Raw genomic sequence first — 144,179 nt, 5'->3', positions numbered from 1 at the left:
AGCAAATGCATCAGGAGGAGCATCTCACAAAGGAAAAAAAGGACAGAAGAACAGAGAAAGTTTGACAACAGGCAAAGAGCACTTGAAGAACAAGACGGGATAGCAAAGAAGTGAGAAGAGGAGGAAGAACAGAAATTCCGAGATAGAAGAATGAAAAGACGAAGAAGTGTGTAGAGCAAACGAAAGAAGTGAAGAAAAGAGACAGGAGGAGGAAAGAGTTGGATGGGAAGTGAGAAAACGAAGGGAATTAGAAGAAGAAATGGAATGAAAAAGGAGACAGAGAGCATGTGATATTGATCGCATTGAGAAAGAGCTGATGGAACCGAGTCCAGTAATATCATGGGCAACATAGAGGAGTTTCTTTGGTTGCAAGCAGCAATGCCAGGACCATCTAGGGTAAACCTAGATGACATTTTTGAGATAGGAAGTATCAGAGATAGAATCGATAAAGCTCATCAAGGGACGGGGACAAAACAACGAGTCGAGAAATAAGGGAAAGGAAGATTGATCCACAGGTGCGCAGTTACGAGGAAAGGAAGGAAGCCTGTTTAGTCTCGAGCATAGATCCTTGTCTTTGGACAGGCTAACATTAAACAGAGATCAGAAAGATGATAGCCGCACTAGTTGGGAACTAGACATGTCAGACAAAAATAGAGAAACCTTCCGTGAGGAAGAGGGAGAAAGTGCATGCAGTCCTGAGGGATGTCTACAGACAGATAAGGAAGTAAGATGGTCAGATTTTGACCAACATAAAGATAGGGCACCAGACCCTATGGCATACCCAGAGCGACCTGAAGGGCAGTCACACAGTGAAAGGGGAAAATCGCCACCATATGTGAGCAGGTTGAGGTTGTTGCCAGGAAGAAGGCAACCGGGAACCATTGTTCCCACTATGAGTAGGCAGACGATGGGAATGGATTGCGGAATAATTGTAGGGTGGCTGTCTGGAAAGCGCTTAGAGTACAGTATCCTCATAAATCAGATAGGAGTTCAATTATGGCACGTAAGATGCAAGAAAATGAAGATCCAGTTGCTTCTATTCAACATTTTCAGGAACGGTGGACTTTGGAAATGACGGAAACTTGGGGGAAATCTGTGCCAGTATTTTACCATATTTTGTGTCAAGGGTTGCCAGAACAGGTACAGAGACAGCTCAAGAAGCTAGTGGGAATGGAAGCGAAGCCATGGGCAGAGATATGGTTGATTATCGCTCATCATTGCCAATTGCTGCAAGAGAAAAATAAGAAGAGGGAGGATGCTAGGAAACGCGAGGAAGCTAAGTTAGATCAGAAGAAATTATCAAAGTACGCCATAGAAGAACAAGTTACTCTCTTACCTGGTAATGTTCTTTCGATGGGATGGTCCGACGACGTATTCCATATCTATGACAGTAATCACCACAGCTGTGCTGCTTCGGAAAATCTTTCGGCATCTGCGTCCTGCACCAATGACGTCGATACGCCATCCTCGAGGACCTCCTCCGACGGCCGACGTCACCAGATGTTATAAGTAGGACGGACGACGCCCGTAGCCTGTTTATGTTTGTTTATGTTTATGTTTATTTTATTTATATAGCGCAAACCAGGCCCTGAGGCAACCGGGCGCATATCTTGGCAGAAGGTTACAGGTAAAACATATCATCACATTGGTATCAACAGATTGCGAACAACATATACAATATATACAATATAAAGATATACAGATTATACAGTTGACGTTACCAAATACAGTTGACGTTACAAAACAGGGCAACAAGCGGCACAAAGGTGCCAGGGCAGAGCAAAGCTAAGTCGCAGCTAGCCTGTCAGGGTCAGAGGGCAGTTGTTAATGAGAAGTAACTAGCCAGAGCTTGGCTTTGTGTTTGAATAGGTTAAGTGATGGTAAGGATCTGATGGTAAGTGGTACCGTGTTCCAAAGCTTGGCTGCCAGGACAGGGAAGCTAGCACCCCCAGCTGTATGAAGCTTGAATCTGGGGATTTCGAGACCGTGGGACTGTGCGGATCTGAGTACTCGCGTTGGAATATGTTGAGTGAATCGAGAGGCTAGATATGAGGGGGCCTGGTGGTTAACACATTTGTATGTAAGGGTGAGTGCTTTCAGTGAAATCCTTTGGGCGACTGAGAGCCAGTTGAGGTTCTTTCTGGTTTCTGAGATGTGGGCAGATCGGGGGATATTGAGAGCTGCTCTAATGGCGTTGTTCTGGGTAGTCTGTAATTTGTTAAGGTTACTCTGGTTAGTGCCTTGGTACAGTGCATTACAATAGTCCAGTTTGGACATGACCAAGGTCCTGGCCAAGGTGATGCAATTCTGGGCGGTAAGGAATGGGCGACAGGCTGAGATCAATTTGCAGGTGTAGGCAGATGCAGCAGCCACTGCGTTGGTTTGTCGGGTGAGATTCAAGGAGGCATCCAGGTAAATACCCAAAGTTTTGGTGTCTTTAGATACTTTAATTAGATTGCCGTCAATGTTAAAGGAGCCGAAGAGGGGACTTAGTTTGTTAAGTCTCTGTTGCGTGCCTAGGATGAGAAGCTCAGTCTTGTCATCATTGAGGCACAACTCGTGCTGGGCCATCCAAGCTTGAATGACAAGGTAAATGTCATTGAGGGCTTTGGAGTCAACAATGTAGTCACCAGTAATAGGTATGAGTATCTGGGTGTCATCGGCATAGTTCGTGTAGGTGACGCCCAGATAGTCAAGCACATCAAATAGTGGTTTGGTGAAGACATTATAGAGAGTAGGGGAGACACAGGACCCTTGCGGGACTCCACACGGGACTGGTGTAGGGTCGGCCGATGCGGTAGGTGAGAAAACTCTCATGTGCCTGTTGTCGAGGAATGACCTGATCCAGTTGGATGCATTGTCAGAGAAGTGAGCAGCGGACTTTAGGTGCCGACATAGTATTTGGTGGTTGACTCAGTTGTAGTTTTTTCCCAAAACGTGTGGCACCAATCTTCTGCCAGTATGACCACAGAAAGACTTGTGGAAACGTAAGCTGCAATCGCATAAGAAATTCTATAGCGGGGTAGGCAGGGAGGGAGCGATATGGAATACGTCGTCGGACCATCCCATCGAAAGAACGTTACTAGGTAAGAAAGTAACTTGTTCTTCGAGGGGATTGGGTCCTCCAACGTATTCCATATCTATGACAGACTCCCAAAGCAGTACCAACGTAAGGAGGTGGGAAAAGAATTTAGAATATACAAGTTTAGAATGTCCAATCATATTGCAGAGTAAAGGACCGCCTTGCCAAAGGCCAGATCCTGCCCCCGGATAGAATCGAGGGAGTAGTGACGTACAAAAGCATGGTCCGAAGCCCAGGTGGCTGCCCCCGGATAGAATCGAGGGAGTAGTGACGTACAAAAGCATGGACCGAAGCCCAGGTGGCTGCATCACAGATGTTACGAATAGGAACACCCCTCTGCAGGGCAGTAGAGGCAGCCATACCCCTGGTAGAATGGGCCTGTAAGCCTACCGGAGGGTCCTTACCCGCCAAGCGGCAACATTCGGAAATTGCCAAGATGATCCATCGAGACAAAGTCTGATTAATAACAGCTTGTCCCAAACGCCTTCCAGCGTAACCAATAAAGAGTTGATCATCCACTCTGACCCGGGACATGCGTGAAATATAAAAGCTTAAAGCTCTCCTAGGATCCAGCCTATGGAGCCTCTCCTCAACCTTACCAGGATGCGGAGGAGGATAAAATGCCGGAAGAATAACCTTCTGGCTTAAATGAAATTAGGACACCACCTTCGGAAGAAAGGAAGGACGAACTCGAAGGACAACCCTGTCCTTGTGAAACACAGTGAAGGGTGGCTTAACTGAAAGTGCCTGTAACTCACTCACTCTGCAAGCGTAAGTGACAGCAACTAAAAATACAGTTTTAAGAGTTAACAGTCTCAAAGGGCAGGAATGCAAAGGCTCAAATGGAGCACCCATTAGAACTTGAGAACAAGGTTCAGATCCCAACCGGGCACCTGGAAAGGGAAGTGAGGTAACACATTAGTGAGCCCTTTCAGAAACTGAGAAATTAAAGGGATTTTAAAATAATAACACTCCTCAGACGAGTGCTTAAATATAGACAGCGCCGCCAGGTAACCTTTAATGGTACCCACTTGCAGGCCCTTCCGGCCAAAGAAAGCAAAAAAAGACAGAACAGCAGGAATGTCACATGAAAAAGGATCCACATTCTGAACCCTGCACCAGTCGCAGAACTTTCTCCAACGGCAACAGTACAGGGACTTTGTTGCGGCCGTCTGGCCGAAAGCAACGCCTCAATCAAGTCTTCAGGGAGGTCCCAATGCTTATACCTCAATCTTTCAGAAGCCAAACGTGAAGGTTGAGGGAACTGACCGCTGGATGGAGAACCTGATCCCCCTCCCATGAGAGCAGATCGTCTCGGTACGGAAGACGACGTAGAGGGCAGATGGAGAAGTCGAGAAGGGCCGGGTACCACGTCCTCCTGGCCCATGCTGGAGCAATGAGGATCATCCGGGAACCGAACCTCCGTAACCTCCGCAGCACTTGCGGGATGGCGGGGACTGGAGGAAACGCATACAGCAGTGGGAATGACCACTCCACCACAAACGTGTCTCCTAAAGCTCCTCTTGGAGGAAATTCCTGCGAGCAGAATCTTTCGCACTTCCGGTTTACACTGGAGGCTAAGAGATCCACTTGAGGGGTCCCCGAAAGGGCAAAGATCTCCAGGAGAATCTCCTGAGCCAGCTCCCACTCGTGAGAGATCGTGCTCTGCCTGCTCAGAGCGTCCGCCGTCTTGTTTTCGTCTCCGGCCAGATGAACTGCCGAGATCGAAATTTCCTGCTGGATGGCCCAGAACCAGAGCTGCATCGCTTTCCTGCACAGAGGAAGTGACCCTGCCCCCCCCCTTTTTGTTGAGGTAGTGCATGGCCACCGTGTTGTCCGTCAGAATCAGGACATTCTTTCCTCGCACAGTCGGCAGAAAAGCCTTCAGGGTAAGCCTGACGGCCCTCAGCTCCAACAGATTGATATGGAGTCTGAATTCCAACGGAGACCAACGACCGCTGACTGTCAACTCATTGGCATGCGCTCCCCATCCCGTGAGGGATGCTTCCGTCATGATCGTCACCTCTGGCCAGGGAAGCCAAAACGGAGCCCCCCTCATCAGATTGCCTTCCACGGCCCACCACAGAACGTCCTGGGTGACCGAGGGCGGCACCTGAACGGGGTCCGACATCCTGCCGGAGGACTGTGACCACTGGAGCTTGAGAGCCCATTGCAGAGATCTCATTCGCAACCTGGCCTCTGGCACCAGAAGAATGCAGGACGCCATGAGGCCAAGCAACCTCAAGAACTCGAACGCTGGGAGACTCTGTGCATGTTGAAACTGGTGCACCATCTGCTGAATTTGGTGAGCCCTCACCTGGGGAGGAAAACACTGCCCCAGGAAAACACTGCTCCGATGTACTGGAGCCGCTGAGTTGGCGTCAAGTGGGACTTCTTTAAGTTGAGGGAGAAGCCCAGCCTGTGAAGGGAGTGGCAGGTGATCCAGGACTTGCTCGGGAGAGCGCGCCCTGATCAACCAATCGTCCAGGTAGGGGTAGACGTGAATCCTCCCTTTCCTGAGATACGCTGCCACCACCACCTTGAGCTTGGTGAAAATCCTCGGGGCGGAGGTCAATCCGAACGGCAGAACCCGAAACTGAAAGTGCGAGTCGCCTACCGCAAATCTCAGGTACTTCTTGTGCTTGGGATGGATCGGCACATGAAAATAAGCGTCCTTGAGATCGAGAGACACCAACCAGTCCTGAAGTTGAAGGGCCTGGAGGACTTGAGAGAGAGTAACCATCTTGAAATTGTCCTTCCTGTGAGTTTGTTCAAACCGCGCAAGTCCATGATGGGTCTCAATCCCCCGTCATTCTTCGTAAAATAAGGGCAATACCATCCCTTGTTCCTCTCCGCTACAGGCACCAGCTCTATGGCGCCTTTCTCCAGCAGGGATTGAATTTCCTGCGCAAGGAGCGGATCCGGACTCGTCAAAGAGAGATTCCCTGGTGGATTCTCGTGAGGCCTCTGCCGGAAAGGAAGACAGTAGCCATGATATGATATGATATGATATGGTATTTGTAACGCGCCATGGGCTATGATCTCCAGAACCCACACATCTGAAGTAATGGCACGCCATTCTCCAAGATGCTGCGCCAGCCTTCCCCCAACCGGCGAAGCGCGGCTGCGGCGTTGCCTGAGGGCAAAGAGGCAACTGCTCGTGCGGCCTTGGCACCTCGAGTACCTTGTTTTCCATCTCTGGCACTCCTACGGTTGCCCCTTTGACTTGCAACTCCTCTCGCTTTACTAAAGGATGAGTAATAACGAAAGGAACCTTCCCTCCACTGCTGTCCCCTAGGACAAAAAAGGCGGAGGATGGCAGACTGCAGCGCCCAATGACTTTGCTGCAGCTTTGGAGGTCTGCAACCTCTCAAGGCTCTCGTCAGCCTTGCTGCCAAAGATGTTCACCATCAAAGAGCATGTTGAGGAGCCTGGCTTGCACATCAGGAGCAAACCCCGACTTCCTCAACCACGCAAACCTGCGTATTATGGTGCTCGCTGCCATGGACCGGCTGACACAACCTGCCATGTCCAAACCCGACTGAGCGGACTCACACATGGCATCCTTGCCATCCTGAATAAAAGCAAGAAAACCATCCTGTTCTTCCCCTTCGGGAATATGTTCAGCCGCTAAGGAAATACTGTTCCACAGAGTGTGCGTGAAACGTGACAAGGCACATACGGAGTTGACCGCCTGAAGAGCCATACCCCCTGAAGAAAACACTTTCTTCACCCAGCCATCAAAACGCTTGTCGTCCCTATCAGGATGGATGGTAGAATACAACGCCTGCTTTGCTGGGGCCCTAGCCGTCCCTACCACCAAACTCTCCGGAGTGGGGTGCGTGGTCAAGTAGCAGGGGTCACTACTGGCTGGGCGGTATTTTCGTGGCAAAGGCTTGCCCACTGCCAGGAGACTCTCCGGAGCAGTCCAAGTCGCTGCCACCCTTCTTTGCAGAGCCATATGGAATGGCAATACCGGGTCAGTGAGTGGACCTTGGTCGAGGATATCCGTCAGGTCATCCTGCACAAAATCAACTGGGGGCGCCGACCACCCCAAGTAGTCCGTGACCCTTGACATAAGGTGCCGGTACGATGACTCGGCATGGGTGCCAGGCTCAGGCCTACAGAACTCCACCTCCGGAGAGGTGTCCAGACCACTGGCGTCATGCAGCGACTGACGCAAGTCCTCAATCTGGCTATGACCAGAAAGAATCCCATCTGGTACCGTGTCCGGAACCAAACCATCTTCAGAACCCTCTTCCATAGGCTGGAAAGTGGGCATTGAATAAGGGAGAAAGACATGTTTTGCCTTGGCCAGAGCCTTTCTAGGGGGTTCCCCCGTGCCACGGGGTACCTCCGACCCCACAGCCTCGAAAGGCGTAGAGGGCGTCGAGTGAAACGGCGTCGATGTCAAGTGAATCAGCGTTGACCTTGAGCGCGGTGCCGACAGCATCGACGGCTTCGACGCAGACCTCGAGGGCAGAGCCACAAGCGTGTCCTTCGACAGCCTGGGAGCCGATGGTGTCGACGACTTCCTCAGAGGCGGAGCCTCGAGAGAGTCCGTCGACGACCTCGGCGCCATCGGCGTCGATGTCTTCGTCGAAGACTTCACATGTGCACACGGGCTCGAGCACGTCAAGGACCGGGACCTGGATCGGGCATGACTGGAACGATTCCTCTTGTCCGAGCGGGACCTCTCCCACGAATCATGCCGACCACCCGAGCCCGAAGGCGTACGAGCAGTGTCTCCAGTACGGTCACGACCGACCCCTCGGAGGTGCGGACGGACCGGAGCCCTGCGATTCAAGAATCGACAACATTTTCTTCCCGAAGGAAGCCCATTCCTCCAGAGAGGAACGCTTGGTGGGATAAGAAACCCGCCGACGGGCAGAGTCCTCGGATGAGGACGGGGAAGGCGACCGATGACGGCGCTTCCGGGAGTGCCTTGAAGAGGCAGAGGAGTGGCGGGACCCACTCCGGGACCGAGACCCCTAGACTTACGACTACGATGTGGAGAGACGCCCTTCGAATCGTCCGTCAAAAGCCCAGTGGACCTCGCCTTCCGGGGCTTGGACACCTTACCAACCGACAGCTTCTTCTTACGTTCCCGCAAGGCCTTGGATGTAAGCGACAGGCAGTCGACACAATCATCCGTGTCATGGGCCTCCCCGAGGCACCAGAGGCAGGTGTCGTGCGAGTCCGTCACCGACATCTTGGACCCGCAGTCACCACATTTCTTGAAGCCCGGACACGGGGTGGAAGAAGAGGAAGACATCCCGATACACTTCACAAACGAACAGGTTCGAAGAACCGAAAGAACAGAAACTCCAAAGAGTCGAGGCGTGCCGAGATCTCTGAAGCGAACACGTTCACGGAAAAAACAGAACTGAGGCTACGGGCATCGTGCGTCCTACTTATAATATCTGGTGGCGTAGGCCGTCGGAGGAGGTCCTCGAGGACGGCGTATCGACGTCATCGACGCAGGACACAGACACCGAAAGATTTTCCGAAGCAGCACAGCTGTGGTGATCACTGTCATAGATATGAAATAGGTCGCAGAACCCAAACCCCTCGAAGGAGCAGTACTGACAAGTGGAGAGGGCCTGGGAACACAGAAAGCAATGGGTGTGCCACAGGTGAATAATAAATGCCAGTTGGATCAAGGAGGAGATGGGTTTGTGCCCAGAGGCAGAGGCACAGGCTTTAGAGGAAGAGGAGGTTTTCAGAATAATCAGGGTGGTTTTTAAAATAACCAAGGTGGCTTTCAGAATCTGCAGAATGATAACTAAAATGTGCAGGGAGGGCAATTGAGGAGATTCCCTTCTATATGTTGGACATGTGGCATGACAGGAGAATTTGCGTGAACATGCCAGAGCCAAGGGTATGTACAACTAAGGCACCTGTCTGCTTCCCGTCCCCCCCCTCCCTGGTCCCTTGCAATGTCTGCTGTGCCCCCACCCCCTCCCTGATTGCCTGTGATGTCTGCTGTGCCCCCACCCCCTCTCTGAATGTATCAAGGACTTCTAAGCATGTCACTGTATTCTCCCTTGTTCCCTCCCTGCCTTGAAGTGCTTTGAAACACATTGGCCCTCATTACGACCCTGGCGGAAATCGAAAAACGATGGCGGAAATGCAATACCGCCATCGAATAGCGCTCGGTGCGACTATGACCCGTCACCGCAAAGTACGATGCCATTAGCGACACCGTAGTGAACGCCAATGCTAACTGCACCAAGTACCCGCGCGCGCGCCATGCCAAACCGTAAATACCACCATGGCGCAAGGGTACGCGAATTCCGACCCTAGCGGACATGTACCTAACGCCATCAAGCACGGCGGAAAGTACCATTCCGCCATGGTGAGAAGTACGGCATCGCGAATCAACCGTAAACGGCCCCACTGAGTGCCTGTACACCGCTCCCTGGCCACATAGTACAACTCCCCGTAGGTACAATGAAGTCACAATGCAACCAGTGAAATGTACAAGTCACCCATGCATGCCAACGAACAAAAGAATCTCAAGAGGGGCCAATGGGAGCCGCAGGGCACAGATGGCACGAATACAGAAGCCATTCCAATGGACATGACCACAGTCCCCCACCAAGAAACGCACGCAAACACAGGCACCTGTGACCAGCAATATTCCGAAAATCACATCATTCCACCAGTCCACCTGGCTGACCGGCATCTGTTACACAAAACCTAATCCCCCGCCCCTGAGCATGACATCATTCAAACAGTCATATTGGCAGCCCTCATCCCTGACCTCACTGGGCTTCGTAGGCAAACGCGCCCAGCACAGTACCACGCAACTATACTCCGAAGCTGGAACCCAATCCAGATCTCCTCACAATACATCGCTCCCCAAATAGGAATATGCCACATCACTTGCAAAGAAGAACGCTACACGGCCCACATCAGAATAGAAATTTAATGCACAACAAATTCACCAAGCCCATACAGCCATTAGGCCATGAACTCCAAAACACATTTCACCATTGTGGGCTGCATCCGCAAGAAATGACCAGCTACTTCTTGTGTGACGCCCTGTTCCTTCATGGTACACAGAGCCACATTCTCGTACGAAAAGGCAACATGGAAGCGCACAGAACCGCAGGGCCGTCCCAATGGGGAGGCACTAGTCCAGCTGAAAGGCCGAAATGTTGCTCCGAGCCACTAGTACTGCGTAAGGGCATGTGGCCCATTGGCGATCGTCCCATAAGATCGTAATGCTGCTCCACTGATTAACACGAAGCAGCAGGTGTCGGGAGTAAAAGCCATCTGCAGGAGTGGCATACAGATGGCAGTGGCAAAAGGGGAGGAGATACCTGTCAACCAAAAGAAAAGAAAAAGAACAGAATGGCCATCAGAACTACATTCGAACAACTCACTTCAATGATCACACTAAATCCACAGCCATATGCATGCTAGCCCACTCCAAAGGATCATCACCACCCCAAAACCACTTGCGACTCATAACTATCTATATCGAGGTGTAAACACCATCACAAACGAGTGTACCTGTGCATGCGTCTGTGAAAACAGAATCCATCAGATGGGATTGGTAACGTGCATGGACACAAGAGTCTGAGGGCGCGTCGAGACAGGGAGGGCTCAACAAGGCCAGATAGACGATGGTCCCACTATGGCAGCCCTGCATCACATAGCGCAGGGGAGGCTGACAGATTCCAAGAAGCCCTGTACATGGCAAACACTGTATCAAATCATCTGCCCATGCATCCATTCATCATTCCCTCATCCCGTAATGAAAACGCCTGTTTCCATACTCACATAACATGTGAGAATTCCATTGAGTCTGTGCGTTATGCAGCCTGCAAAATCCACTGTGCCCCAGCCCGTAATTCCAGTGTTGTGAAGTAACATGTATTTGGGAACGTCCGGCCTCATCGTCCACTTCGCTATTGCGCATCCCAAACTATTCAAATCAATCATGCATCCTCGCCATGGCCCCTGTCCCAAGGACATTGAACAATAGAACGTTATATTTGCAGTCAGACCTGTGGGCATCTCCTCGCCGCTAGCTGATAACCGAAAGCGCCGCCCTTCGAATTCCTCATTTGCAACATCACGTCGAAAAGGCATCTGTGGCCGCTTGAAATCACAAATTAAACCATCTAGTGCGGCTGTGTGTGAAAATGGCAACTGCCTTCACTCACAAATGGGACGCCCCGCCCGTCGTTGCAACTCGGTACAGTGATGCATGAGGGTCCACCGTTACTCGAGTACTACGTTCCACTGACCCTTCACAAGTCTGTTCGCGACTGCAAAGATTGTATGTGAAACAATGGGACCATAGCCGAATGAACATATCAACCAATGTTACACGGCCATCGGGTACAAATACATGATTGCAATAGCAAGATGCCATTCCTCGAATTGCAGCGTTGTGTGCGGGACGTGCTCGGCCAAAGGGGAGAGCAGCTTGCACAGATGGAATGAATCACCACAGGTGGAGGCCATACAGCCTGAAAACACATAAATTGCACACCCAGTCTCCTCCCACAACCACACCCACTCCGAAATGCTACCGGCAGGACTCGCGATGTTGGCCCTGGGGGACCTGATAGCACTGCAAGTACTCCAACTCCAAGAAGAAGACGAACACCAACTACAACCGGCCGCACGGAGGAGACGCAGGAGGAGGAGGAGGGCAAGGCAGGGCCAGCAAGGGCCGCCAGCACAGCCACTACCACCACGCAGGCAGCCCGCAATCCCACGCCTCCGAGCACATCCGTTCAACCTCACTGATGAGCAGATCCACACCCTCTACCGTTTGGACCGGGACACCATAGCCGCCATTGTGGACATGACACAGGCTGACCTTGTCAGCATGATAGATAGCCCAACCGCCATCCCACCCCTACTGAAGGTGGTGTCTGTACTCCACTTCCTGGCCACAGGCACCTACCAGCACACAGTCAGACAGTTGCATGGCATTTCTCAGCCACTGTTCTCACGGACACTATTGCAAGTGCTCGATGCCCTCCTGCAGCACGCAGACGACTTCATCTCTCTACCACGCTCGGAGCAGGAAATTACCAACACAAAAGTGGGATTCCATGCACTTGGCGGCATACCGGGTTGCCTTGGTGCCATCGACTGCACCCATGTGGAATTGGTCGTCCCACATGCCATGGAGGCCCAGTACCGCAACCGAAAACAATTTCATTCTCTGAATGTACAAATGGTGTGTGACTCCAACAGGATCATTACACATTGTTGTGCCCGATTCCCTGGATCAACCCATGATTCTATGGTCTTGAGGAACTCAACAATACCACGCTACATGGAGCGACACGCAGGGTACAGATCCTGACTACTCGGTGAGTCTCATTTCATGCATGATGATGTGGGGTATGTGATGCGGCAATGACCTGGCAGGAAGGGGGGGGGTGCGTACGTAGCAATGGCATTCCACATAATTTGTTTATCGTCCACATACAGGTGATGCTGGATATCCACTGAAGAGATGGCTCCTCACACCAGTCCGGAACCCACGGGACCAGCATGAGGAGGACTACAACCATGCCCACTCACGTACCCGTGTAGTCATTGAACAGGCATTCGGCCTACTGAAGACTCGTTTCCGGTGCCTCAGCAGGTCTGGCGGGGCACTCCTGTACCGCCATGAGAAGGTTGCAAAGATGGTGATGGCATGTGTCATGCTACACAACATGTGCGTACGTAGAAATGTGCCCATGCCCCCTGACGCAGAACTGCAAGCACCTGAAGATGGTCATGATGAGGGTGGGGATGTGGCAGCACCTCAAGGAGTCCGCGAGGCACAGGAGGGCCGTGACATTCGTCAGCATCTCATTGATGCATGCTTCTAGCACTCACGCCTGGTGGCTGATACATGGACACGGGACTCGTGGCACTGTGTGTGTCTGGTACATGCACAATATGGACTGTACGCCTATGATGGCCTAGTACACAAAGATCATTGTCCACACATCTCATTGGTTGATCGTGCATTGTTTATGGCATATGTGATATCATGTTGAACACCCTATCGACCCGCCACCCAAGTGAGCCCAACACACCCCCTCCACCCTCCTACCTCCCCCCCGAACACCAGTGTCCAAAGATGCTCATTGTCAGTGGGCAGTCGCTATTGCAAGCCCCCTCTGCGGGTATCAGGGGCACCCCTGCCTGTGGAGCGCAGGTTCCTCCCAGATCTACGTTGGGGGCTGCCCTGGACGGAACTTGCAACGGATGATGTCTCTGCCTGCTCACGTCCATGCATGTCCCTAAGGGTTTGTGAGAGCTCAGTGAGCACACGGCGCACTGCGGCAAGTTCGGCACATACGTCTTTGGACGTCGCATGCAGTTCCCCCCTCAGGCTCTCGGTGCTTCTCTCCATTTGGACTCTCAGGCTCTCGGTGCTACTCTCCATTTGGACTCTCAGGCACTCGGTGCTACTCTCCATTTGTGCCCTTAGTGTCTCTGTACTTCTCTCCATTTCTGCCCTAAGTGTCTCAGTTGATGTTTCTATGTCTGCCTTAGTGCCCCCACATTCATCGGCATGGTCCTTGAGGAGCGTGGCCAGTTGCTGCTGTTGCACGATTAACTGGTCGAGGGACTGTTGCCTCTGCTGGGCCATGGCCATTTGCGGTGGTGTCACAGAGTGGCTGTTCGCCTCATGTTGCCCTGCCACAGGGCTTGTGGGGGATGGCCAGTCGTCGTCTTGTGGGTGCCCCTGCGTGGTATCCTCATGGTGTACGGGATGGGACAGACAGGGGGATTGGGACAGGTCATGGATGGATCTGACTTCGACATCCCCGTCTTCTGTGTCGGAGCATGCTGCCATTAATGGGGTGTCACCTATGGTGCTGCTGCCACCAGAGGCAGTGCCTTCTGTGGCATCCATTGGGGGGACCTGTGGTGCTGCTGTTGTGGGCATGCTGGCTGCTGGGGTGCCTGTTGATGTTCCCTCCTCTGTGCTGCCACCTGATTTGTGCTGCTGCCGTGTCTTGATGCGTGCAGCTGAGGTGGAGGGTCTTTGGCCGTTGGTCTTGGCCCTCTTTGCAGGTGTGCTGGTAGGGGTGTCCTGGAGCTCGTCGTTTGGATCGGACCCTGTGGTGGAGTAAAGGAGGGCGAGCGTTATTAATGGGTCTGTGGGAATTGGAATGGCAATGTATCACATGCATTGGGGTGGTACCTGAGGGTGATTTGGGTCGGGGCCTTGGAGGTGCTTTCATTTGTGTGTGGAGTGAGGGTGCAGTTGTTTGGCAGCCTGCAGTTAGGGTGTGCCTGCTGCACGTGTAGTGGGTGTTTTTGGGGTTTTTAATTATTTATGTATTTATTGTGAGTTTTAAAGTGCGCTATCAGGCCAATGTGTGTGGACGTTCTCCTGGACATGTGTTACTGTTGCACTATGTGGGCACGTGGTACTTCACATGATTGGACATTGTGGTTTTGGCATTGTTTTATTTGGGACACCTACCTGATTCTTCGGATGTCTGCACTCCTTTCTCCATCCCTCCGACTCTCTCTATGCTCTCCATTCCAATGGTGGAGGCACAGATTTCTTCCCAGGGGGTCAACTTGATGGGTGATTCCGATCCTCCCCCGGTGGCTGTGGCAATGTTGCGGTTGGCAGAAAGTATGCTACGGACGCGTATCCGCAGGTCGTCCCATCGCTTTCTGCATTGCTGTGGGTTGCGGGGTGCGGTCCCCACCGCACTTACCCGCTGTGCCACCAGGGCCCATTTGGCCTTCTTGTTCGCAAGTGCCGTCCTGGTCATTTGCGTGGAGAAGACGGCGGCGGCATTCTCCTGGAGGGTCTCTGTAAGCACGGTGAGTTCCTCACGGGAGAAGTGGACCTGCCGCTTGCGGTCGCACGCTTTCTTCGCTACTTTTCCCATTTTTCTTGGTTTCGCTAGGGTGGATGACGGGTTGGGATGTGTCTCAGGGTAGTGTTTTTAGTGGTTGTGTGGATTTTGTGGTTTTATAGGTGTACGGTGTGTTGTTTCCCTTTCCGGGCCCATGTTTTTACTTCCGTTTCCGTATATTTCCGGTCACCGTACTTTCCGGTTGGCGCTCACTGCGGTGTCCGCTAAGATGGGTGGCGGTATTGCACCTAGGGCGCCGTACGGTGGCGGTGTGGGCCGTTTTGGGGTCATTTCCGCCATCGCGGACTTTGCACTTCCGCCATGCCGTGGTGCTCGTGCCCGATGGGTCGGAATGGGCCGCACTTTGCTCCATCGTGCAATGGCGGAAACGCTATTTACGCTGTGGCGGTCCGGTCAGTCACTTTCGGCCAGGGTCGTAATGAGGGCCATTGTGTATAGGCACTATATGAATAAACAATCAATTCAATTCGATTCAGAATGGGCAATTCTCAAAAGGGGGGACTGCTTATCCTCCAGGATATAGCCCACAAGGAAGGGGCGGGTTTGCTCAAGATCAGACAGTGTATCAAGCACAAGTGCTAGAAATGCAACAGGCTTTATAACCACAACAAGCACCATTGAATTCGCCACTGTGGCAATCACAGCGCACAGACCCATGCAGATACAACACAGTGCAGATACGGGACAGTTATTGACTCCTGGGGTAGGGGGTGTCACTATTGTGGGAGGAAGTACTTTCACAGGTACGGGAATAAGCATGCACCCACAATAGGGCAGCTCACAGGGTGACTTGATGTGTTCAGTACACCAAATCCTCAAGAGGAACCAAGGGTTGATGTTACCATAGGAGGCAAATCTTTTTCTTTTTTACTAGACACTGGAGCAACTTGCTCATGTATACGTCAGGGGAAGTTTTCATTATCAGGAAATGCCATGAATGCTCAAGGGTTCTCTGGAGCTACAAGTAGAGTTTCTTTTACTGATGAATTACCATTCTCTATAGGAGAGTGTGATATGTCTGTGCCTCTATTATATTCAAGCCAGACACCAGTTAATAATCTGGGCAGAGATTTAATGACAAAGTGAAATATGACAATTTCCTTAACTGATGAGGGAATAGTGTGTTCCACTCCAGGGATACATTATTTAAACGTGGCTGAGTTTATTATGGCATTTACAGGGCAGATAGCTCTGCGAGGAGTGCCATTAGACCCCAAAGTTTTTCTTTATGGGGTACTCATTTTGTTAACATGGTTACCTGGCTTAGTGGGAAAGATTATGAGAATACCTGTGAATTTGTGTTCAGGCCACAGATATCTATGGATGAAGAAAGGGGGAGAGATTTTTTCATTACAGTTGCAGGCCGCCATAGTCCAAGGGGAATTAGCCAAGCTTGAAGGATTTGATGATGAAGGCAGGCCATGGAGAACAGTAATTGCCATTGGGGAAGGGTATAGATTGACTGACGTCACAGATAAAGATATATTTAGGGATGATCCATTAGATGATGAACAGTATTCGAGATGAGTATTACATATTGTGTTGAATAGCAAGAAGGGAGATCCCACAGCGAATGGTGATTGTGTGCAGTGTGCCACATTTTTTGATCAGGCCTATTGAGGGGGGTGGGATAAGTTAAGATTAAGCTGAAACTAGGAGCAATTTTACCTCGAGCAAGGCAGTATCAAATGTCTCGAGAAGCAGATGAGGGCATTTTTAAGACTATATCGGCAATGATGGAGCAAGGCATTTTGATGATGTCACAATCACAGTGTAATACTGCTGTGTAGCCTGTGAAAAAAATCAAAGGGGGGGTTGTGGCATTTAATTCAGGAGCTGAGGCCGATTAACCAGATTGTAGAGGCAGAGTTTCCTGTATTTCTGAATCCTGTGATGATTTTATGAGGTATTCCTACAGAGACACAATATTTCACAGTGATTGAATTGAACATTTTGTTTTTCTCAATCCCGTTGCAGAAGGACTCTCAAGGCCTCACATCATTTACATTCTGACAGATTAAGCTGAAGAGTACTCATTTCCCACAGGGGTACCCCCAAGTCCCCATCAATCTTTAATAGGGGCCTGCAGATGGACCTAAGCAATATTGATTTGCCAAGCATTGTGCTGCAGTACGTAGATGATATTTATTTTGTAGCACAGCAGAAGATCAGTATAGGCAAGATTCAATTTGATTGATGACTATCTTGGCAGACAAAGATTACAAGTTAGATAAGGAGAAACTACTATATTGCCAGGAAGTGGTGTGGTACATGGGTCAGTTGATTTCACATGGGGGGAAAATGGTTACACCTGAAAGAGCTGAGGCGATTATGAAAACATCAAAACCGCACACCATAAAGCAAATGCAGCAGTTTTTGGAATTGTGTAATTATGTTAGAGAGTGGGTATTTGATTATAGTTCATATACAAGACTTCCTTTGCAGGCTTTAAAGAAAGCCCAAGTGAATAATGAGAAAATAGAATGGACACAGGAAATGGAGGAATGGTTTGAGGAGTTGAAAAAAGCAATATGTACAGCTCCAGTTTTAGGAATTCCCAATTATTCTGACGTGTTCTTTTTGTTCTCGCACACAAATGAAACAGTTATGACAGCAGTGCTTACACAGAGAGCCACACTTGGGTATAAACCTTTGGCATATTATAGTGGGATTTTAGATACAGTTATGAGAGGACACTTTCCTTGCGAACAATCGCTGGCAGCAGCTGCGTTTGCTATTGAGAAGTCTGCAAGCATTGTGATGGGCTGTTCCATGACTTTATTGGTTGAACATGCTTTGTTTGCTATTTTGGAGAAACCTAAGGATACAAGGACGTCTCAGAGGGATTCTGAATATGAGGTAGTTATATCGAATCCACCAATTAAAATAGTCAAGTGTAAAATAGTGAACCCTGCCACGTTTGTAACTGAACCTGTGACAGAGGACAAGCAGGTGCATGATTGCTCGATTTATGAGGAGTTTTATGATGAAATCCAGAGAGTAAAGGAGAATGCTCTGGCAGGGGGAGGTTCTCTTTATTGGCGAGTCTTTGTAAATTGATCATACTGATGGAGAAAGGCATTCAGGTTCAGTTGTGGTAAGGCATGGAGCTAATAGGGAATTTGAAGTGGTAGCAAGTGCGAGACTACCGTCTCATTTTTTGGTACAAGCTGCCGAACTGGTGGTGCTTATTGTCACGCTCGAGAATCACGCAGGGCAGGAAGTGACAGTGTACAGGGACTCCGCCTATTTGACATCAACCATACACACAGGGTTAGCACATTGGAAAAGGAGGGGCTACCTCTGAGTGAACAGCACTCCAGTGGAACACTCTGCATTATTGGACAGCCTTATTAAGGCACTACAACTCCCCGTAGCCATTGCAATAGTTAAATGCAGAGCACATACTAAGAGAACTCACTTTATTTGACATGGAAACCAAGCAGCAGACGAAAAGGCCAAAAGGGTTGCATATTCACTAGATATTTTTCATTTTGATACTCCTGATGTGAAAGAAAAAATTGATGAAGGATTAAATCATTTGTCTAGAACGCAATTGATGGAAGTTCAAGGTAGTGCTCCACAGGAAGAAAAGGAGCTGTGGAAACAGAGGCGGTTTTCTTTCTCCCACTTTGAATCATTGTGGCGACAGGACAGCACTGGTAAAGCGATGATGCCTGTAGCCTTATTAAGGGTAGCGTTAGAACAGTTGCACTACCCAGTGCATGTAACTAGGGAGAGTCTCGCTGCAGCTATTGCAGTAGACTGGTTTGTACCGAACCTGTTAGAACACGTTGCATTTTATGTAGTAAATTGCAGCGTATGTCTAATGTTTACTGGTGGGCACACATTGCGAACAATTAGAGGAGTGATTCCTCGACCGAATGGTCCTTTTCAGAATTTACATATTTACTATGTTGATATGCTGCAAGTGGATATTGGTATATGATAGTGGTGGTGTGTCCCTTTTCGAGATGGATTGAAGCTGGTCCATGTACACACCCTGATGCCACTTGCACTGCAAAGTTTTCGGTTCGAGAAGTATTTCCTAGATGGGGAGTATGTGAGGTGCTAAGATCCGACAATGGGCCCCATTTTGTCAATGAAGTGTTTGAGCAAATTAGTCTATTGCTTACTATTAAACATACGTTTTCCCCTGCGTATCACCTGCAAGCGAACAGGGTATGCGAGAGACTCAATGGCATTCTCAAAGAGAGAATCGCCAAGTTGAAATTAACACTAAAGAAGGGGTGGCTGTATTGCCTGCCCCTTGCATTATATGCATTGAGAAATCAGCCCAGGCTGGACCACCACCTCACACCTGATGAATTAGTAACAGGGAGGCGAATGAGAATGCCTCTGACTCCTCCATCAAGGACTAGGAGTGATGCCCAGACAACTGCAGAATTCTTAGGAAATGAGTTACATGCGTATTTAACAGGTATGAACGATAGTATCTCTGGCATTTCAGATCAACTCAGGAATAAGGGGTGTCGGTCTCAGGACACAGATGAAGACCATTCAGCAACCAAATCTGGACAACTTTTACCAGTACCAAAACTATTTAATGGAGATCTCATGCTAATTTGCAACTTCACTAGCAAGTGGCATGAGCCTTGTTTTAGTGGTCCTTTTATCGTGGAGAATGTTGCCCCATCTGCAGTAAAAGTTCAAGGAAGACATGCCGGGATACATCTTAACGATGGGAAGCCATATGCTGGTGAGAGCGGAACACCCCCACCCGATTTGGAAGCTAGTCAAGATGAAGTAGTTCAGTGCGTGCAGTCTCGATTGAAGACGAGGAAGAAGGACACACAGATTGTGGAATAAATAAATCCAAGTGTGCATTTGGACTGTGGATCCCTTGGGCACTGCTTATAGATATTTTAGCAGGTAGTGAGAAAGTTACTGTTCTTGAGCCACAGGAATTCGTTGAAATTGGCCCTTAGAAAGTGCTGATATGAATGAAAAATGTCTGATCTGGAATTCCTTTTTGATGATTGGAAAAGGGAGCAGTTCCCAGATTCATTTCTCACTGAGTTTCTCTTTGGACGCATCAATGGTCCTGTCTGGTGATGATGCCCATAGACTACTTATTATGGTCTTTTATCACCTGATTCAAGTTCATCCTTATCTTGTTTGGCGTAACACCAACACTTATGTGTTTCTACAAGATCCTATGAATTGTCCTACAATCAGTCGGTTACTTGTGGAGATAATCGAGCAGATTCGGCAGCTATCTGAGCATTTAATGAGGCGACCTGATTAAACAGTTTTTTTCCTTCCTTAAAAAATATGTACACAGGCACAATGAGATTTATTGAGCATAATGCGGTTCCAGAAAATTAGCAAACTCAAGACGTGCGGAGAGACATCAATGGTGGGGCTTTATGTATTGGTGCATAATTTATATATGCACAGCATCTGTTATTGTTTTTCTATTCTTGCTGATCCATGCTGCATATCTTGTTGGTTCCAAAAGGATAGACGTCCCTTTGATTCTCCCCAATCCAGTGACCTATGGCGAGTTAGAGGTTGTAACGAAGCCAAGACCATATGTGATTATCCCTACACCAGTGACACATGTAAGGTCATCTATTTCACTGACAAGTGTTCCTATGATTCCCCCTGTATAGTGATGTATTCAATGAGATGCTTATAAGAGTTTACCTGGCAAGAAAAAGGCCTAAGAGAAGTTCAAGAGAGTGTGATTATGAGTTAAATGATTATTTAGATAGTACAGAACATTTGGGGAACAACATGTGGCATCAACACATGAAGGAGAAAGGAAAGAGAACCTTTGAGGAGGATTGCTATGGTGTGCTCTCCTACCTTATGCTATGGGAAAGTCTAAAATATTCATAGCTATAGAGATAGATGTCCAAACAGCCCATTGCTTAACTCACCTTGCACTCTGCCATACAAGAGGTCAATTCTCGGGTCGGTCTGGGCAACTGAATGGACAGCACCAGAAGACGATGACTATGTTCAAGACAAAGATAAGAGCAAGAGCACACAACAGAGACCGTGCAATAAGATATGAACAGCCAGGCACAAAAGGAGCAAGAATCCGATGGGAGATAAATAGAAAGCTCAATTGCAAAGGAAAGACTGATGAAGAGATACGAAGATGCAAGGAAAGAGGACAGATGCAGATCTGGGGAACAGTACTTGCTCCAGGTGGCAGGGAAGAAGGCATAGTCTTATGCAGAGCTTTGGCAGCAACTGGAAAATATAAACCAGTTATAGATCGAGTGGAAAAAGGATGCAAACCTCTCTGGTGGAAATTACTGACATGGGTCAGTTTTTACTGTTATTTTTATTCTTGGGATTCAGACGATGCCAAGTGGTTACAAATAACCAGATGGGAGCTTTTGCAGACGATCAATACTACCATAAAGGTATTCAATGCTATCATGGAAGAGCTGAGAGCCATATGACTTATCACTCTTCAGAACAGATGTGTCTTAGACATGATTATAGCTATGGACGGAGGTGTTTGTGCTAAAATCAGAGAATCATGTTGCACATTCATACCTTCTCATGATGACGAGAATGGCACCTTGACAGAGGCCAGAACGATGTTGACAAACGTGCATGTCAAGATGGAAGATGAAGTGGAAGACATTGCTGATGACAGCTGGTTTGCGTCAATCTTCTCATGGGTTCCACAATGGATGGCAAACATTTTTGAGTTCCTTGGAGCCCTGTTAGTGATGATCATGTTTGGATTCTGTGTAGTTAGAATTATAATCGCACAGTGCAAAAAGACTGCAATGAAAGCTACAGGAATGAAAGTCATGATTGATGTTGAAGCTGGATTCAACCCAGAAGAGCTAACAGATGAAGAAATCAGAGACTATGTAAAGGCCAGTATTCACGCAACTGAGGGAACAAACTTTCTGTATCTGAGGAACCACAAGAAGTATGTGGGAAGATGGATTTATTGCAGTCCCAATGGACAGTGCAGTCTTATGACCTGGAATATTGATGAGCATGTAAAGTCAGCAGGATGCCTGAAAGGAGTAATAAAGATATGGGGCCTCATTCCGAGATTGGAGGTAGTCATGGCACTATTTGCGCCATGACTGCCTCCAATAACGGGTCCGGCACCGGTATGGTTCAATGGGGACTTACCGGTGTAGTCCGACCTTTGCGGGACCGGTAAGTCCCCAATGAAAAAGCCATTCCCCATTCCCATTAGAGCCCCAATAGGGCTCAATGGGAATGGGGAAGGCGCTAATAACTGTACCGCAAATTGCGGTACCATTATCAGCTGTGAAGTCCCTTTACGGGTCCCGTCCTTTACACCTGGTCAGACCAGGCGTCAAAGGAGGGTAAGGGAACTCGTAGTAGGGTGGTAAGGGATTACCAGCACCGGTCTCCTTACCGGTGCCCGGTATCCCTTACCGCCCTACTCGGAATGAGGACCATGGACTCCAAAGAAACATTTCTTCAGACGAGGATGTCTAGATGTGAAGACTGATGCGAGAGTGGTCAATTAATTGCCCAGAGGGGGGAGCGTAGAGGAGGAGCCAAGTACCTCTACCACAAGTTCAGCCCCTATTTTGCTTATATGTTGGCAACCGGACATTACGACATGTGCAATACCAGTGAGAATGCCAATACCGTGAAAAGTCCTTGAAACAAGGTATCCATTGAGAAAACCCTATAGGTATCCACAAAGAAATTATGACCTTTTAAAGGAAGTTCGGAAGAAGTGTGAAAATGAATGAAAGAAAGAACTGGTGTTGTCACATGAAGTAGAGGTGACCCACACAGAAGAGATATAAATGAAGTAAGAATATAGACCTTATAGAACCTGATGACGAAGTAATGAAGTATGCAACATTTCGGGAGCAAAATGAAGATTGCACATGCGGAGAAGCAACAGAATAAATGCATAACCATTTTACAATTGTACAGATGCAGTAACACAAGTAGACATAGTAGTCATTAGGCTGGCTACGTAGTGAATAGATTGCGGCGCTGTGCCAATGTATATACATAGGAATATATAGAATCTGGATGTTCCACAACGCACTTCAGTAAACTTGGGCCCCGTGAATGAAAGGGTTGGAAGTGTGGCGCTGCAGAATAATATCTGATGGTGGAGGAAGATTTGAGAAAGGCTTGCCTGGCCCAGTGTCAAGAGTCAGGGCTGACGAGAGCCTTGCCGAGTACTCAAGGAGATACAAAAATGGGAGAAGCAGGCTCAGCTCCTGTTTGAGGTGTAATGAAAACCATTAAGGGTTCCAAGATTTCTTCATTTATACAACAAGAGCTTGAAAATGTGGTCTCCAGTCATATGGTCAGATGAGAATAAACTTTGTGGCGAGCTACACAGAGACCAGAAGATAAGACAATGCTTCACTCCCTTTTATTCTCAGGCGCAGTGAGCCTCTGCAAGGCCAAGTTCAAAGGTATTAATTGAATGGCAGACTGCAGGAGTGCTGATGGATGTTGGTCTAATTGCGTGGGGAGGCATGACCAGGCCAAACCCCCAAGCACCTGGAGTACCAGTTGGGTGCTGCTAGCGAGTGCAATCTTGCAGAAGGGTACAAGCGTTCCAACCAATTATAGAGGACCACATATAAAGGAGCCCTATAAATTGAGTAGCCAACAGTATGTCGTATATTTTCATGACACAGAAGATGACTTGCACTTGGGATGGGCTTAGTTGCCTACCTGACCTTTGAGATCCAATCACGTCCTTGTATCCGATAGAAAGTATATGTTGATGCTCCCCGTTCACCAACCACAAACCCCCGTAGGCTTTTCTTATTTGCCACATAGTGGGATGTCAATGATGATGAGTTTTTACTATAAATGTGTGTTTTTTCATGTAACACGTTGAGTGAGAGAAATCGAGCGTACGTCCGTTGATGTCTGTTGTACTCCCTGTTTTAAAGAACAAGTTACTTATCTTACCTGGTAACGTTCTTTCGATAGGATGTTCCTCCGACATATTCCACATCTATGACAGTAATGACCACAGCTGTGCTGCTTCAGAAAATGTTTTCGGCGTGGGCGTCCCACGTCAATGACGTCGATACGCTTTACCTCGAGGGCCTCCGTCGAGGGTCGACGTCACCGGATGTTACATCTAGGACTCACGACGCCCGTAGCCTCAGTTGTAGTTTTTCCCCAGAACGTGTGGCACCAATCTCCTGCCAGTATGACTGCAGAAAGCCTTGCGGAAACGTAAGCTGCAATCGCATAAGAAATTCTGTAGAGGGGCAGGCTGGGAGGGTTCGATGTGGAATACGTCGGAGGAACATCCCATCGAAAGAACATTACCAGGTAAGATAAGTAACTTGCTCTTCGAGGGGATTGTGTCCTCCGACGTATTCGACATCTATGACAGACTCCCAAAGCAGTACCAACATACGGAGGTGGGAAAAGAAATTACAAATTTAGAATTTTAGAATGCCCAATCAAATTGCTGAATACAGGACTGCCTTACCAAAGGCCAAATCCTGCCCATGGATGGTGTCCAAGGAATAGTGTCTCACAAAAGTATGGACAGAGGCCCATGTGGCTGCTTCGCAAATATTGCGAATCGGAACACCCCTCTGTAGGGCAGTGGAGCCAGCCCCACCCCTAGTAGAGTGAGCCTGTAAGCCTACTGGAGAGTCCTTTCCCGCAAAACGGTAACACTCAGAGATCGTCAAAATGATCCATCTGGACAAGGTCTGCTTGGAAACAGCCTGACCTAAACGCCTTCCAGCATAACCAACAAAGAGCTGATCATCCACTCTGACCCAGGACATCCGTGAGAGATAGAAACTCAAAGCTCTCCTAGGATCCAACCTATGGAGCCTCTTTTCTTCCTTGTCAGGAATTGGAGGAGGATAAAATGCCGGAAGAATTACCTTCTGGCTCAAGTGGAATTCCGACACAACCTTTGGAAGAAAAGAAGGCCGCATCCTAAGGACAACCCTGTCCTTATGGAACACAGTGAAGGGTGGTTTGGTGGAAAGTGCCTGCAACTCGTCGCAACGGACAAGAATGTAAGGGCTCAAACAGAGCTCCCATTAGGAGCTTTAAAATCAAATTCAAATTCCATCCCGGGCACCTGGAAAGGCGCTGGTTGAAACACATTAGTTAGCCCTTTTAGAAACTGAGAGATCAAAGGGATCTTAAAATAAGAACATTCCTCAGACGAGCGCTCAAATATGGATAGCGCCGCCAGGTAACCCTTAATGGTACCCACTTGCAGGCCCTTGTGATCTAAAGAAAGCAAAACCAAACGAATGGAACATTGGAAAAGATCCACATTCTGTACCCTGCACCAGTCGCAGAACTTTCTCCAATGGCAACGGTACAGAGTTTTTGTTGCGGGCTTTCTGGCCGAAAGCAACACCTCCATCACGTCTTCCGGGAGGTCAAAATCCTTATACTTCAACCTTTCAGATACCAAGCGTGAAGGCTGAGGGACTTGATCTCTGGATTGAGAACCCGACCCCCCTCCCGTGAGAGCAGATCGTCTCGGTAGGGAAGACGTCGTGGAGGGCAGATGGACATGTCGAGAAGGTCTGGGTAGCACGCTCTCCTGGCCCATGCCAGAGCAATGAGGATCATCCAGGAACCGAACCTCCGCAACCCCTGAGGAATGATGGGGACTGGAGGGAAGGCATACAGCAGTGGGAAGGACCACTCCACTACAAATGCGTCCCCTAAGGCTCCTCTTGGAGGAAATTCCCACGAGCAGAATCTTTCGCACTTACGGTTGACACTGGTGGCAAAGAGATCCACTTGCGGGGTTCCCCAAAGGGCGAAGAGCTCCAACAGAACTTCCTGAGCCAGCTCCCACTCGTGAGAGACCTTGCTTTGCCTGCTCAGAGGGTCCACCGCCGTGTTTTAGTCTCCGGCCAGATGAACTGCTGAGATCGAAATGTCCTGCTGACTGGCCCAGAACCAGAGCTGCATCGCCTCCTTGTACAACGGGAGTGACCCTGCTCCCCTTTTTGTTGAGGTAGTGCATGGCCACTGTATTGTCCGTCATAATCAGGAAATGTTTTCCCCGCACAGGCAGCAGAACAGCCTTCAGGGCTAGCCTGACAGCCCGCAGCTCTAACAGATTGATGTGGAGTCTGAACTCCGACAGAGACCAACGGCTGCTGGTTGTCAGCTCGTTGGCATGAGCTCCCCAACCCGTGAGGGATGCGTCTGTCACGATCGTTACCTCCGGCCACAGTTGCCAAAATGGAGCACCCTTCATCAAATTGCCTTTGATGGCCCACCACAGAAGATCCTGTGCGACCGAGGGCGGAATATGAACGGGATCCGACATCCTGCCCAAGAACTGCGACCACTGCATCTTGAGAGCCCACTGCAGAGATCTCATCCGCAGCCTGGCCTCTGGCACCAGGCACATGCAGGATGACATGAGGCCGAGCAACCTCAAGAACTCGAACGCCGGGAGACTCTGGGCACGTTAAAACTTGTCCACCATCTGCAGTATGTGATGAGCCCTCAACTGGGGAGGCGAACACAGCCCCAGGGATGTGTCGAGCACTGCTCCGATGTACTGGAGCTGCTGGGTAGGTGTCAAATGGGACTTCTTTAAATTGAGGGAGAAGCCCCGCTTGTGAAGGGAGTGGCAGGTAACGAACAGATGATCCTGGACTTGCTCCGGAGAACCCGCCCTGATCAACCAATCGTCCAGGTAGGGGCATACTTGAATCCCCCCTTTCCTGAGATACGCTGCCACCACCACTATCAGCTTGGTGAAGACCCTCAGGGCGGAGGTCAATCCAAACGGCAGGACCCGAAACTGAAAATGAGAGTCACCAACCACGAACCTCAGGTATTTCCTGTGCTTTGGATGAATCGGCACATTAAAGTAAGCATCCTTGAGGTCTAGAGACACCGATCAATCTTGCAGTTGAAGGGCCTGGAGGACTTGAGAAAGAGTAACCATTTTGAACTTGTCCTTCCTGAGGAGCTTGTTCAGCCTACGCAAGTCCATGATGGGTCTCAAGCCCCCGTCCTTTTTTGGGATCAAAAAATAAGGGGAATACCATCCCTTGTTCCTCTCTGCTACATGCACCAGTTCTATGGCGCCTTTCACCAGCAGGGATGGGATTTCCTGTGCAAGGAGCGGATCCGGACGCTTCAAAGAGAGCTTCCCCAGTGGATTGTCGTGAGGCCTCTGCGAAAAGGGGAGGCAGTAGCCGTGGGTTATGGTCTCCAGAACCCACAAAACTGAAGTAATGGCACGCCATTCTCCAAGATGCTGCGCCAGTCTGCCCCCAACCGGCGAACCATGGAACATGGCCTCATGACTGAGCGGTGTCATGACCCACAGGACATGCCCCTTTTGGTCTTCCTGATCCTTATCGCAACGGGCCTTGCATTCCCTGACACTCCCAACATGGCCGTCCAGCGTGACACGCCTTCCGCGGTCTATACGTTGGAGGTCAAATATTCTACTAATAAACTGCACCCCTGCGGCTCTGCGCGTCTCAATGCTATTGCCAAGTAGCGATCAAACGTGTGCTCTGTAGTTCGCAGTATTGCTTTCCCGGTTCCTAGCTTTTCTACTTCCATTCCTTGCCCCTTTCCCTTTTCCTCTTGCTTCCTGGACTCGTGCGCCATTAGCACATCTTCTTCGTTTCCTGGATCCCCGGATTGCTGAATCCCGGAATCTATATTATCCTGGCCTGCTCCCACGTCCGTGAAACAAGTTCAATCCTTCCTGGGGCTTGCCAATTTCTACCAGAAGTTTATACCCACCTTCTCTGAGATTGTTCAACCGATTGTTGCTCTCCTGAAGAAAGACACCCCTTTTGTCAGGTCTATTCTGCAAGATAAGGCATTCCAACTCTTGAAGACAAGATTTACTCAAGCTCCCATTTCTGGCCCCACCCGACAATGATCGACCATTCCTTGTGGAAACAGATGCCTCTAACTACGTCATTGGAGTGGTGTTGAAGCAAAATTAGATAAACTAGAACACCCCATCGCTTACCTTTCACGAACCCTGACTCCCAGTGAGACACACTACTCCGTCCTGGAAAAATAACTTTTAGCCAGCCGCCAAGCCTTTACTGAGTGGCGATATCTACTCCTGGGAGCAAGATATCCAGTCCAGGTCCGCACGGACCACCGAAATCTTCAAATTCTACAGTCATTAGAGTGCCGGAACAGTCGTCAGGCTCGTTGGGCCTTCTTCTTTGCCCAGTACCAGTTCCACATCACTCATGTTCCTGGATCACAAAACTTGATTGCTGACGCCTTATTTCGACGGCCTGACTACGAAACTACCGAAGATAAGGCCTATCCTAAGATGTTTCCCACACGATTTTTGTAGCCCAAGCAGTCAACCTCCTGGAAGAAATCAGAGTACAAACCCAATCCTCTGAACTCTGGAAGAATATTTCAAGAAAGAATCAATGGAACCTGAGAGTCAAGGAAGTATATTTGTTCAAGGACAACGCTCTGCTCATTCCTACACAAAAATTACAACAAAGAATAATAAGCCTCTGTCATGATACCCTTCACACCGGACATCGTGGCATCACCAACACCGTCCACCTCATACAAAGACAATTTTGGTGGCCTAAAATGAAGACTGACCTACAACTATACGTCCGAGCCTGTGCAATCTGTAGTCAGAATAAACATGACAAGAAGAGGCCGGCGGGTCTTCTGCTACAACCCGCACTGCCAACAAGGCCATGGGAATTTATCGCTACAGACCTCATTGTGGAATTACCGCCTTCCAGAGGGTATACCACCATCATGGTCCCCATTGACTTGTTCACTCATATGGCTCATTTCACACCGCTCAATAAGCTCCCATCCTCATCTGAACTGGATGGAATCTTCCTGGAGCACATATTCCGCCTTCATGGACTTCCTTCCAAGATAATTTCCGATCGAGGACCTCAATACGTCTCACAATTCTGGAAACACCTGTCAAATATTAGGAATCCAACGCTCTCTTTCATCAGGTTATCACCCTCAAACCAACGGGTCCACAGAACGGGCTAATCAGACTCTGGAACAATATCTTCGATGTTTTGCTACTAAGGTTCAGGATGACTGGTCGCTCCTGATACCCGTGGCTGAATTTGCCTATAACAATTCTGATCATTCAGCAGTTAAGACCAGTCCCTTTTATTGCAGCCAAGGATTCCATCCATCAGTTCTGCCCTCTGTTCTTCCACAACCCACACCGGTACCTACTGTCAACTCCTGGATTGAAACACTCATCAACATACATAAGGAGACCAAAGAGCACTTAGAGAAGGCCAGAACACAGACCAAGAGATATGCGGATTCCAAAAGAAGACCGGGGCCTTCTTATTCAGTTGGAGATCAAGTCTGGTTGTCCTCGAAATTACTACCCCGACATCTACGGCCGAACAAATTGGCCCCCCGGTATTATGGTCCGTTTTCCATCAAGGAAATTATAAACCCAGTCTGGTTTATAGACATAATTTTGAAATCAAAAATTTCGAAAGTCAAAAAGTCGAAAAAAAATGTCGAAAAAAATAATGTTGAATTAATTTTTAATGACGTTTTTTTTTCGAAATGGGGGGCGTTCCCTCCAACCCCCCTTTATTTGTTTTTTTTGTTTTTACCTATTTTTTTCATATAAACTAGAGCCAAAAAAAAATCGAAAAAAAAAAATAATTTGACATTTTTATTTTCGACATTTTTGATTCGACTTTTTTGACATTCGAAATGTTTTATTCGATATTATGACTGGACACCACCCAGTCTCATACCGGCTCAAGTTACCAGAATCCTGAAAAAAGATTGACCCAGTTTTTCACACCTCCTTATTAAAACCTTACATTCAATCCTCCCAGATATCCTGCAGACCCACTTCTGTGGTGGTGGACAATCAACTGGAATATGAAGTGTCCCGGAAATGCGACTCCAGGTATAAACGGGGTCAGCTTCAATATCTGGTTGAATGGAAAGGATATCCCCCCAGTGAAAGAACTTGGGAACCACTTTCTAATCTGAATACCCCTCGACAGCTCAGAAGATACCACCTCATACACCCAGGCAAACCTGGAGGAACAGGTTTTCGGAGGAGGCATGCTGTCATGACCCACAGGACGCGCCCCTTTTGGTCTTCCTGGTCCTTATCGCAACGGGCCTTGCATTTCCTGACACTCCCAGCATGGCCGTCCAGCGTGACACGCCTTCCGCGGTCTATACGTTGGATGTAACGTATTCTACTAATAGACCGCACCCCCGCGGCTCCGCGTGTCTCAATGCTATTGCCAAGTAGCGATCAGACTTGTGCTCTGTAGTTCACAGTATTGCTTTCCCGGTTCCTAGCTTTTGTACTTCCATTCCTTGCGCCTTTCCCTTTTCCTCTTGCTTCCTGGACTCATGCACCATTAGCACATCTTCTTCGTTTCCCGAATCCCCGGATTGCTGCATCCCGGAATCTTAAATGCACGTTGGAGTTGGAAGAGACTCACTCAGCCTATTTCAAGTCCAGGTCTGTCCGCAAGAAGACACCGCCCACGGAGTCCAGAAAGGATCGGTCTCAGGTGAGAAGGGGGGAACTCTGTGACAAGCTGACGCGGCTGCGGCAGTGCCTGAGGGCAAAGAGGCAACTGCCCAAGCGGCTTTGGCACCTCGAGTACCTTGCTTTCCACCTCTGGTAGTGGCCCCTTTGACTGGCAGCTCCTCTCGATCTACCAAAGGAAGAGTAATACCGAAAGGAACCACCCCTCCATTGCTGTCCCCTAGGACGAAAAGGCAGAGGTTGACGTACTGCAGCGCTCAAAGACTTTGCTGCAGCTTTGGAGGTCTGCCACCTCTCAAGGCTCTCATCAGCCTTGCTGCCAAAAAGATGGACACCATCAAAGGGCATGTTGAGAAGCCGGGATTGCACATCAGGAGCAAACCCCGACTTCCGCAACCACGCAAACCTGTGTATCACGGTGCTCGCAGCCATGGACCGGCTGACACAGTCTGCCATGTCCAGACCCGACTGAACGGATTCACACATGGCATCCTTGCCGTCTTGCACGAGGGCTAGAAAACCATCCCGTTCCTCCCCTTCAGGAATATGCTCAGCAGCCAAAGATGCACAATTCCACGGAGTGTGAGTGAATCTTGCCAAGGCACAAACAGAGTTGGTTGCCTTTAAAGTCATACCCCCAGAAGAAAATACCTTCTTAGCCCAACCATCAAAGCGCTTGTCGTCCCTATCAGGAGGGATGGTAGGGTACGCAGCCTGCTTCGCTAGGGCTGTAGCCACCTTTCACCACCAAACTCTCCAGAGTGGGGTGCGTTGACAAGTAGCAGAGGTCACCACTGGCTGGACGGTATTTTTTCAGAAGTGACTTATTCACTGCCGGGAGAGTCTCCGGAGAAGTCCAAGCTGCCACCACCCTTCTTTGCAAAGCCATATGAAATGGCAACACTGGGTCAGTGGGTGGACCTTGGTCCAGGATATCCATCAGATCATCCTGAAGAAAATCAACAGATGGAGCAGACCACCCCAAGCACTCAGTCACTGTCGACATGAGACGACTATACGAGGATTCGGCATGTGTGCCAGGCTCAGGCCTGCCAAACTCAACCTCCGGAGAGGTGTCAAGACCACTGGCGTCATGTAAGGAAAGATGTAGGTCTTCCATTTGACTGTGACCAGACAACAGGTTATCAGGAACCTCAGGAGGCACAACCCTCTCCTCATCAGACCCTTCTTCCACCTCTGAAATATAATCCAAAGGTTGGAATAAATCCAATCTGGATGGAGGAGCAGAGAAGGGCTCAGAAACAGGCCTCACTGACTTACAGGGAGCCTTCCTCGGAGTTTCTGCAGCCCTCTGGGGCACCTCCGGCAAATTCTCCTCAAAAGGCATCGAGGGTGCCGATGGAATCAGCGTCGACGTCGACCGAGGCGCCGATGACTTCGACAACTGCTTCGAGGCTGGAGCCCCGAGAATGTCCTTCGACGGCCTCAGCGCCGACAACTTCTTCGAAGCCGAAAGCCTCGAGAGAGTCTCAGCGACTAATACTTGGTGGGACAAGTCACCCGCCATCTGGTGTAGTCCTCCGACGAGGACGGGGAAGGCGACCGGTGACGGCTCTTCCGAGAATGCCTGGAAGAGGCAGAGGAATGGCGGGAACCACTCAGAAACCGAGACCCCCTGGACTTACACCGACGCGGAGAGTCGCCCCTCGAGTCATCGGTGGAAAGCCCAGCAGATTTCGAATTACAGGTCTTAGAAACCCTACCTACCGATAATTTCTTCTTCTGCTCCCGCAAGGCCTTCGATGTCAGGGACTGGCAGTCATCGCAGTCGTCGGTGGCGTGGCTTTCGCTGAGGCATCAGAGGCAGACATTGTGCGGGTCCATGATGGACATTTTGGAACCGCAGTCCCGATACTTTTTGAAGCCCGACTTCGGGTAGAAGATGAAGACATCGCCATCATACAAAGTAGAAGAACCGAGCGCGCCGAGATTCCGAAGCGAAAACGTTCGCGGAAAAAACTGAACTGAGGCTACGGGCGTCATGCATCCTAGATATAACATCCGGTGACATCAACCCTCGACGGAGACCCTCGAGGGACAGCGTATCAACGTCATCGACGCAGGACACCTACGGCGAAAAAGTTTTCCGAAGCAGCACAGCTCTGGTCATTAATGTCATAGATGTGGAATACGTCGGAGGACACAATACCCTCGAAGACTTGTTATTAAAACAGCTTAGCTTTTTCAAACTTCTTGAGTCATTCTGATTATTGATGTTTGAATAAGATCTGCATCCCCATCCATCTCAGATAGTGTTACCTCATCTTAAAGGACCCCTTGTCTGGGATTACTCAGTTTTACTGGGATTAAGGCAGAGATTGTTAGAGGCACACCATGCCTGAATAGCAGATAGATCTTTAGGGATGAAAGAGGAGGAGGAGGAGGAGGCCGAGGGTAGTCTAAAAGAGAGCTATGTGTGATCTGTTTATCACCTAAAGCTAGAGGAAAAGGTAGAAATCAGGAGGGCCAAAGAGGCCAGATAGACATTGAAGAACCATGGGGAGAGGATAGAGCCCAGAGGAACACCACACGTGGAGAGAGAGGTGGTGGACAGAAAGGACCCAAGCTGAACCTGGGAAGGTCGGTCCAGAAGGAAGGAGGTCAGCCATGTCAGAGCCTGTTCCGTGGTGCCAAGGGTCTCGCGGAGACGTGTAATCAGGATGTTGTGGTTAACCATGTCAAATGCAGAGGAAAGGTCGAGGAGAATGAGGACACAGGGAGAGCTAGAGTCAGGATTTCGAGAGCAGAGCTTCACAGTTATTCAGGAGTGCAGTTTACGTGCCGTCGGCTGCTCTGAAGCCAGACTGATGGTTATGGAGACAACCAACAGATTTAGTGTGGTGGGTTAGCTGGGAGATAGCCAACTTCTCCAGGAGTTTTCCCAGGAAAGGAGTGATAGAGACCGGCGACAGTTTGCCGGAATGGAGGGGCCAGCAGAAGGTATTTTTAGTAGGGGTGCACAAGGGAGTGCTTGAGAAGAGAGGGGAAAGATCCAGTGGTGAAGGAATGATTACAGAAATCGACCAAGGCTGGAGCAAGAGAGCCAATGTTGTAGTTAATGGTTCTGGAAGAGCAGGGGGTCATCTGTTTGGATGAGACTTTCATAGACCGGATTTGTCTGGAAACGTCTTCAGGTGTTACAGGAGAGAGGCAGGAGAGAAGGGGGGTTGGCCAAGGAGGGCCTGCGAGAGGTGGAGGCAGAGGGCAGAGGCGAGTGCCGACAGGATGCCCTGGGATTTAGTGGTGAAATGAGAAACCAGAGTCGTGCAGAGGCCCTGGGTAGGTGTAGAAGAGGTAGATACTGTAGTAGGATTGGCCAGCTCCTTGCAGGTTTTGAAAAGTTTGGGTGTGTTGTTAGAGGCTGCAGACATGCAGGCATGAATGTGGACCATTTTCTTAGAGAAGATGGAGAGTCTGTGTTGCCTTTGGAGCAGGTGGTAGGCTAGTTTGTCAGAGGATGCGCCCGAAGCTCCCCACTTCCGCTCAGCTACTTTGCACTTGCGTTTCTAGCGTTTCAGAGCGCCCAGATCAGAGTCATATCAAGAATTGCACTTGATGGCAGGCTTGAAGCGAATCCTCATAACAGGGGCAATAACATCCAGAGTGTTAGAGATGGAAAGGGGAAGGTTGGAAAGGGCTGTGTCAAGAGTGGAGTCAGCTGCTGGAGTAGGTGAGGGAGAGAAAGTGGAGGCAAAGTAGGCTACAGACACTCGCTTCATATGTCGAATGTCCCCGAAAGAAGGTGGCAGTGCTGGGCAGGCCTTTGTCAAGGGAACAGGATGTTTCATGTGAGAAGAAAGAAGAACGTGGTCAGTCTAGGAGAGAGAAGTAGTGAGAGGATTGGGGGGGATATCTGAAGAGATGAGAACAGCCAAGGTGTGGCCGGCAGAATGAGTCAGACCAGAAGGTAGAATGGAGAGGGAAAGAAAGTCGCGTAGGTTGAAAAAAAGCACAGAGGAGTCTGAGGAGTCCAGGTGTATGTTGAGCCCACCAAGGAGGAGAAGCGGGGAGGTAGAGGAAAGTAGAGAGGAAGTGAGGTCAGTCCATTCAGAGAGGAAGAGGCGGACTTGGCCAGGTGGCCTGTAGATGGTGGCCAAGGTCAAAGAGAGGCCCGGAGAGATAGAGAGCCTGCAGACCAGGTAGTCAAAGGAGGAATAGGTCTGAGTAGGGATGATGGAATCAGGGATCCACTCAGGAAAGATCAGGGCCACTACAGCTCTGGGTCTGTTGGACCTGGGCTCTGAGAGGATTTTGTAGCCCTTGGAGAGGAGTGTCAAAACTCATGACAGAGCTGGCCTTGAACCATGTCTCGGTAAGACCGAGAAGATCCAGGTCCAGAATTCAAGGAGCCGGCAGATGTCAGAGGAGTGTTTGACAGCAGAGTGAGAGTTGAGGGTTGCCTCGTGGAGCAGGTTGCCACCTTTGAAAGACTTCCAGCGGGGTGGGTACAGGGGAGAGGAATACCCATCAGAAGTGGCAGAGGAGCCAGAGAGGTGGAAGGAGGAGGCGGTAGAGGAGCCAGAGCGGTAGTAGATGGCATAGGAGCCAGAGCAGTAGAAGAAAGAGGAGGCAGAGGAGCCAGAGAGGTGGTGGAAGGAATAGCAGGAGAAGGAAGGAAGTTGATGAGGCATGAGAGGTGCCTATCAAATAGTAGGAGATTGGTATGAGGGCCCTGGACCATGACAGTGCCGTTTAGATAGACATTAATGATGACTCTGGATGACTGGAAGGGGGCCAAGACGATCTCCCACCAGCTGCCACCATTAATGGGAGAAGAGGAGGAAGGAGAGAGATGTGCGACCATATGAAGGGTCCATGGGTCGGGAAAAGGAATGACAAAGTCTCTGAGAGTCTGTCTGAAGAAATCACTGACATAGGTGTCAGCGATGGGAAGGCCTGGATTGGAGACCATGGTGTCCTTCTTGAGTTTTTTCCTTCAAGTCTTAATGAGAAGAGTAGGATAGGAGATAGAAAAGCAGTTAGAGAGGATGGGGGATATTGAGAGCACTATAGTGGGTGTGATAGAGGGAAGGGAAAGGGCAGGTCAGAAGAGGAAAACCGAACGTGCTGGATGAGCGCTCTAAGAGGAAGTGTCCTAGGAGAAGGACTTGGGTAGGCAGGGCCAAGGACAGTGGGCACACTGACAGGGAGGTGACCGAACGTACTGGATGAGTGCTCCAAGAGCAACTGTTCTAGGAGAAGGACTTGGGTAGGCTAGGCCAAGGACAGTGGGCACACAGACCGGGCGGTGACCAAACATGCTGGATGAGCACTCTAAGAGGAAGTGTCCTAGGAGAAGGACTTGGGTAGGCAGGGCCAAGGACAGTGGGCACCCTGACAGGGAGGTGACCGAACGTACTGGATGAGTGCTCCAAGAGCAACTGTTCTAGGAGAAGGACTTGGGTAGGCTAGGCCAAGGACAGTGGGCACACAGACCGGGAGGTGACCAAACGTGCTGGGTGAGTGCTCTAAGAGGAACTGTCCTAGGAGAAGGACTTGGGTAGGCTGGGCCAAGGACAGTGGGCACACAGACAGGGAGGTGACCAAACATGTTGGATGAGCGCTTCAAGAGGACCTGTCCTAAGAGAAAGACTTGGGTAGGCTAGGCCAAGGACAGTGGGGTGAAGATGAAAATGCAACCTTGCTTATTGTCTTTACCTTTAAAAGATGATTACAACTCTATGTCTCTCCCAGCCATTTTATAACTCTGGATGTTGCCTCCAATGCCCCAAAAATGTAGTCCCATGCAGTTACTACTCTTACTTTGAAGTGCTTTACTGTCCTACTCCTGGCCCTAAACATGTCTTATATTCATAATACACTTGTTATAGAGTTTCACCCTGGCTAACATCTGCTCAAACCCTTGAATGTATGTATACCCAAAGGCATATCAATTTGTTTATCGTGTTGGCTCCTGCCCGCTTCTCTTTGAGTTTCCACAATATTGAAGTGCTCGTCTCTGCCATCATAATGTTTTGGATGGAGACCCTACATAATATATGTAGTCCACATATGCCATCTTGGCATCTGACTTGATACACTGGGAGGAGTTCCCGCCAGGTCCAGACTCCGTACTCTACATGAGACCTTTACTTCAACGTCTATTGATTGCCAATAAGAAATCGAAAACGTGCAAGTTGGGGTTGAGTTATATATTATCCGGGATGATATAAATATGCAAACTTTCTAGAGCAAAAATCATCACTAATAAGTATAGGCTCCAAATCTTGAAATCTTTCAAATTAACAATATAAACTTTGGATGAAGATGAATTTATAAGCTGAAATTTGAAATAGCCATGCCACTCTTTGACTATCCACCAGAAGTTAAACATTAGTTTTATGTTATGAAGTTAGTTCTTTTTAGTAATTTAACACAACATCATAGCTAACAATACCACTCAGCTTCTCTGCTTTAGGGTAATCAGGGTCTCTGAGATTTACTCTGAAATAAATACTGACAACTTCTTCATGGCTTTAGTCTCAGTAAAATTATTCCTTGGGTCTGTGGGCGTCATGTTGACATGCCCTATGCTGATTGATGTTTTTTAATTGGGCTTAACATTCACACAGTATATATACTACCGCTGTTAACTGTCAGGCTATCGCTTGATTTGGAGTAGGTGCTCCATGGCAGCATTACCAATTAAAAGTGATTACGTGTTTAAAATGACTTATTTTATGGTATTTTTCGACACACAGACCAAGCGAAAGAGACAGCAGTGTTGTAAATAGGTAGGAGAAGGACAAACAGAACACATATACAGGTATAATATTAAATTTAGGATTGATTGTATTGTAGTTGTTTTATTTACTCTCTGTTGTTTATTTTTCTATTTATAGGACTTTTTTTGTATGGAGATTGTGTAAAAATCGATTTTTCGGTTGTAACACACAAATAAAACAAATAGAAAATATTAAGCTTAGAGGCCTGCTGAAGTTCTTGCACATACGCCAATGGGGGGGGGGGCTGGATTCTTAGTGGGTAGATGAACTCAAGGAATGGTGTAGGAGAAAAGGCATTAAGTTGTTGTGGACCAAACGCTATTCATATCAAGCTGTGCTTTGGCAACACCCTTGGGCAATGGCTGTCCCAGGAGGAATTGCTTCAGTCTGTTTTATTTTGGCGAGGTTGACAATTGTCGGTGAACAAGGTGTATTTTTGTTTTCAATGCTTGGTGTCTGTGTTCCAAGTTTGCACTACACGTATTGGTCTGTGTGAAATATGTCTGACTGTGCCCCGGGTGTTTGTCTGTGCTGCATGTCTGTATACTACAGCTGTGCTACAGGTGTTTGCTGCCTGTGCTCCTCCATCTTTCTGTGCTCCAGGTAAATGTTTCTGAGAGTGAGTCCCTTTTTGTGATGTTGCCCCTTTAAGGGCTGCATGCACGCGGCAGAGTGACGTTGCACTCCGCCGCATGCAGTATAAAGGGGGCGTTCCTGCCACGCAGATCGACCCGGAGCCCGAACCGAGCAGACATGTCCGAGTGCTGTCTGTGGCGGGAGGGGGCTCACGGACACCCGTGGGGGTGAGGAAACAAGTGTAACAGTGGCGATGAAGCAGGAGTGCATACCAGACCAGCAGTGACATCAGCAGTGATTTTCTTTCATTTTCATAACATCTTCACCGTCTGATAACGCCAAAGGGGAGGATGCAGACCACGCCGTCGCGGCCATCTTGTGACCGGGCCTTGGAAGGTCGCTTCTTCATTTCTGAAGTATTTGTGGGCCATCCAGGGCCAATTTTTGGAACGCTTAGCAGCTGAAGGCTGTTTCTACCACATGATGTGGTTTTGATGAGGATTCTGCATATTTTCATTGTGTTTTCACAGAGTGTAAGGTGTATAGCCTGCTAGGCTTGTGGGATAAACTCTGGGCCCACCTGGCTCAATTTCTGGGGCTCACACCCACTTGGGTGTGTAACTACCACTGTGCATTTGGTGGTGATTCCTCCTGGTGACGGATTTTGGACACTGTCTCTGAATCAGCTGGTCAGGGGAATGGTGATACTCGTCTAGCCTGCAAGGAAGGTGGCATGAGTTGCAGCCTTTATGTGCCACTACAAAGGTGCTTGTGCGCTCAGTGCCATGGATGGTGATGGTCAAGCAGCGCCTCAACAGCAAGCAGACCAACAACAACCTCCTGCACTAGGTCAGTCTCAGGCGCAAGCTCCCGTATTACCAGGCCAACTTGCAGAGCAGCCCCCTGCATTGCCTGCTCTACCTCAAGCACAGCCTCCTGTGCCACCAGTCCAACCTCCAGCACTGCCCCCTGCAATGGCGCACAACAACCACCCGGGATAAGACCTCCAGGTGCTCTCCCACCAATGCCTGAGTTTGATATCTCAGGTGCACCTACGAGCCTGTTGCCACGGCGGAAGATGTGGATGGATAGACTGAAAATGTATTTCAGGCCCACGATGGAGACGAATCAGGACAGCAAGTTGGCCACCTTGCTGTATTGCGCTGGGCTCGCGGTGCACGAGGTATTTTTGTCTCTTCAACCACGTGATGTCTCCTATGCAGTGGCAAAAGACGCTCTCCATGACTACTTTCTCCCCCTTGCAAACGCAGACTATGAGAGGTTCCTCATGGGGGCAGCCCGCCAGAAAGATGATGAAACATTAGACACTTTCTATGGGAGGTTCAGGAGGCTGGCAGTGCCATGTGCATGGGTTGACCCACACACTATGATCAGGAACCAACTAATCCAGGGGTCTGGGAAATTGCGCAGACAGGTCCTGAGGGAGCCAGGCATCACCCTTCCACATATCCTGGAGCTGGGGCAGTGCCAGGAGGTTTCCAAATTGCGTGCGTCCCGCATGGAGGCTGGGGTACGCCCCAGAAAAACTGAAGATGTCTGTACGGTGGGCCGTGGCAGAGGAGCCAGACACTCGGGGATGAACCAACAGGACAGGGGGTCAGCCCCGGTCAACTCATGCTCCAAGTGTGGGTATGACCTAACCCACCCTGCGGAGTGCCCAACGGTGGGAAAGACCTGTGGCAGGTGCGGAGGAGCTGACCACTATGCACAAATGTGCAGAGCCACTACTCCAGTGGTGGTGCCTCGAGGCCCGGTGAGGGCGGGGTTCTTCCGGCAGCAGTGCCCATCAAATGTTGCTCAAGTTGATCAAGCAGAAGACAACCCAGCCCCGGAGGCTGAAGAGGAGGAGGAGGAAGAAAATGTCTTCTTTGTTTCCAGTGTGGGAGTGTTGAAAGCAAAAACAAGGAGACAGCATCGATGTCAAGTGCTTGTGAACGATTCCTCCATCCCCGTCCTGTTGGACACGGGTGCATCGGTGAACGTCATGGCCCGAGAGCACTATGACGCCATGGTGTGTCCACCCAACCTGACCACCCCAAGGCACGCATATTCACCTTTGGAGGCGCAGCCCCAATCCCGCTAGACGGGGCATTCATTGCTGATGTGAAACATGGTGGGTCAGCAATAAGGGCCCGGTTCTACGTGACTCCAGTCAGCAGCAACACCTTGCTGAGTTGTGCAGCGGCAGAGGCATTGGACATTGTCAGCTTCGCATATTCTGTATATGTCAGAGACATTCAGGTACTTCTGGAGAAGTATGCAGCTCTCTTCGAGGGGATTGGGCAAATGGCTGTTGAAGTTGCAAATAGATGACTCAGTTCAGCCCATAGCCCTCAAACACAGACGGGTCCCATTTCATCTCAGGGAATTGGTGAACAAGGAGTTGGACAATTTGGTCAGGCTGGACATAATTGAGAAGGTGGAGGGCCCGACACCATGGGTGTCTCCGATTGTGGTTGCCCGGAAGCCGAAACAACCTGACTCGGTTCGCATCTGTGTCGGCATGCGCCTGCCCAACAAGGCCATTAAGAGGGAGCGACACCTGATGCCCACAATTGATGACATCATCACAAAACTCCAGGGTGCCCATTTCTTCTCGAAGCTTGACCTCCATGCCGGGTATCAAGTGGTCCTGCACCCTGAATCCAGGTACATAACTTTCACCACTCATCGGGGACTCGACCAATATAAAAGACTGAGCTTCGGGGTGTCATCGGCGGCAGAGGTATTCCAAAACATCATTTGCGGGGCGCTGGCGGACCTGGATGGCGTACTAATTATCAGCAATGATATCCTCGTGTTTGCCAAGTCGGAAACGGGACACCTTGTCAAGCTGGCAAAGACTTTTGAACGCCTCCAGTCATTGGGCCTTACGCTACACCGCGATAAGTGAAAGTTCCTGAGGACTACCATTGAATTCTTTGGGTTTGCCTTCAGGGCGGGAGGTGTGTCCCCTGACCGGCGCAAGGTGAAAGACATTGTCGAGGCCGGGCCCCTGAGAATGTTTCAGAAGTTAGGAGCTTCCTGGGAATGGTCACGTACTGTGGCTGTTTCATTAAGAAACTGGCATCACGATCGGAGCCCCGCAGGACCCTCACTAAAAAGGACATGACCTGGCAGTGGGACCACCTGAGCAGGCAGCCTTTGATGACATCAAGGGAGCTCTCACGGCTGAAGACATAATGGCGTTTTTCGATCCCGCCCTACAGTCAGGGATAGTGGTGGATGCCTATCCGTTTGGCCTCGGGCAGTGCTGATGCAGATTGACACGAATGAAGAGGTCCACCCCATCCCATATGCCAGTAAAGCGCTGTTGGAGACCAAGCAACAGTACTCCCAAATTGAGCGGGAAGCACTGCCCGTGCTGTGGGGCTGTCGCCATTTCAGGCTCTATGTGCTGGGATGACCCGTGACAGTGGTTACAGATCACAAACCACTGCTGCCCATACTGGCGGAGTCATCATCCAAACCTCTGGCAAGAATAGAATGCTGGATGTTGGCCCTGCTGGAGTACAGAGTGTTGCTGGTGTACAGGCCGGGGAGTAATAATGCTACAGACTATCTCTCAAGATACCCGAGAGAGGGCACTGGCGGGGTACAGTCCACATGTGCGGATGAGGCTGATGAACATGTGCAGCTGGTGGTGGAGGCCGCTACGCCCAACTCTGCCGATAAAAGAACTAGAGCAGGGGTCGGCGGAGGATGACTGCTTCCGGATCCTCAAGGTGGCAATCCAGCAGGACTCGTGGCGTATGGTCATAGACTCTCTGGCAGCCAGAACCCAGGAGGCCAAATCAGCAGGTGAGTTAACATTCTCGGAGACTGGCCTATTGCTAAGAGGAGACTGCATTGTCATTCCGCAGAGACGGACGCAGCAGATGATCGTGCTGGCCCATCAAGGACGCCAAGGTGCAGCTAAGACCAAAGCACGCCTAAGCCAGAGGGTCTGGTTCCCTGACCTTGAGCAGAGAGTCAAGGAATTTGTGGCATCCTGCGTCTGGCGCCAGGTGGCGTCTCCTGCCCTGAGGGAGCCTGAAATTTAAACCATGCTGCGAGGGACCAAGCCGTGGGAAGTGGTCCACGCCGATTTTGGGTCCACGTCAAGGGGTACACACTTCCTGGTGGTGGTGGACGAGTGGTCCCGCTATCCGGAGGTGGAATTCATAGAATCTGTGGCCTTTGACAAAGTGGTGGTAGCGATTGAGAAGATTTTTGCCACGCATGGACTGCCCAGGGTGTTGTGCTCTGACAACAGCCCACCCTTCCAGGGTGAATGTTTCGCTGGGCTGATGAGTACAGCGTGCACCACCGCAAGGTAACCCCGCTGTGGCCAAGGGCCAATGGTCAAGGCGGAGAGGATGATGTGGACTTTCAACAAGGTGTTTCACATTGCCCAAGGAGAAGGCAAGTGCCTGGAGAGAGCACTGTACAAGTTCCTGAGGGGGTACCAAACCAACCCCCACACATCCACAGGGGTGGCCCCGGCTGAAGTCATGTTCCAGCGGTGCCCACGAGATCTGCTGCCAGAAATTGGTGAGTTGGAGCCCGCTGTGATTGACGATGATCAAGTTGAGCGGGAGCGCCGTAAAAGGACAGCGCAGGAGAACCTCCGGAGAGGACTGAGGCCACAGAGGCTGGTGCCCGGGGACGAGGTGCTGGTGAGAAACAGACACCCTCAAGGGAAACTGTCTCTGACCTACGAGCCAGAACCTTTGGACGTGGTGGCGGTGAAAGGGTCGATGGTGACCGCCTCTGACGGAACTGTGTCAGTGACCAGGAATGCCAGCTTCTTCAAACAGCTGGGAGAATCCAGGAATAAACCGATGCCAAGTGGGCAAGTGGTGGAGGTACCGGACGAGGGCAGTGGCCCCATGTGCCTGCCAGAAACCCCAGCCCATGAGCTGGCTGTGCGAAGGGACTCTGATTCAAGACGCTGGCAGGAGGTACTCCCAGAGGACTGGGCGAGGGAAACCTGCCTGTCTCACCGATTATGTACTGGAATAGATCCTGTGAGTGGGAGTCCTGAATGTCCGGGGAACAAGGGTGGCTGTTATTGAAGGGGCTCCGGGGTTTGTTTGCAGTGAAGTTAATTGTGTGATAGTAATCCTTTGTTCATTTGTTCTGTTTGATATGAAAAAGGAGGAGTGTGATGCTGCCCCTTTAAGGGCTGCAAACACGCTGCGGATTGACGTTGCACTCCGCCGCGTGCAGTATAAATAAAGGGGGCGTTCCCGCCGCACAGAGCGACTGGGGAGCCCAAACCGAGCGGACATGTCCGAGTGCTGTCTGTGGCAGGAGGGGGCTCACGGACACCCGCGGGGGTGCGGGAACAAGTGCAACACTTTTCATCTAGTGGACGCTTGTCACAGCTTGTGCTCCTTTTGTTACATCAGCTTTGACTCGTTCCCCAATCCCTCCCATTTGAAAGACCAAAGCAGTACAACACAGAAACTATGATAAGATACAGGTTATGTTCAAGAGATCAGAGGACTGTTTAATTGCCGGAAATACATAGGAGATCATTGTCCAAGTACCCAATGCATGAACAAAGATCCTAAAGACAGGCGCAAATGTGTTACAGGGCATATTTGTGATTTTTAAAGGAACAGAGGGGGGACAGAACAGGAGTTAAGTTTCTGACGCTCTTTTCCCCTCTGCCTCCGAAAACAACGTGGTTTTATGCCAGTGTGATCTTTTCATGCTGGCATAAAACTAAAGTTTTTCTATGTTATGCACCTGCTTTGTACGACATCAAAAAATGTGTGGATTCCATAGGAAATGCTGCCTGCCATGCGTGAATGGCAGGTGGTGTGTACTCACTTTGCACTGTGGAGTGAAAAATGGAGGCATAAAGGTGATTTTTCGCCTGCAGTTTACCCATCCCTTTTGCACTTAGCAGCGCATATGATGAACTTTGCTTGGAGGGGACCTGTTTGCACCTACGAGCAAACGTAGCAGGTCCCCCTGGGCAAATTATACCATGGAGCAAAATGAGATCCACAGAAATCCCAGTGGATGACAAATCTTGTAACCTCTGCGCCCTGATACCTTCGGGTCTGGTGCGCAATACAAATAAACAAACAAACAAACAACATCAGAACTACCGTGGTGCAGGAAGCACAAATAAATCGTTGGGATGCAAGAACAAGGATGGTTGCAACTATGTTAGCGAGGTGTAAGTAAGGCTGTTGGGGGGGGCGGTAGGTCATAAGCCCTTGCGGAGGAGAATGAGTGGTGCATCACTGTGCATTTATGTTCGAGTTCAATTTGTTTGATACACAATCTTCAAGTAGGTACCACCGATGGGTGAGCTAGGAGTCACGCCATACACCAAGTTCTTGTTTTCTTTCCCAAGTCCTTCTGTAAAGAATATATATATGTACATAAAAAGTAATGTCAAGTTGTTTTTTATTGTGCAGAATGGTAGCCTTTACAGTCCATGCAAAAGAAAGGGTGCCAAGTAACTGTAGAAAGCAAAGAAAGGGTGCCACATAACTCTAGAAAGCAAAGAAAGGGTGCCACATAACTCTAGAAAGCACACACATCACAGTGAAGATGTAGCTTTTAAGATACATAGTTTAATATGACAAATCAATACAGCTAGTGTTAGTGTAATCTTTTCCCTACATGTACAGAAAATAACATTTTAATAAGTCTATGCTCTTGGCAAGAGGTGTCTTAATACTGAAAAATATTGAAAATAGTACAATTGAATGTATGTACATAGTAAAAAATAAGTAAATCTTCATTCATGCCAGTGTTCGTTGTAAATGCTAAAGAAAAATCAGCAATATGCTTTTATCTGAGCTCTTGAATTATGTGCCCAATTTGGCCAATATAACCTTCAAAAAATGCACAAGGAAAGTAAATGTTGCTGTGAAGATGTAAGGCACCAGATGAATGTACAGGAAGAGTATTAGCATTTGGCATAAAGATTTGGCTACATAAGGAAGCTCCTTCTCAAGTGTGAATTCAGCTGAAAATGTACAATGAAGAACCCCACACAGTCATATGAACTAATAGGTGAGGTGGGTGAGATTTATAGAACCATGAAAGGATTGTCCAGCAAGCTTGCATGAGACAAGAGCAGCAGGGTCTCTTTCTTAGCGGTGCACGTACATGGAGCAGCGTGCAAACACACACAATACAAACAAGAGATCAGATTGATAGGAAGTTGTTTTAGACATGAATGCACATTTTCAATTTTTCATGCAAACCACGTAACTCTGCTCTCAGTTTGCGACGAATTGACTGGATTATACAAATGCTAACATTGAACACTATCAACACACTGCCCAGCTATGCCTATTTAGGTGGCACAGTCTGGATGTCAGTGCCTTGGAGTGTAACATTTACTTTTCTGATGAATCCTACTGAAAAACATATGTTTGCATTAAAATGGGAGGGAGTAGCAGTGGTGTGGCTGTCACTCACTGCAGGCCACCATGATCCACTATGCTCCTTGTATAATGTTATCAGGAATGAGCCTGTCCAGGGCTTCAAAGCACACTGTTCCCATTGGAGCTTATTTTGAATAAGGCTCCTTTGCAGTGTTGAACTTTGCAACTTCGATGACTTAACAGAGTTGGGACGTTGTATTGAACAAATGCTCAAGCCGCGAGACAAAGATACAGCAAGGCAGTGTAGTACGCAGGACTATTTTGGGCTCAGCAAAATAGCAGCTGTAAAAAAAGCTAATAGTGGGGTTCGCACAGCTTATCTGAGGGTTTCCCAGAAGGTCCTTTGAGAGACACATCGTATATCATTCTGTAGAAGCAAATACTTGGCACGTGGAGGTGTGTGCTGCAATCACTTGTTATATGACGCTGGCTCTGGTTTTTTCATGAAATTTGGTTTGTGAATTGAACTCGCACCAAACACAAAAGAAAACACACAGTTGCAGGCTTTGGCTTCAATGTTCAGACTCACAGTGCTTTAAAGCCCAGCAAACTTCAGAAGGACTTGTAAAAAGGATGCGATGGCAACATCAAAGGAGTGAGAATTGTGGAATGCCAAGCACTGAGGCAAATTGAGGATTTTGGGGTTGACAGCTCGTGAAATAAAGATAAGCTTTTGGCGATACACATGTTAGCACAGTTTTTTTTTTCTCCATTGTTACAGAGACAAAATGTAAGCAAAAATTTAGATAACGGCTTTGAGCTGACCACACAACGCGGAGGGAACATTCTTTCAAAGCCGGGCAAGTTGTCATGTTCCTTTAGTTACAGTGCCGTTAATACTCTTGAGCCAAAGCATTGCTGCAGTGCTGAGGCTATTGACTTCCCCACTCCAATGCAGCCAAGCAAATTGATCTCACAGGGAAGCAATGGCGGGATAATGTAAGACAGCGTTTATCATTCTGAGCCAATGAAGCGGCGGTCTGTGGAGCGGAGTCGGGTTTTAAAAAACGCTGCAGACTGCGGAACATGAAAAGGTAAGATCATCCACTTGGGTACATTGTGGTGCTGGAAACCACATTGTGGTGCTGGAAACCTAGTGAGAAGTTCTCCGTTCAGTGCCAGTGTTCCAAAATTCAATTGCCTTGCAGGCAAATATAAGCTCAAAACTAGCGGGAAAGGACTAAAAACGGGAGTAGACCACGTGCTCCTTTTTTCCAAGTCTCTCATATTTCTTTGTGGAGTCCGATGCGCACGCTGCTGAACATCTTGCCGCACGCCTCGAATAAGGGGTCGCAGAAGGTGTGGATGCAGATGGAGTAGACCCGGCTGATGCACTGGATCTCGATTAGGTAGCTCCGGATGCAGGGCACCACAGCCCAGATGTGCAGGAAGGACAGAATGGCAAAGTAGATGCCCCAGATGAGGGCTAGTGGGATGCCCAAGATGGTGGAGAGCAAGCGGTAGAACCAGTATTTCGTCACTGTGAAGGTGGTGAAGCTCGCCTTCCAGATTCCATCAAAACTGTGCGTTCCTTCTGGTTCCGCGATCACGTCCTCGAAATCAATCTGCCGGAAAGAGACATAGCACAAGGGTTTAGCAACGAAGCCAGACAGTAAAGATGAACATGTGTTGAAATCAATTGATTGGGGGCAATTGTGCAGATTATCAAGGACAGCGGCTACCAACTAGTGCTGAATGACAGTAAAGGGAGCTCAAGTCCCAGTTATGGCCAATTTTTTATTTTGTGTTTTTGGGACTTATATATAGCATATGGTCTGCCACTTGCGCTCCATCTGGGTGTTTTGGGTTGCGTAAGAGAAGCGAAGGGGTAAGATTAGTGGCGCAGTGGCAGGAGGGGAAAAGTAGTTTTGTTGTCCAGTGACAACGCAAGGCAAACTAGAGGAACCATGCTCTGCTGTGTGTGAGCATCCAAGCCCTGAGGAATACGTGTCACGTTTACAAGGGAGGCCACCAAGACTCTGACGCCAACTCCTCAGACCCTAGAAGAACCCCAGTTGGGATACACACCCCAGAATTCTACTGTTCAGGGGAAGATGGAGGGACAAAACATGGAAAAGTAAGGAGAAGGTTCCTCAGTTAGGGCACTGTGCACCGCCGTCACCCACCAACCCCTTTGTGTCCCCGTAGTGTCAGTGGACAGCAGAAAAGAAGACAAGCGAAAAACTGCTGCCAGTATTGCTGATGCCCTTGAGATGAGGAAGCGGAAACTGGGAGGACACAGAAAAAGTGAAGAATGGCCAGCAGCAGGTGAGCAGATGGAGAGCAAAGGGAGGGAGGACATGCAGAAGGAATCGGGAGCGGTTTTCGGGCATTGCAGTGGTTCGGGATACAAGGGGTCGCATAGAAATAACAGCTGAAGCCGATCTGGCAAGGGGAAAAGAGCTCGAGCCACAATGTGCTGTTGGCGGTGTTGCTCTGTGCCCCTGAGCCCCAAATAATGACACAGAGACTTGGTTGTTGTTACTCGGGCTTCACTCGTGCACTGACTGACGTGCGTTATGCAAGCCCTTATATTGGGTGTGCGCGCTGCCGCACTGCCACACTGTGGCCTAAGGAGCCAGTCATAAAACTCCTACTTTTTCAGAACCAAACATTTTTCTTTATAAACATAACTTCATATCTTCAAACATAACAACCTTACAACTTAAATGCCGCTCATGAAACTTGCAACGTGGAACAGGCGCTCATATCCTCACCCATCCACGACATAGTCTAGTTACATGGGTCTGCAACCTTTGGCTCTCTAGTTGTTTCGGACTACAATTCCCACGATTTCTGGCTATAGACTATACTTGGTGGGGATGATGGGAGTTGTAGTCCAAAACTTGTGGAGTGCCAAAGGTTGCAGACCCCCGGACACTAGTAGATGTGCAGGGCAACTGCCATGCTCTCTTACGGTATATCTTCTCTCGCTGTCTCCACAGGGAGCGGCAGGTTCCTGGCGCCATCTTTCACCTTTGGTGCCTGCAGTATTCTCCTCTTCCCCGGTCAGGTGCTCATCATCTTTGCCCTCACTATCTACACTCCTTCTCAAGATGGTAGGAAAGGCGGTCCATGCAGGGTTATCTTTACGAGTACTGAGATGAGGAGGATGAAGGAATTGGTACCCAGTAACAAGAGTCTCAAGCTTAAGGTGCGTGGTAGTTGTTTAAAAAAACACCTGGGCGCGGGACATTTAAAGATGGCAACTGCGCTAGGAGGTGTGGCAGTGCAGGAGAAGCCGTTGGTTCCTCTGCAGAGGCTTGAGAACGCTGTAGACATGAAACGGTGTAGTGGAGCAGTGGAGTTTACCGGCAAAGCAGAGACACAGGGGGTCATTACGACCCTGGCGCTAAGGGGTTATCTGTGCCGTGAAAGGCCATGGCGCCGTTAACCCCTTAGCGCCTAATTACGAGGTCCCTTTGCGGGACCCGACCTGAACGGCTGGTCTGGACCAGCCGTTAAAGTAGGGACCCGCAAAGGGACCTTCAAGGTAATTACAGTACCGCAATTTGCGGTACCGTAACTACCATCTTCCCCAGTCCCATTGAGCCCTATGGGGCAAAAATGGGAATGGGGAAGGGCCAATGTTCAATGGGGAATTACCGCCCTGCCGACCTTGGAATGGGGTGGTAATTCCCCATTGAACATTGGCGGACTCGTTACAACACCGGCAGCAACCATGGTGCTAATAGCTCCATGGGTTACCGCCAGTGTTGTAATGAGGGCCACAGTACACAAGCAGGAGGTGTCGTGCAGAGTCCGTGAGCTGCGAGAGCGTTCTTGGGCTCTCAGCAGCTCAAAAAGGCAGTGTTCTCCTTACCGGCAGAGGCAAAGCCAGGATTGTCTAACAAGTGGGGCCTGAACGTAATGTAGTTTGGCCCACGGCAGTGACTTTAACATCTGTAAATGCCCACACTGCACTCTTGAGTGGGCATTTACAGATTTTGGGTGGGCCTTGCCTCCTCAGGCCCTACCCTGTCTATGCCTTTCCTTACCAGAACCTGAAGCAGGCCTTTGACAGCAGAGCCACGAAGGAAGCCAGAAGGATGTCTGAACAACCCAGAGTGGAAGCTGGCGGCAGAGCCACACCGCAGAAGTGCAAATGAAACCAAAGACACTGCAGAGAGCCGGTGAGTCAGCTCAAAGCAAGTGGGGACTCTGGGGAGTTTGGACAACCGTGCCAGCAACAATTTGAATGTTATGAGATTGCTAATACAGAAACTACAAGAAGATTGTTTGAAAGCAGAAAAATGCAAAGTGCGGATCGAAGCCCCAGTAGCATATGAATGCATGATAAACGAGTGTGGGGAAAAGTTTGAACGGACATTGAAACAAACATATATACTGAGTCAAGAACGGTATATGCCGTTTTGGTAATAAAGAGGAAGCACTTGAAAATACATAAGAAGTCCTGGCAAGAGAAGGATACCAGGCACTTGAAAATATGTAGGATGTCCTGGCAGGGGAGTATACCAGCCAGTTGGATGTACATAAAGAGAAGTCTTGGCAGGAGAGTACACTAGGCAGTTGGAAGTGCATAAAGAGTCCTGGCAGGGGAGTATACCAGGCAATTTGAAAATCTACAAAAAATGTTAAAGAAGGACAGTGTTTGTTAGACAAAGAGGAAATGTGTATTAGTGAAAGACTGCTACAGAACTTGTTGCCTAACAGGAATATTGTGAATCAAGGAGAGACACATAGGAACTGTTAGAGGCTTGCCATCCCATTTAAGAATCCAGGGGAAGGGAACCACACTGTGTATCCAAGATCTTTTCACCTTGGAGAACATTTTGGTTGGAGCCATTCTGCTTTTCCTTTATGAACACTTTTTTCCAATATCATGTTGAAGACATTTCCTTTCTCACATTATCATTTTGTTTGCAGTGTGAGGGTCAGGATAGAACGTTTTGGACACAAGCACGGTTTTTTAGTTTCTGACATCCTGACACAGACAGATCCTTCGTTTTTGGTTCTAAGGTAGGGCAACTCCTCTTTAGAATAAGGTCAGAGAGGCATTTTCCCAACCCATTTTCAGTTGAATAAAAGTCTTTAACCAGAAACATGACATCTTTGTCTCCGGCTTTAATTTCTGACCCAGCACATCACCCATACGTGAACCATCTAATAAAGGCTAACGTGATTCTACATGCGAGAGTATGGCCTGTACGTCAACATTTTCAAATGCACTAATAGCAGAAGTACAGGATCAAATATCTAATCTCAATTACAACCATATCTGGAGATCTCACTGGGTTTTTCCAGATATCCTCCTCACTTTGTTTCGCTCGAGTGAAATGAGGAACCATACGGGTGCTGAAACACTGAACTTTTACCCTCGCCATAAACATTTACGTAGCCTTGTTTCGTCTCTTCCCAGCAAGCTCTAAAATGGCTCATTAGTCTCTTTTATATGTTCTTTTTGGCAAAGTAGTACACACACAAAACTATTTTGAGCCCGGTAAATGTCCAAGAAATACAGGGTTTATTTTGGAATTGTCATAACACATCCAATAGAAAAATAACAGAACATGTTCATAAAACGTCCAATTGCAAAATATGATAAAAGTGTATTTCTCTTCCCCTCCGTTCCCACAAAGCACAATTCATTGTTTCAGGTTGTAGGCAGAACATGCATTCGAAGAGTCCATTATGACAAAGAGACTTATTCATTTTTACTTCATCGTCGTTGAATGGTTGCAATTACTGCTTTGCCATTTAGCAATGTAAAGAGGAAGGCCATCAATGTATCGTCCCTGGACCTGCAGGTTAGCTGGTTTAATGTGATGCCAGTGTGGGTTGCTCTGATTGGGTCCCTTTTCTGTGCCCGCTAAAGAACACCGGTCGGGAGATTGGCAGAATGTGGACCACTCAGAATGTAATTAATTAATCTTTTATAACATGCTCAATACAGGTCTTTGAGCCTGGGACCGATATTCACACCTGTGTTGCTCTTTGTTGTCTTGCTTCCAAGACAAACGTGTTGCCCCTGAGCTGTCCGATGTGGCAATCCTTTGAGCCCCCTCGAGGACCTTATGGAGAGCAGCGTGGAGGAGACGATGGTCCCATCAGGTCTTCCACACCAAGGCTTGGGGGGGGGTATCAGGAGTCCCCTCCAAGGCTGGGGGAGAGGGTATCAGGAGTCCCCTCCAAGGCTGGGGGAGAGGGTATCAAGAGTCCCCTCCACGGCTGGGGGAGAGGTTATCAGGAGTCCCCTCCACGGCTGGGGGAGGGGGTATCGGAGTACCGGGGAGAGGGATTCAGTGTCCCCTCCAAGGCGGGGGGAGGGGGTATCAGGAGTCCCCACCAAGGCAGGGGGAGAGGGTAACAGGAATCCCTCCAAGGCTGGGGGAGGGGATATCAGGAGTCCCCACCAAGCCTGGGGGAGAGGGTATCAGGAGTCCCCTCCAAGGCTGGGGAGGGGGTATCAGGAGTCCCCACCAAGGCTGGGGAGGGGGTATCAGGAGTACCCACCAAGCCTGGGGGAGGGGGTAGCAGGAGTCTCCCCCAAGGTTGGGGGAGAGGGTATCAGGAGTCCCCTCCCAGGCTGTGGGGGAGATTATCAGGAGTCCATCCAAGGCTGGGGGGTATCAGGAGTCTCCCAGAGGGTATCAGGAGTCCCCTCCCAGGCTGGGGGAGAGGGTATCAGGAGTCCCCTCCAAGGCTGGGGGAGAGGGTACCAGGAGTCCCCTTCAATGCTGGGGGAGAGGGTATCAGACATCCCCTCCCAGGCTGGGGGTGAAGGTATCGGGAGTCCCCTCCCAGGTTGGGGGAGAGGGTATCAGGAGTCCCCTCCAAGGCAAGGGGAGAGGGTATCAGGAGTCCCCTCCAAGGCTGGGGGGTATCAGGAGTCTCCTCCAAGGCTGGGGGAGAGGGTATCAGGAGTCCCCTCCCAGGCTGTGGGGGGGGGGTTATCAGGAGTCCCCCAGAGGGTATCAGGAGTCCCCTCCAAGGCTGGGGAAGGGGGTATCAGGAGTCCCCACCATGGATGGGGGAGAGGGTATCAGGAGTCCCCGCCAAGGCTGGGGAAGAGGGTATCTGGAGTCCCCTCCAAAGCTGGGGGGGGGGTATCAGGAGTCTCCCCCAAGGCTGGGGAGAGGGTATTAGGAGTCTCCCCCAAGGCTGGGGGAGAGGGTATCTGGAGTCCCCTCCCAGGCCGTGGGAGAGGGTATCAGGAGTCCCCTCCCAGGCTGTGGGGGAGGGTATCAGGAGTCCCCTCCCAGGCTGTGGGAGAGGGTATCAGGAGTCCCCTCCCAGGCTGTGGGAGAGGGTAACAGGAGTCCCCTCCCAGGCTGTGGGGGAGGGTATCTGGAGTCCCCTCCCAGGCTGTGGGAGAGGGTATCTGGAGTCCCCTCCCAGGCTGTGGGGGAGGGTATCAGGAGTCCCCTCCCAGGCTGTGGGAGAGGGTATCAGGAGTCCCCTCCCAGGCTGTGGGGGAGGTGATCAGGAGTCCCCTCCCAGGCTGTGGGAGAGGGTATTAGGAGTCTCCCCCAAGGCTGGGGGAGAGGGTATCTGGAGTCCCCTCCAAGGCTGGGGAAGGGGGTATCAGGAGTCCCCTCCCAGGCTGGGGAAGGGGGTATCAGGAGTCTCCCCCAAGGCTGGGGGAGAGGGTATCTGGAGTCCCCTCCCAGGCTGTGGGGGAGGTGATCAGGAGTCCCCTCCCAGGCTGTGGGAGAGGGTATTAGGAGTCTCCCCCAAGGCTGGGGGAGAGGGTATCTTTAGTCCCCTCCAAGGCTGGGGAAGGGGGTATCAGGAGTCCCCTCCCAGGCTGTGGGGGAGGGCATCTGGAGTCCCCCAGAGGGTATCAGGAGTCCTCTCCCAGGCTGTGGGAGAGAGTATCTGGAGTCCCCACCATGGATGGGGGAGAGGGTATCAGGAGTCTCCCCCAAGGCTGGGGAGAGGGTATTAGGAGTCTCCCCCAAGGCTGGGGGAGAGGGTATCTGGAGACCCCTCCCAGGCTGTGGGAGAGGCTATCAGGAGTCCCCTCCCAGGCTGTGGGGGAGGGTATCAGGAGTCCCCTCCCAGGCTGTGGGGGAGGGTAACAGGAGTCCCCTCCCAGGCTGTGGGGGAGGGTATCTGGAGTCCCCTCCCAGGCTGTGGGAGAGGGTATCAGGAGTCCCCTCCCAGGCTGTGGGAGAGGGTATCAGGAGTCCCCTCCCAGGCTGTGGGGGAGGGTATCAGGAGTCCCCTCCCAGGCTGTGGGAGAGGGTATCAGGAGTCCCCTCCCAGGCTGTGGGGGAGGGTATCAGGAGTCCCCTCCCAGGCTGCGGGAGAGGGTATCAGGAGTCCCCTCCCAGGCTGTGGGGGAGGGTATCAGGAGTCCCCTCCCAGGCTGCTGGGGAGGGTATCAGGAGTCCCCTCCCAGGCTGCGGGAGAGGGTATCAGGAGTCCCCTCCCAGGCTGTGGGGGAGGGTATCAGGAGTCCCCTCCCAGGCTGCGGGAGAGGGTATCAGGAGTCCCCTCCCAGGCTGTGGGAGAGGGTAACAGGAGTCCCCTCCCAGGCTGTGGGGGAGGGTATCTGGAGTCCGCTCCCAGGCTGTGGGGGAGGGCATCTGGAGTCCCCCAAAGGGTATCAGGAGTCCTCTACCAGGCTGTGGGAGAGGGTATCTGGAGTCCCCACCATGGATGGGGGAGAGGGTATCAGGAGTCTCCCCCAAGGCTGGGGAGAGGGTATTAGGAGTCTCCCCCAAGGCTGGGGGAGAGGGTATCTGGAGTCCCCTCCCAGGCTGTGGGAGAGGGTATCTGGAGTCCCCTCCCAGGCTGTGGGGGAGGTGATCAGGAGTACCCTCCCAGGCTGTGGGAGAGGGTATTAGGAGTCTCCCCCAAGGCTGGGGGAGAGGGTATCTGGAGTCCCCTCCAAGGCTGGGGAAGGGGGTATCAGGAGTCCCCTCCCAGGCTGTGGCGGAGGGCATCTGGAGTCCCCCAGAGGGTATCAGGAGTCCTCTCCAAGGCTGTGGGAGAGGGTATCTGGAGTCCCCACCATGGATGGGGGAGAGGGTATCAGGAGTCTCCCCCAAGGCTGGGGAGAGGGTATTAGGAGTCTCCCCCAAGGCTGGGGGAGAGGGTATCTGGAGTCCCCTCCCAGGCTGTGGGAGAGGGTAACAGGAGTCCCCTCCCAGGCTGTGGGGGAGGGTATCTGGAGTCCGCTCCCAGGCTGTGGGGGAGGGCATCTGGAGTCCCCCAGAGGGTATCAGGAGTCCTCTCCCAGGCTGTGGGAGAGGGTATCTGGAGTCCCCACCATGGATGGGGGAGAGGGTTTCAGGAGTCTCCCCCAAGGCTGGGGAGAGGGTATTAGGAGTCTCCCCCAAGGCTGAGGGAGAGGGTATCTAGAGTCCCCTCCCAGGCTGTGGGAGAGGGTATCAGGAGTCCCCTCCCAGGCTGTGGGAGAGGGTATCAGGAGTCCCCTCCCAGGCTGTGGGAGAGGGTAACAGGAGTCCCCTCCCAGGCTGTGGGGGAGGGTATCTGGAGTCCGCTCCCAGGCTGTGGGAGAGGGTATCTGGAGGCCCCTCCCAGGCTGTGGGAGAGGGTATCTGGAGTCCGCTCCCAGGCTGTGGGAGAGGGTATCTGGAGGCCCCTCCCAGGCTGTGGGAGGGGGTATCTGGAGTCCTCTCCCAGGCTGTGGGAGAGGGCATACACGCCGTGTGAGAGAGTCGCAGGCAACACTGCCTATCTCTGGTGGTGTGCACCTGTATGGCTGCCTGGAGCCGCCCGTACATAACAGTTCACTCCCAGGGAACCGGCTCCTGGGCTGCTTCGCCTGTAAAGACACACCAGTGCCACATTATGGCATCACACAGTCACATACTTACACGTGTACAAAGGAAGCCCAAGAGATTTTATTACAGGAAACTGTCAGTCTTTTGAAGGCATGGAAAAAACATATTGCCTGCTGTTAATACTTTTTTCAAAGCATATAAAACCAGGCTGATATCCTTTTCTGAGCTTCCTAAAAATACATCTTGACTGCAGTCATAAATTATGTATTTTTAACGCTGGGTCTAGATTTTCAGAAGGCTAAATATCCCATTCAGTCTCACAGTTAAAGGGGAGTGTATTTCTGACCCATATTTCATCAGGCACCAACAGCACTAGGACTGGGGTTACAGCAGTCTGTTCTCCATCTTTATTGTTATATGGCCGGGAGGATAGCTCAGGAGCAGAAAGCAAGAGGCAGAGCAACCCAGGTTCGAATCCCACTCCCGCGTTTAGAGACTGGTCTCTCGTATAAAGCACCTTATAAAAGATGAATTAATTATTCTAATTAAGAACAATGTGGCTAGACAGCACAAACGTGTTAGTTCTTTCTTATGCATGAACTCCAGATCAAAGACTACCATCCTCTGGAAATATCATTATGTAGACATCTGGCATCTGCATCTAGCCTAGTTGTATGTCACCATTTGAACACTGCACCTAGCCTAAGTTGTGCCCCCACTTGTATACTGCATCTAGCCTAGTTGTATGTCACCACTTGAATATTGCATCTAGCCTAAGTTGTATGTCACCACTTGAACACTGCATCTAGCCTAAGTTGTGTGTCAGCATTTGATCACTGCATCTAGACCCCTGATCATGAGTAAAATCCTAGGGACCCTGACACTCCAAATCATATTAGGTCTCCTCACCACCATGGCCACTCCCGCTCCAACATCATGCCCCCCCAAGGACAGAATCATTAGACTGGGAGCAAGACTACCTCGCCTCTACGATCCCAAAACGAATTTTAACAAAAGAAGTCTCACTGTCCACCCCACTGAACCACCCAACAAAAGCACACAGCAGCGACTTAACTACCACAAACTATCCCCAGACCTCCAAAACATTACTCCCAGAAACACTCTGAGAGCTAACGTATCTACAGCCACACCTCGCCCTAAAACCAAAAACACGAGCACCCTATCACTATCTGAGTCACTAATTAATCCCAGATCCATGGTGGCCCACGCTACTGAGATCGCTGACATACTAACTAATGAGAATCTGGACCTAATGGCCATAACAGAAGCATGGCTCCAGGAGGCTGCTGGACCCGCCCTCGTGATAGCGGTACCAGATGGATATCAGATACTCAGAGCAGACAGACCTAACGCCAAGGGCGGCGGCATAGCCATTATCCATAAAACCAATCTAGCTCTCAGGCTTGCCAATGCTCCCCCCAACCAATCCTGCAAGACCCTCACTGCCAAACTCCAACTATCCCACAACCAGATTTTAACCATACTAGTGGTCTATAGACCTCCTGGCCCACTCGGCTCTTTCGAAGATGACCTAAACTGCATCCTAGCTAATAATACCAAAGACCATTCGCAAACTCTGCTTATGGGTGACTTCAATCTTGGATTTAATGATAACGACGACAAACAGGCTCACTTGGTCACTGCTATTCTAAAGGATCACGGCTTGACACAAAATGTCACTTCCCCGACACATATCAAAGGAAGGACCCTTGACTGGGTTGCTTACTGAAACTGCAACATCACTATCACTAACACCATACCACAATCATGGACCGACCACTCCCTAGTCACCTTCTCTGCATCCCTTGACCTTGTCCGCCCTAATACTATAGACATGGCACCCTCCCTCCCGACTAGGAGCAAAAAGGACATCACAGCAGAAAAGCTTCTGCCATATCTCCTCCGGACCTCAATAACCTACCCAACAATATAGACCCCACCTCACTAGTCGAAACCTATAACCGCACCATGACCAAAGCTTTAGACACTATTGCACCAATCAAATCTCGTAAAAGTAAACAGAAAGCCCACCTCAATGCATGGTTCACACCCCATCTGAAGGAACTAAGGGCAAAAAAACGCAAACTTCAATCCATTTGGAATCACTCTCCCACAGAGGAAAACAAGCTTAGACTAACCAACGTATCCAAACTGTACAAAAAAGAAATAATTAGTACAAAAAAGGACACGTTCAACAATAGAATATCGAAGGCCAAATCAGACACCAAAGAACTCTTCGCTATCCTCCGTGAAATGGAATCTCCCATAACACAGGTGGATAACAGTCCCAAGGATAAGCCATGGTGTACTGAAATTCGAAATGCCCTATCGAATAAAATTACCTCCCTCCAGGTCAAAATTGCTAAAAAGAAAGACTCCCTGCTCCTCCCAGTAGTGATGATACCCCAACAACAACCACCTCCTCTCACCCATGACTGTACCACCCCACCATTCAGCTTCAGGAAAGTCACTATTATCGAAACAGAAAAAATCATTATCTCGCTCAAACCTTCCAATTGCAAAGGTGACAGCTGCCCACCCCAAATCATAAAGGATGCAGCCAGAGATCTAGCTCCTTTCATTACTAAGCTCATTAATGCCTCGTTCTCAACTAACCTAGTGCCAAACAACCTCAAACACTCCTGGGTACTCCCACTGCTCAAAAAACAAACTCTAGACCCCTCCATCCCAACGAATTACAGACCTATCACTACAGTCCATTTCCTACTCAAAATAATTGACAGAGTGGCATACCTACAAATACAGGACCACCTAGAAGCCAACAACCTGCTAGGTACTCGCCAATCCGGCTTCCGCCCCCTCCACGGCACAGAAACAGCCTTGATCGACCTCAAGACCCAAATTGATGAACTAAAGGACAAAGGGAATTCAGCTATGCTACACCTCCTTGACCTATCAGTGGCTTTCGACCTAGTGGATCATACAGTCTTATGTGACCACCTCAGGTCAGCCGCCCATTTCTCAAGTGATGCCATAACCTGGGTTCTCTGGTATAAAGCACCTTATAAAAGATGAATTAATTATTCTAATTAATAACAATGTGGCTAGACAGCACAAACGTGTTAGTTCTTTCTTATGCATGAACTCCAGATCTATCTATATATCTTATGCATGATCTCAGACTATGAGAGTCTTTTCCCCTCTCGCAGCCGCAGACCCTATTCATGTCCCCTGTGGGGTACCTCAGGGATCCTGCGTCTCCCCCACCATGTATAACATATTTTCTAAGCCCCTGTTCGACAAGTTGGATAGATTGGGTGTCACCTACACCAATTACGCAGATGACACCCAGATCCTCATCCCCCTTTCGGGCAACTTCCTGGAGGACTCAGCCTTAGTAAATAGGATATACCACCTCATTCAGGCATGGATGGCATCCCATGGCCCCTGCCTGAATGACGATAAAACTGAACTCCTAATCCTAGGCTCCGACACAGCCTTAAAAAAACTCGACCAACTACGCCACCTTCAATATCGACAACAATGACATTAAAGTGGTATCGGCTGTCAAAACACTTGGCTTCTATCTCGACTCTGCGCTTTCCCTTAAGAAGCAAGTCAACTCACTATCATCCTCCACAGCTTATACCTGCAAACTGATCCGAGCTTGCAGACCATTCCTCTCTGAAACTAGCCGTATTACCCTAGCCAACGCACTCATACTATCGAGACTGGACTATTGCAACGCACTTTATGCGGGCTCCAATAAATACATCTTAGACAAACTACAAAGACTCCAAAAGAATGCCCTTAGAGCAGCTCTCAATATTCCTAACAGAGAGCACATTTCTGCATTCAGAAGAAATGCTCACTGGCTCAACATAAAAGACAGAGTCCTCCTCAAAACACTATCCCTGACCTCCAAATCTCTAAACAACATTGCGCCCCCGTATCTTACAGAGAGAATCAATAGGAAAACCTCTAACCGACCCATAAGATCAGCCACCGACTTCACCCTTGAGATTCCCAGGTACAAACTGAACACAGCCGGCGGCTCCAGCTTCCCAGTTACGGCTGCCCACTCCTGGAACAAACTCCCACTTGAGCTCAGAACCGACCAACCCTACCCCGCATTCAGGCGAAAACTCCTAGCATGGCTATGATCCAATAATGCCTAAACGCAGTGCCAGAGGTACCTTCCTTACCCAGCCAGCGCACCATACCTCCCGCCAACCGCATATATGCCATCCCACCACCAGCAGATACTCTAACTACTTCTCTCAGTAACCTGATCACCTACTACAGTCAATCGAACTGATGTCTATGCCTGTACCATAACCTGTGTATAAGCCTGTTTTGTATATAAATACTGTGCATGTAAATCTTGTATATTTATAACAATGTGTAACTAAACTGATAAGTATCTTTGTAATGCTTGCGCCAAACTACCTCCGGGTCTCAGCTGCGCCATATCAAATAAACAAACAAACAAACAAACATAGCATTCCAACTGGCCCAAAGGCCAGAAGTGAGAACATCACCAGGCTGGAAACTAAGAACTACAAGATGGAAAAATGAACAGGAAACAGGCCTGTTCCTGCTATGCACGCTTTCTCTGGGACAAGTTACCAGTTTAGATAAACCTCGCCCCCTCCATACTACTCTTTAGTAAGGACCTGAAGACCCTACTTTTCAAAGAGCATCTCCCTAACTGCTGATAGCCTCCCTCAAACCTAATTCTCCTCTTCTAGAGACCCCTTTTCTCCCACTACCCACCCAGGCTCCTCTGCTGCCCCCTTACCTGTACTCATGTAATCCTCTGGGCACGTCCCCTGTGTACTGCACTCAGCTGCTTTCCAGGTGCTTTAGAAAACTCATTCATACATGTATTCCACCCTATGCTACTATTATTAATAGTATGCTAGTTATTGAAAGTGGACCTAGCTTCGATAAGCAACAAATCACTTTATAGCGGTATACATCAATACTGATACATAACGGAGCACTTTACAGAGGTGTACAACATTACATATGCATAGCCAAGTGTTTTTCAGTGGTAACAACAGAACAGATATGCAGCGGGGGACAGAGGAGGGGTACAACTGTACAGGGTGGCGGGGAGGAGAGGGGCAATGTGATGGCCTAGGTGTTGAGGAGAAGAGACTCCTTGAAGAGGTGGGTCTTGAGTTCTTTTCTGAGTTGTAGGAGCATGGAGGCGAGTCTGATGCCGCCGGGGAGGAGGTTACATGGTCTTGGGGTGTAGGCAGAGAAGGCGACTGACTTATAGATGATGCAGCAAGACTTGAAGGTGATTCGGGCGTGCAGTTGGAGCCAGTGAAGGTCGATGCGGGCCGGGGTGATGTGGTTGTATCTGCGTAGACCCTTGATGAGGCATGCAGCCACACGTAGGACACTTCTCAGGGTCACAAGGGAGGATGACGGGAGGCCTTTGCCTCCATTCTAATCAAAACGACTATTCATCAAGTTCTCTTCTGAGGATGAGGAAGCTGCCTATTCTAAAAAGCCAACTGGAGGCGGGCCATGCCCCCCAAGAAGGGGCTTGAAGAGAATCCGATCTGAGACTTTCTTAGCCATTGACGAGCCTCCCACATTAACTTAAAATCGATAACATCGTCCATCTCAAAAGGAGGATACTATTCAGCCTGGACAGAGAGGCAAGCCTCGACACATGCCAAGTCATAAACTCCTAAATAAATGGTTGGAGGACTTTCGAATAATGAAATCCAAAGGAAGGCCTCCTTAGAGACAATGGCGCAGAGCACATACTCACATACTCAAGTGCATCAGTTCAAGCGCCAGATTATGACGATGCATCCCCCCAGCACCAAAAAGGCCCACCTGCACGATGCGGAGGCTGAGATTTCCACCAATGCATATTATTAGGTGTTAACCCTTGACTCCTCCCTGTATTGAGAACGGCATTTATTAACATACGCTGGGAGCAGGGCAGCCAACCAGATTAATTAGAATGCATTCCTTAACAGTTGGCATAGGATCCCTCTACAATCTACTGATAAACACAGAAGTTCAGGCAACCAGCAGACGACCGAATACTGGAGTACAGGAGATAGAGGAAGGAATGACAGCACTGAAAAATTCAGGACTGGCCACAGGTCCCTCACAGATCACCTTTCCAGAACGGCGGGCGGCCTGTCGCAAATAGGTCAGGCCTGAATTTGCACATGGATGCGCAGACCAGGAGGGTTAGGAGCAGGGGGGCCGGGGGAAAGGATCATAACCATACAGGGGAGAGGGTGGGGTGAAGCAGGGGAATCTGGGGTTCACGCCTGAGTAGGGTAACCAGACGTCACTGTTTTGCCGGGACTGTCCTGGTATTTACACCTTGGTTCTGGCGTCCCGTGAGGTTTTTGGAGTTTTAAAACCCTGTCCCGGATTGGAGGGACGGGTGCCAACGTTCCCAGTTGTTTCCGGGAACTGATTAAGAAATCCTGAAATCGGACTCAGAGCTGCTTTCCTGCTCGCGTGAACACTTTTCACCCCCCAGGCTCCCATTCCCTCCCCATTCCTCTCCCTGGTCGCACTCCTCCAATGAGAGTTGTATGCCTGTGAACACCCCCCCCCCCGTAACAAGCCACCAACATAGAGGTAGGACTACCGTTTTATCTGAGTTCTGTTTGTGTTTACTGTAGACCTACTTCGAGGTCTATTGCATTTCCCGTTTTTTTTTTTATCTGCTCACTACATGCTGGGGGGCAAGGAGCCAAATGTTGCTAGTGTCCGGGGGTCACTGGGGTCTCCCCCGCACAAGAGAACATGAGGGTGGGAGTAGGGGGGGCGCAGGCAATGAGATGCGTATAGGTCAATAACTAGTGTTATTGACTGGCTCTGCTCAAAGGTTGTAAGAGTTCCTCGTTCCACGCCAGTTTATCACTTATTTTTCTGGTCTGCCCATTAACAAGCAAACTCACACACACATCAAAGAAATCACCTAATGTAGAACAGATCATATACAACCTACAGTTAATTCATTACAATTAATAATACCACCCTAAGCTATTGGTATCTTAATTTGGGTCTGAATCATATTTTAAATTTCATCTATTCCTTTACAGCAGGGAAAATGATTGCCTGCCATTGTCTTCCCATATACCTGCAAAGGCCTCTGGAATCCAAGCCTACTGGCTTTAATACACTCCTGTACCACTTTAAAAAGCAAGGGCTTAAAAGCCAAAATATGTAGAGTCGACATTAGAACATCCGTCAAGCGAGCACATCGTAATCCCGCCATTCTTGCGTGGACTTGTTGAAGCCTGAGACTCAGGTATTCACATGGCAAAGCAGGGTCACGAATTCCTTTCAGGTACAGCTATGTGCGGCGGAGTCAAGCCTTGCATCGTATGTCAGGAGATGACGTGACTCAGCCACTCCAGAGTGGCAACGCACTTCACCAAACCCATCGTACCTTTCCTGCACACCTTTGAGTGCAGGTTAGCGAGGGTTCCTACATGGCACTCTTGCCCAGAACATTATCCTCTTGTGAAGCATGCAAGCTTTGAAGGCTTAGCTATGCGTTCTTCTATGATGCCCCAGCCTGGAGCTTTGGGAGAAATGTGGGACCTGGGGTGCCTAGGGAGGACCCCTCGGGTCCCCCATGCACCGGATGGGCCGACAGGCGATCGTCCCATTGTATACACGACCTGCAGTGGCCACAGAAAAGGTTGTTTTCCTAATGTGTACCCCTGACTCAGCAGGCCCTTTAGGGATGACCCGTGGTGTGTCTGAGCCCTGTGGAATGTGTATCAGACTGTGTGGCGACCAACTACCTCGAAGTGTGTTGAGAATGGAAAGCCTATTGCTGAGTACAGAGGAGGTTTGATTAGTGCTGCCGTGGTGGAGGAGAGATCTGAGGGGTAAAGTGGAAGTCCAGCCTTTTCAAGGCTTGGCATTTGATGAAAAGAAGAGTGAGATATAAACCACAATCTCACATCTCTCTGGAGCAACATCTATTACACACATGCAAATCCCCAAGCGTTAACAATGGCGATTCCCAGCTGGGAGCCCTTGTGGGAGACCCAACTCTGTAGGAGGGAGTATGAGTAGATAAGTTGGCAATTGACCCAGAGGTATCTTGGCGCTGAAGAATCCTAAAGTCTACAGAAGCTTGATCAAAGCATACGAGAGCCATACTCTTCCTGTCTTTTTAGACAAAAAAGAACCATCTTTATCATTTTCCTGAAAGCCAAATGATCAGAGATTACCCACAAAGAGAGTGGAAGTGAGTTCCAGAGAACTGATGCCGCCACTGAGACAGCCCGACCACCGACTGTACTTCGGAGATGGCATAGCAGAGGGGCAAGCAGTGGGAAGGAGTGGTCGAAAGCAGAAGCGCAGGAGGAGGCAGAGGCGCAGAAAGAGAAGAAGATTCCAGAAGGAGATGAGGTGCAGAAGAAACGAAGCAAAGGACGTCCAGACGTAAGCCGTGGGGATGAGTAGGTGGGAGAGGACCAGAGGTGGGCAGGACTAAAGACCAAAGAGAATGGTGAAAACCAGCAGGGGTTGAAAAAATGCATAGCAAAGAGGATGAGAAGAGAATGCAGAGAGTGACAGAGGAAGAGAACCCTAAGAAACAAGCGCAAGAACATCAAACTGTGGAAGGAGGGGAGAGAAGAGAGAAACGCAGCAGTTGCTACTTCTTACTTCACTATATGTTTCATTGAGACAGTCATCTCACTAGCATCTATTGCTCCTTTGAGTGTCATCCTGCCAGTGTCCTGTGAACCTCTCTTTGGGAATGCATGCTTTAATACCAGGCTTCCTACCACCTGTATCCTCGAGAGCGATTCAGCATCATGACAACATGTGTTTCATTTCTCGAAACGACTTGTAATTATTTCGCTTTATAAAAATGATGACACTCCTGAAATAATGATGGATGTTTCAATGCAAATGTTTATGGCACTGAATGCATTCCTCCTAGCATGAACTCTGCTTCTCTGCACTTTAAGCTTGGACACCAGTTGAACTCTGCTTCTCTGCACTTTAAGCTTGGACACCAGTTGAACTCTGCTGCTCTGCACTTTAAGCTTGGACACCAGTTGAACTCTGCTGCTCTGCACTTTAAGCTTGGACCCCAGTTGAACTCTGCTTCTCTGCTCTTTAAGCTTGGACCCCAGTTGAACTCTGCTGCTCTGTACTTTAAGCTTGGACACCAGTTGAACTCTGCTGCTCTGCACTTTAAGCTTGGACCCCAGTTGAACTCTGCTTCTCTGCTCTTTAAGCTTGGACCCCAGTTGAACTCTGCTGCTCTGTACTTTAAGCTTGGACACCAGTTGAACTCTGCTGCTCTGTACTTTAAGCTTGGACCCCAGTTGAACTCTGCTTCTCTGCACTTTAAGCTTGGACACCAGTTGAACTCTGCTTCTCTGCACTTTAAGCTTGGACACCAGTTGAACTCTGCTGCTCTGTTCTCCCTGCCCTGTGCTCAAACGCCAGTGGGTTTGTCTGCCACCGGCCTCTGCTTTGTTTTTGCTCCATTCTGGGAGTGGGGGGGCAAAACCCCTTTTCCTCCCCTGACCCTAAACTAAAGACCAGGACACTTGCCCTGGTGCCTCGCCAGGAAACGCCATTAAGTGCCCTTCCCCGTCGCAAACCGCTGCACGCCCATTGCAGCTGTATTTTCACCAGCCTCCTGGGTGGCAGATGTTGATGTGGCAGCACATCAAAAGTGAATGTTGATGGATGGAATGTTTTGAATTAATCATAACACTTGGCATTGCTGTGTGCAACCCTCCAGACCACCGTTATAGCCTACCATGTCATTACAGAAAAGGAAAGACCATACGAAAATAAGGTTTGCTCCCACTCCAAAAGGGGCAGTGCAGCCCACACTGCCAAGTCCCTTCTGCACGCGACCACAAACATGTTTGAGGCTTACTGGTCGTCATCAGTGATGTGTAGGCTGGGTCTCTAGGCAGACACGGGGCCCACGTCTGGGCTTACCTGTCCCAGAGTGACCTTAATACAACTGAAGTTTGATGGCTGGAAGATTGCGAATTAATTATAAGCACTGGCATTGCTCTGCACATCACTCAGTATGAAACATGTTCTGCACCACGATGACTTAGCTTGAAAAGTGGACTTTTTCCAGCGGATGTTCTTCGTATGCTGTTGCAGGTGCACTTGAGCCCGCCTTTGCAAAACCAGGACGGTTTCTGGCCCAAACGTTGTCATAACAGAGATTTAAATGTCAAACTGTGCTGGTCGCTGATGAGGAGCATGCCTTTTGATAGAAACAATCTCGATTCAAACAAATGTCCTATTCTAAACACATTTCAATTCTGGAAGGAACTAGTAGGAAATGCGGGCACGGCATCAAAGTCACTGACCGTCGGAATTATCTGTGCCTATTTCCAGTGTAGCTTTACAGCACGGAAGCTTCGTGTTCTGTACTCTGAGTGATTGCACACCAGGCTATCACACATCATACACTGCCTCCTTTAGTCCATCTCCGCTGGACGCCTGAACAGCCAAGTTAGCAGAAATCAACAATGTCATGTATGTGATGTAAACTGGCAGGCCCTGGCTGGCATGCGGTGTCAGCTGGGGGTGCTTTCTGGCCTACAACCCATAGGGACCACAATGAAAAAAAAAATCTTTTTTTTAAAGCGTCACTGCATCAGAGTGAATGAGATGTACCCTTTCTCTGCAAGGCGTGTTTCATGTTCACAGTGAGACCTTCCGCCAGCAGTGACCTGCATTGCTGATTCTCAAGTCAGCAATGGAGATTTCCATGCACAAGCTTGTGGCAACCACGGGGACACGCCCCTTCCCCTGCTGGCAATGGAAACTTTGCATGTACGCTCGTGGAATGCATATGGGGTGGTTTTGTATACCCAGAAAGACAGCCCCCCCCGTACCACCCACCCCACCCCCTTCCACTCTTCCAATCACAGATGGTGCAGAAAGTGAAACATACTTACTGGCAGCAAGCACAGACAGGGTATGCTCACAACATGGGTCACCACCCCCACCCCCCTCGCACTGCATGAATATTTTCCCCACAGGCTACATCATACCACGACTTATCATCGGGTATCGGACTGCTGTAAAACTCGCATGAGGGGAGCCATGTATACGGTCCAGGCTAACTGGATCTGGCCTAGCTGTCGCCCACCAGCAGCATCTTAATCCCAGCTGCAAGAGGAAACCAGATGTGAACGGAAAATGTACGGCGGCTTCTAGCTGCCCGCCCAGTGCCTGTCTGCCTTGCAGATGGCGTCGCCTTGATCCAATGCAGTGCAGCAGCGGGGGGGATGGAACATTTAAACTTTTTAGTCCCTGATTAAACAACAGATGAGCATTTGCTGGGTCTGTATGTTGACTTGCACACATGTGTAGCTGCTTTTTTTCTTCCTCAGTTGCATGGCTCTTGCACTGTCTCAGTGTGCTGCTTTACTGGCCATTAACAACCGGGCATTAACAACCGAGAAAGATGATTGTCACACCTACAAAAATGTGCTCCCTCCTGCCCTTCCACAGTCTGGTTTGCGAAAGGGCAGGGCAGTCAACGTGTGGCTACCCAGATGTTTTGGACTATAACCCCCATGATCCTTTACCATTGGCTATACTGGCTACAAGTGATGGGCGCCCGTCAGTCCTGTTTAGTGGACTACAGTTCTGCAGAATGGGAGGAAGTTGGTATGTCTTAAAGTGTTGGGATAACAGGGTTGTGTTTCCTGGGCAGGTTTGCAGAATTGTACATTAGAACACAATGGGGCTCATTACGGGTCCAGTTGTAACCGTGCCGCTGCTACAAGTGGGTTGCTGCAGGACCCGTATATATATTACCAGTGTCTGACTTGCCGGTGCCACCCGGGGATTACAACCCAGGCGGCACGAAAAGTCAGGCGCCAGTAAAATGTTTTTTCCCTATTCTCATAGAGTCCCACAGGACTCTATAGGACAGTTGTTAACTGTGCCAGTGCTTCCATGGCCGGTCTGCCTATCGTGGCCGCTGTGCTGGCAGGGTCAGACCTATCGGGCACGGTGGCTCCAGCAGGCAGACCTGCAATATGCCGGTCTGGAAACAAGGGTGCCAGTAAGGTCACCGGCAACCTTGTTTTTGGACCTGCAGGGTCTGAATGAGGCCCAAGGTAACGTTGGATACATAAGCGACTCAAGAGCTCAGGCAACCTTCATAAAGTACAGAAATGAATTCTGGGTTATTTAGTTCTATAATTGTAGTGGAAACTATGAGCGATCTCCCTTTGGCATAGTTATCAACATGACCCATTGCAATCTATAGGTGCTTTTCCAGTCCTGTTTTTTCTTACCATTCTGGGACTTGTAGTTCCACGTTTCCCATTATAAAACTTGGACTACACTTCACAGAATACAAAGGAAAAAAACATGACTGGATAAGCACTTACAGATTGCAATGGGTCATGTTGGCAACTATGCTTTGGCATAGCTCACCAGTGTAAAAAAAAGAGTGTAATTTTCGAAGGGCACCACTTCTACACAAACGTAGTCTGCAACATGCATCTGAAACAATACCAACAAAAAAAAAAACCCAAAGAAAACGCATTTTGATCCCAGGCCCTTCCTGTGCACAGCTCTCTTTTTGTATTAAACGCCAGGGTTTAAGCCGTGGAAACCTCCAGTAACGCAGCACGGTTCTGATTTACTCCGGCGTATTTGGAGATTATCCCAGAAAGGAAATAAAACAGGCAGTGCATCTTTAAATTAGAATTCCCAGCTAGCCGCAGGCCTTTCTTCTCATGAGGACCTGGCAGCTGGCAGGCATGTTTACTGGATGAGTCAGGGCGCGCCAGCACAAAGAGCTCTCCAGAGCCAACGTCTGGGGGCGGCGTGCGGCTCCCATCCAACACAGGCTCACTTATCCCCATACCAGCCCCTATAGTGTCTGAGGATGGGGCTGGAGGGGGGGGGGGGCAGGGAACTCACTCGGTCCCGGTCTGATAGGGTGACTGGAACCTTTTACGCTGCCCACGATTCCAAGGGCGCGCTAGAACCGGGTGCAAGGTAAGTCAACAGAGCAGTTCCGAACTTCAAGAAGGTCATACAGAAACAAACATGACTAACTACATTGGATTTATTTGGCGGTTTTGGATCACTGCTTGTAACCGCCTGGAGCTCATACCTGCCTAACCTCCGGGTTTAGCCCCGGAGACTCTGGGGTTTTACGCTCTTCTCCGGGAAGAGTGTGAATTTCTGGGTTTTCCGGATGTCCGAAAATCTCCACCCACACCTCCATGTGATTGCTTGGTTACAAGAAGACTATTAGTGGCCATTTACCTGGAGGTGTCCGTGGAGACACTCTAAGGTGAGCAAATCTCACCCATATTTAGATTCAGTCGTAACGTTTCGCTGCTTTTTTTTAAATATGTGGGTTTAGCATGTGGGCGTGGCCTTGCGGGCGTGTGGGTGTGACCTTGTGAACATGTGGGCGCGGCCTTGTGAACAGGGCATTCCGGTGACATAGATCTCTGGATTTTTCATTTTGAAATGTAGGCAGGTACGCTTGAGCTGTGTCAGTTTGACGCATGCAGGGGTAGGGTGGGGACGGAGCGGGTTAGGGGGGACATAGACAACTAAAACGTAAGCTTCTGATACTAGATTTCCAAAGGAAGCATGCCTGGTTAGTCACCAGGGGGAGCACGTGCCTATGTGTGGAAGGAAACAGAAAGAGGACTGGAGACAGATGAGGGAATGGAGACCGCTGCACTTGCCCAGTCTGCTTGACTTTGCAAGGGAGTACGGACACACGCGTCGTTCTCCTTCTTAACATGTGACGCGAGCAAGTACTGTGCTTTAATTGTGCCTCTTAGCCTTGGAAATCTGCTGTTCTGGTCTTCCCTAATGACTTTGTAATGTGTAAAAGATATGTACACATTCTGGGGGGAAAAGTCTGCTTCAAGACGCGACTGCTTCATTTTTTATAGCATCGTTGTACGGTATGTCGACTCGTTATGGAGAACTGCGGCGGGCCAGGAAGACCACCTTCCATTTTGACCCTTTAACATTGCTATTGGGCCATTCTGAACACCTGCAGTTTCCGCATCTAATGCGGCAGGACGTTTACTCACCAACCTCAGACCTTTTGGCCCTCCAGATGTTTAGGACTACAATTCCCAGCAGCCCTAGCCAGCTTAGTCAATGGTGAGAGATCATGGAAGCTGTGCTATAAAACATCTGGAAGTAGAGATGCTGGTTGCAGGTTCCTGACCTAGGACCATACCATTTTGCTAAAGAGAAATAAAAACTGGTATGTCTAACTTACCTGTAACTCTCCCAGCGTGCACGCGGCATGCAGATTCCTTTCTTTAAAGCCCTTCCCCCCATAAGATGACAATGAAATAATAGCCAAAGTGAATATAAGCTTAAGCTTATGCAAGGAGCTCATGGACCAACCACAAGACCTGAAGAAACATGCAACAAACAGCACTGTAATGCGTAACCCTAATTTTCCCCACAGCCTTCCAATCCAACCTTGTTCTCCATCATGCATTCCATGGCCTGCTTACCAGTGCAAAATGCAAGCTCAAATTCAGGAAAAGAACCTGTAGGGAGACAGGCTTGTTAGACAGGGGCATATAATGGACATTGTCCGTCCGGGTGGTGTTAAACCACACCAAAGTCACAAAAATCTTCAAAACGCTTCCTTTGAGTAATAAAGCCTAGCTCTAGAAAGATTATTTGCAAGCCAGAGAAGCAATCAGAAATCAAGCACGCACATATCACAGGGTTTAAGTACAAACGGATGATATACAAAATAAGAACTTTGTACAGTTGCTAAACTTAACTAAAGTAAACTAAAAGAATCTCTTTGCTTTACAGAATTATCTCTGGAGGCCAGCGCACCAGCAGAAGACACGACATTGCCAGACTGGAAACCCAGATCTGCAAGAGGGGAAACAGACGAGGACACCAGCCTTGTCCTGCTAGGCCCCCCCCTGTCTCTGGAGCAAATTACCAACACAGATAAAACTGGCCTCTCCATCCAACACTACAGGAAGAACCGAGACCCTACTCTTGAAAGAACATCTCCACAATCGCTCCACTCTGCCCTATTCCTCCTCTGCTCTCCAATCTCATGTGAAAGGTGAAAGGCGTGCATCAAAGTACACCATCAACCTCTGCTGAACACGGCGCATCAAAGAGAGGCCGTGCATGACATCGTTCACACAAGTAGCAACATGCTAGACCATACCTTGCTGGCATTCCCAGGCATGCGGTCTGGGGATTTGAGATTGCATCGGCAATGGATAGAAGGACGACACGCTACATCTTTGAATTTCTTTGCATGTTGTGATTTTCTTTCAGTGCTTTGCAATGTTTTGGAATGTGTTTTTAATTTGAGGTCTTGAAATATACCGTTTTTATGACGACAGTTATTTCAGTGCATCTCTTTTGGCTTGCCATGCCACGCTTTTCCAAAAATTATATTTGTTTTATTTTCACAAATGCAGAAGTCCTAAAGAAAATGGCCCAACATAGCGGTGGACCTCCTGCACCACCCTCCCCATATGTTTTGGACTACAACTCCCATAAGCCTTAGTCAATGATGAGGGGATGAGGTAGAAGGCCAACATAGGTTGCTCACCACTGGCCTGGCTTTAGTGAAATTGCATTACTGCTGTTGGATCCTTTCAGCAAATCTCTCACTTATGCACCTCTTACTCTGGTAATTAGTCAGAAAATTCCTTCCTTCCTTCCTTCCTTTCTTTCTTCCTTCCTTCCTTCCTTCCTTCCTTCCTTCCTTCCTTCCTTCCTTCCTTCCTTCCTTCCTTCCTTCCTTCCTTCCTTCCTTCCTTCCTTCCTTCCTTCCTTCCTTCCTTCCTTCCTTCCTTCCTTCCTTCCTTCCTTCCTTCCTTCCTTCCTTCCTTCCTTCCTTCCTTCCTTCCTTCCTTCCTTCCTTCCTTCCTTCCTTCCTTCCTTCCTTCCTTCCTTCCTTCCCTCCCTCCCTCCTAGGTAGGGGTCCAGTTGGTCTATCCACCTCACTCCTTCCCTCCTTCCCTCCTGCCCTCCTTCCTTCCTTACTTGCGCAAACCTAAGAAGCAATGGAGTGCTTGAGACCAAGTCCCATTTTTTAGGCTGCAAGATAGGAATCGGATAACCATGGATGCCAGGTGCCACCTCCATGATCCGAAAGTGGGGCTCCGAAGAGGTGAATGAAGGGTCCCCGAAGCACCCCATCCCATCCTAAGCGTTAAGAAAGGCATCCGTGTGTGTGTCAAGGCGAAGTCCCTGCCACTTGCAACAAGTTCCCCCTGGGTCTCAACCAGCAACAGAGAACTTTGACAAGGAGACTCTTGCCACAGTTCGACCTAGAGAAATAATGAACACAGAGTCCCACAGACTTCGAACAGCAGTTATTCAATGTTAGATTTCGTGAAGAATTATCCAGCCCTGAAGGTCTTGCGTGCCCATTACTGCCCAGACTGAAGACTAGGTGCTTAGGAACACCAGCGAGAGCCTGCATCAGACTGAGCCTTCTGGCAGGACCATAGGAGCAGCAGGACTGGCTGATGGTGCTGCCAACTCAGAGCTGCAACTCAAGGTGGCAGACCGCCCCAGTGAGGGGGAGGGACCAAGGGAGGAGGGGGCTGCAGGGGAGGTGCTAAAGTAGAACCAGGAGAAGGAGGGGTAACCAGAAGAGAGAGAGTGGTGAAGAGTAACACCAGAAGGGCGACGGGTAAAGGACATCCATCTGAAGATCAAAAGAGAGAGGAGGGCTGTCGAGGATGATGTAGGAGGAAGTCAACCAGCAGAGGAAGTGCAAGCAAGGTCAAGAGTGGGAGGAGATGCCCAAGTCAAGAGACACCCGTCTGGTGCAGTCTGTCATTGGCACTCGGCAGTCTGAGATTGTCCCTTCGCGGGCCCAGAGAAGTCGAGCACAACCTTTTAAAAGCCTGGACCCTTGGCTCCTGGACCAGGGGCCACTCAAGAACACGACCTTACCAACAAAAAGACTGACACTCCTTGCAAGTGCAAGAAAACGTGTGACCACTCAGTCAAGAAAGAAGGGTTAGAGCACTTAAAGCCCCAAAATGTGAGCAACTTCACTTGGCCACCAGGTCTTGGAGTTGAAGGAGAGAGAGACGGACTGACGGATTCCAGACCTTGAGAAAGCTGCAACCCCTCACCATTGTTTCCCTTATGTCCATCACCCCTATTTTCAGAGCAACCCTAACCACCTGGCCTGCAATCATTGTACCATAAATCAGATGCATGTCTTTACCTCTCCTTCATTCCCTTCGTCATTACAGGGAGAGTCCCCTGCGATCCCCTGCTCTTCCTTCGTTTCTACCCCATGTTCCTCCCCCATGCCACCGCTTGACCCCAACCCTAACCTTAAAAACCACATGCATTTACTGGGCTTAGTAAGATCGTTGTTTTGTTCTCCCCTGTTCCCCTCCCTTGCCTTGTCGCGCTCTGAACCACTTGTGTACGAGCGCGATAGAAATAAAATATCAATTCAATTCAATGCATTGCCACCTTCACAATGGGCAGATGCAGACGAAGCAAAGGCATGAAGAAGTAAAGGCATGAAGAAGTAAAGGCACGATAAAGTAAATATCTGGCGATGTGAATGGCGGCGAGGCAAGTGCACGTAAAGGTTTCTGGGTGAAGTATACGGGGATACCAAATAAATCACTTTGCACTTTGGGTTGCCCGTCGATCCACCAACCACGACACCATTCAAACCCCCTTCCTCTGTCCTTACATCTTTATGAAGACTGGACCCTTTCCTGCCAAAATAAGTTTAGAAATTAAAGTAGCAGAGTTAGTTTCCTCTGACGCCTTTATCTTGAACATTCTTTGTAGGCTCCAGTGACCACCAATTAATTTTCATTTAAATATCAAATTACTGATCTTGAGGATGAAAGAAAAAGTTAATTAATTTTGATTTACAAGACAAGGAAACCATTGAATTAAATGCAGGATTGGGTTATTGTATCCAACTTTCAAGGATGTGGAAAGTTAACAAAAAAAAAACAGTACCCTGGCTGCGGGACAAGATGGATTTCGCGCCAGCTACACAACTGCAGCGGATTGTTTTGCTTCACACCGCTTGTCATCCAAGCACATAAGAACACAGCCAAATTAGGACATGTGCTTTGGGAGGGATTTATAGCTCGCACGGCACCTAGAGCCTAAGCAGATGCGTCTCGCAGGGAACGAGGGAGTGCAGCGGACAGTAATGCCTTCGGAAACTGTCCGCGCGCTGGTCGCGCACTACAGAGCCATGATGCCCTAGTCTTTTATACTTTGGCGTTTGGGGTAACACATGCAGCCTTCAGAAATACTGCATGTTTTACCGCTGTGGTAAATTTCACTTGCTTTTCTGTGGAGGTAATTTACCACATGTGGTAATAGCCACATGCGGAAAGCACCACATACAGTAATTACTGATTCCTACGGGACTCCAAAATAGGGAATAACCGTAGAGTCCTTATGACCATGAATAAAGTCGACTCTACCCGTTACTGCATGCTTACTACCACTTGGCGGTATTACCCAAGGTAATGCCACCAAACTCTGAATGATCGCTAGAATGCCTAACGAGTAATGAGCGCCTAGAGACTGCCTCTTGGTGGTAATGGTGCATGATATAAGTCAACATAACATAGTGGTAACAGGAAAACAAGTGGTATTTTAAATACATCCTACTTTTAAATGCCCTAATTATGAGTTGTGATTGTATAGGATATTTACCGCATGCGGTAGATGAAGTTAAAATGGTTTCAAAGGCCAATTTGTACCTCATGAAGTTCTGTCTTTGTACCACTTGTGCTCAAAATTCCACACGGTCCCCACTTATAATGAGGTGCTATTTAAAAAGCAAGACGTATTTGAAATACCACGTGTATTAACTGTTACCACCATGTTCCTACAGAACATGCAATTATGACACCTTTCAATATAAAATATGGCAAGTTGAGTGATAGTAGAAAAGCATTGAGCACAAGGTTGTGCGGGGTGGGTGGGTGAGTCTAGGAAGGTAAGGAGGTCTGATCAGGATAGGGGTTTAGATTGGAGTACGAAAGTCACATTGGCTAGACAGGTCCTTAGTAAGAGACTGCCGGGTAAGTTACTTAAGCAGTGGCACGCCAGAGCGGTAAGGTATGACCAAGTGAGAAAACCAAAGGACAGGTGGCAGAGCCAGGCCAGGGCATGAAGGAACCAAAATGGCAAATAAGGAGGGATGGAAACAAAGGCTCTGTTTGGAGGTCCGGATGGGGTGAATAAGGGCCAGAGACAAGTGGTCCACCTCACCACCTTCTCCCCCCTTCCTACCCCAGAACATGGGCTGGACGGCAGTACTGCAGGACATGGCATGTGGAGGCCCACTCACATGTGTGGCTGTGCTTGAGGAAAGAGTCAGAGTAGGCTGAGTTGCGTCACAGCACTTGGGGGCCAAGAGTCGGGCACGGGGGGGGCATAGAGGTGAGTGGTAAAGTTCGGACCACTTGCGCCTCAAAGAACCTGTCCTCCAGTACCCAAGTCAGCATGGACGGACTGTCATCGAACCTTGTGCCCCTGACAACCAACGTCATGTCTTGCGGGCAAGGGGAACAGGGTTTGAGGATGAGCACTGAGGGCAAAGTGGGCCAACCCCAGAGAATGCCTAACCCAGTATATTCACCCGAACAGCATGGTTGTCTGGAGGTCACCAATCCGTGCCTCCAAACTTTGGGCATTCTCCACGCCTGTGTATTCATTATGATATATGATATGATATGTTATTTATAACGCGCTTAATACCCAGTGGTTTCTAAGCGCGGACTCGGGGATCGAACCTGTGTTGCTCCATGTCGTCTTGCTTCCAAGGCGAGCACGTTGCCACTGAGCTATCCTCCCGAGACTAGGCTGGCAAAAACAATGAGAGAGAACATGGGAGTGTGGGCTCTGCCAAGGTCCCTGAACAGGTGAGCTTCACCGGTAGGTCTCAAATAAGAAATAAACGGTAGTTGGTGTTGTCCAGTTAACGTTTAGAAAGAGGGTGAGTTGATGATATGGGCATTATCATTGGTTCAAAGCCTTAAGTGTCCTGAAATGTGGTTATCTTAGTTGTTCCCAGACTGGATGAGCTAGGTTATTTATTTATTAATTTATTTATTGGATAATTGTATGGCGCCTATACAACAAATGGTGTTCCAAGGCGCCACAAGACAAAAAAGGGGCGGCGGCGGCGGGAACAAGGAAGAAAGATACAATAACGGTCCTACCAGGCCTGTTCCAGAAGTATGTGCCCTGTGATTTTAGTGCTTCCCACACCACACTTTCTGTTAGTAGGTCAAAGTAGTGTTGCGTATCCAAGGCTTCTGCTAGCGGCTGCAGTGTGGGCCTGATGCGTGAAGGTATCTCTAGGCTTCATGGATGGAGCATAGACAGGTCACCTCGATTTGTTGTTTTAAAGGGAGCCGCTGCAAAGCTGTCGAGTAAGGGCCACTTGGCCCTTCCTCTTGAGGTTGAAACAGTGTCAGGTTTTCTTACTCTAGTTTTTTAGTCATTACAGCAAATGCTTAATCAGCAACCTTGCATACATGGCGTGGGGTCCAGGAAGGCCCAATGAATTGAATGAAGAGTTTGAATGGGGAGTGGAGTTTGTTGAGCTGGTTCCACAGTAGATGGGACCTTCAGCATTGTGCTAAAAATTGGGGGCAAAAGATGGGTCTGGGTTTAAGAAGAGAATTCATACGTTAGTCACTCTGTTTGTATAAATCTGCAGATTACCCAAGGACAAATGAAAAGACACAATTTCCTCATGTACTTAAGCAATAAGCACCGAGATGGGGGGCATTGCCGCTACAGATAATAATAATACTACTAATGCCCCGGGTCCATAGCTACAGACCCGAGCAGAGCAAGTAAAGAGTTAAAAAAAAGTAACAAAAAGTAAACAAATAAGATGGTCGCCATACAACAGGAGAAGGCACTACATGTAGTCCCATCTCCATTTCCATGGTGGCCATTAAAAAAATAGGGAAAAAAGAAAACAAACAAAATGGCCGCCATGGCACCGGAGAAGGGACTACACTTAGTCCCTTTCCATGGTGGCCACTCCCGGGAGGGACGGGGCGGCTACCAGAGCCTTGTTAGGCTGGTACGGACCTGGTGAGGGCCAATCAGATCGTTTGTAACAATTTGATTGTCTCTCGCTGGGTACTAATGTATTTTAGAGCCCCCTTTTAACGTTCTCTGATGTTTTCTGGCAATCACAGTGGGATACAATAAGGTACTATTGTGCTCTCTATGGAATGTCCTTAGTGCTACACTGCCAGAGGGAATCTTAGGATTTTGGCAACATTACTTTTAGATGTCAAGAACTCAACCAAAAGGACACTTGCAGATTCCAACTGCTTCTAGTGCCCTAAGCAATACACCCAGGTCCCACCCTATCGCCCATAATGTTAAATGTATACACTGAACCATCCTCGCCAGCAACAGGATTCAAATCCACCAATCAGAAAATAGGCAAATCAAAGGGGGGTCTGGGAGACTCCAGGAACCCCCTTTGCTTTGCATATTAGGTCTCACCATAAGTTACCAGGGAAATCCAGACGTGGACCCCTTGCTCACTGTTCTCACAGAGGCACAGCTCCACCTCACTGATAATGCCCAATAAGGCTGAAACACGTGAATGGGGTTGCTGTTGGTACTCTTGTTCAGAGGAGAATTGCCATAGCATTTCGGTGCTGGACTGCCTCTGGGCAGGGCAAAGACTGATATGCAGGGATATTTCTCCTCTGTGAAAGGGACAGTGAGCTAAAGACTTGGTTGAGACTCTCCCAGGGGCCATCCAACCAAGAACAGGTCAATGGGCTGTGTTTGTGCTGGTAGAGAGACTCCCAGAACCCCCTTTGTTTTGCAGAAAATAAAAGTGCTTTCTGTAGGGGTCCGCAATGAACAATATTCTCTGACTTATTTAAGCCTTGATGTCAACTGCCTTCTTTAAGCTAAACCTAATGAAGACGAAACTCAAACGCATTGTAAACAAGCCAAGCTCCAGGGATGGTTTTCCGGCATGAAACTGAAAGGATTCATACCACAACTCTCCAGAATCACCAACAGTGAACTCTCCTCTAAAATCCACTTCACCAAAACAAGTGAAATGGCCAGCTACGCAATGTCAAATATGTTCGGCAAGAGACGCAGTCCAGGCCCCAGTCTTTTCACTTCTAGATGTAGGCAGCACTCTACTCTCCGACATTCCCCGTTCAACACTGGTATCTCTCAAGTGTGGCCTACACACCACAACATACAACAAAAGAATAGGAAAATTCATCCATTTCACCCACATACGTAGAGTGCTTCATTTGGGCCTTTCTGTACGTCATCTTGATGGCCCACTGCATTGCATACAAAGAACCTCATTACAAGTTGGGCAGTGCGGCTAAAATCGGCGGTAATACTGCTGCATTATCACACCGCGCAACTATGGTTTTTGGCGGTGGAGTGGTGGAAAAACCATAAAATGCCCATTTCGGTAGAATTACCACAGGTGGAATTACCGCTGGTGGTAATTCTACCGGAATCGCCAGGTAGTCCTATGGAATGCATAAATGGGGACTAACACAGCTACACCGCCACTTGTAATCCGGCGCTAATCACGCCGGACCAAATTTCAGTAACAGTAAATCCGTTCATTAGTATTTCGGCAGATGTTCTGCCGAAATACCACCAAACTTGCAATGACGCTCAAAGGGTCCATCCGTCACCATGTCAGGTGGCCAATGCAAGCCACAACATTGGAAAACTTTAAATCAAGAAATGTGAGTAAAAAACAAGCAGGAGCCACACTTTCTGCAGCTGCGCTCCAAGAAGGGACTTCAGTGAGAGGCCACAAAGAGAAGCACAGAATAAAAAGACTACAGCTGGAAGAATACAGAAAGAGAGGGTAGAGGGTCAAGGCAGAGGATACAAACTAATAATAATAACAATTAAAGACACTCAGCCTGGGTTGGGGAGGTCCCAGAGCTGTGCTCTTTTTAAAGCTATACTTCTGTGAGTTGCCACCACTCTAACCTTCCTAGATGCACTGTTGAGACCCTAGGCTTGCCTCTGTGATTCCCCCTCCATGCCAGCTTCTCTGGCAGTGGATAAATGCACTGCCCTCACCCTCAAAGGATATGCTCCTTCCACTAGGCCCATGACTTTGTACTTCATTTCTCTAAAAATGTTAACACCTGGGACAACCCCATCTACCCTCCTACCAATCACTCGCTCTGCCTTTTTTTCTCCCCATCCTATCCGCATTCACCTCCACCTGCCATGTCTATGTCCCCCCTCACCCTGCCCTCTGAATCGGCTCCTATCTTCTGGCCTGTCAGCCCCGTCTGTGCTCCAGTTCACCCTTTGCCGAACAAACCATCAATAACCTGCTTCTATTAACCTCTGCCTCTCTTCTGGAACTTTGCTGCATGCCTCAACTACCGACCCGTCTCTCCCTGTTCCCACTACTCTAAAATTGTGAAGCATTCTGTTTTCAAGAGGATCACCCAACTACATTGCAACAATCTCTGCACAGCTACCTTTTCACCGAGAAGACTCTGACCCTTGTCATCGACTTCCCCTCCTCATCAAACTACCTCTTCATTTTTCTAGACCCAGTCACAGATTTCAACAGTCAACCATTTTCCTCTGCTACTAACCCTTTAAAACGTTGGAATCAAGGCCGTGAGCTCACTATCCCTCTGACAATTCTTAATTAGTTTCTGGAACATGCGCGCGTCAGAACCCTCTTCTCTCCCGCTATGTTTCGGCCAGGGCTCGGCTTTAGACCCTCTACTTTTGATGTTGATCAGCCCCCCCTTGTCAAATGTATCTCTTCATTGAGGTTCTGCTGCCACCTTTTTCTGGGTGACAGCAACATTTTCCATCCCCTTCTCCACCCAACCTCTCTCAGAAGATATCCAACTGCCTCTCCACCATCGGATAAGTCTTCTCTGCCTTATGAACAACTCTTGGAAAACCAAAATCATCTACTTCCCTACTTCCAAACCTTCCTCTAATTCTCTCTCCCTTTTGCATTTCCCACCTGACCTCCTCTCACCAGCCCCAAAGGCTTTCAAACTTTGGGATCTATTTGACAGCGATCTCAAGCCTCCATATTTCTTCACCTCTGCAGCCTCAGCCACCGGGATTAACTTCCTCAACTTCCCCGTGATCAATGCCCTCTAAAACCCTTACATTTCCCTTGGCCCTTAGCCACCTTAACTACTACTGAGGTCCCCTCTTGGCCCACACTGCCTGGTTTTTTGGGGGCTTCAACACTAGCTGGTTATCCATGCACAACTGGTCTGTCTACAAGCTTATCATCTTCAAATGTGTCCATGGACGCGCTCCTCCCTATATGGTCTCCCCTACTCTCCCCCTAAAGTCCTTTGAGCTGGCGTTCCCCTCCATCCGCTCTGCCTATTCATTTATCTTCTTGCTTCCGTTTTTCCTTCCTCCTTGCCCCATCGCTGCAATGCCCTTCCCCCTGGCATTAATAACCAACTCACACATCCAAATCAGCACTCGAGCTCCACCTCCTTTGCAAGGAAGGGACACCAACCTTCTCAACACATCTTAACTCCACCTCAACTCCTGCCCAATTTCCACTGACACACCTGTGCCCCATCCTTTTATGCCCCACTCTAGGTCTGTATATATTTTATATTTTGTATACATACAGTCTACATATCGCACCAAGCCGAATCGCCACCAGGGGACGGTTCCATGTTCTTTCATCGCCTGCAATTGCAACACCAGGCGTTGAAAATCTAATGAAAACGTTAATCGAATTTATTATCATTTTTTTTAATGGGGGGTTACCCCCAATCCCCGAGAAATGTTTACCCTCACACACACACATGTTTTGATCTACAAAGAAAATTTCAAAGGCCCCGGAACGACTTGATCATATATCTGCATGCGTCTTTTGCGTGCTTACGCGCTCTTCTTACGCAACCTGGCGGGTGGGGCTTGCAACTGCACCATCTCACCCGCAGCACTTAATGGAACTTGGAGCTCTGTTTGGAAAGCAGAGCATTCTGGGAGGATGGATGCTGTCAACAACCACTGAATGACAATAGCTGCGTCCACATGCAGTGTGTTTGATCCAAAGCTTTTGTAAAAGTCCAAATGCTGCTCCGTCTGCAGCACGCTTCCTGACTGTGCAGTTGTATTGTTCCCTGGGACACAGCAAAGACAGCCCCTTTCTACTGCTGGCGACATTTGCTCTGTCAGGGGAAGAGTGGCCGGTGGCCCAGTGCTTTGGGACTGTTCAGTCAACACTTCTGCCCTTAGAGGAAACACGTATTGCATTTTGGGACCCGGAGGAACCAACGGAAAAACGTCCGCAAAAAAAAAAGGGTCATGTTAATCGTGGAACTTGATGTGAGTTTGGAATTAAAGCTATTGTTTCGGAGGGGACTCGTGTTGTCCAAAGCACTTTTTTAAATTAAGGACAATGGTGTGTATTGTATTAGCGACATCCGTCGCCGGTTCCCACCCCACCCCCGGCCATTAAGGATGCAACGCCGTGCACAAAACTTCAATTAATGCACGGCTAGACCAAGCCCAAAATATATCACGGGGACCTTGACAGACAAAGAGCTGCAGCCCCTGGGGCTACTAATGCAGAATCCGTCATTGCACACCCAAGGCCGTCCAGTGGAGACAGAGGGCAAATGGAGTGTCCTCAGCCTGTCCAGCTTGGAATGATGACCTTGCATCAGAAAATAACTTCTAGGTTTTCATGATCAAAAAGACCAAAGTAACGTTCTTAATAGGACTCCAATATATTCAGTTTAGGACCAGAAGAAATGTACATTGTAAAAGGTAAACAGAGACCGTTTACAGGGTTAATATATTTGAATAATTCACTTTTTTAGTAGCTGCCTTTGCAAAAATACATCTTCCCCCAAACATGTCTTTTTTCCCACTCTGTTCGCACAGAGCCGTCAGCAACAACTGAAGTGTCTCTAGCAACTTGCACCTGGCAGTGCAACTTTGCTCCACACTGAAGGAGCCGCCATGTTTGCTCTCTTCTAACCATCTGTGGATAATAATGTGTTGCTTATGTAGCGCTTTCACCAAAGTGCGCTACATCGAACATATTTGCATACCATTTCACCCTACCAAAGTTGGTACTCATTTATCATTCTCGGAAGCATGAAATGCTGAGTAGCGAACCGCAGATCACAGCAGGGAGCGCTCAACCTGCAGAGCTATCTTACCGGCTTAACGGTGCTCACCAATAAAACCATTTTCCTTAATCAGCGTGTTCTAGATATCAAACAGGGTCAGGGCAGGGTTGATCCGCAATACTCAATTGTCTGATTGTAAGCTTTTTAGGACAGTAGGCCTTGAGTACAGATCGTCACTGGCCTGCGTTCTAGGGGGTATTTTTGGATTATCTGGCTGCTGTCAATCGTGGTCGAATGTGAATGAAGCTGAGAGAGTGGGGATTGACTCTAGACCGCAAGACATCCAGAGTAATAGTCTGCCTAGATCAGGGGTCTCCAACCTTTGGCTCTTCAGATACTTTTGACTACATCTCCCATCAGCCCAAACCAGCATTGTTAATGGCGAGGGATCATGGGAGTTGTAGTCCAAAACATCTGGAGAGCCAAAGGTTGCAGAAGCATGCCTTAGATGGTTGATAGACCCTGACGAGGCCACTCGCCCCCCCCCCCCCCCCGGCCGTGGATTAAAGGAAGACTATGTATTGGGACTGTTTTTGTTTAATCGGTACATTGCAACCCTTGTCTCTTCTCTGGCACCGTTAGAATCCCCTTCCCACCTTGAATTGACCCAAATCTCAATAAAGTGGAGGGCCTATTCTGACGATTTAAGACCCAATTACAAGTTTGGTGGAAATAGTAAAACGTCCAGCATTTTTTTTTAATGGTAGATGTTACGCTACCAACTTAAAAGTTTCAAACCTGAAACCGATCTTTTCCAAAAGCTTTTGTGTGGCGTTCATTACCATCACACAAAAGCATTAGCACATCTGGCAACTACCACATGCAGTGATAAAATACACCTCTGTGGAGTCCAATAGGACCCCAAAATTGAGTCTGCATGGCTTGTATTTCTGCAGAGCCGTAAAGTTACTGCATGGAAATACCACAAAACTCGCAACCAGGCCCTTGGTGTTATTTATTTATTTAATTTATTTTGTTATTATTGTAACCCAAGGGCATCTGGGCGCTTAATATCACAAAGATAGGGCTCACACGGGCAGTAAACGCTGTGGGCCTGTTTTCAAGCTAGAATGCCATTGATGCGAACCTAGCTAAAACCAAGCTAAAAAAACACGTTAACACCAAAAATCAAGAATATTTTTCTGGAAGCTGCCTCAGCAAAAGCTAGAATTGATAAAGGGATTGTGTTATGCAGGCATCCTTTTGATGATTAATTGGAAGTGCAAGAAGCAGAACAAAATTGCAAGGGACGGAGCACTCGACTTTATGGCGGCTTTGCAATGTTTTAAGGACCGCTTTGGAGGGTAGTCCCTAAATAGGGGTCAAGAAGCAGATGTGCCCCTCTAATCTTTATGGGGGGAAGAGGTTCAGTGGAATAAGACTAGAGTCTGGCTCGATAAGTCATGCATTCGGCTCGCTCTGGGGTAATCGCAGGGTACTCCGCACAATACCTCAGAGCGGAAGCAGGAACCTGTTTTATTATTTCCCCCTGGCTCAAACCAGAGAAGTGACTCAGGATTTTAAAATCTAGACCTGTGGGACTCCCTCTTAACGGGGGAAGCTTAGAGATAATATTATGCTGAAAGGTGACACTGTCCATGTTAAAAATTGTGAAGACATTCTGAGTGCATTCTCTTATTGACCTGATACTGGCAGGCTTGTTAAAAGGCAGATTGCAAAACTGAAAATGCAGATGAGTGTCTTAGCGATCAGAACTTTGCATATTTACAATCTAAAATGCTTGCCTTGGAATATCTGAAGGTCTTTCCCCGGGAATTAGAACCCAACCATACATTTATCTTTTTCCTAACCCAGTGGATGCATGGGAATCTCATATTATGTTGTTATGTTATGTTAAAGGTTCTTATACGGCGCATTGTCAAATATGTTGAACTCATGGGCGGTTCGAAGGGATAGAAAAGCCATTCCTTGCTCAGAGAACATGTGCAGATTGTGTCTTGACAAGGAGAACATGGAAACAGTAAAACATTTGTTGGTTGAATGTTGTGTTATACAAGACTCGAGAATTTTGGTTGCACTGCTGGGAAGGATCTAAGATTTCCCTGTCGCTGGCCGTACTTGATTTTGGGCTTTGATTCTAAAATAGACTGACTGCAAGTGTGTGATAGCAATTTTCATGGAAAGGATAAAATGTATGTACTTATCAATGTTAATGGCATTAGTGTATTTGCCAGGAATCAGTCTTCTCGTAGGCCATTGGCTCTATGGAGCTTGCGCATGGGTTAACCGTGTTTCTTTGCTCGAACCCGGCTATCAATGAGTAGATGAAGTCCGCCTGTGTATCTAATGGCACCCTGAAAAATCGGTATCTATCTAAAACATAACAGAGTGGTACATTTCAGAGGGCACAATAACACCAAAAATACTGCGACTATTAATTAAATAAAGGGAAGTGGGGTAAAGGGGTTAAAATGCATCAGGATGGGGTTGGAGTGGCGTTTTAAGGGTTAAAAACAGGGTGTTTGCCCCCCCCCCAATTAAAAAAAAACAAAAAGGAATTTGGTGTTTTTCAGTATTGTGTCCCCGATGAAATTGACCACTCTGTAATTGTGGTTGGTAAGATCACATATAACCAAAACATCTTGCTCTCTGTCCGTGCGCTTTGCCTTGCAACATCAATCGTCCTCTCTACGGGCGGCCCTGATTCCAGTGATAAAACGTGTGTGTCCGTGTTTCATATCCATGTTCTGTCTGCACTGCTGCCTTCATCAGAGTTCCTCACACCAGACCCTGTAAGACCAGTCTTCCTTTCACCAGTGTCCACCAACATGGTAGGTCAGGGGTTCTGCTGTGCCTGTGAACCTGGGGGGAGCGGGAGGTTTCTAGGCAACTCCAGATACTAATTGTCCCTTAATTCTCCCCAACTCCATTGGTTCCACTGCACCGCTGTTGTCCTGGCTTTTCCGGCCTCTATCCCTCATGCTCGAGGGAAGACACCCATTCCTGTCCCGCCCCCAGCCCAAATGGTCCCAGCCCACTTGATTGCAACTTGTTATCTGTTGGGGGGAGGGGTGTTTCGCACCTGAGAGAATTAGTACCAGCTCACAGAAATTCCTGGGTGGCATCAAGGAGTGAAAGCCTGACAGTATTATGTCAATTGTATAAATTGCATTTGAGGTAGTACTGAAGGATTTATTATTGAAATTAGGGCATACCCAAATATAGGAAAGAGCATTTGGGCAGCTGTGTGTTTTCAGTGGCGGGCCCCAAGCTCTGGAACTCTCTGCCTCTTCAGCTAAGGACCATTGAGGACTTCCTAACTTTTAAACAAAATCTGAAAACGTTTCTTTTTACGTAAACCCATCTCTTATCCAGTTTTTTGATTCTTCACCATCTTTCTCGGGTGACGTCTGTCTAAGCGCCAAGATGCCTTTGGTGAAAGAGCGCTATACAAGTAGCTGATTGATTGATTTATTCTTGAAAGTAGATAAACAAATAATTCTCCTTCCCATACCAGTTAATCGACTTTAGGGCTTGGGGCAGTTTAAGATGGCACAGAACAGGATCAGCAATTTGTAATATGTTTGCAGTATTTCAAAAATATCCAACTCAAAGTTCTTTTTGCAAGGATTTTCTTTTCCAATTAAACATTCCTACTTACTTTCTCACCAACAACAGGTATCCACAATACCAGAAAATGGAGGTGCACTATTTGCAATTTTCTTTTCCCCAAAATGTTGCTTCTCATCAAATCAAAGTCTTTCTTCAGTATTCATCCTTAGATCTCCCCACTTCAGAGGCCACAGACTAATTGGTTGAACGTTCACTTTCTCGACTTTGTTCGGTAGGCACACGTTTATGGGACCAGATTCACTGCAGTTAACTATATTTTTTAATATGGCTATTAATGGAGAAGCCTGTTTTTATAACCCACCGTCTTTCCAAAAGGTGAGAAAAGGATGATCTGATTGGCTTTGTCCAGTATAGGGGCTTCCGATAGCGTTGCCCACACAGTTGCATAGGTTGGAACCGGTGTTTATTATTCAGTGTTTCTTCCACCTATTTCGGGGATATCATGGTGGCTAAATGTACTAGAATCGTATCTATAATGGTTTCAATGATTCCCTTTGCTTGTTACGCTTCGTCAAGTTCACTGATTACTTGCAAACGAATGTCGGCAGGGGTTATCACCCGCACGTGTGCAATCTTCTAATAAGGTCCTATCAATTAAGGCATTATTATTAAGGACCAATAAAATAATGTCAACGTCTTTATTTCTTAAATATTCAGTTGCGCATGGTAGCCAGTGATTTCGGTGAAAACAATTACATAGAGGGAATTTATAACGAAGCATAAACAGCGAAAAAAACACAGAATATCATGCAATCGGATGCAGAAAAATTCGGTGTATTTTCCGCTGTTTGTGTTTTCTACTATTTTTAACTTCTCTGTCCCCCAACTAGAACCCTCGGCCCGCATTTGCTGCTGAAACCAGAGATGCTTTCTTAGTTGCATCTGCACTGCTTGATTTGCAGTTAATATCATCGGCTACCTGATTTAAAAAAATTATTCAACAACAATGCCCTCAATTGTAGTTTGGTGCTAGAGAAATGGAACGCAAACTTCGTAGCAGCAAGGGTTAAGCTTCCATTCAAATTAGCTTTCACTTGTTTTTCATAAATGAATATTGCAAGCTTCCATGCATAACAAACTAATACAATTAAATACTGTAATTGTATTACAAATAGGGATGTAATAGTATAACGGTATACCGTTAAAGATACCGTGAACCACATAACTGAACAATAATAACCGTCACATTGTTTATACCGGCATACCGTTTATACCGTTAAGTGTGCTTTTCAATCTGATTTGGAAAGGCTGCAGTAAGCAAGTGCTGCACAGTCTTGGTCTTGCACTGTTGGATGTGCCATCTTCCAAGTAGTTTCAGTTGGAGCAGTTTTTAATGCCATTCCATAAACCACACGTGCCTGACACAAAATCAGTATGTTAGCAATAGGAAGAATAAATACAGTGCTAAGAAGGAAAAGGGTTTACTAAGGGTTGGCGGCTTTGGGGTTTATATATTTATAATGATAATGTTTGCTAAACATATGACAATGGGGAGTTCCCTGGTTCTATCATTGAATTTACATATAGTAAGTCACACTGCGAAATTCACTCATCTCTGTGGGTATTCCCTGCTGCCATACCAAAGGGTAACATGTCCTGATTACTGAAAACCTTTTGACCCGGAGCTAAAAGCCTAAATGGCCACTTAAGAAAAGCTATTCAGTTTGCGTTGCCAGTCGCAGAAGGCCCCCCCCCTCCTCCTCTCCACATGTGTGTTTGGTGGAAGCAAGGGGTTGCATTTCAGTGGAAAGTATGTTGAAAAGCCCAATTCTGGCCTTGGGTGCCTGGTTTTGTTTGTGATGATAAATCTGTCAATTTATGACCTTTTAGAAAATATTTGTTAAAATTGGTTAACTTCACCTGCTATACCGCGATAACCAGGATATACCGTCATTTGGCAAGAAGGTTATCGTACCGTCATAAAACTGATATTGTGACACCCCTAATTACAAATTCTAATCAAGTCCTGCATCCCATTTATACCAATTGCAAAGATCCAAGACTTTGGACACCCAGAACCTGAGGCATTCCAAGCAGTGCCAGTGGTTGTTTGAAATGTTCAATAAATTTCAAATTGCCATTTTTGCAAAAATCAGGGCTCCAAGAATAAAGAATCCCTCGTGACATTCCAAAAGAAACCGCTGTGATTTGTGAGACAGTGAGGTGCATTTTTCACCTATCCAAAATGACATCGGTCCAAAACCACTCGGCCACTCCAGTCACCCACCAAGTGTGACGTTTCCACGCCACCGATCTACAGCCACACAAACCATTTGGTATCCTCAGTCTTTATGAAAACCTCTTAAGTAACTTCAGATAAAATACAAACTATTTTTCTATTTTTCAGTGCTCCAAGCCGGCAAGGCTCCATGGTCACCCACTACAATCTTAATAAACAAATATTAAGAAAAAATGACTTCCAGTTATCACTTGCCAGTCATAGAACATTATGGTGCATTCAAAAGGCTTTCCAAGTGTGGCTTCTATTTCCGGTTGTAGTCACACAGTTATACAGTAAGGTAATCATGTAGTACTAGAATCTGTGTCCTACAAAATGTTCTCATCCTTAATACATTCCTAATATCCTTAATTTTGATTGGTGTCATTTTAAATCCGTTTTAGTCTTTTACAATCCTTTCTAAGACTTTTTAAATCTCTCCCAAAATAATTTTCAAAACCAAATCACCAAGTGACACATCGTTCCTTTAATGTGTATTAAGTAGCGATGTCCTAAACCCACAAAATTCACAGAAATGCCACCTCAATCCTTTATTCACAAAACAACAATTTACCCTGCCTTTGTATAAAAACGGTGATACCTGCATAATTTGATGAATGATATGATTGGTTATTTATAACGTGCTTAATACTCAGAGGTTTCTAAGCGGGGACCCAGGGATCGAACCTGCGTTGCTCCATGTCGTCTTGCTTCCAAGGCGAGAACCTTCCGTGACAAACAATATAAGAAAAAATAGAACTGTCCTGGGATTCAGAAGACCCTCTTTACAGGTGTGCACCTCAGACACCACAGGCGCTTATCGCCCTGGTCTACTTGGTCGCGTGCAGAACACTGCTTAACAGTTGCCCACCTTTCAAGATACAAAGACACGCACACACCCCCTTCCGACTTTCTGTGCTCTCTCCAACATTCCTGTAAATTGGACACAGATAATTCAAGGAACCGGAAAGATCACTTGATCATTTCCGGGTGCATGAACCCGTCTCAACCTTCTTCTCACATCCTCTTCTTCACCTTCTCCTATAGAGGTGGGGGGGGTACATCAAATTCTTCGGCTTGGCTCTGCTCCAGAACAGGAGTATGAGAGCATGGAGAACAAAGGCAGACACAAATAGTGTGGGGGGAAGCAAACACATCTGCATGGATAGTTTTCGGGCAAAGTCTGAATCTTTGGAATTCGTTGATTTAAGTCCATTGTAGATTTTCGTGTGAGAGGTTCCTTTCTCCACATTGGTGTTTTTCAGTATTCTTCCCACCTTCGGATCTCTTGGTATTCTCCCCGCTTTGGGGTTTCTTTGGGCTCACCCCCCTTGGGGTTTCTCAGTTTTCTCTTTGCTTTGGCCTGGTTCCCCAGAGCCACCACATATCACCGTCTTTTAGGCGGTGCTCCCCAGGAGGGTCAGTGATTCCATCTGACGTAAATCTGCTTTTTTGCGACTCGTCAAATGTGTCCCGTATCGGACCCAACTGACTCTCGTTTTGTTTTCTGCTGGTTTCTGGTGAGACTCTGGCATCAGCTTCCCTGCACACTGGTCTCTCAGTAGGTATTCGCTCTCCCCTGCTCATCTGGGTCAGGCCCTTCCGGCTCCTTGCTTGGCAGGCCGGCAACCTCTGAACGGTGCTGCCCACCTGTGGGAACGCTACACCGGGCATACTCTCACTTTGCCTTGCAACACCTCCTACAAGGAGGCTTCTCTCTCTATAGGCACTTAAGATTGGCTCTTTATCTGATGCTCTTCCAGGGGGCTGGGTCATCCACTGTTTTGTTTGAGGCAAGGATTGTGGATAACCGAGGTCAGAAACTAAACTAGCCGTAATAACAGGAAGTTCTAGATTATTATACATTGTAGCTCCCACAAAGGTATTCCGGTTTGGAGGGGCGGGAGGATAACTTATATCCCTTTCTGGGGATTTCCTGTCCCCCTAAGGGGGTCACCTCAAAGGGGACCCCACTTGCCCTGTCCCCTAGGGTGTGTTAAGTTTAGCAGGCTCACCTCCCAATCCCAAAGGTGGTGGCTGCCCCTTGAGGAGCGGGGATGAACTCCTTGGATACGTCCCTAGACCACTGTGACTGTGCATGCACAATGTATCCTAATATGAGTTGTCTTGTGGAAACAAATCGGCCTCTTTACAAGTATTGTGGTTCGATACACTTTTTTTTAAGTGGTAATGGAAATCCTGCCGGCTTTATTGAACCCCCGAATTCCGACTTTGAAGGTGAAGTGGAGGATTTCCCTTCACCACGTAGCCCCACTTTAACTCCAAAATGCATGCGAGTACCCACAACCCATAATCGCAACATAAATCCGTGAGACCCAGTGGCGCTACGACAAATGAGTTTCCCACCAAACTTGCAAGAGACTGCATGTAATAAGAACAATCCCTCGACTCTGCAACATGCAGAAACAATTTAGCATTTTAAGTGCCGATTAAATAGAGTTGATTTTTACTTTTTTAAACAGATTTTCTAATTTCTAAAGAAAAACAGAGAGCACTTCCATGTGGGAACACAACACAAGGGGTTCATGGCCATCAATAGCCATAATGACACTGTTGAGGATCCTCGTGATACTTCCACTTGCAGTGCTCGCAAGATCTCATTTAAGGACACAGTGGGATACTTCACAACTGCAAATTCCCAACATACAACCAGGGTGACATTGAACTAAGGATAAGGTTATGGGGAAGCTGACTTCAAGTGCCTCCTTGCACAGTCTCCAGGAGCTCCTGTGAAGCGCTGCACTGCCCAAGGTATGGCCACAAGGCGCTTGATTCTAACACAAGTGCCTCCGTGCTCTGCACTAGCTGCAGCACTCTCCGCTGGAAATCGCATTTGGCTACCTAGATACAGTTGCAGGATATGGAATTTGCATAATGGACCCTCATAAGAACCCAGAGGAACTAAAAGAGGGGGTGGGGGTTTCTATACATTACATAAAATCACCCACCGAAGCAGATAGGCAATATAAGACAGCATCAAAACAATGAATGACATTAGAAAGCAGTTCCAAAATGAAAAAGGCATTTTAATTAAATGTCCGATGGAGGTGGCCACAATTTATCTAACAATATATTAAAAGGCCAGATGTATGTTTGTCCGATGTAGTAGCTTCGCCTGTTGTCACCACTACAGGAAGCTGTTGCCTTAGGATATATAGAGACAATGCCAATTTCCATATCGCCGCCTGTTGTCACCACTAGAGGGAGCTGTTGCCTTAGGGTATATAGTGGTCCTACAGTGTTAATGAAAACCTACACTTTGGCCTGTATACACAGGCTCTTACACTAGTCCTTCATATGAAACGTCCATTGAGGATTTTCAATAATGGACATAGGTTTAAAAAGCCAAGGAAAAAGGGCTACACATCTAGTATAGGCACCAGAGGCAGGTGACCCCACAAGAATTCAGACAGAACAAATCCTCATAAGAACTGTTAGGATGATAGTGATCCATATCCTTATATTCTCTTATACAAATGCTGCGTGCTCTGCCCACAGAGGAAATAATTTCCTGGATACATTAGGGTCTCCATTACGGAAGAACGATCACGCCTGTCGGCACACAGTATTTCTTCCCGCTGGGCAGTAAAGGCCAGGTGAGAGGTGGTATTCCATGTACGATAGGTTATGATATGATAGGTTATTTATAACACGCTTAATACCCAGAGGTTTCTAAGCGCGGACCCGGGGATCGAACCTGCGGTCCTCTGTGTCGTCTTGCTTCCAAGATGAGCACGTTGCGCCTGAGCTATCCTCCCGAGACTATGTAGTCATTAATCTCACTTCATTTGACTGGGTGGGGAAATGGAACGTGGGCCCAAGTTTTGACCGGCTGAGCAATGATCATATGATCGGCCGGGCAGAAATCCCTCCGCCACGAGGTCGGCCTTGTTGAGCCCCATCACCTTTAGGGAGTGGACCTTTGTGGGCCTCTGCTAGTCGGTAGGAGGGCAGGGTCCATCTGGGAACTCAACCAAACTACCCACGACTCATGGGTTCACCAGCATAACCCTCATTGGAAACTGATGAATTTTAGACCAACGCCAATTGGTTGAATTTCTTCCCAGCTCTGGTGGCTTTGTAATACTGCTTTGGCACTCAGAGCTAGGGGTGCAGAAGTGGGGGGCGGGGGTGGCCCTGAACGGGCACAGGCACGCGCCTGTACGTTGGCCTTAGCCTCTGTCCAGTGCTGACTTGTTTTTGTAATGGGCAGCTAGTTTGCAATGTGACCTCTTGAATTTTAAGTGCATAAGGTGGTCCTATGCCCTTTAGAAGCTGCTAATTGTTTCTTTGTGTGATGTTGCAAAGGGCTGTATGTTTGTAAACACCAGTCATGTGAACAAGGCCCAATTGGCATAGAATAGTCAAAAATATAATGGGGTTTGGAATTACTTTAGAACACAGGATTAAGCATTTGGGCATTTTAGCGGCAATAACTCACAACACATTTACCATGCAAGTGTGCATAAGAGCATTAATGCCGATGCTTTTTCCTGCAGTCTCTCTGTTCGGGGAAGCATGTAAACATGCCTGCAGACCGCAGTATTGGTCTAATTTTAATGTCAGTCCAAATTAGGCCTTGGTTTACACCAGGACTGCACAGGCACCGCACTCTATGTAAACAACCCCCAAGAGCCGCCGCCATTTACGATCCACCCTGTTGAACTTCCAGGCGACTTAAAGAGACAGGCACCCAAAGCTGCTCCTTCTCTGCCTGGACAGAGCATCAGGGAGAAGGCAATCAAACCTGTACATTGATGTATTAATTTTACTTTTAATATTGCATACCTCTGTACTCGAATCATTTTGTATATTTCTGTAATAATGCTTCACTGTAAGCACATCAAAATATGATGTATGGCTGAATTAATCATAACCAATGAGAATTGTTTTGAGTAACTTCCATTTCATCGACTTTTAACAAGTCGACGTTATTAGTAAATCCGTGTTGGTCCTGCTGAAAAATAACGGGGGTTGGTTGTGTTATTTTTTAAGAGGTGGGATCTTGAAGCATTCAAAAGGTGAGGAAAGTAGAGGTGGGGGCTGAGCTGGGTCGCAAGTAGCACTGCAAAGCACTTTGTAGAAGCTGAGGAAAGGGGGACACAGTGAGAAATAAGCGGTACAGATGTGTTGGGAGTACCGAGTTTTTTATACCGAGATTCAAACCACCGCACAGATAGTTTAAAAAATAAACATATGACATTATTCTTGGGTTGATTGAAGTCATCTCATTTTTTGTTTTTTTGTCCCAAGGCAGTTTTCCGCATGCCATGGCTGCGTCTATTTGTGCGTTTTGTTTATTGCATGGAGTGCAAACTTTAGGTTTCCACATTGTTTCGGACTACATCTCCCACCAGCCATACAAAGCACAATCAATGGTGAGGGAATCATGGGGCATGTGGTCCATAATCTCTGGAGAACCACAGGTTGCAGATCCCTGGTCTATTCAGTGGTAGAAGATCTCTGATATAAATGCATTACAAAAAACTACGATTGGTCTTATTCTGTAATAAAATGGGCAGGGGAAAAACAATGGAGGGGGTGGGGGGGCTGACCACAGAACTCCACAGTGCTCACGATTATTTCAAAGCTTTCCACCAATCACGTTTTGGTGTTTATGAGCGTATTTTGTATCACATTTTATTTCGGAACTCTTTCCAAAAGTCATTTGGATTTTTGTTGAGCTTTTCACTGAGGTAGAGGGAGGCAGTACACACTGTGCGCTATTAACCATCAGTCATTGATGAGAAAAAGCCTCTTTAGCTGAAAAAGTTGGAGTGCCAATGGTGAATGAGAAATGTTCATTGTTTTATGCAGAACCCATTGGGTTCTCTGGTCCAAAGAACCTATGAATTGGGCTTAGAACATGAGGCACCCGCCTTTCCTCTGTCCGCATTCTGTTTTGTTAGTGTCAATTTTGCTGACCTACCTCTCCTTACCTTTACTAAACCTATGGGCTTTGTGTGCTATATAAATGACAAATAAATAAATAAACCTATCCTTCTGCCCTATTGGATGCCCCTCTGGGTTTCAGCATTGGCACACAGAAGCTGCCTGATATGCCTGCAATCCTTTTTTCTTTTCTTTTTTCCTTCTCAATCAACTTAGTTATTTTATGTACAGGAGTACAAAAGCGCTCTGAAGTGACTAACAGGTGACATTTTGAAACATGCAAAATTAAGTCACAAATAGGAATTGTAAACATGAGACTATGGAGGAAATACAGACTACAGCAGGTCTCTCTGTCCTGATTTACCAGACAGGCCAAGGAACGGACCCCATATTCCTTGAAACTTCTTCAACTCATTTCTGTTTTTTGTAAATGACTCTTTCAAAAGTTGAAAGGGTCAGCAGACTCTCAGTCCAGCCATCTATGCACTAGCAAGTTGGAGATTTCCAAGCACGCAGGATCATTTTCTTCGCCAGCACGCAGCCACGAAACAGCCACGCTGGCTTGGCTTAATGTAGACCTCGTATTGGTTCGTCACCCCCTACGACAATAAGGGAGGCTTCCATTGGCACATCAACTCCCAGTATAAAATTCACTCTTTCTGACAACCGCTTCCAGGACTCTTTAGTCTTGCCGCAGAACCAGGTAATATGGCAGGGTGTCATTATCTCACGTACATTTCCAACAAGAGTCGCGCCTTGAAACACTTGTGTATAGGCGCGTTATAAATGCCATATCTTATCATATATCACTGAGGCGTCTGCTAAACATTCGTTCCGGCGTCCAATATGTCCTGTACAGTAATTTAATGTGTGAGGCTTGCAGACACCCATCCATACATGTTAGATGATTGTTGCAAAAGCATCTTTTTCAACTTCTAGCACTGAGGTTTGTGCCTAACTCCCAATACCGTCTTTGTAATAACCCCTCCACTCGAATCCGTAGAAAAAAACGAATGCAAAAAAATCCAAGGAGAAATGACAGAATGTTTTTAACAGAAATGGTAGGAATTTTACTGTATGTATGGTAAATAATAGGTGGGGGTGGGGTAAGGGTATACGTTTGGGTGGGGGATTCAGGTGGGGCTCGGGGACCCCCGCTTTTAAAAAATAAAAATAAACTTCACAAAAGCAAAAACTAATTTTCATTTTTCGGTCAAAAAAATCAGATCATTTCTCCATTCGTTTTTTCCCCCCAAAATGTTCACGGATATCCCCCTCCACTTACAGCCACGTGTTCTTTTTTGGCAGAAGCTGACAGTATTTTCAAATACTAGATATTTTACCACTATAATCAAACTCATAATGTGGCCTGGAGTCCTGGGAGTCAACTACCCAGAGTATGCTTACTGTATGCAGATGGCTATTTATTTTCCAGAATGGCAACCGCTCCTGCGTCGAAGACCCTGCAGCACAACATAGCGTGATGTAACATGAAAGAGAAGAGTGGGGTTGCCTTGACTAAGGACACGCTTAGAGCTTTTGTGTGAGCTGCCAGCAATCAGGACATTAGCCTTTGGAACATGTCAGGCAGCGGTGAAATGGACTATGACTTATTTTGACCAAAATTCTTTCATGATAATGAAAAGTAACCAAATACAACTCTGAACTGGCAATCACTCTCCACCATAGACTTGAGCCCAGTGTTGCCTAAACAGTTACCTTTTATTAACCACTACTTTTGGAAAATAATGTAACAGTTGCAACTCATGCTCTCAGAATAGAAATTGTGTTGGATAAAAGTACAACGTGTGTGCACTCAAATCATACTCAGTAGTTCAAATTATTTGTTTAATGTCGGAACAGATTTCTAGGGTGACCAGCCCCCACTTGATTGAACAGTCTGAAATCCGCCATCGATTTTTCACTGTCAGACTTCTGGAAAAACAAACGATGAGTGCTAATGTGTTTTTAAACTGGTCCTTTAATGGAGACTTGCATAAATGGGAGGAGGTTAAAGCTCACAGTGGGGGCTACTAAGATTTTGAAATAGGTATATTTTACTGGCTATTTTGGGAAGCTGGGAGTAAAAATTATATTTTAGGCAGTAAAACATAGTTCCCACTCCTGAATGGCTTATTCCTAGGCAATTCAAAATATATTTAAATTTTTAAAAATGTTAGTCTTGTAATACAAACATTCCTCAAAGCTAGCAATTCTTGTAAATGAAAATAAGCACTTGTTGGACAGAAATAGGACCTCTCCTCTAATGCTGCCTGATGAGGAGGCGGCCTCCTCATCAGGCAGCATTAGAGGAGAGGTCCTATTTCTGGAAAGAGCTGCTCGTGTAAGCAACCCCTGAAAATTACAGTCAGCAAAAAGGGTCCCGTTCCTGCCTCTTGGTCTTTGTTGAGAGTATTGGCCGGGTTTTAGGCAATACAATAGGCGTGCCACCAATCTGGAGCTCTGCTCACAAACTAACAATTTTTTCTCTCTCTGAGAAAATGTAAATTATTAATTATACATTTATATAAAGTACTTCATTCCAGACCTAAGCATTGTAATAACAGGTGCAGAAACCTTCAGGCAGTGGAGACATAAGCTAAATGATCTTCCAACAAACAACAGCAGTTGCAAAGGACATGGGTTGTGAATCCCTGGTAGTATTTATGTGTGATGTATGCAGATGAGAGATGTCTATAGAAGAAACCTAGCTGGGTAACAATTAAAGTTATTTATAACGCGCTTAATACCCAGAGGTTTCTAAGCACGGACCCGGGGAACAAAGCTGTTTTGCAGTGTGTCGTCTTGCTTCCAAGCACGTTGCCCCTGAGCTATCTTCCCGAGCGTAGGCCACTCTGCACCACAGCACCTGCTGGGCAACATGCAATTCTCCCAAAGAAATCTATTTAAATGAAGCATGGAGTTTCACAGCATGCAGAGACTGTCAGGACTAACCAGTCTTCTCATTGACTGCACAGCTGTGTTGACTGCATGGGAGCAGCCATCACCAAGAAATGTGTTCCTAGGCCTACGTATGGACTTCCCTTACTCGATTATATGAGAACCTCGATGAGGACTTTGCAACATCTGCTTATTTTTTCAATACAGGGCTTATCGATCCTTCTTTGAGGAACAGTCGCTGTGCTGTTATCCTAGTTGTGAATAGCCTAAAACTGGGCTATGGGAAGATATCAAGACCGAACTGGGCCGGGAGGATAGCTCAGGGGCAACATGTCTGTCTTGGAAGCAACGCAGGTTCGATTCCTGGACCCGTGTTTAGAGACTGGTCTCTGGTATTGAGTGTGTTATGGAAGATTGATTAATTATTTAACCGTCCTGTAACCTTTGCAAAACAAAAAGAGCCAGGACACAAGTGGCTTTTAATGGGGAAAAGAATAATTGACGCAGGGAAACTGAGAAACCGAGGGAAGAGTGTCAGAATGGGAACTACTAGAAAGAAGGATGCACTCGACAGGTTGGGAAATTGGAGCAACATTAGTGTGGAGTATTGAAGGATATGCGTTTAACAAGAGCCCACAGTCACCCCATAGTTTTCTGTGCTTTTGTGGAGATGGAGCAGCCTGAGTCAGATCCCCTTGGGGAAGATGCATGAGAAAGACATAAAGTGATCCTGAGTTTAGAATTAAAGAAAAATTAGTACGTGGTTTGGTGTGTCCTAAGAAAAACCCCTGGAATTATTTATTTATTTTCATTTATAAAGCACACAAGCATCCCAGAGGCATTGCGGCGCTGATCTACAGTACCCGATGATCTACCCCGTATTTTCAGAGGGTGCTTTCGACTTTTGGAGGATATCCAAAATGCTTTTGCGGGGCAAACATGGCTGGTATTATGATCAATTGTGCATGCGCAACTGCAGTTTTTGCATGCAGAAATGCATTTAGGGCTCTATGGGAATGGGGAAGGCGCTAACTACGGTACCGCAAATTGCGGTACCGTAATTAGCTCCCTGGTCCCTTTGCGGGTTGGTTTTTAACGCCTGCAAAAAGCAGGCGTTAAATTCGCCAACCCGCAAAGGGACCTCGTAGTAAGGCGGTAAGGATTTACCGGTACCGGTAAACCCTTACCGCCATCCGTTTAATGAGGCCCTAAGTGACTCCCGCATGAATGTGGTGCAATACATAACGCTAAATAAATACATTAAACCTTTGCGGAGGGGCCCATGAGGAGGGGCACCCCTCTGCTATATTATTCTTAAATACAGCCAAAAATATCAATCCCCTGTGTAAACATAGGTATCAGTGTCGTTCCTCAAAGGTTGCATACATGGATATAAGAAAACCAGATGGAAGGACCATACCTTGAAGAGGGATGCATGAAGTAGAGAATACATATTAACTAGCTTTTCTGGTATATCCTACATCAATCTAGCTCTCCCCCATGTCTCTCTTCGCTCTCTCTGTTTCATATTTTCTCTTGCTCCAGAACTGTCTCTGCATGTCTCTCTCTGTGGACGCGAGTGGGGCTGTCTGGTCTCCGCTCTCTGTCGGTCTCTCTCTCTCCGCCAAGAACCGACCGGCATCCACAACGAAACATTGCCTTGGTCCTGACAGAAGAAACAGCTCCTGGGTTCCCAGAAGCAAGGACAGTGGTGGAGATAAAATGTTGGGTATTTTTGGCAAAAGAAGCCATTAGAAAAGGAAAACATTGAATTGTAACGTGTCTTATAAAAAATGTACCATGCTCATTTTAATGAACACTTCCAGTATGTATTGTAGCCGTAATAAGAATGTTACAATTCTTTTATTGAGCAATACACAAGGAACTAGAATGAACACACACCTCATTTCCTCTTGCACTCTTTTGAAGGAGAAAGGAAAGAAGATAAATAGCACCAATGATGGTTTCTGACTGCTTTGTGTAAAATCAATGAACATTTTGGCAACATAATGACCACATTACATCATATTTGACAACTATGTCTGTGATAAAAGGATTGCATGCCTGAATTACTAGGTATATAATGAACATCGCGCTTGGTGGTAGTTTAGTTTTTTACAACACTCACAATAAAATTCAAGCATTTGTAAACATAAACCATATATACAGATTCCGATAGCTCCTGACTTTGGATAGTTAGGATTAAATGGCTGGGATGCCTGTTACTCCCTGGTCGTTGAAGCTAGTTTCAAAAATAGATCATGTTTCCGCCATCCAAACCCGCTACCCTCTGTGAATATTATAAAGGTGGGGCTAAGAGGCAGAGCCAGGTTTGAACTTGGTGACATGGCTGAGCGAATACAAACCTACTGATACAGGAATACAGTTAAAGGGTTTGATTGAGGAAAATTCAAACATAAGACTATGGCCTGGATATTGCTTCAGGATGGCTGTAACATAAATGTTATTGGGAAATGTAGTCCATGAAAGCAGGAGTATATATATGAAGGATGGCAAAGACATACAGAAAGTTCCAGACAGGAAGTTCTCCAGTTTAATGATTTCTAGAGCACATTCCTTATCCTTTTTTTGGGGGGGTGGGGGGGCACGGGGTCTCTGTGTCTCTATCAGGATTTTAGGGATTCCTCTCTTTCCCAAGTGTTAAAAAAGTCCTCCCCTTCTTGGGGCTCCCGTTATCTACACCCCTCTTCCGGGGCAAGACGGTCCCCCCCTCTGTTACACATCCCCTATCTTGGGGATCAAATGTCACTCTCTTTTCAATGTACCATACACCTCTTCCGTGCTCAAGGGGGCTCTTCTCCCTCTTCTCCCTCACACTGGAGCATACTACTCTTCAGGGCTCCAGGGGGCTTTTCTCCCTCACACTGGATCATACTACTCTTCTGGGCTCCAGGGGGCTCTTCTCCCTCACGCTGGAGCATATTGCTCTTCTGGGCTCCAGGGGGCTCTTCTCCCTCACGCTGGAGCATACTACTCTTCTGGGCTCCAGGGGGCTCTTCTCCCTCACGCTGGAGCATACTACTCTTCTGGGCTCCAGGGGGCTCTTCTCCCTCTTCTCTCTCACACTGGAGCATACTACTCTTCTGGGCTCCAGGGGGCTCTTCTCCCTCACGCTGGAGCATACTACTCTTCTGGGCTCCAGGGGGCTCGTCTCCCTCACGCTGGAGCATACTACTCTTCTGGGCTCCAGGGGGCTCTTCTCCCTCACGCTGGAGCATACTACTCTTCTGGGCTCCAGGGGGCTCGTCTCCCTCACGCTGGAGCATACTACTCTTCTGGGCTCCAGGGGGCTCGTCTCCCTCACGCTGGAGCATACTACTCTTCTCGGCTCCAGGGGGCTCGTCTCCCTCACGCTGGAGCATACTACCCTTCTGGGCTCCAGGGGGCTCTTCTCCCTCACGCTGGAGCATACTACTCTTCTGGCCTCCAGGGGGCTCTTCTCCCTCACGCTGGAGCATACTACTCTTCTGGGCTCCAGGGGGCTCTTCTCCCTCACACTGGAGCATACCACTCTTCTGGGCTCCAGGGGGCTCGTCTCCCTCACACTGGAGCATACCCCTCTTCTGGGCTCCAGGGGGCTCTTCTCCCTCACGCTGGAGCATACCACTCTTCTGGGCTCCAGGGGGCTCGTCTCCCTCACGCTGGAGCATACTACCCTTCTGGGCTCCAGGGGGCTCTTCTCCCTCACACTGGAGCATACTACTCTTCTGGGCTCCAGGGGGCTCTTCTCCCTCACGCTGGAGCATACCACTCTTCTGGGCTCCAGGGGGCTCGTCTCCCTCACACTGGAGCATACCCCTCTTCTGGGCTCCAGGGGGCTCTTCTCCCTCACGCTGGAGCATACTACTCTTCTGGGCTCCAGGGGCTTGTCTCCCTCACGCTGGAGCGTACTACTCTTCTGGGCTCCGGGGGGCTCTTCTCCCTCACGGTGGAGCATACTACTCTTCTGGGCTCCAGGGGGCTCTTCTCCCTCACACTGGAGCATACTACTCTTCTGGCCTCAAGGGGTTCCCCTTCTATGGTGCCCTCCATATTTCTCAACTAACTCTGATCCACACCTCCCAGTTCAGCAACTCTGGCTGCAGTTCTAAGCCTCAGTTTTAAAGCCCTCGCTGTTCTTCCTTTGGCTAAGGCAAACTTTCAAAATTGATTGGATATTGTGCTTCCTATTCCAAGCAGATGGCAGGAAGTCTTTGAAAGGCTTGCCGCCATTGTTTGTTTCCGTTTGTTTCCAGTTTGCATTTACTGTACTTGCAAATAGCAGGAAAGATAATCGTGTTCCTACTGTGTCGAAAAGGTTTCTGGCAAGTTTCTATATTTGTAGAAGACCTTTATATGTGGTATAAAGGTCTTCCGACTGAACATGCTACGAATATTGCAGGTCACAAGGGCGTTCTGTGATAAATAGAGGAGCGATGCTGAAGGCCTAGTTCTGCTAAAAGGTCAAAGAACTCTGAGGTGACCTTCCAAATCCTTATAACGTACAGCAGGGGCTACTTCATTCCTTATAATACATGTTCTCATCATTGTCTCTTTCAATACTTGGTTTCTTAATCGGTCGGATGTAAGATATATCCTAGTTGTTGTGTTTCATACATTTAATATAGAATGAGCTGGAAAAACACACCAATATACGACTTTTAAAATGTTTCTAATAATATTTTAAGGCGTTTAATAAAGCAACCCATTTAAAAGATGGCTTTATAGTTTAGAATAAGGGGTGTCGTGGAAACAGATTCCTGTTCTCCTGTAGTAAAGCCCAGCAGTACACCAAATAAATATAACCGTCTCCCAATACATCAACTAAATCCTGTGAACAGACAAAAATGACTTGAAAATAACAAATCTAAAAAAGATTGTAACAGCTTTAATTAAGCGTTTCATTAGCAGTTGGAAGTATGCAGAGAGCTGTCCTGACACAGTGTGCTGGCCCTGGTAGCAGCCATTGTGATGACACAACTCCACTATAATAGAGTGTGCTGTTAGACAGAGCCACTGTGATGTCACAATGCAACAGTAGAAAGAGTATGCTGACTCGGCAACAACCGGCGTGATGTCACAACTCAGCAGCAGCCATTGTGATGTCACAACTGAACATTAATAAGAGTGTGCTGGCTCTGGTAGCAGCCATTGTGATGTCACAACTCTACTGTAATAGTGTGTTCTGACTGACAGAGCTACTGTGATGTCACAGCTGAACTGTAATAAGAGTGTGCTGACTCTGGCAGCAGATATTGTGATGTCACAACTCAACTGTATAAAGAGTAGTGATGTCTACACCTCCAAGAATACCGTTATGTGCAGGCTTTTATAAAGACATCACAGGCATCTGTGTATTACACGAATATGTAAAATGGCTATAGGGAGCTGCACCAAAAAGCATGCTAAGCAATGCAAAGACTTTGCATTAAAAACATGCACACACACAACTGCAGCAATTAACAGTACTTCCGGGTAGCATGTAAAAATCTAAGAATATATTTTATATTTGTGTCCTATGAGAATAACTTGTACTTTTTCACTGAGAAACAAAAGTGTGTATCCATTGCTTGGCTACTGACTTTGGCGTGTCCAGGTCCGAGGCATTCTCTTAATCCAGGAGCCCATGTTTAGAGGCCCAAAGGAGCAAACGCCATCTTGGAATGGCAAATGAGCAGGTGCAGTAATCCAACTGGGGAGTTGACGTCACTCTCGACACGTTGACACATGGCTGAACGGGAGTGACTCGTAAGTGGGCGATTCAGCATGTGGTGAACAACTCTTCCAGATGTTGCCGGTGACGGATGAGCAAAGAATGTGAAGGAATAGAGTCAGCACTGTCCTCCTTACCCACTGACCCAAATGGTGCGTATTAAATCAGCCCCATGGAAACGAAGCTCGATTTGGCACAAACAAACCAAAAAGCAAACGTAACAGGCACCACTCAGACCACTGCAAGTAAATAGAAGCTTGGCTTAGAGTCGCAAGAGATGCAATGTTACTGGAATGTATACCGCGCACCGCTGCCATTTTCATGTTCTCCAGACGCTCTGGTGGATCTGAGAGGAGGGGGATATTGATATTTCATTTGTATCCCGCTCGTACACAAGTGTTTCAGAGTTTCAGAGTGTTTCAGAGATTGAGTGGAAATGTAAAATGGCTTTGCTCCTGTCGTGGCCCGTGAAAGTCAAAAGAACAGAACGCTACATTCAGATCGGTTTGTAGGTGTCGTTCCCATACGAAGCCGAACACGGCAGGATGGGATTGCATCCAACCTAATTCGTATAATATTATGAAGGAGTGAAGACAGCTAACCAACAGAGCAAATTGAGCGGAACCAGCATCACGTACCTATCAAGACGTAACATTGAACAATAGGATTTGGGTATCCGCATTGCCATTCAGAGGGCGTCTCAATATATATAATCAGCTACAGAGGCTTTGCTATGGGGGGCTGAGGGATTATAGCCCCGGGTCTTTTGGTTGTAGCCCCGAATAGAAGCTCAGGGGTTACAACCAAAAAGCTGGCTAGCCTGAGTCCTAACAGTCCCGACATTAGCGCAGCTCCAGATCTTTTCCAGACCTAGCAACACCCCTGATCAGCTACAGTACACATGAGTATATTGTGACTGTTCGATAATATCGTTCAAGGAACTCCTGGAACTCAAAACTACGTTTTTTGTATCAGCCTTGAAAAAGCCTAATTGCGAATCGCGTAGCCATGATGTCGGCTAGGTTTGTTTCCTCATAAAGACATGTCAACTATCTATGAACTCATATCTATAATAATAATAATTTTTAATAATAATAATAATTTTAGCATTTATATAGCGCTACGAACCCTCAGGTATCTGAGTGCTGCTTATTATTACCCACGGTGTGTGGTGCTCATTTATCGACCTCGGGAGGATGAAAGGCTGCATTTGACACTGACGGGGTTCGGACCTGTGTTATCAGGCTCTGCACAGATGTCAAAACGAGCGCTCTACTCGCTGTGCTATTTGACCAGCTATCCTATTAGATTAAATGTTATGAATCATACAATTTCAAATCTTAATTGACAGTATATATAACTAGAATAGAGATGAACTAACGAAATATACCTTCTTTGTTGGGTGCGCTTAATTTAAAAATTTCCTTTTTTGGCTTACTATATGATATGACATAGTGCTGTGGGTCATAACCTTTTATTGAAAGCAGCCTCCTACCTATTTAAAACCTGAACGATTCCTTTTAAGCATCACTCACTCTGCGCAGTGATACCAATGCAGAACTTTCCAATTTCTTCTCATATCGGTTTGTCGGTGGTCTGTTTCGAGGGCATAAAGGCAAGTGTGCCCAGTGTTAGTCTCGTGTCTCTGTGATGCTGGAGTCCATTGGCCGCACCAGTGTTATAAAAGTTGGCTTTAGAGAAGTAGAGTTGCCCTATGAATTACCAATTCAAAAGCTGAGAAAAATTAGTCTATCTTCACTCCTTCTCTCAAATCCTCCTGGTCGCCTGTTTCCTTAAAAGCTCCAGGAGACCATTGGATGATAGAGGTCGCGACCTAGATGCCTTTGCATGTAAATTCACAACTTCAATGCCCTCAAATAAAACAACCGGGAGACCAGCCAAGGCGACCACTGAGGGAGTGGAAGTGATATCACATTCCCTTTGACCCTGTGATGACATCATAGGATCCAACAGTATATAACATTTGACCTTGATGATGGCCAATTGGATATTTCCTGTATACACAATTTTAGTTGCAAACTCCAGGCTGCAGGATTTTAGAAAGGCGTAAGGGTTGGTAGGCACAAAGAAGCTAAAAACGTTCTCAACCTTAAAAGATTGTTGATCTGATTGGCTAAATAACACTGTAATGAAAGCAGCATACATGATTTGCCAGAAGCAGGGCTGGTTATTGCTGCCGCCTTGTACCCTTGGATTATACCCATGCAAGCAGGCCATGCAAAGGGATTGCGAGATGAAGAATTGGCCTCAAGTGCAGACTTTGCTACTAACTTTAGCCAGATGCAACTAAAGCAACTGAAACCAGGCAACCAGAACCTGTAGCTCATGTTATCCCTTGGGGAACATACATACGCCGTAAAAGAGTGCTCTTGTTTCGCCAGAATGGATCAAAAACAAAAATCGGCCAAATAAATAGAGTGGGAACATGGATTAGTGGAGCTTAGTGTAGGTTGTAGGGAAAGTGATGAGGATCTGCTCAATACCTCTCTGCCCTAAACGCTCTCAAGTCCTCTCTTGATAGTGCAAAAGGGGCATTCTACCTCACCCTCATCGACTCTCACTCCAACCATCTTCGCCGACTACAGGGCACTCTAAATACATCACTCACTCATCGTAAATGTATGAGTGTCAACTCCACTTTCACAGCTAGCTGAATACTTTTCTGCAAACATTTCTAAAATTATAGTCTCAATCCTGATTTTCCTCACACTCCATCCTCCTTCATTCTACACTCACCTTCTTCTACCGTCATCTTCTGCATCCATCTACCACTCCAGCCACACTAATACTGAAGCAGCCCTATTTCTACTGATGAAGGCTAACCCTGCTTGTGCCCCATCTGACTCTCTTGTTCCTCAGCTAGTCAAGCCTCTTGCCCCTTGAGTGGCCTCTTCTCTCACCTCGCTGAACTCTCAACCTGTCCATCAAACTCTGCTTGCTTTTCCTCTATTTTCAAAATGGCCAGGAGCATCGCTCTCCTGAAAAAAGTAAGGGGCTGATGTGAACCTGCTGGCGAACTCGTCCTTTGTCTCTCCTTCCGCACTACTCTAAAAGTGCTGGAAAGCATTGTTTTCAAACATTTAACCAATATTTTAGACATCCACAACCTTTGAGATCCCCTACAAGCAGGTTTCCGCTGCTGTCGCTGCACAGAAACTGCTCTCATGAATGTGCCCAACTTCATCGCCTCTGGTGAGCACTCCAACCTATCCTCTATCCTAATTCTCCTTAACCTGTGCACTGCCTTTGACACTGTCAACCAGTCTGATCTACTCAATGTACTCTTTCTTCTTGGGATTCACGATTGAGCCCTTGCTTGGACTGAATCCTAACTTGCACCTCACATTCTCTGTCTCCTAGAGCAACATCATCTCTCAACTCACCCTTCCAATTGTTGGTGCTCTGTCTTGGGTTCTCTCCTCTTTACATTCTACACTTCTGCTCTTGGGGCACTAATTGCATCCTTTGGGTTTTCGAAACAACTGTTCTTGAACAACACTCAAATCTTCTCTTTTCCTGAACTCTCCTCTGATTTCTATTAAAATACCATATTGGATGGCTTTGCACTCAATGATATTAAACTCTTCCAAAATAGAGGTGCTCTTCATTCCTGCCAAATCCCCTCTCTCCTCTCCTCCCCTGCCTATCCAGTTCCCACCTGATACTCCACCCTACTCTTCTTCATCTAGAAACCTCTGCGTCGTCTCTGACCCTTCTCACAACTTCTCTATTTTCATCTCCAAAACTGCACCAGCAGCTTGCCTCAACCTCTTCAATATTAGGAAAATCAGGCACCTTGTTCCTTTTGACACCGCCAAGCATCTCTTAACCACTCTCGTCTTATCTAAACTGGACTACTGGGCCAGCATCCTCTTTGGTCTCTCCAACTTTGCTTTCTGTCCTCTCGACAGGATCATTAACTTCGCTACCAGGACTCTTTGAACTCCCTCACTTTACACCTGCTTCCTCTTACCGTCACCAGGCTGGATGGCTGACGATGCAAAACCGGTCCGGATTTAAATGTCTTCTCTCGAGTCACAAATCTATCCACGGTAAGGCACCATTGTATCTATCCTCCTCCATCTAACTCTACAAAGCTTCTCGTAATCTCTGCTATGCCTCCTAAACTGCAATTGGGTGCCTCACCCTCTGTACTTCCTCTCATTTCTGCTCTCTCTCTACTTGCTTCACTTGCATGGAATACTCTTCCCACAGACATCTGAGAAACAGTCCACACCGATTGTTCAAAGCCAAATTGAAAACCTATGATTTACCCTCTTAACCAACCTCTCATCTTCCTTCAAGTTAACCTGCCTCTCTCCCTCAATTTCACTTCCTTCGCTCTAAGACTTCATCCATCACGGTCACATACCTAACATAGCTCCCGCTACTGCCTACTTGCACTTGTGTAATGTTGCTTGTACTGAATCTATGCAAGTCCACCCATGTATTGTCCCTGGTGACTGTTCCATTTACTCCCCAACACAATCTGGTCAGAATGTCACTCAAACTTACCCCATTGTAAGAAGCTCACTGCTTCCCATCAGATCTGATTTCTTAACTATTGTACATTCTTTTACGATCAAAAGAGCATTGTTTTTTCCTGTATATAAATGAAAAAATAAAAAAGGGGAAGGGGTGTCAATGAAGATTATGGTGGTGTGGGAACCGTCACCCACCTTAAAAGAAGAAGAAAGTGCAAATTCATGAATTTGAAATGTAGGAAAAACTTTTTTTCTGCAAAGGCTTGAATCCATATACACAACTCTCAAATCCGTTGTGTCGAGAGGACCTGTGCTCCTCAAAACTTGTCTTTTGTCCCATCACTCTGTTCTCTGGCGGAGCAAGCAGTCCACAGGTTTACCTTAGATTTGGATGAAAGAGAAGATAAAGGGCCAGGCCCTAAATATTAAGGAAGAGCCAAAGAGAAAATGGAAGAGGCACCTTTTGATTGAATTTGTTGCTTGCTAAACAGCGCAAGTGTCTGAACAAGGCAATGGAAAGTGACGCACATTTGTATGCAAAGTGGAACAGTGCTAGTCCATTTGGACCTTGCAATGAACGCATGACAAGCTCAAAAGCCTTGAAACACCATTTGCTGTATAGGCGCATTATAAATAACTAATAAATGATTTAAATAAATAATCTGGGTAAACCCAACCTCTTTTGCGGATCCATTAAGTGAAAGGCAGATCTTCTTTCCTTTCCGGGCATTTCACATCAATCTGGCAACGCAACAATGACCTGTTCTATTCTTCTGGGCCTAATCCTTGGCCAACCATGCGAAGCAGAAATATTAGCCTGACATTCTTTCAAGGGGTTATTTCCTTTTCGATTTCCTGCAGAGGTGGGGAACGGGCCGGCTGCTTCATTATGGGGTGGTCGTGACCAAACTCTATGGACCTGCATTCTATGTTTGCCCCACCCCATGGACTTATCCGGGGTGCAAATGGTTTCTTTTTCCCCTTGGGAGAATCGCGATGCTTGCGCAGCCAATCTCCCGGGGGGGGGGGGAAAGTCAGCGCAGTCACTTTTGTAGTTCAAAATGACTTTGCACGGAAATTGCATGGCAAAAATACACTTTGCACGGTTCCATGAATCAGGGTTTGTGTAGACAATGCAAAGTCACTTTTCAGCAGTGCAAATTCACTTTGAACCGGGCAAATATTCAATGAATCGGGCCCATAATGTGAGCTTTACATCAGTCCCCTTTATTTTTAGTTCTGGTACCCCTGTACTAAAAGGATCATAAAAATGCAGCATTGTTCAGAGTGAAATAAACACATTGAAAGTAAAATTAAGGGAAACAGCTGGTTCTGCACAGCCTCTGGAACGACGGGTCACTCCAGATGCACCTGGCGCGCGTTGGGAGAGCACTGCACAATGTTGGCAGAGCACTTGAGCTGCACTCTCAGCCAGCATTGAATGGAAAACTTGATGCAAGACGAGCAGGGGCAAGGCTCACGAGTGAAGTGGAAAATGGTGGTTTGCTGAAGGAACCGGATACTGAATTCCAATGCCCGGCAAATAATATAGGCCCTTATTCCAAAAGACTGTACTCTAGGGCTGAAATGTGCAGTCTGGACAAACACTGAAATTTCAAGCATAGAGTCTTACTCTAAGTTTACTCCCAGAGAGAGCAAGAGAGAGAGAGAGACTATTCGATTCCGAAATAAGTTACCAGGATCAGCTGTAAGTTACTGCTCGGGAAAGACTATTCAATTCACCAAGAAGTTGTTGGTAGTAAGTCCATTTAACAGTATGGCTCCCATGATTCCTGCACGTTGACAATGCTGGCTAGGGCTGATGGTAGTTGTAGTCCAATACATCTGGAGAGTCAAAGATTGCAGACCCCTGTCCTACGGTAGCTCCTGAGGAATCTTGCCATGGGGAAATCTAACACCTGCACGTTCCAGTTTCAACTCTCACCTCCCCTCCACATCTGCTCTGGGGTATGTCAGTCAGCCATACACGCCCATTCAAAGTGCAGTTTACTTCATGGTGCAAAGCACATCAAGCGAAAAGCGACTCGGGACAGCGACCTACATGATCATTGATTTCCAAAAACTGAAGAGAGCGTTTCTATGTCTGTTTACAGAACCTGTGTGGAGTATGGATACTTTTTGCTAGTCGATAAATAAGTTTTAGGATGTGTGTGGGAAATTCTCGAAAGTTCCCAAAATCCCCACTAGATGGCAGCACGGTTGATAGTAGAGGCAAATACGACAGGAGATTGGCTAGATCGGCACATGCTACATTGAAGATAGCTAGCCATTTATGTATCAGCGTGCAACTGTGCTGACACAGCATTAGAAGGTATGGCAACGGCCCCCCTAAAATAGCATATAGAGCAGTGGTCTTCAAACTTTTTTGGCCTGGGCCCCCCCTGAGTAAAGTATGGGCAGGCCGGGCCCCCCCAAAAGTGCCAGATGGACAGTATGTAGAAATCGCTATGAACTTTTGCGCGCCGTCACCGCACCCTACTCCCAGTACAGACCCTGGGCTCTCTCCACCCTACTCCCATCACTATATCTGTGCGGCCGCCCATCCTGATCCCACCACAGTCCCATAACACAAGCATACACACATCCATACACATTTAAATAAAAAATAAATCGCCATAAACGTACCTCGCTTGGTTCCTAAAATGCCCCGCTCCAGGTTGCTCTGCCCCTATGTGCGAGGAGGCGCAGGAGCACCCCCTCGCACATACATACATACATGCAGTGCCCCAGCCAGCATTTCCAATGAGCTATGCAAGGCTGGCGAAGCAAAACACCCCCAGCGTTGCATGGATCAGTGATCATGTGCGGCTGGGGAACTGAATTGTCAAAGGCAAACAGAGTTTCCCTTTGACAGTTCAGCCAGCCCAGGAGCACTCCCTCAGCTGGAAAAAGCAGCTGAGGGAGTGCTCAGTGTTTCACTGGGCTGGCTTTTCGGCTCCTCCATAATGGGTGAGGTGACCAGTGGGTGGACGCCCCCTCACCCATTATGGATGAGCCGGAAGGCTTGGACTGGCCTATAGGGCAATAGGGCGATGACCGTACGGAAAATGCAAAATGGTAGTGTAGGCCAGTAAAAATGGGCCACTTTTTTGGCCAATGTGGGCCAGTTTGAGGAGTTACTTTACTATGCAGCTAGTAGTTTTGACCATTGTTGCTGAATAAATGTTCTTTAAATATCACCATTTGTTTACATTTGAACAAAAAACAACCCCTTTGGGTTACTGTTCAAACAGTCTGTGACTAAACACTGAATATCCATTTGCAACTGCTGGCCATTTTTTCATTGGTGCCTAAGACCGTTTTATGGCCCAGTCTGACCATGAGAGATGGCACTTCCCATTTCCTCCAATCTAAAAAAAAAAAAAAGAAAGAAAAGGTTTTTTTTTTTTTTTTTTTTTTTAACATTTCATGCTGGGCTCTGGCGCCCCCCTGGGATGCGGCCGCGCCCCCCTTCGGGGGGGCGCGTCCCACAGTTTGAAGACCTCTGATATAGAGGGTACTGTATATCAGTCGGAAAGCTCTAATGGGGTAAACGCCCTTAGTGGTACATGAACCCTTACATTTAAACAATTTAAAATAGATCATCAGCAAATGACCTAAAAGCCATTTGAAGACATCATGATGAAAGCTTGGTGCTTTACAAATCCAACACCATAAAGTATAAAAGAATTCACTTTTTGACTTTTTGGGCATCTGTGAGCACAGCTGGTGCATTTTAATAACAGAATATGTTTTCTTTTTTGTCTTGTAACCATACCCAGAAATATTTTAGCCATCCATGGCTAGTGTGTCAACTTTGAGCGAAACAGCTGACCCACGTTGAAATGTTAAGCACGCTCTGATTGGCTGATAATGCTTCAATGGCCTCCACTTTTGACGCTACTAATTTTGAATACCTCTGGCCATGCCTCATTAGGTTTTCAATTGAGCAAAGATTCCTGAAGCGCGGGGGATTTGCAAGGATGCCATGCTGCGGTACATTAACCCTCAAAAGAGCGACTGAAGAGGGAACGTCGGATATTGCGGTCGACGTAACGTCAACATGATGGACCGTGCAACATAGAACGTGATAAAGTGATGGTGATTTTCAGTAGCTGCACATATCTTTCACTGTGCACCACAATAACCAGGGGGATTTCAGGCTTCTGGAAGCACAAAGTGCAGGCTTTGATATCTGTTATTGCTCTAACTGAAGATACTATGCAGAGATGGAACAAAGCATTAGCTTTCGAAGTCCCACCGGCTTCTTCATCAGATGGTGCAGCGTGTCAATGGATTTGTACAGCCCTTTTCCATTTCTTATGTAGCAATATGTCCTCACCATTGTGAGTAAACTGCAAGATTATTGCAAAGAAGCCAAGCTGGACAGTTGTGTAACTCATGACGAACTTATAAGTCCCAATGGAAAAAGTGAGGGAGCACCTGCAAGCACAGCGTGCTGGGCGTTGATGGACCGGGTACATTTCACACCTGCTCCTACGATGATGCACTGGGGTTTTGAGGAGGCAACCCTCTATAATAGGAAGATAAACAACTTTTGTAAATTAAACCTCTGTGATTCGTTGTTCAGATTGAGCCGTGTTTTCGCAACATCCGGGCTCTAGTTTGGGATAATTCCCCAAAAGGAATGTAAAATGTGACAACGCCTAAGGGTTGTCCAACTCCAGGCCTCGAGGGCCGGGATTCTGACGGGTTTTCAGGATATCCCTCATTAATATTCATGAGGAAAAATGTGCATACATTTAGAATCATTGCATGCAAATTGTTCTCATGAATATTAATGAAGGTTATCCTGAAAACCTGGCATGGATCCGGCCCTCGAGGCCTGGAGTTGGACAACCCTCTCAGCTCCCTGCAAGGTAAAGGTCAACAGAAACGGCTTAATTTTTACCAGATAGTCGCATCAAATTGAAGGCTTAAAATATTGGAAAAACTCTGAGAGGTATTTCATAAGGAGCTACTCTGCTTCTATGCCCAACAGGTCCCACTTCATACATTGGCAAGCAGGGCAACGTTTTACAGGGGTCAGTGTCATGAAGAACAGCTGCTTTGTAGTTCAAAGGTGCACGCCTGTGCATAATTTTTTTATTTAAAAAAATGAAGTAATCACCAGTTGAAACGAACGAAAAGCAGTAGAAATATCTTAATTCACCCCAAAACCAAGTTCTCCAATTTGACTCTGTGGGGAGCCCTTTTAAAGTCAATCTTTCCAGCTCTTATCTTTTCAAAGAAAAAGCACAAGATCTTGGTCCCTGGCTTCTTGTCTCGGCGTAGCCACATTAGGCTGGACCTCATGAAGCGCCTACTTCAAGCTTGAACTGTATTCCCGGCACGTTGTGCTTTCAGTGCATGATTTCATTATTTATTGGGTCTCCGGAATTAAAGAGGCAGAGTCTATGTAGAGTAGTGTGGCCCAGTGTGAAGAGTGCAGAGGCAATGTTGAGGGTACTTGTGCGTTACCCTGCGGTACTATGCATCCTAGACCCCCAAAGAGAAGTATTTGATTAATGTAGAAGTCCAAAGGCCTCATTATGCATATGGTAAAAACATACCACTTATTAATTAAAATGTATTTTCTATACACCACCTAAATAGGAGTTGGGGGCACATAGGATATTTATGATATAGGGGGTCATGAAAAGTACTGCATGGGGTAAAAAGTGCTTATTTAGATCATACAACACCTTCTGTGCAATACGGTGATATTTAAGAAATAGGAGGTAGTTAAAATGCCACATGCGTTTACCATTACTACCATACACATAATGAGGTCCTTAACTCATTTTATTTTGATATTTCAGAAATTACAAATATAGGTCAAGTGTAAACGCAATCATGGCCATTCCGAGTAAAGCAGTATTCTGACGGTATTTATGCAAAAATACTACCAAAATCATTTACCCATTACTGCCCCTTAGTCCGGCGGGATTAGTGCCGGATTACAAGTGGTGCTAAAATGCTGTTCATGCACATTTATAATGGGGAATTTGGCAGATTTACCGCAGGTGGTAATTAGGACTGCAGTAAATCAGCTGGTTTTTGGTGGTAAAGAGAAGGATTCAATGACAGCTACGTGCTGGATGTCAATCCTCCACCGTTAGCCCCAAACGTAGTATTTGGCAGCACATTAAAACGTGCAGTACGTCCGTTATTGGCAAGAAATCAGTGTTAATGAAATGACCACCAAAGATGTACCACGCTGCCGAACTCATACTGACACTAATGTCTTTTGCTAGCAGATAAGGAGCTCAAATTTCTGGGTTTCTGGCCAAACAATGGGCCTCATTAAGAGTTGGCCGGAATACCGCCCAATGCAATTACTGTTACTGCCACCTGGTCTGGTGGTATTACCGCTGGATTACAAGTGGCGGTCTAAATCCCTATTTTTTTGAGTCCATACGACTCAATGGGGACATTTTGGTGGAATTACTGCGGTGGTAATTTTTCAAAAAATAGGTGGCGAGTCAGCAGATTTACCTCTGGCTCACAGCTGAGGTGAATTCGGTGCTGTAATGCGGTGGTAAGGGTGGTAAGGGTGTTACCGCCGCATTTTTACAGCTCTGCCCAACTCGTAAATGTATGGTAGTCTCTTAACATTGTACTAAATCACAGGTCCCACATTTTGATAGTGGTTGGGCTACTGCACAGGGGGTTTCTACTTCACTAGCTCCACTCTTTACTTTATGTATTGTGGGGAAGTGACTTGTCCTTTTAGCGGCCCCACTAAAAATCCCCAAAAAATCAAAATAATCACAAATTATGCCGGATTCCTCGTGCTTCTATGTGCAGTAATAACGGGAACTATTGTCACCCAATTTCATTGCACGCAGCCTTCACGTGCCGGCTCTTCCGGGATTCGAACCTGCAACGTACAGTTTGGCCTTGTGGCCGTGAGGTTTCCCTCGTGAGCTACTGAATGTGGAAATATGGCCACAAGCAAAATATGGGAAAAAGGAACTAGAAATGGCAACGTGGGCACCTGCAGCATGGGTGGTTAACAGCGGCATCTCCAGGGTGTGGCCTGGGGTGGCATGTGCTACCCCTGTAATCTGATTGGCTACCACAGGTGCCACCCCATTATCCTAACCTATGATCATTATGTGTGTGTGTGCGCTCGTACTTCACGCCACCCCTGTTAAATCAGTGCCCCACATGGGCCACCCCAGTCAAAAGAGTCTGGACACGTCACTGGGGTGGTAGCCTCCAGCATGTGCCCATTTTTGAATGTAAAGGTTGGCTGTGGAAAGTCACAGAGGCCGCCTAAAGCTGCTGCTCTGTACTACATGTTGTAGCGGGTCTATTGCTATATACATGTATAAATAAATAAATAAATATATTTACTTTGCTCTTTTGTTTTCTTCGAATTTTAGGTGTAGTTGGTGGGTTGAGTCCATCCAGGCACTACTGGTGGGGAGGGACAGTGAAGGATTGGCGGGGGTCTTTCGTCCGCATTCTGTGGTCAAATGCTAGCGAAAAATGGTCACGTGCACCACGGTTGCCAGGAGTGTGCCAAAAGAAAAACACTACAAAGTTAATGTGATACAGTAACATGGAGCAGGAAAGCAGGGCTGCAGTATATTGCATGCATCCGTCGGGCCATCTCTCTACATGCGCACCGTGCACGCATCAGCTAGGCTGTAGGGTGTGGCAGGGAGGCGCGAAAGCCTAGCCTGCAGCCACACGTTACTGTGCAGGTGAAATGTCATTTCTGGCGCGTGTAATTTATGCACCGGGCATCTCGCGCAGGCCTTCCTAACACCTGGCGATAAAAGGTTCAAGCGAGGATCGCCGACCTGTGTCCATTAAACCATGACACACATGTCGAAATTCCTTCCCAGGCATGCGGCCTGCTCCCGCGAACAGAACCACGCCCTCCCAGTGGAGACACGAGAACCACGGAAAGGAGCTTTAAGGGGAAAATACTTTTCTGGAGAACTTTTTTGACGAATTCTACTGAAGGTTTTAAATGGACAGGTTTAATGGGAAGACAAGTAAAACAAACCTTTCAAAATGAGGATAAAAATGAAAAGGTACGTTGCATAGAATGATGGGACCACCTTTTCAAGTTAAAAAAAATCAGATAGTGGAAAAGTGCCCTTTTCAGGCAATTGGTATTTTGACTTCGAACCTGCTCGTCTGCTGCAGGGGTGTCCCGTGGGCCTCGCGGCGCTGAGGCCCACGTGTAAAGCGTCCAGCTCTGTTGCTCTTCCCACAGTGAAGCCTTTTAAAGCGGTGTAATCCGAGCGCATCCCACGTCTCCCGTCGGAGCGTTTGTCTTTCACAGTTTGCTTAAAGTCTGCGGGCCTCCCACGGCGTCCGGGGGGGGGCGCGCGCGGTGCTGCGAGGCCCTTGCTGGGCTGGGCGCGGAGCGGGCCAACGAATAGGGTGTGGTCGCTGCGTGGGCACCAAGGCCTGGCCCCTGTATTGTCAACCACAAATGAAAAAAAAAAGTTGAGTCTTCGAGTCCTTTTACATAAAATCGTAAAATGCACCCCCCCCCCCCCCACACACACCCCTTGAGGGACCACATACACTGAGCCATCCACGGCAAAATGGGCGTCACCTTCAACTGTGCCCGGGCGCTCCTTGGCACCGGTCCTGGTGCGCAATCCCTCGGCTGTACCACAAATTACGGTGCAACCCCCTTGAAAGCCTCCCATGAAATATATAGCACGGATGTAAAGTAAACTTGGCACGTGCATCAAAGGCGGGTAGGGAGGGGGCTGGGGGTTCGCGGGGGAAGCTAGCAGCAAACGCACGAAAGTCGTTGCACAGCTAACTGGGGTCTACGTTGCATGTTTAGTTGTGTGTGCATGGCATGAGTTCTTCGCAAAGGCTTTGCAGTGTTTTGTGAACGCCAAGTCTGGGTAAACCTACAGAAATGGGTTTGTTTATTGCAAGAAAACGTCGTGTTTTTCAAAGTATTCTTACAAGTGGACTGTGGAGGTTTTCGCTTCTCTCGTACCTTTAAAAAGACAGAGCCGTTTCCATCTTTCCAACAGCGAATTAATCAACACACTAGTTGGCAACTGCGTGTTATACACAAGCACGTGCACAGTGTTCGATCGCCCTCGTAACGGGTCGTGCACAGCACCTTCATGGCACAAAACGAATTTTTTTAATTGTTATTGTATGTATTTTATTTTTCAAACTAAAATCCAGCGACTAAGACGTTCATTCGCTCTAAAAACGCTGGTTTTTACACGATGGAGTGGAGTGTCCGCTGGGGGCACTTGCCTGCACTTGGCCGTGTGTGCGCCGTACTTTTTTCCACTGCAGCTGTGACAGCACCTCAGCAGCGCACACCCGCGGTGCTTCCGCGTATACCGAGCGCTTGAGTACATGGGGGAGTTAAGAGGGACATGTGGCAAGTTCTCCAGGGCCCGGACTCTGCCCCAGCCCTGGCTGCCTTTCCAGTGTCCCTGGTGGGGAACTCTCAATTTGTCCCCAAAAGCCCCCACCCCCGATGGTTATAACGATCTATACACCTCGTGGCACTGAACATTCTCAAAAATTGAGCGAAGTCTTTAATCAGAACTCACCCCAAATAGCCCCCGCCCTCCAAAATAAACCTGCGCAAGGTGGGCTGCTTCATTAAAGTACAGATCGTCCAGGTGGCCAGGCTATAGCGCCTAGCGGCGTAGCGCCTCCCTTACCTTGACCACGTCGTCGTTGATGTGCTTGGGGTCCCGGTTGACCAGGTCGATCTCCTTGGTGTGGGCGTCGCGGCACGGTTTCTCGTGGTGCATGCACTCGTCGGCCATGGCTCGGTTGTTCGGCTTGTAGATGTTGCCCTGGTCCCGGATGATGGGCGTCGTGTACAGGAGCCCCTGTGGAGAAGGGTAGGGGGGTGGAAAGGAAAGGTAACTTCAAAGGGTGTCCGGGCAGAGGCGGAGGAGAGAGAGACCTCCGAGCGGGACAGAAGGCAGCAGACTCGGGAGGGAGTGCGCGGCGCCGCCTTTTTAAACGATAAAATGAAGACACACCACACCCCTCGGTACCAGAGCACAGGCTCCCACCGCCCGCCAGGGGTCAGCGGATAGCGGAGCTGGGACTGTCGAGGGGGAAAGGGGGGGCTCCACATTCCAAGGGGATTCCCTCCTCCGCCCAGCAGCAGGCGCGTGCACGGCACCCACCCACCTGCAGCAGAACAGCACGCGCGGGAAAGGGAAGTGCGTGCACGCAGAGCACACACATGCATAACACATTCACACACTGTCATCTGCAGACGTCCATGCATCACACATGCGTGCAGTTCAAACGTGGAAAGGGACATGTGTGCATGCATAGCAGCCACCCAAGCACACACCCGCACCTGCGGACGGCCGTACATCAAACACGCGTGCATAGCAACCACCCACCCACCCTCCCACCTGCAGGGCAGTGCATGCAGGAAAGGAACATGTATGCACCCAGAACAGGAACCTCAGCACATGCACGAAGAACACATTCATAAAGTCGCATGTGTAGGTGCACACAGACGTGCAGACCACCCCCGACCCCCACCCTACACGGCAGCACACTTTAAACGGAACATGTTTGCACGTGGAATAGCGTAATAACCTAGTCACACACGTACACATGCACAACACATTCATAAACATAATCAACCGCAGGCCCGCATACATCACACACGCGTGCAATGCACGCACCCACCTACAGGGCAGCACACAAGGGAAGGGAAATGTGTGCACGCGGAAAAGTCTAACAGCAACCTAATCGCATGCATGCAGAGTCAAAACACTATCATCTGAGGACGCACATACATTAGACGCCGTGCAGAGCACACACACCCACATGTGCACACATACAGAGATTTCGCGAACACCAACGCGACAAATTCTGCACACACCCACCTGCCTGGAGATAGACACACGCAGAGTACATATCCCCGAACACAATCGGACAGACATCTGCAGACAGTCAAACATCACACATGCATGCACACATATGACAGATATTTGCGATCGCAACTGCCTACACCTCTGCACACAAACACACATGCCAATATACTCAGAAACACCTGCAGGCACGAAGACACCATGCCCACCTAAATGACATCAGAACCCGCTGTATACACAGAGAAATACAAATGTGTACACACACATGCATGCATGCAGAGGATATTCCGAAACATGATAGCACGTACACACGTATGCACTTACACAAACAACAAGGGCGCCACTCATCATTTTCAGTGCACAAATTGTACACACAGAAATGCACGCAAATGTTTCTCGCTAGCCGCCTCCAGTACAAACGCACCTGTGTTAAACTCCCACAAAATGAATACATGCATGCACGATGACACAATGCACATGCGCCCAGAAACCCTTCACTTTCAAACGCCTCCTCGTGGACAAACTGCCGCTACATGTAGCCCACCACCCCAAGCACTCACCGACAACCCGCACGTACATCAGGTGCACGTGGGGGTGCCAACACACTACCACCGATTAGGCATGCGCCATGCGCAAATAATCTCCGACGCATGGCCCCTGGCAGCAGTAACAGGGACGGTGATGGGGCGCATGGACACCCCTTTAGCAAAATACCTTTGCCTTCTCGTGTGGCAAGTAACAGGGACCACTACCACACTGTGCAACATGAACTCACTGTGTGGCACGCCACTGCCCCGCACAAGGGCAGTTCATTCATAGTTCTACCTGGCAACGCCCCTCTCCTCTTTGAACCCGCGAACTATGACTAACTGTCCATGTAAAACACACACATACAACAGCCTATGCAAACATACACCGCTCATATATGAACATATGCAAACACCAGAACCGCAAACATGCCCATTACAGCTGGACAATACTTCATACGCTCCCCTGCCCACCAAATCCCCCCCACACGCCCAACGCATAACAACACACTTCGCAACTACTACAACCAGCTTTCATGCAGACCTATAACACACACGATCGCACCCCACCCATGGAGCAAACAGTCCTTCACTATCTACCAAAAGGCACCCACCCACCCAAATGAGGACCCGGCACAGATACTAAACATTACAGTAGTACAGACAAGCACCACACAAGTGCTTGCCTATTGTGTATACGCGCAACTTTCGCACAATCACACACACGCCTCAAACAACTAGCTCACCCATGCGCCAGGAGGTCGCCCTTATGTACCCGCTTATTCGAGCCACGCGTCTCACCCACCCAACGTGAAACACCCACAGAAAAGCCTCCGAGCCGGTAGGCACGGGGTGCACATATCAGACACAGGGGGCGCAGTGCACGCGCCCAGCGACCTCCAGGTGAGTGTTCAACACACGGCACAGCTGCTGGTTTACTGGCACCACGCCCTTGAAGCCGAGCCCAGGACCCTCCGAGAATGCTCCGCAGTAAAGCTGCCTGGCACCTGACAGGGCAGAACAACCTTGGTGGCACCTACAGTAGCCATGCGGACAATGGCATTCCTTCATCCGCACAGCCCCCACCCCTTACATCCATGCCCGCCGCTGCACGCATCAGGTTCTCCGACGTGGGACCCAGAGCTGGTGCCCTGCCCAGTGCAGAGACGGGCACGGCGTGCCAAGCAGGCAGTTCAGCCATCAGCAGCAGGGGTAGCAAGGCAGCAGCCAGCGGGGGAGGGAGAGCGCCCTACCTCGGAATCCACGTATTTGTCGCCGGACATGCTGCACCGGACCTCGCCACGAGCTCTGCCTGAGCTTTCAGCGCCTGTAATAATTTAAGTGATGTGAGAAGGGAAGGTGCGGACTTGTAAAAAGCTTCAGAGAGAGAGAGGGAGAGCGCAGAGGAGGTGGCCCCGGGCAGGACTGGTTTTTGGAGACATTCCAATGTTTGTACTGCCTTTCTTTTTGCTGTTGGACTGGTGACAAGAGTGCTCGATGCAGGCACATCCCCGCGGCTAATGGGCGATCCAAAAATAGGACAATCAAATGTCGGCATTTCAAGTCTCCCCGTCCGCGGACTCCCAGAAGTTCGGCGTGCGGATGTTTCCATTTAATTTGGTCATGGGTACGTTCTTGCCGATTTTTTTTTAAGCACACAGGTAGGGTGTTTTTAAAACCAAACGTCACCCGTGGTGAACTGTGCTTTCAAGACTACTCAGAGACAGCGCAATTCACTGTAAGGGGGCCCATCGGTGACCTACTGACCTCTCTACAGGACTCTTAAGAAACGGGGCCTTCACCTGAGCTGCACCCACACGATTGTGCATAGCCGAGATACTGTCATTTTGCTAAAAAAAAAACCAAACATCACTGAAACCCTTTGACTCCCCAAGGATCGTCACACAATCATATTTGGGGACTTTCGAGCCTTCTACGTGTGCGCAAAGCAGCGTCAGCCCACACTTGTCCCTTGAGCAACACCATTGTATATAAACAATCTTATCAATCCCTTGTCCCAACCGCATGCAACCAAACCCAACCGATTCATCAACCCCCCCCCACATCCAACCACATCCAACCCCCTAAAATAACTACTCCAGCAAATGTCTGAGTGGGCAAATGCAGGCCAGAGATGCTCTAATAGGCAACAGTTGACCTACAGGTGATACAGGACGAGCAATGCCCAGGCCTGGCTGACGATGTGTGGGGGCCCATTCCATCATGATGGTTGGGGCCCCCCTTGCTTAAAGCAAAAACAGTCTGAGGCACCCATGGGGTGCATACATTACAATGGGGACAAAGATAAGGTTAGTAGCCGCCGATTATCACAAGCCAGCCAGCAGGGATCTTTACCACTAAATGCTCGCTGAAGAGCTATAAACCCTTCTTTGACAGGAAGAGGCTGATGTGGAGTAACCAATGTTAGAAGGCAATGAGGTGATAACACTGTACATCCCGTGGGAAGTGACGCCGGAAGGTCTCAAGGAAGCGCAGATTGTAATGTCAGCTTTGCAAAGCGCACATTTTAAGCCCCAGAACAAAAATTGATAAATAAATATATTGCTGTGTTCCAAGACTGCTGACTGCCAACATGGGGGCGGTTGCTGAGGGCCCCAATGATTTGAAAAGGTCAAAAGGCCCCAATGGCGTCCCTGGCAATGCCACAGCTTCAGGATTCTGTGCTGAGCTGGCGTACCAGCTGTTCCCCAGGCAAGGAATACATGCTTGGCCCTCACGAGGAGGGCACATGCATCACACTCATCCAGCATCCCTCTCTATACGTCACTCTTCATGCATCACTTTTTCGACACCTTTCTTCACTTTTCTTTCATACCTCACCTGGTCATGTTTGCTTTACTTGGGACACGTATGCTTTTCTCCCCCCTCCCACATGCCTGGGGCCAAAGAGAGTCCCAGATTCCTCTGGTTCCCCCAAAACCGTCCCTAGCATCCCAGAGGTCTAATACCCCTGAGCACTGTTGCCTAAGCTGGTGACTGTCCTGCACCGTTGTGGTTTCTAACAGTACAATCCCCACATGCAGCCCGTACCCAATCTCGACCATACCTCACTCCACTAGCTCCTCTGCATCTAAGAATGTGCACTATGACCTATTTGCACCATTTTTGAGTACATTTATAAATGCCTCCTTTGCACATTGTTGGATCCCTACGCTCATCAAGGATGTGGTTGTCACCCCCCTTGTAAAAACACAAGGGCTAGACCCTAAAGATCCTACGAACCTTAGGCCCATTACCAATACTCCCTTTCGTCTTAAGGTTATTGATAAAGTGGCCAATCAAACAAATGCAGTCCTATGTAGAAGCCATTGGCCTCCTTCATCATAAACAGTCCAGTTTTCGTCGGGCCCACGGGGCCGAGAGCACATTGGTAGATCTTCAAACCCACATGTTCGCAGCATTGGAAAGGAGTGGCTCGAGACTGCTGATTTTATTAGATCTATCGGTAGCTTTCGATCACCTGGACCCCAAAAGGCTGCTGCAAAAGCTGACCGACATCAGTGGCTTCTCACAGGAAGCCGTTTCTTGGATGGAGTCGTTCCTCTGTGGGCGTAATTCCAGAGTCCACTGGGGAGATGCCTCCTCAGACGCTTAACCGATTCTGTGTGGTGTGCCATATGGGGCCTGCCTATCCCCATCCCTTTTAAACATTTATATTAAGCCACTGTGTGAAGAATTGAGAAAGTGGGGGTCTTTTTTTCACATTATGCAGATGATTTTCAGCTCTCCCTCAAACTCAATGGGGACCATGCGGTAGACCAAGACAAATTAAACGAAATCTACATACTCACCAAAGACTGGATGTCTTTAAACTGGCTTTGTTTAAATGCTACTAAAACGGTGCTTATGGTTATGGTACATGGGTCTAAGCACGCCCGCGATGGTGTAGGACAGAAATATGTCAATTTCAGCATTGATGCATGCTTTGTACCTGTGACTCAAAAGGTTAAAACCCTCTGCAATTACATCGAGGCCACGCTCAATGCTGACGCCCAAGTCAATCATACTGTCAAGACATCTAATTAATACCTCAGAGTCCTAAAACAGATCTGTCCGTTGGTCTCAAAGACAAATCGTGAAAGATTGGTCCGAGCTATCAGCGTGCCAAGGCTCGAATACTGCAACTCCCTACTTGGAGGGGCTAGCATGGAAAGTACAAAGAAGCTTCAGAAGCTCCAAAATGATGCAGTGCGTTTAGTGTGCAATATTGCACGCAGAGGCCCAGTATCTAAAGCTCGTAGGGAACTTCACTGGCTCCTGGTTGCAGCCAGAGTCAAATTTAAAATTCTTACGCTAGGACATAAGTGTCTTTTTGGAACCGCCTTCAATACCTGAGGGAGAAGTTGGAGTTCCATACACCGGTGAGAAGTCTAACATCTTCTGGTGCTTGTAGACTAAGGGTCCACTGGTTCAAGAGAACCCACGGAAATGGTCGGTCGTTCCCCATTTTGATCGCACAGGCTTGGAATGAACTCCCAGAGTCTCTATGTAAGCAAGAGGACTACCTTGTTTTCAGAAAATCCCTGAAGACTAGATTGTTCACTTAGGAAGGTCTGTAGACTATCCTACTCGCCTACCGATCCTGTGTTGTTAGGTTTCTATGTCTTTTTGTTTCGGTTTTTATGTAGCGCCTGGATGCCTACGGGCTTTGGCGCTTTAGAAATACACAGATAGATAGAAGAATGCCTGAAAGCTTCTAGAGCACCCTGTATGCTCACCCACATCACGCTCAGTCCCACCCCAGAGAGGTAAAACCTAACCAATGCAAAGTGTGCCGGAACCCTCACAGCATGCAATGGGTGTCAGGGACTCATCAGAATGGTAACATCCACCTCCTGAGGAAGACGTTGTGTTTACTACCACTACACGTCGAAACCGGTCGAGAGATATACCCTACAGGGATGTGATCTTTTGCACTTTTCCTTCTGATCCACCCTGACAATAGATTATTTATTAATTAATTCTATTGATTATGAATATAAAAATTATGTCTGTTTGATGGGGACCAGTCATGAATTCCTTCTCCCCACAGGTTTTTAGCATGATTCTTTTGTCTTTTAAGCTTTTGGATGTATGTCACGGTATGTTGAGTTAGGTTTGAATGAGTGCACTATGAATGGCAAGTATGTGTGACAATGTTTTAGCCGACTTTAGTCATATGGTTGCTGCTGTTTTGCTGTATTAAAGTGATCAGTGTTTAATTATTTGTGATTGACTCACCATTGTTTAAATTGTTGGTATCACTTTCAATAAATTTTGATACACATTTTTTCAAATTGATTTGTTTCTCTGGACAATCTTTTTCTGTTGTTCTATGCAATTGTAATACTCTGGTCCAGAGGCTAGAATTTCCCTGCTCTTCAGATTTTTCGTTCAGGGACAACCTATTCGCCTTCACCTCAGAAATGTTCCCATTTGTGCATTGAGACACCTTCCCTTATGCAATGTCACCCTTAGCCAGCTCTAGCTAGCGATCACAATGGAACGTCCCTGTAATACCCAAGATATTAGCAATCCGAAAGGTCAATATACAAGTAGAACAATATTAAAAGAAAGTTAAACCTAGAGTTTATGTTCAAGTCAATCTTGGTGCAATGTGTAAAGGGTTTCTATGTTAGAGCCTCTACAGCAAATTAAAAAAGTCAAACACCTCAGTAGATTAATCACATTGTGCTAACTATTGGGTTGTTTACCCTTTCAGATGTACTCAAGAAAAGTCTTGGTTAAAATCAAAAGGAGTTATTTCTCAGTAAATTAAAAAACATCCTTGCAAATCGTTTTTATACAACAGAAAGGTATTCTAGCACTACAAATTACAGTATTGTGAATAATTCAAGAGAAGCAAAATACAGACATTTAATACAATGGGCTCAACTATACATTATATCAAATAAATATAATATAACAAATGTATATTATTAGGTAGAGCTCTGTCCATTGTACTGATGTCTCAACCCAACTTTACACGTTTCGACTTCATTATTAACGATTATGCACATGTGAATCCAGAATGGAAAATTGCCATACTTTGGTATCAAAAGAAAATTCTATAAATCTAAAAGTAAAAGTGGTACTGTACATGGAAAGATTTACCCAAATAGTGTCCAAGTTCTAAAGACACATTCTATTCTGTCCAGTAATTCACTGATGAGTGTATATCATATTTGTTCAATATTGCCGGTCACAAGATGTTGAAGCCAGTGCATACCTACCGGGTATTTTTTATCTTTGTTTTTAATAGCACATATTCTTGTATACTTATTTAAAATGTTCTTATCATACTGCCAACATAGAATTTTTCACAAGCACATTCAATGATGCATATCGTGTATGGTGTCAAATGTGTGATGAATTGATTTATTTTGATGTTATGCATCATTGAATATTTATTTATTTGGTTACGATTGTTGCATATTTGCACATACTACAATGTATTGAGAGAGTAAATCTGTGTTAAAAGATACTGCTTCAAAATATATTGCACACAGTTTTTTTCCGTATATTCAGAGATTTCTATTTTAGTTACTGATGGTTTTGTGCCAATTTCTTTTCCTATTTGTTTGCCAAGTAGTAATGTATGCACATGGTTATTCAGAATCATGCATCTCACAGCTTTGTGAATCTTATCATATCTTGTTTAGGATTTTGTTGCTTAGGTTTCAATGCTTCTTGTTGATTTATAGCTTTTATACGGTCAGGGGCAGTTCTATGGAATTTGTATAGTCTCTTCGTTGTTTCCCTTACTTCACTTGTGTGCCAACGGCTTTGTCTTGACTGCAGTTTCTTTTTAATCTTAAATTTACAATAGGGAATACTTATTTTTAAAGGACATATTGTGTACACTACTGTCATCCAAGATGCTGTTTGTTGCAGTTTAATTTCTGAAGTTTTAAGTTGGAATTGTATTTTCTTGTATAAAGATGGTAAAATTCAAAAGTGTATTTTTTTGTTTTACTTCCCTCCATCAAAACACTGTATATTGCATTCATTGTTGTTTAAAAATCTCATAAACGCCTGTAATTCATTATCTTTGCCTCTCATTAAAATAACATAGTCAATTAATCTTTTCCAAAGTACTATTTGACTATGTTGGCCCCAAACTCTCCCATGAACATGTTTGCATATTTTGGTGCAATGTTTTCACCCATTACTGTTCCTTAGCATCATCTATCGAGATTACCATTGAATAAAAGTAAAAAACACTCCAAGAGTTTCAATATCATTTGGTTGTGTTGGAAATGGCTTATTGATATAGATTGTAATACATTTTCTATTGCCGTTATTCCTTGATCATATTCAGCACACTTGAAGAGCCCACAATGCCTAGAATCACCAATTCAATAATCCACAACTTACAAAAGTTGTTTCATATATTAGTACCCGGCGAGGGCACAATCAGAATGAAAGAGCCATTCTGATTGGCCCTCGCCGAGTCATTACCAGGCCGGGAATCACTCTGTCAGGATTTCACAGCCTTTTTCACCCGGCAGGGGCGTGGCAGCCCCTCAGCCAATGAGGATGCTCAAAGTGGGGCCATCCCCGCTCCGAGCCTCCCCATGGCCGAGAGGCTGCCTTCGCCCCCCGCCGGGGACTCAAGTAAAGCTTTGGCTTTTTTTTTCTCCTCCCGCCCTCCTCCCACCCCCCTGCCTTCCTCACCCCACTTACCTTCTATCCTTTGTCCCCAGTGGCAGACAATGGCAGCCTCCTGCCGTGTGGAGACTCGTAGCGGGGCCACCCCCCCTCTTAGCCTCCACACGGCTGGAGGCTTCTATCATCCCCTGCCGGGGACCCAGGTACGTTTTTTTTCCTTCCCCTCCCTAACGCCCTCCCAACCGCACTTACCTTCTTTTATTTCAGGAGCGGACACGCTGGAAACACTTCTGTTTCCAGCGCGGCCGCTCCCGATGGCCGCCATGGAAAGGGAAAACGGACTCCGTTTTCCCTTTCCATGGTGCCCATTTTCTTTGATGTCTTTTTTTTTTCTCCCGAAACGCTTTAGCGTTTCGGGACAACAAAAAAAGCTTTTAGTGCCCCGGTCACGCAGTTTTTGCAGGCCAGGGTACTAATAGCTATATGCCCCTCACTCGGGCCTATAACTATGGGCCCCGGGGCATTTCCTGAGTCGGTAATGCCCCCGCCGCTCGGGACATATTGCTTAAATGTCTCCTCTCTCTTGCATAACACATAACAAACCCTTAAAATATTGATTTAACAGGGAATATAACACAGAGATGTTTTCAGTTAAAGATCCAATCCCATTAACTATACGTCTACAAGGCAGAAATGGTTCTCCCATGTTGTTGATTTTGGGCAACAGATACATTGTGGCTTTTCTGGGGAGGGTTTGAATAGAAATGTTGCCTTAATAAGACCACTGATAACCCCCTCTTAGTCCTAATTATTTAGTTTATTTTCAAGTTCCTCCAGTAAAATGTTGCTAGGGTCTATACTGAGCACAGTGTAATGTGTGTTGTACTTCAGTTGTCTAGGTGCTGACTCAATACACTCATTGGTATTCATAATTACAATATTTCCACACTTGTCTGCTTCTTTAATTGTAATTGATGTGTCCATTTGTAAGTTTTTGGAGAGCAAACTCTCTTTTCCTGTCATTGTGTTCAATCTGTGTTTCTGTCTATTTGATCACTGCTTGTTGAAATATGTGAATATGGCTGGGAGTTGCCAAGCTTGGCATAAAACGTCGTAAGGACTTCAAGCCAGTATAGGGAGATGTCGATTGTCTTTAACTGTAGCAGTATATCTTAACATTTAATAATATGGATTCATGCCTTTATGTTGTTCTTTTTTACAAGGTTAAAATGAAAAAATAAAAAAATAAAAATAATAATAATATTAATATGGATTTTATAACAACAGTTACTGAACAATTGCTTTTTTGGACCGAAACATCAGAATAGTATGTGTACCATGCATACATTCACAATAAACCTGTACAGAAAAATACATCCAAAGGTAAGAGTTATATTCATATTATTATTGACTTTTACATCTGATCAATCATAATCAGATATTCTCTGCATACATATAAATTAACTATTGTTCCAAATTCCAAACAATAAGCAAAGTAGACTTAACAGGAATACTGGAACGAACACAAAACATCTCGTAACACTTCTTAGGGTACTGTAATATTTGTACCGCTACTATTAAATGTGTATATGTTTCGGGGGGGCGCTGCTGCGCACGATGAAAATGGCCACCTGAAGGGAGAGCTCAGGCCCGTAACATATCCTACTATAAAATTAATCCTGTTCGGGGCCACCTACACACCAATAAACATCTGTTATCGGCAGTGGAAGACCTGCAGCATCGTTCCACTGATTTCCCTGCAGAAACGCCGGCTCAATCCTGAGATATCGGACTGAAAACCTACACCGGGAGCGTGGCGGCGGCATAACCGGACCACGGCTCCAGAGGAATCACGCGACAGCTGGAGGCGTCGGCTCGCCTGCAGGCCAGAGAGGGGAGGAGCCGCGCTGCATGCCTTTTTGCTGCCGGGTGCGCTCCTGATACACTTCGTAGTTGCCGGTGAATATATCCTGCTGGCCTCCGGTCCTCCTCCTGGGTGTACACCGCAAGCCCGGCCTGGACGGAACATTACTTTTTTTCAGCGGGGTGCCGACCCGCTCCCTGAGCCATTGCGGCCCCGTGGACTGATCCTTGACTTTCCACCGAGTCGGACCTTGCCAACAGCGGCGTGCTAGCTGCGTTCGCTCGTCGGGCCCTGCTGATAACATCATAAGATGGGTGCCCTTGTCGTGGCTCCTCTTGGGACGCTCTGGCGCATTTCCTCTGCATATACCCGCCACTCAAGCAGTGTTGCCCTCCCCGCCCCGTATGCAGCGCATGCTGCCCACAAACTACGCTGATGATTGAGTCACACGCCTAAGTGCCGGCGATCGCTGACCACCGACTACCACTGGACACCAGAACGTGTGTGGACGCAACCCAACAGATTTCATATGTGGGCCGCAGCGAAAAGAAAAGTATGGGCCCCAAGAAAACTGGTCAGATGGACTCCTTTGCCAGCTCCCAGCCACATGGGTCTGCCGAGGCTCCCGCTGAGCCCTCGGCCAACCGGAGTCTCCAATGGATGAGAGAGTGGACAAACTATTATCGATGGTCCAGAGTGGATTACTGGCGGTTAACAGCAAACTGGACGATATAGGGGCCACGATCAGCTCTCTGAAGGCAAGGGTTGACAAGGAAAGTGCACACACTACGGAGGCGGAGAACAGAATTGGAGTCAACGAGGACTCGATAGCACAACACAGCCGCAATATCGCCCAGTTAAAGGGTGACCTGCAGAAAACCCTGAATAAGTGCGAGGACTTGGAATCTCGTTCCAGGAGAAACAACATCCGCCTGGTCGGAGTAGCCGAATCCTTCGGAAAAAGCTCCATGGAACGCCAGGTAGAAAACCTCCTGAAATCCCTCTTGGGCCAGAAGCTTTCTCAGATAATTTTCTCGTGGAGCGGGCCCATCGTACCCTGGCCCCCCTCCCAAGCCTGGAGCACAGCCCCGCACGATCATTGCTCGACTCCTGAATTATAGAGACAGAGACGCTATCCTGAGGCTTTCCAGAGAAAAAGGCTCCCTGCATTATGAAGACAAGAGGATACACATAAATCTGCATTTTTCAACTGATGTGCAAACATTGAGGAGGTCCTACGAACCGGTCAAGAGACAGCTGAGGATACGCCAGATCCCATATGCACTTGTCTTCCCAGCTAAAATGCGCATCCAACACGGAGGTCGTGCACACTTTTTTGAGAATCCTACGGAGGCCATGATGTATGTCGAGGCCTCAATCCCCCTTCCCCCGGGGAGCCGGCAGACTAACCGAAACTTGCCGCCCCGGCCGGTTGCGGAACCGGAGAACAATGCTGGCTGATGAAACTTACTCCGCACTGCCTTGCCACAAGTTCCATAACCCGTTGACGGCGAGGTGGCCCTGTCCACCATATGTTGTCGTAGGGCCGTGAGCCCCCCCCATGGTGGTCGGTCACATGAGTACAGCTCACATCCCCAGGAGACTTCCCAAGTTGTGGTTGATGGGATACACCATTGGGTTGGGGTTGATGATGCGGGTGGAGGTTGGCGGGGGAAACAGGTAAAAGTTTTTCCTGGTGTTCTGCCAGGCATGGTTGGGGATGTTACAAAGTTAAAATCAGGGGACTACTTTCCAGCGGGACTCTTCCATCACTTGAGACAATGGCGCCATACTTGACAAACGCTCCCTCTGATAGACAACTATGGCGCAGGCTAAGGGTGGGTTGAACATTAGACTACTCTCCTGGAACTTTCGGGGTCTCAACAATCCAGTCAAGGCAAGGAAAATTGCTGCATACATTACATGCCACGACCCCCACATCCTGTTGTTACAGGAAACGCATGCGCTGAGGAGTATCAATACCAAATTCCTCCCCCGATGGGGTCCTCATAGGTACTTCACAGAGTATTCAACACTATCCAGGGGAGTCCTGACTCTTATACACCCCAAGCTATGCTTCAGGTATCTTTCCAGTAAGATAGACCCTCTAGGTAGATACGTGTTGGTATGGGGGGAGGTGGCGGGACGGCAAATACTGCTGAATAACACATATGGTCCTAATATAGATGACCCGCTATTTTACTGCGCAATCCTTGATATGCTGTCCACATCGGAAGAGGCGCAAATAATATGGGGTGGGGATTTCAATATGATTCTTGATCACTCCCTGGATCGTTCATCTACCTCCCCCAGGGCCCTGTCTAAAGCGGCTCTTACTGTTAGACAGATGATGGAACAGACCGATATAATTGACGCATGGCGCACGTTATATCCACATGAGAGGAAATTCACTTTCTACTCATCTGTTCATGACTCCCACTCCCGTATAGATTATTGGTTCATCAGTTCATCCCTCTCTGGGGCGATCACTGACTGTGCAATACACCCCCACACGCTGTCAGACCACTCACCAATAACACTAGACATCAGCCTAGATGACTCCCACCAGGTGGAGAATGCCCCCTGCGATCCTTAGGGCCCCAATATCTGTGAGGCACTACTTATTGAAATGGAGGAATTCCTAGAGTTGAACGAGGGTTCGGTGAGCACCTATGCTACCCTATGGGAGGCATTCAAGGTTTGGATCCGGGGAACTATACTGGGTAAGTCAACAGGTATGCTGAAAGCGGTGAGAATGGAACTGGGTGTGGCTGAAGCCACAATAGACGCATTACAGAAGGACTATGGCGCCACATTGAACATGGAAACCCTATCTAAGATGCACGCTTCCCTGATGGAATTCAATGAGCTAGCCAGTAGGGAAGTCTTATACATGGCTACCCCGGCTAAGGCCCGCAGGTACGGGGAGAGTAATAGAGTGGGGAGATTTCTGGCCAACATGCTTAGAACAGACAGGCACCTCAACCCAATCCCTAGCATCCAGAACCCGGCCGGGGTCACGGTCAATAAAGAAAGTGACATTAATTCTACTTTTGCTGATTTCTACTCTGCTCTGTACTCTGATCTTGATGTTAAAACCAGGGAAGACACGTTCAGGTACCTGGACTCCCACAATCTCCCAACACTTACCCAAACGACACAAAACATTTTGGATCAACCGTTTACTATTGAAGAACTCACTGAGGCCATTAAATCTCTATCCGGTGGCCGCGCCCCTGGCTCAGACGGCCTGGCCACCGAACTGTACAAAGAATTTCAGGGTGAGCTAGCCCCCCACTATTACTGAAAGTGTGGGAAGAGGCCATGACTTGTGGTATCCTTCCAGACTTGATGCGTGAAGCAGTTATTACGGTCCTTCTGAAGCCACGCAGACCAGCACAGGATATGGCCTCCTACAGGCCCCTCTCCCTAATCAACACTGATGCGAAAATCTTTGCCAAGGTGCTGACCACCAGACTCCTGCCGTACATGCCAATCCTGGTCCACCCTGACCAAGCTGGCTTTATACCAACTAGATCTACAGCTTGAAACCTGAGACGTCTATTGTTACTCACCACTCCGAATAGGCCGAAGATGCAGAGAAAATGACCTTGGAGATGTTGGTGGTATAAGATTCCGATTCAGCCTTCCATCCCAGCTCCACAATGTACCTCTCTGCTGTTTCGGTTAGAACAGACAGAGATGTCAATTGAGTAAAAGAGCGGGGAGAACACACACCGCCAATACCAATGCTGCAAAAGAATGCCAACATATTAGACAGTGTTGATATTATACAAGTGATTAGAACAGTTGAAACGATTGGAAATTTTTTTTTCCAATTTTTGCAGCAAAATGGGCTCTAAAATAGGTTGTTGCGACCTGGGGATGGGTAAGTTTGCCTTGCGCCAGTTGGTGTGGGAATTTCTGCCCCCATAGTGAAAATCAAATGTTGGCACCCATGGTCACTGATAAAATGCTCCCCTCTAGTGCAGGGTAAAGCCTGCACTTGGCAGACACGGATCAGATCTTTTCTTCACAGTCTGAAAAAAATGTGTAATATTAATAACGTAATATTAGGGTGCTTAGAAGCAGAAGGAAGTTGGCATGAAGTGTTATATTAACCCGTTAAGTGCCAAGGTCAGGTATGCTCGTCCTATTTGCATAGACTTGCCCAATAGCCATGATATTGCTAACCAACAAACATTGATAACAAAAGGATAAGGCCTTTTCTCTCCCTCACCCCACAGCACCAATGTATTGTGATGCATGATCTAATTTAGATCACACGACTTGCTCATAAATATTTCATTGAAAAGTACCTTTTGCACTTTGCAAAATATTTAAAATGCCAGAATAGCTGTTATAATGTCAACCCACTGGCCAGTTGCTAATGCAGCAATTGCTTGAGGCAGACGGCAGTGCACTAAGGGAAACTGAGCGCAAAGATTAATGGATCACTTCACAGTAACTCTCCCCTCGCCGGGCCAAGGCACATTGTCCAGCTTGGCTAACAGCGTAGAAAACAACGTCTTCTTAGAAGCTTTCGTTCTCTCCTAAGCACGCCTTTAAGTGAGCCGGAGAATCCAGTCGAAGGAACTGCCTGTCCGCATGCGCGGTCTGAGCTTGCCCAGCTGGATATTCCTACTAATTTATGAAGCGTTGTCATGCGGGGCAATACGGGAGTTACTGCCCCCGTTACTCCAGTGAATCTGAATGGATCCCCCCGTGTACACATGTTAGCGGTGAGTAATTAAGCCGAGTACCATTTATTTATTTTATTTGTTGATAGCACCCATGACCCGGAGGTATCACGGCGCTAGTAGAATGCAGTTACAAATACAGTTTGGTTACAGGTACAAAACTCAGCCCCAGTATAAGGCTGTGCAACTGGGCATTGGGTAGCGTTGACAGACCGGACCTTTTAGGTCGGTAGGTAAGTGATGGGTGACCAGTAGTTTTACGAAGAATAAAGGTTGCATGAACGGTTACGATAGGACACACATCCATGGGGAGTAATACCAGCTGTTAATTGACCCCAAGCAGCACACACCACAATGTAATTGGTCGCGGGGCAGGTGTGGCCGTGCCAAATAAATTTTGTAGAGGATCACCTACCCAGGGGTTGATTGGGCAGTGATTTTAAGCGCAATGGTAACTCCGAAAATATAGTCTTAGCCCCAGGTCAGGGCCTCTGAATTGGGAGGTGTGCTCTGTTAAAGAAATAGGGGCAGGTCGGGGAGTTTGCTCACTGCGGTAGCGGCTCAGCGAGTGAGCATTTGAGAGTGGTAAGCCGGCCAGCGAGGAGGGGTATCGCAGGTGACAGAGTGCCCCCCCACTGATAAATGTACTATTTCCCTTCGATCAACCCCCCAAATTACCCAGCCATGTTAGGCCGGTCAGTATTCCCTGCTAGGGTTAATCTTACACCTCAAAACTAACTGGGCACATTTGGTAATCGAGTGGGCCGAGGGGACATCCGAAGCAGGATGGAGAGTATATCTGGCCCAAAATATGTGGGGCAGTGATGGGGGTGCTGACCTGGTGGTCAGAGACCAGAGGTGGGCCGGGGTTGCAGGAGCTGTGACATAGTGATCAATACAAAGAGTATGGGAGCGACTGCGGGCACTCGGATACCAGCAGGGGACCGTGCTCGCTGGAACAGAACCCGGAGTGATCCATACAAAGATTATGGACGTGACGGATCTGGCAGTTGGAAATGAGGGGATGGCCATTCTCGCTGTTCCAACTGCCAGATCCGCAGGAGAGATACAAACAAAGTTTATGGGAGTGACTGACCTGGCAGTCGGATACAAGAGGCACTAAAGGAAGGTAGTTGTGTTAACACATGGCAAAAGATCTTGTGGTTGTGGTCACAGCACCTAAGTGGGCAGGCTGTGCTAATGAGAGACGGGTAGTGTAGTTAAGGTCTGAAGTTTTTGGGGGCATTGAGGGCAGCGGGGAGGCCTCCCCCAAAGCGTGGCAGAGTTACGGGGCAGTCCTAGCCAGGGAGGAGAAGGATGCTGTGGTCTCAGCCGTGGGAGGTTTTCCGACGTCTGCACTTGAACCAAATTCAAACAAAGGGCACTGAGTCCTTTAGGGACAGTTGAGACTCCTCGTCAACGAGATTCAGTGGTCCAGAAGAATTGTTGTTTGACAGTTACAATCAGAGACGTATGCACGCTACTCTGCAAACCACAAGTGACACATCAAAGGCGTGTGTCTGCTACTCTGCAAACCGGAAGTGCCAAATGTCCATGGGAACTTATGACAATGCCCGACTAAGGGGCCACCTTAGAAGCCTAAGAATGTGAATTTACTTAGAGCTGGAACTGCCCCCCTGTATGACTCCAATAAATGTGATCTTATGTTTCCAAATATACACAAGCTGTCCTTATTATTCTTTGGAATGTGTATCTATGCATGATGTCTTATGCCCCCAGAAAAGGAGTGGCCAATGGGGATGACTCCGCTAAGGGGATGTCCAGACCCCGCAGGGGGCGCTAGAGAGGCAGCCTGCATAGAGGGCCGCCCGTCTGGTCACCCCCTCTGGGGGCACTCTCACTTTGCCTCCCCCTAGGGAGGAAGGGGAGTCCCTGGGCCCAGCCACATCCGGCTGGGCTCCAGGGGCATTTATATGGCAGAGGAACTGCGCAGCCCAGCCTCTGTTGCAGCCCCCGCCCGCCTGAAGTTCCACCCTGCCTCGCCCTTCTAGTAGGTTATCAGGAGCCCGCAGAAGAATTTACCAAGTGGTCCAGGGGTTTTTAGGGCAAGTGATAGGTAATCAAAGATTAAGTTTGCTTATTATAAAGTAGTTCACTCAGTGGAATTAAGGTTTTGGATTTCTTTTGCTTTTCAGCGGACTTCGAAGTGTGTACGTTTCTGGATTGTTTTGATCATGTTCTTGTAAAGGTTTCTAATTTATACAATATCAGGAGCCGTAGAAGATGTTATGGAGTGGTTCTGTGGTTTTTAGTGCAAGAGATAGGTAAGCAAGGATTATGTTTTCTTATTATAAAGTTTAGTTTGCTCCTTGGAAGTAAGGTTGTGGATTTCTTTTTCTTTCAGCAGACTTCGGAGGATGTACGTTTATAGGTTGTTTTGTTCATGCTTTTGTAAAGGTTGCTAATTTTCTTTTTCTATCACAGGCGAAGCTACAGGGCAGTCGTAGCCAGGGAGGAGAAGGAAGCTGCAGTTTTGGCCGTGGGCGGTTTCCCGATGGCCGCACTTTGGCCAAATTCGGATGACGGGCAGTGAGTTCTTTAGGGACAGTTGAGACTCCTCGTCAACAAGATTCAGTGGTCCCGAAGAATTACTGTTTAACAGTTTCAATCAAAGGCGTATGTCCGCTACTCTGCAAACCGGAAGTGACAAATCAGAGGCGTATGCCCGCTACTCTGCAAACCGTAAATGACAATGCCCAACTAAGGGGCCACCTTAGAAGTCTATGGATGTGAAATTACTTGGGACTGCCCCCGTATTGCTGTATGACTCCAATAAATGTGATTTTGTGTTTCCAAATATACACAAGTTGTCCTTATTATTCTTTGGTATGTGTATCTATGCATGATGTCTTATGCCCCCAGAAAAGGGGAGGCCAATGGGGGATGGCCCCGCTAAGCACTTCCCCCCGGGTGTGGTAAATCACATGGGAAATCACTTGCCTGCAATTTCCCCACAGGATCCGTGCATTATGTGTGAACCCGTTATTGAATGGGGCGCATGTGTAGAGTTTCCCCCTCTCTGCCCTATGAGTAGGGGGCTCCTTGAGGGTTGCCACTAGTGCTTACACCGCAAGGTTTTCCTGTACCTACGCACTGCAGGATTACATCTAATCCACCCAACGGCCAAACCCCACGCTGTACAGTGCACGGCAATATATCACTCCCAGGTGCAAGCGGTCACTAGGCCGAGGCCCCCTTGTGGTCTCCTAGGGTTCTCTCTTAGGACCCTCATTAACATCCCCTTGGCAGCGCATGCATGCTGCTCGTGTGTCCAAGCCTCCGTGCTGAGAGTTGGAAATGTTCATACCTCGAAGTAATATTGAGTTTTATATGTAGTTATAAATATTGCACACCACAAACATGGTCTCTTTATTCTCGTACAATTTAATGTCACTCAAATTATCGACCTCAGAAGGATGACAGGCGGAGTCTGCCCTACTATGATTGGAATAATCGCAGAGCAGGCTTCACACAGAGGTCTGAAGCAGGCACTTAACTCGCTGAGCTTACCTTTGGTGACTGTTACTGGCCAGGCTTCTTGGAAATGTTTACAGTGCGGTATAAAAGGTTGAGATGTTAAGTTACTATTATTCTGTGTGGCTAGAATCACTCCAGCCAGACTTTGAAAACTCTTCAATATTGGTTGGTAGTTAAAAGGCTCAGCTTCAGCTCCAGAAACAGGCAAAAAGTTCACTTTTCTCGCCAGATGGCCCTCATGGCTCATCCAGGGGACCAAATGCATCGAAATGTTTTGTTAAGATCATTTTCACAATAATTGCTTGCCAACAGGCGGCCATTGTGGCTCAGCCCTTATGCAAAACAAGCCCGAGACGCCGTGTGAGTGTCATTAGGCTTCTGGGGGCCTCGAGAAGGGCCCCTTTTGCAAACCTTGGGCGTTGGGAAGAATAAGGCCGCTGTGGCTTTTTCCACGTGCAGGCCCAGCGTGCAGATCAATCAATCACGCTGCGGTGACAGGGCGCACTGTGGCTCAATGTCCGGGTGCTGCCGCGCCCCTTCTTCAGTCGCTCCCCTATCTGGCCAGCATCAGCGTTTCAAAGGGGGTCATTGAGCGCTTGTGCGGGGACATGTGCTGCAGAGGGCGACTGGCGCTGGCCAGCTGTGAGGAGCGTTGTTGTTTGATGGACAGTTTAATATGGCGCACACTGAAGGACTGACCGCGCTTCAAGGAGGCAGCAGGGCCTTTTAGCTGAGGCATTGGGAACACTGGGACCTAAATGAGGGACACGGGATACTCCTGTCAGGTCCAAGCTGCGCTCGTGCACTGTCTGCGTGCCAGCGTGACCGCCCATTTATTTGGGAACCCACGTGACACGACATGTGCAATTGGTCCTTAAAGGGACCTCACCACACTCCTTTTTCATAAAAGTAAACAACCGTGTTATAAACATTTAAACACATCAACCTTATAACACTAAACTAGCAACATAGAGAAATTAATGTACAGTGCTCACACATCCACAACATAGTCCTGCAGATGTGCTGGCTGCCTTCTCGTTTCTCTCGGAGGGTACCTCCTCCCTGCTGCATTTTCCGGGACAACCTCCACCCCTGGCACCAGAGCCCCACGTTCCTCAGGGTACCAAGACACCTCTCTATAAGGGACATTGTTTGATTGTTTTTTAATAACGCACTTAACACCCGAGTTCGGTTTCTAAGCATGGATCCGAGATTTGAACCTCTGTTGCTCTGCAGAGTCTTGTTTCCAAGACCAGCATGTTGCACCTGTGCTATCCTCTGTGATCGTCCTCATCACCAGAACTGTTAACTTTCAGCACCAAATGGCTATGGACCATTCACCTCTTGCCGAGGGGGTCCCAGGCCTCCGTCTTCTTGACGAAACAAGAGTTCTTGGTCACAGTGTCCCGATCATTGGATGCCGTCACCATGAAGCCTTTAACATCCACGATCGCCAATGTTCATACGTGAGAGATAGTTTGCCTTCTGGGTGTCGGCACCTCACCAGCATGGTGTCTCCAACTGCTAAATTGTAATCCTGACAATCTCGTCTGATGCTCTTACCATTCCTGATTCTCCTTTCTTCCAACACCTGCTCAACCTCAGTCATACCTGGGACAAAATCCCAGGGACAGCTGCCAAACAACGCTTCTTCTGGGAGAACTCCCATGGAACAGTGGTGCTTGGTGTTTGATGCGATACTGACACAGTAACTGTAGACGGCACGTTTGAAACACAGTCCCTATCTATGGGTAATTCGCAATGCCTTGTTCAAAGTTCTTATGAACCGCTCTGCTTATACATTCGCCTGGGGCCACAGGGGTGAGATATTCCCATGATGAATGCCACATTCTTGCAGAAACATCGCAAACACTTTGCCCTGAAATGGTGGCCCATTGCCCAAGCATATTTCCTTTGGCAAACCATGGGAGGCAAAGATTTTCTCCAGCACTGGTATGACATCACCCAATGCAGTGGATGACACAAACTCCACCTCCGGGTATCTTGACCACTGATCAATCGCCACCAGGAATGGAGCGTCCTGGGCAGCGGAACCAAAATCAATGTGCAAGATTTGCCATGGTTTGCAACTCCGAGGCATGGATTGAATCCAAGGCTACCTTTGTATCAGAGAGGAAGTCTGACACCAAACACATCTCTTTACAAAGTCATCGACACCGTCTTACAACCCTGGAAAACACACCTTCATGCGTAGGCATGACTTTGTTTTGGCCGCCTCTTGATGACCATTGTGAGCCATCTCAATCACCCTCAGGACTAGCTTGGAGGGAATTACCAACCTCGAGCCTCTCAACAATACGCCATCATCCGCAAAAGTCAATTCACCCCTGACTCTCGAAGGCTGTTGCAGTGCTGTTCGGGCAGAAGTCGTTCGTTTGGCCAGAACAGCCAAAGCCTGTTGCTAGTCACCCTTTTCCACGGCCTCCTGTAGGTTTCTGAAGTAGTCATCACTCCCAGACACCCCTCGGAGTTCTTCCATGGACATCGAATTTGTCCTAGCAACTTCAGATATCAGACAAACAAAATCTTCAGTCTCTGCAGCCTCCTGATCAACGGTGGAACAATGGTTGGCAGGATGTCTCTACAAATAGTCTGCAGCGTTGTCATGGCCAGGGCGATAGACCAACTGCCCCTGGTACTCCAACAATGCCAGCATCCATTTTTCAATCCTGGCCGGTGGCTTGGACGAGGAACCGGCCATGATAGGAATCAGAGGCTTATAATACGTGACCATGCTTTCAGGGTGACCATAAATATACAGGTGAAAATACTGGTAACCCCACAATACCGCCAGAGCCTCCCTTTTGATCTACAAGTTTCACTTTTCAGCCACCGACAACACCCGACTGACAAATGCCACTGGCTTCACACGACCCAACCTGTCAATCTGGGTCAACACAGCCCCCAGCCCAAACGGGCTTGCATCCACGACCACCTTCAATGCCATCTCCGGGTCAAAAAACACTGTGGTGCTGACAGCAGTCAGACCCTCTTTGATTTCCTCAAATGGCGACTGCTTGAGGGGAGACCAACTCCAAGGAGTGTCCTTCTTAGTAAGAATGCATACCGACTCTGATATTGTTGCCCGATCTTTGATGAAGCAACCACAGTACATTACCATCCCCAGGAAACTCTACACCTCAGACACGTTTTCTGGGGGTCTGGCTTCCTTAATGTCCTTTACCTTGGCCGGATCCGGCAAGATTCCTCCTTCCTGGAACACAAAGCCGAAGAATTTGAGTTTCTTCCACATTAACTCACACTTCTCCTTGTGCCCGGTGAGTCCGAGTGATAACATTTTGAAAAACGTCAGCCTCTTATATCCGTTAAGCCCCTTGTGGGTGGTAAAAGTTGCAAGATACCAACACTCTGGGTGTAGAACCAGGTGATGGTACCTTGCTCTGAGGTAAACCTAAGAGAAGAATACCACCCCCTGCAAATCCACCACAACATCATCTATGGTAGGTGTTATATACCTCTCCTGCTTCATGGCTTTATTGAGGAGGTGCATGTCCACACAGATGCGTACGGTGTCATGTTGCTTCGGCTTAGGAGCCACCACAATTAGGGAAACACAAGGGGTAGGATCTTCAACTTGCTCAGTGAAGTCTAGCTTGACCAGATTGTCCATTTCCTTCTCAACCTTTTCAACCTTGGAGTCGCCCAATTCAGGAGGACCATCTAGTGTATCTTAGTGCGACTGGGCCATCACATTGACTGATGTTCCGGTGTCAATCAGGACAGGAACAGTGGTCCCATTCACACACACCTCACATCGGGGGTTGTCGTTTCCTCTTCTGTTTGATGTCTTTCACACTAGATATGAAGAACACATCCTCCTCATCTTCCTTCTCCTCGCACAACTGCTCATTCTGCCCCTCGATCGGCTCTACCTGGGCAACCTTTGGCAGCTATCTTGAGGAACATGGATGAGGTCTGGCTGGGCCTCTAGGAGGGGCATCAGGCACAGGAGTGCGGCACACTCTTGTGAAGTGGTTGGAAATTCTGCACCTTCCACACGTGTGCTCTTTTGCTGGACAGTCAGTGTCATGCGGCATGTCATATCCACACTGCGACCAAGGTGGTGTCACTTTAATACCTTTCTCTTTGTTGGGCCTTATGCTCTTTTTGACGGGCCTAGGCAGTTGTTGTCTGCCCATGGCACACGCGTCTTCCAATTTGATAGTCTTCATGGCAGCATCCATCTTGGATGCCCTAACATCCGGCAGCTTGTGGGACCACCCCATCTCAAGGATGCGAGCCAACGTGATGCAAGGCTCCCTCAAGATCTGCCTCCTCATCTTGCTGTATGAACAGCCAAGTATTAGCTGCTGGTGAACAACCCCCTCCTCATTGTTCCACCTACACGATGTTGCTAGCTGCCTCAGCCTGCCATGAAATGCATCTAGCGACTTCACATCACTTTGCTTGGCCGAGCAAATCACAAATAGTTCGTAATTCAAATTCACCATTGGGGTGAAATAATCCCTCAGCACCACTCTGGACACTAGGTACGAATCATATACGGGTCGCAAAGTCTTAAAGATCTTATGCACTGCCGGACCAGGAAAATACAGTAGTGTAGCTTTCTTGGCTTCACCATTCCTTTCCCACACAGCGACAAAGTACATCTGTAACCGCTCCATCCATAAACTCCACCTCGGGCCCAGACTTGATGGGGCACGCAAGATGTCAAACTCCACTAGCGGGGTCAGTGCTCCCTGCTGGCTAGGCACCACTGCAGGCACAGGCAGCGGTGCAGCACCTGCATTATCGACCATCCTGAGAAACAGAACGTACAGATTCAACCTCACTGCGTACGTTGAGCACACAAGTACTCCCATAGGAGCCACAACTCAGGTGTGGAAGGCACCTACAGGCACACCACCACCGTAGCCCAGAGGAGATCATGACCCCAATGGATCACTGCTAAAAGGGAACAAAACAGAGACTGGAATCAGGGGAAAGAAAGAAGATTTATTTTTAAAACCCCCTCGCCCCAGGCGCACAAGCACTATCAGGGGAAAAGAAGAGGGCAGTCCAGTGTGTGCCCCTCTGAAGCCATAGATTCCCACAAAGTCAGGATGCTCACTGTGTGTAATTGAGAGCTGCTGTGCTGCTTGGAGCAAGCAAACCGCATGTTCAGCCTTCCACGTGGCCACTAGTGTAAACAGTGTCACTGGAGCCCCACCGCCAGATCCTTTGAGGAAGTGATGCCACTCACTTCTCCCGCGACCTCCTTGTTGCCAATTTAGTGAGGCAGCAGGGCCTGTTAGCTGCAGGAACACTGGCATGGCACCTAAATGAGGGACACAGGACGCTACTGTCAGGTCCGTACTCCGTTCGTGCACTGTCTGCATGCCGGTGTGACACCCCATCTATTTGGGAACCCATGTGACACAACACGTGCAATCGATCTTTAAAAAGACCTCCACACACATGCCTGCTCACTGGCTGGGCATTCAGAGAGCAAGGTTTTGTAACCCGGTTCCCGGGAGACAAAAGATATTTATCATAGCAGTAACGCCATCCCGCATGTTTCCAAAAAACACATGTGCAACAGCACCTGTAGCGTTCCAAGTGTCGAATGGGATTACCAAATAAATCTCAGGCCCAAATAACCGGATAGACTCCGAGAATATGGCAAACTTTATTCTCAGTTCATTAAAGTAGGGAAATGTGGCGAACAAACAAATTGAAGCTCACACACTCTCATCGCATTTCCATTACACGAAAGGTTTTATACCTCGATGTATGTCAGTATGACGTCATCCTATGTGGCAAACAGTAAAACCTATCGGGTGGAGAATTGGTTAAGGGAACATATATACCTATATTCTGTATAAGTCTTAGTAACACCATTGGCTGGCCCTTATCTAGAAGGCACGCCTTAAACACCCTCTAAGTGCGTAAAATAAAAGATAATAGCATAATGCCAGCAGCGGATAGGCTTCTGCAACAATGTATAATAAACAATTACATAGACCCTCATGATTGGTTCGCACTCTCTTCTAACCTTGGACATTCATCTTGTTACCAGCACGTAAGTAATGAAACCCAAGTGCAGGGGAACAATGTCAGACAACTGCCTTTCTTAGCTAATTAGCCTACCATCACTCATCAGTTAGGCCCTAAACCAAGGCTTCTTGCTTGTAGTAGACCTTGATGGCTGTTCTCTTCTTCAGAAATTTAAAGGGAGTGAAGGTACATTGCTATGTTCACCTGGAGCTTCATGAATAGGCCTTGTTTTCTGGTCTTACACCACGTGTGAGGAGACCATGATTTTGTCCATTCTGTCCTTCTATTTTGTGCTATTTGATTTAATTATATTGTGTGCTATTACTCCTCTTGGCCTCTGGAGGCTTGGTTGCTCTGTCTTGCAAGCACTTTCTGCATCTTTGATTGTTCAAGTGTAGAGGAGGAGCCAAGTACCTCTACCACGAGCCACATCCCTATTTTGCCTATATGTTGGGAATCAGAAATTGCAACATGCACAAAGCCAATGATGATACCTATAACGCGAAGAATCCTTGAAGCAAGTTGTGCATTCAGAAAACCCTATATGCATGCACGAAGAAATAATGGTCTTCTGGAGGAAGTTCCGTAAGAAGTGTGAGAACGAATGAGAAAGAAGACTGGTGACGTCACATGAAGTGGTAATGACGCACCCAAAAGAGATGTCAATTAAGAAAGAATATGGACCCATATAGAGAATCTTATGATGAAGTATCGAAGTAGGCAACATTTCGGGATCGAAATGAAGGTTGCAAGTGCGGAGAAGCTCTGAAGAAAATGCAAGTAATTTTCCAATTGTACAGATGCAGCAATGCAAGTAGACGAAGCAATCATGAGGCTGGTTACGTAGTGAATAGACTGCAGGCGAAGAGCCAATGTATACATATATAGGAATGTATAGAATCTGGATGTTCCACAACACACTTTAGCAAACTTGAACCCCGTGAATGGAAGGACTTGAGTTGTGGCTCAGTTGAATAGAATAGCTGACGGCCAAGGAAGATTCGAGAAAGGCTTGGCTGGCCCAATGTCAAGAGTCGGGGCCACCGAGAGCCTGGGTGTCTGCTTAAAAAGATATATGAACGTGAGAAGCAAACTAAGCTCCTGTTTGAGGTGTAATGGAAAAACACTAGAAGTGGCAGGTTTTCTTCATTTAATACTATTAAATGCAACAAAGGAACTCAAAACATAGTCTACAGTCACATGGTCAGATGAAAAAAGACTATGGGTCGAGCTACACCGAAACCAGACCATAAGGCCATGCTCACACTCCCTTTTATTCTCAGGCAGAGTGAGCCTCTACAAAGTCTTAATTGAATGACAGACCGCAGGAGTGATGATGGATGTGGGCTAATTGGCTGGGGAGGCATGACCAGGCCAACCTTCCCAGCACCTGGGGTACTGGCTTGCGTGCTGCTAGCGAGTGGAATATTCCAGAAGGGTACAAGAGTGCCAACCAGTTGTAGAGGGCCACGTAGTACAGCGTCCTATAGTTTTAGAAGCCAATAGGATGTCGTATATTTTCATGACATGGAAGATGACTTGCACTTGGGATGGGCTTAGTTGCCCACCTGACCTTAGAGACCCAATCACAACCCAACCACATATAGTAGGTATACTTAGATGTTCCCTTTGAGCCTATCATATTCCCTAGTAGGTTTTCTTATTTTGCCACGTAGTCTGACGTCAGTAGTGATGAATTTTTGGAATAAAAGTTACGTTTTTTCTTAAAGTTTTTTGAGAGAAATCGAGCGAGTGTCCGTTGATGGTCGTTGTAACTCCCTGTTTTAAATTATTGTTAATAAATCAGTCATGTATATTGCCAACTTCCTGCGTCGGTCTGATTATTGATGTATGAGTAATATCTGCATCCCCACCCATCTCAGATACTGCTACCTCATCTTAAAGAACCCCCGAGCTTGGGTTCACAATACTTGGCACTCATAATTATTCACTCCTTTTTTAATCTAAGAGCAATATGTTTTACGCACATGGCTTATCCTCTTTGACTCCTTTCGTTCCTTGCAGTTGCTTCTTGCTATGGCATCCTCGATCTTGAGCCAAGCAAATACCCTTTATTCCTGCACAAAGCTATATTCTAGTGCCAGTTAGCCCTGCAGCCTTGTTCTCTCTCCTCGAGATTTCTTGCTTACTATTACACAATGCCAACATCTATTCTCTCAACATGGATGCTTCACTTGCGTTATATTTCCTACTTTAGCAAGCTTCTAAATTGTCTTATCTACCTTGTGCTTCTGTGTATATACATCTATCACATCTCTTATCTTCTATGTGCTTATGGTTTTCTTCATATTCGCATACATGTTTACTTAGTTGCTTCAGTAACATTCTTCATTCTTTGGCCATCCATTCATCAGATTCAGTCTGTCTATGTATCTTCTCTCTGTATGATGTCACTATTCTTCTGTTCGACTTTACTTATAGTTCTTCTATGTCCAGTGGTTCTGGAGACTCATGTCTACCATTTCAGTTTGAGGGTACATTCGGTACCGTTGTTTGAGTGCATAACGTCTTTCATACCTTCGAAGTGGTATTGGGATGATACCAGGTGTCCCACACAGTGCTCTCCTGCTGTACTTCCAGTATGATGGAGGAGAAGGGGCGGGCTCTCTAGATGACATGTATATCTGCCTCTCTACACATGGGTCTTCACACATGCCCCCCTTACAGTCGAGGATACTAGTCCAGTTCAGGTTTTAACTTTGCATTCTGAGACTTGCAGTCCTGTGTTTATAATGGGTGCTCTCAGGACTATACGTCCCACATTGCAAAGTTCAAATGAGGACTGAACTAGTATCTCCGCAAGGGTACATGTTGGCATGTATGGGTCTTGAACAGGCTGATATAATATGCAGCTTACCGTCACAACAAGCACATCTTGCTTTCTAGAATAGATGTAATCACTATGGTGGTGACTGGTGCAGTATAAAAGCGGTCAATGTAACACAGTATACATATGATTAACCCTGTTAAAAATTAGAGTAACATAGAGCACACAACTCTTCAATATGACATTTTAGGGGTCTAAAAAGTAGTCTCTCAAAATCACTGAAGTATACCGTTAAGGAATGATACCTTACATGAGTGATTCAGAGAGGTCCAAAATTCACT

At 47.8% G+C, this 144,179-nt stretch overlaps 1 protein-coding gene across 1 annotated transcript; it reads right to left on the bottom strand.

Annotated features, from left to right (window-relative positions):
* Nucleotides 1–44,194: 44,194 nt before the first annotated feature.
* On the bottom strand, nucleotides 44,195–118,760 carry CAV1 (caveolin 1). Its single transcript, XM_069627930.1, has 3 exons — nucleotides 118,592–118,760; nucleotides 115,627–115,800; nucleotides 44,195–46,768 (listed from the first exon to the last, which is right to left on the bottom strand). Exons 1-3 carry the CDS (start codon nucleotides 118,619–118,621, stop codon nucleotides 46,427–46,429), a joined length of 546 nt encoding a protein of 181 aa, XP_069484031.1. The 5' UTR covers nucleotides 118,622–118,760; the 3' UTR covers nucleotides 44,195–46,426.
* Between the last annotated feature and the right edge of the window lie 25,419 nt (nucleotides 118,761–144,179).

Source organism: Ambystoma mexicanum, chromosome 12, assembly GCF_040938575.1.
Source record: "Ambystoma mexicanum isolate Mex_15411 chromosome 12, UKY_AmexF1_1, whole genome shotgun sequence".
NCBI classification, from domain to species: domain Eukaryota; kingdom Metazoa; phylum Chordata; class Amphibia; order Caudata; family Ambystomatidae; genus Ambystoma; species Ambystoma mexicanum.
This window is presented reverse-complemented; position numbering and strand designations above follow the sequence as displayed.

Bases quoted from the DNA above. Each gene is read 5' to 3' on its own strand.
- CAV1 (XM_069627930.1), bottom strand. From the start codon at position 118,621: ATGTCCGGCGACAAATACGTGGATTCCGAG. The intron at 115,801-118,591 runs GTAGGGCGCTCT...CCTTCTCCACAG, and splicing joins ACAAATACGTGGATTCCGAG to GGGCTCCTGTACACGACGCC. The intron at 46,769-115,626 runs GTAAGGGAGGCG...TCTTTCCGGCAG, and splicing joins TCAACGACGACGTGGTCAAG to ATTGATTTCGAGGACGTGAT.